Source organism: Ostrea edulis, chromosome 9 (genome assembly GCF_947568905.1).
Source record: "Ostrea edulis chromosome 9, xbOstEdul1.1, whole genome shotgun sequence".
In the NCBI taxonomy this organism is placed as follows: Eukaryota; Metazoa; Mollusca; class Bivalvia; order Ostreida; family Ostreidae; genus Ostrea; species Ostrea edulis.
In genome coordinates this window covers 69821863-69943758 of record NC_079172.1, presented here as the reverse complement: position 1 = coordinate 69943758, position 121896 = coordinate 69821863, and the positions used below count along the sequence as shown (strand labels likewise).

The window sequence follows — 121896 nt, the reverse complement described above, 5'->3', positions numbered from 1 at the left end:
GCTAACGTATTTTACAATGGACCTCTCATGTAATTTTTGGTTTTCTTGTACAGTGGTTCTTGATAAAAAAAAAATGGCACCCCACCCTATTTTTAAATTATCTTGACTTAGAAGGGAGTTACGTCCCTTCATTTGAACAAACATACATCCACCTTTTGACAGGTGCTTTATGACAAGTTTGGTCGAAATTGGCCCAGCAGGTCTTGACAAGAAGTCAAAGGTGTGGAAAGCTTACCGCAGAGACGAAGGGAAAATTCTTAATCAGATTCGCTCATTTGAGCCTTCGGTTCAGGTGAGCTAAAATGTCGCTCTATGTCAGCATTTTTATGGGGTGGTGGGTGGTGGTGGTCTATTAAGGTCCCTTGGTTTCGTGACACAGACAACGTCGGCGTGTAGAGGGTTGAGACCTTGGCAATTTTATTGTCTTTGCAAACTCATTCTACCAATCTGCATTTCACAGTGAAAGTTAGGATTCCACTTCCTCCTTGACGACAAAATCGAGTTCAGTCAACATCCACCTACTCTCTACTACGTGATTTCCGAGATATCAGTTCTTCTATGATGGAGGTACAAAAGTATTATATTAAACGCTTCGTTGGATACGGGGATGTGTATATTACACATACTGGTTATGTAGGTGACAGTAAATGTTATGCACGTGTGTATTTTGTTTATATTAGCCGGCGGTACACATCAAACTGACCATATGTTTGAATTAAGCCGTTAATTCAAATATGAAATCACTCATTTCCTCTTGGACACAATCGATACTTTTAACAAAGACGATAAATTTCAAGTTTTGTTATTCTCTATTATAAAATATTCTTAAACTTACCAAGTTTGAGTTCAAGTTTCAGTTTGGGTGATGGCATAACAGCGGGTAATCATCCTTTAGGCAATATATGAACATAAAGATAAGCATTTGTACCCACCGTGTATAGACGAAAATATGTTTTGCGTCCGTCCGTCCGTCCGAGGTAATATTTTCTGGACTTATTTTCGTAATGGTTGCATGCACAGCGTTAAAATTTGGTCCCAATTACTCCCTTAAGAAGCTTAAGAGTGAGTTTGCATTTCAGCTGGATTGATGCACCTTGACCTACATTAGGGCTGAAAGTAGGTCAAACAGATTTCCAGATTATTTTTTTCGTTAGGGATACTGGTCTTGCCCTCAAATGTAGTCAATTCTCCCTTAAAAAGCGTAAGAGTGAGTTTGCATTTCAGCTTCGTTGGTGCACGGTGAGCTTCTGAAGGCTAAAAGTACATGCAAGTCAAACAGTTTCCCGGACTTTTTTTTGTTATGGATAAATATATGGCCTTGAAATTTAGTCACAAGCTTCCTCTCGGAGGAAATACAAGTTCAGATTGCATTTCAGCTGGATTGTTGCACCATGACCTATTTTAGGACGTAAAGAAGGTCAAGCAGTTTTCCAGATTTTTATTTCGTTATGGATACAGGTATTGCTCTTAAATGTAGTCACAACCTTCCTCTCAGGGAAATAAATATTCAGTTATTTTTGCACCGTGATCTACTTTAGGACTAAGTAGGAAATGGAAGCATACATTGTATTGTGCACTCTGAATTGATACAACATACATTCTGAATAGGAAAGCCTTAAAGTGGGTCATGGTGCACCAATCCATCTGACATGTGAACTGATTATGTACTTCTCTCAGAGCGAGGTTGTGACAAAATGTCGGTGCAATATCTATCTATGATGATAAAAAATCCAGGAAACCATTTGACCTACTTTTAGCTCTAAAGTAGGTCATGGTGCACCAATTAAGTTGAAATGTTTAAAATGTGAACTGATTATGTATTTCTCTGAAAGGGAGGTTGTGACTAAATTTCAGAGCAATACCTGTGACCATACCAAAAACAATCTGGGAAACTGTTTGACATACTTCTACCCCCAAAGTACTGTAGGTCGTAGTGCGCCAATCCAGCTGAAATGTTAACTGCACTTGTCTTCCTCTTAGAGGAAGCCTTTGACTAAATACACACGGGTAAACGCGTTATCGGCTATTCGGTTGTTATCGGACATTCGGTTCAATGATGTTGTATGGTTGTGAAACATAGGGTAAGTTCATACATGTTTTTATTGATAAAGACACATTCTAGGCAGCGGTACTTGTACTACTAAATAGGTATATGACCATCCTTTTAACAGCTAAAAGCGCACTTCAAGCAATTCCCATTTACAAGATTAGCAGCACCGAAAATAGAAATTTCGTTATGTAATCTGTAAATATGTACCAAAAATGTGATACTAGAGCAGTAAAGAATTGTATCTATTCAAGAGGGGATATTTATTTGCATTATTAGACTTGGATAATCCTTTAGGAAATGATAGATCGAAATATAGACTTTCAGTAAGAGAACAGTAGAGTTTATGAAAAACATCGGGTGGGATAAAATCATGTTATCGGCAGTAAGGTAAATGTTATCGGAAAATTCGGTTTTTCAGAATGTATGTTATCGGAAATAAGGTTTCCAACGTGTTTCAAAATACCTTATACAGCATTAAAGGGACTGATTCACGATTTTCCTCAATATTTTGTTTTTACTTTTAATAATCAAAATACATTGTCGAATGTGTTTAAAAGATTTTACATAAAAATTAAGTTTATACATCATCACAGAACCTCATATTATAGAGTTTATTATTTGTTTTGTAAACAAAGATTGCGGTATGTTATTGTTTACGAAATTTGCAAAAGAAATGGATATCGATATAAATTTATTATATCTTTCACATTTCAAACATTCTTTGGGTAAAATGTGTCATCTAAAAGTTAAAATTTGTGACTATGCAAAATTAAGATGCTTTATATTACAAAATTAACATTTCACTGGTCTGTTGGTATACATGAAAAGACTCGATTCTTTGTTTACATAACACAGATTTAGGGCTAAAATATTGCTTGCATTCAGAAGGTAAAAATTTTGGCTGTCAACATTTATTCAGTTATGTTCTTGATATTTAGCATAAAAAATGAATCATCTTCATATGTTGGGTACTCAGGGCCGTAAATTACATGAAGGCGGAGGAGGCAGCTGCCTCCTCCAACTTTTGAGCCAAAAAAAATTAAAATTTAAAGTTCATTAGAATTTATGTTGTTTCCAATAACTAAGAACATGATACCTCCCTTAAAAAGCATTCCAAATCTTTCTTTTAGAATGAGTTAGTCAAGTAACATCTTAGAAGGCCCTAGAATCAAGGATTTTGCACGAAACGTGTTCAGTGTGCACAAAATGTGCTCAGCGTCTGGGGGCCTGGGCGGCCCCCAGACCCCCGCCTAATGTCCTGCCTCCTCCAAATTGAAGGTTAATTTACGGCCCTGGTACTGAGTTGATAGAGCTAATGAAAACTAAAGAGTTTTTCTGGTGACAATTAGATTGATTGATTGATTGATTGTATATTGTTTAACGTCCCTCTCGAGAATATTTCACGTATTATGGAGACGTCACCATTGCCTGTGAAAGGCTGCAAAATTTAGGTCCATGCTCGGCGCTGACGGCCTTGGAGCAGGAACGGATCTTTATCGTGCCACACCTGCTGTGACACGGGATCTCCGTTTAAGCGGTCTCATCCGCAGGACCGTCCCATTTAGTCGCCTCTTCGACAAGCAGGGGGACTGAGTACCTATTCGAACCCGGATACCCACGTGCAATTTGTATATGTGTGATTAACTGTCAGACAAAATAGTAAGGTAGTACATGTAAGGTATTGGGCATTTTATACTAGGAAGAGGGAGCTTGGACTGATGTCGAGTTATAAAATGATCGAGTAAAAAAAACAAAAAAATCCCTAAAAATGTGGATTTTTGAAAGCATTGAACCCGAATTTTATATTTTGGTTTCAGACACCATGGATGATTTCACGTGCTACTACCGTAGCTTCTCGTCATGCCATTTTGAATTATTGTAGAACATTGTACCGATAACCATCCCAATGATGTTATTAAATACAGACAATACGTCATTAATGATTTAACACGTGAATTATTGTAGAACATTGTACCGATTACCATCCCTATGATGTTATTAAATACAGACAATACGTCATTAATGATTTAACACGTGAATTATTGTAGAACATTGTACCGGTAACCATCCCTATGATGTTATTAAATACAGACAATACGTCATTAATGATTTAACACGTGAATTATTGTAGAACATTGTACCGGTAACCATCCCTATGATGTTATTAAATACAGACAATAAGTCATTAATGATTTAACACGTGAATTATTGTAGAACATTGTACCGGTAACCATCCCCATGATGTTATTAAATACAGACAATATGTCATTAATGATTTAACACGTGAATTATTGTAGAACATTGTACCGATTACCATCCCTATGATGTTATTAAATACAGACTATACGTCATTAATGATTTAACACGTGAATTATTGTAGAACATTGTACCGGTAACCATCCCCATGATGTTATTAAATACAGACAATACGTCATTAATGATTTAACACGTGAATTATTGTAGAACATTGTACCGATTACCATCCCAATGATGTTATTAAATACAGACAATACGTCATTAATGATTTAACACGTGAATTATTGTAGAATATTGTACCGATTACCATCCCTATGATGTTATTAAATACAGACAATACGTCATTAATGATTTAACACGTGAATTACGTGCATCAAGGCTATACAATGAGAAAATTGCATAAATTCGTAATCTTACCAGAGGCACCAAAGCGAAAATACATGTATATGTTACAGTAACCTACGAAGAACTTTCTTTCGTTTCTATGGAATTTGTTGTACAGAGGGGCGTGGCAGTCGAGTCGCGCAGGGACGAGACTGTCACGCCCCTCTGTACAATGAATTTCATACAAACGACAGAAAGCACAGTAAATGTCTTGTGTCATGAATATCCATAACATCAATGCAAAATTGCAAGCGATGTGATATCATAAGTCTGGGGTTGATAAAAGATTCGGTATGGAGATAAGTGACACTGGCTTTTTAGATTTTCAAATTGGTTTGGATTACATTACGTTAGCTCAAATATACAGGTACGGTAATGGATAATGAAAAAAAACAAAAAAAAAAACCAAAAAAAAAACCCCAACCAACCGCGGAAGAGGGATTGGGCACAATAAGTATGTCGCAGACTTTAGCTACACACAACACGTGTTTTTTGCAGTTGAGAATCATTACCTTTGTAATATAGAATCTATTGAAGAGTATGTGGCGGATTGAGACCCCCTCTTCGCCACGAATTTATAAGGCATTACTGCATGGCATATATAGATAAGGTTGAAAACAATCAAACCCTGCACAGAACATAATGATATCAGAAATAATGCGAGTAAAACGCCAGATTTGGCATCCAAAATGGTTGAGTATTTTGGCTAATACGCCCCATCCCCCTTTTCCCGGAAATCCTGGATCCGCTACTGTGTGTGTTGATTGAACACATCAATTATGCTTATTTTATTTACATGTTGCATTTCTAATGTTTTTATCATTGATTATGTTACAAATTGTTGTTTTCTAGCTGTGTTCATAGTTTGGAAGTTGTACGATTCCGTGGAAGTTATTGTACAGCTAAGCTCCGCCCTCTGGAAGTTATTGTACAGCTAAGCTCCGCCCCGGGAAGTTGTACGCTGTATTTCTGCCAAAGCTTTTCTGTCTGATTTAAAGTATGGCTAAGATCAAAGGGAAAGTACCGCACCATGACACAATACTAATTTCTACATAGAATGCATATAAGTGGCTGACACATACACCAAAAACACACTAACATAAAACTCAATCGAGATGGATGAACAGGGATAAATATACGCCCCTTTCTCCACCGTGATCAAACCCTAACTTGGTGGTACAATCATTTTCTATCGGATGAGGACATGTTTTCCGACCATGCGTAACATGCAATTTGGTGTCAATGCAATTTAGTACGATAATTACGCAAAAAAGACTGTTTGTCATGCACTTGACACATTTATTTACTGACCATTTGTTATTATGCTATAGGGCTGGTTCTTGTACGATTGTTTGATTTTTTCCCTTTTGACACATTTCTCATTTTCATTGCATTCTTTGAATTTCACACCACATACATGTTTACTTGTACGTACATGAATTAAAATATTCACACGTATTTGAATAACATTGCAATTTAAGCTTGATTACACTGTATGTTTGTTACCATAAGCAGAGAATTATATGCCTTGTTTTAAGATAAAAAGATGCAGAACTCCAAGTAGTTTTGTATCTGATGGTCATTTTTAATCTAACTTCGATGTAATATACATAGAAAAGAAGCAAAGCCCGATGAAGAGATCATACAAGTTGTTTATGAAAGGTGAAGATAAAGTACAGTGATCAATCTCATAAGCAAAAAAGGGCAAATAAATTGCACTTTTTATAAGAAGAGAAGTATTCTACACCTTTGTTTATTTCATATACAATTCAACGAATGGTCAATTCTGAATAATTCTTGTGATTCTTATACTATCCTCTACATTAACCGATAACCAAAACCGGAGTTTCCGATAACATTCAAAACAATCAACCGGATTTCCGATAACGAATTAAAATCAAAGTTATTGCTTGTAAATTGACAAAACTTGTTTCAATGGACACTGACCATATGTTATATTGTTGACAGTAAGTATTGGTTGATAAATTGCAGAAAATGCGGGTTGCATTTAAATACAATAAAAATTGTGACCAAAATGCCTAACAAAATTGGTAAATTCTACCCTTGTAATATTCCTATTCTTCTACATCAACACTATAGAATACATCAGCGCATTTTTCTTTTAATATTTACGGTTCAACGCAAACCGGTCGTTATGCTCTAACAGAATATGAATCACAATAATTTTGAGCAAATAAACTTACCAGTCAGAAACCACTTTCAACCGAATGTCCGATAATAACCGAATAGCCGATAACGCGTTTACCCGTGTGAAATATCAGGGCAATATCTGTATCCGTAATGAAAAAGAAGCCCGGAAAACTGTTTGACCTATTTTTTTTTCCAAAAAGTAGGTCAAGGATGAACCAATCTAGCTGAAATGCAAATTGATCTTGTATTCCTAAAAGAGGAAACCTATGACTAAATATCAGGGCTAAATCTGTATCCATAATGAAAAAAAGCCCGGAAAACTGTTTGACCTACTTTTAGTAGAACAGACCATCCCAGCTAAAATGCAAACTGAACTTGTATTCCTCTGAAAGGAAGAGAGGCCTCCGTGGCCGAGTGGTTAGAGCAAAATCACTCGGCCTCTCACCTCTGTCGGCGCGGGTTCGAATCCCGCTCGCGTCGGTAAGTGAGAAAGTTTCCCAGTTTACTTTCGGAAGGTCGGTGGTCTCTTCCCAGGTACATTGTATCTGGGTTCTCTCTTCCACCAATAAAAAACTGGGCGCCACCAGATAACTGAAAAATTGCTGAGTGTGGCGGAAAACAGCAAAACAATCAATCTGAAAGGAAGCTTATATGTAAATTTCAGGGCAATATTTGTATCTGTAACGAAAAAAAAGTCCGGAAAACTGTTTGACCTCCTTATAGCCTTAAAGTAGGTCAAGGATAGACCAATCCAGCTGAAATGCAAACTCACTCTTACAATTTTTGAGGGAGATATTGTGACCAAATTTCAAAGTTGTACATGCATCCGTTACAAAAAAAAGTCCGGAAAACATGACCCCGGACGGACAGCCAGCCAGCCGGACAGACACAAGGACAGCGCCATAACACAATACGTCTCGTCTGATGACGGAAGTATAAAAAAGTATAATTATGTAAGATATTGTATTTTAGATATGACATTTTAGACGATATATTTGATAGAGTTACAAGAACTTGTACAGGTATACACGGTACAGAATTACCAAGTTAAAATCAAGAAAGAATGATATGCCACTATTCTAAAATCTATTTTTAGTCTGGATGACCAGAGTAATCTCACTCGTCTATAGTAACTTACGATATAATTAAGAGACTTATCAACAAAAAAGAGAAATAGTCTTCATTTTGAATAATAAAATCAAGTTTCTTTTGCGTTGTGGTGACTTTCATATAAACCCCGTCTTTCGCTTAATGGAATGGATAATGACTACAGCTTATGTCAATTAACACTTCTAAAAATTAATTGCAATCATTAGATCGACATGTGCGTCAATTTCTATACAGAAGCAATTGGAAAAGGATCAACTTCCTAACTGCTATACGTAAATATTCACACGACACTGTTACATCGTGACCGCCAAGTGCTCCACAAAACCTTATCTGATTTCTACATAATACACGGGTATTTAAATCTAAAAGACATCATTCATCTTGATAATTCCTCGTCAGAGCATGAACCCAACTTTTTGAAGACAACTTTATAATAAGTATCTATACTTGTAAACCTGAATTAGTTTATTGAATGTATTCGCTGTGACTATTTAAACATATAATGGCGAGACGAGGACTATGGGAATGACAAGACATAATGCATCATTAGCAATATTTTTTACCATCTTCGCTGGTAAGTAATAACAAACTAATATAATTCTGCAATTTTAATGTTTGACTTTGATTTAAGAAATAATTACAGGTAACTTACACAACAGTCCTAGCGATTACTATACTCTCACACTTAATAGTACGTGTAGACACTAATCAGACAGCGCGGAGACATATATATGTCTGTGGACAGAGGCTTACTGTTCATACCCGACAATTAACAATTACCGAAATCAAAACGTTTTGCATTGAAAAAAAATATTAAATATTAATTTACGTAAGCCGATTCCTACTTTTAGGATGCCTGTTGGGAGAGTATTGTTCCTACTCCAATGTTAATTTACGTATTTTAGGATGCCTGGCGGGAGAGTATTGTTCCTACTCCAATGTTGGCGGGGGCGGAGTTCAATATCTATACTGTGATGTCACGTGTTGTGGTTACTACTACAGCCGGTACTGTTGTACTTTCACATCGTAAGTATTAGTAATACAATTAATATCATCGTAAGTATTAGTAATACAATTTATATAATCATAAGTATTAGTAATACAATTAATATAATCGTAAGTATTAGTATTACAATAAATGTCAGTAAGTATTAGTATTACAGTCAATGTCATCGTAAGTATTAGTATTATGTACAGTCAATGTCATTATAAGTATTAGTACATGTAGTACAATAACGTACTCGCAAGTTTATTTATAGTATTAAATTAAGTGTGGTAGTAAGTATTACTACTACAATACGTGGTATGTATAAGTATTGCATTGGATAGCGGGAGCTGTTATATGTAATTCTCACATTATTTTATTTGTTTACAGGACGGCTCTGTATATAGGAGTGATATCGGGAGCTGTTATATGTAATTCTTTGTTTACAGGACGGCTCTGTTTGTAGGTGTGATATTGGGAGCTGTTATATGTAATTATCACATTATAATATATGTTTACAGGACGGCTCTGTGTGTAGGAGTGATATCGGGAGCTGTTATATGTAATTCTCACATTATTTTATTTGTTTACAGGACGGCTCTGTGTGTAGGAGTGATATCGGGAGCTGTTATATGTAATTCTTTGTTTACAGGACGGCTCTGTTTGTAGGTGTGATATTGGGAGCTGTTATATGTAATTATCACATTATTATATATGTTTACAGGACGGCTCTGTTTGTAGGTGTGATATTGGGAGCTGTTATATGTAATTCTTTGTTTACAGAACGGCTCTGTTTGTAGGAGTGATATCGGGAGCTGTTATATGTAATTCTTTGTTTACAGGACGGCTCTGTATGTAGGTGTGATAGCGGGAGCTGTTATGTGTAATTCTCACATTATTATATTTGTTTACAGGACGGCTCTGTTTGTAGGTGTGATATTGGGAGCTGTTATATGTAATTATCACATTATAATATTTGTTTACAGGACGGCTCTGTATGTAGGAGAGATAGCGGGAGCTGTTATAATTAATTCTTTGTTTACAGGACGGCTCTGTATGTATGCGCGATATTGGGAGCTGTTATATGTAATTATCACATTATTTTATTTGTTTACAGGACGGCTCTGTATGTAGGAGTGATATCGGGAGCTGTTATAATTAATTCTTTGTTTACAGGACGGCTCTGTATGTAGGTGTGATAGCGGGGGCTGTTATGTGTAATTCTTACATTATTTCATTTGTTTACAGGACGGCTCTGTATGTAGGTGTGATAGCGGGAGCTGTTATAATTCTTTGTTTACAGGACGGCTCTGTATGTAGGTGTGATAGCGGGGGCTGTTATATGTAATTCTTTGATTATAGGACGGCTCTGTTTGTAGGTGTGATATTGGGAGCTGTTATATGTAATTATCACATTATAATATATGTTTACAGGACGGCTCTGTATGTAGGAGAGATAGCGGGAGCTGTTATAATTAATTCTTTGTTTACAGGACGGCTCTGTATGTATGCGCGATATTGGGAGCTGTTATATGTAATTATCACATTATTTTATTTGTTTACAGGACGGCTCTGTATGTAGGAGTGATATCGGGAGCTGTTATAATTAATTCTTTGTTTACAGGACGGCTCTGTATGTAGGTGTGATAGCGGGAGCTGTTATAATTCTTTGTTTACAGGACGGCTCTGTATGTAGGAGAGATAGCGGGAGCTGTTATAATTAATTCTTTGTTTACAGGACGGCTCTGTATGTAGGAGTGATATCGGGAGCTGTTATGTGTAATTATCACATTATTATATATGTTTACAGGACGGCTCTGTATGTAGGAGTGATATTGGGAGCTGTTATATGTAATTATCACATTATTTTATTTGTTTACAGGACGGCTCTGTATGTAGGAGTGATATCGGGAGCTGTTATAATTAATTCTTTGTTTACAGGACGGCTCTGTATGTAGGTGTGATAGCGGGGGCTGTTATATGTAATTCTTTGTTTACAGGACGGCTCTGTATGTAGGAGTGATAGCGGGAGCTGTTATATGTAATTATCACATTATTTTATATGTTTACAGGACGGCTCTGTATGTAGGAGTGATATCGGGAGCTGTTATATGTAATTCTCACATTATTATATTTGTTTACAGGACGGCTCTGTATGTAGGTGTGATAGCGGGGGCTGTTATGTGTAATTCTTACATTATTATATTTGTTTACAGGACGGCTCTGTATGTAGGAGAGATAGCGGGAGCTGTTATATGTAATTATCACATTATTTTATATGTTTACAGGACGGCTCTGTATGTAGGAGTGATATCGGGAGCTGTTATATGTAATTCTTACATTATTATATTTGTTTACAGGACGGCTCTGTATGTAGGTGTGATAGCGGGGGCTGTTATGTGTAATTCTTACATTATCATATTTGTTTACAGGACGGCTCTGTATGTAGGTGTGATAGAGGGGGCTGTTATATGTAATTATCACATTATTATATTTGTTTACAGGACGGCTCTGTATGTAGGCGCGATATCGGGAGCTGTTATATGCATCGCTCTCGTCATAGGAATCCTGGTGTGTTGTATCTACAAAGGGAAAACGCCAGTCCGGCGACATCGCAACATCAACAACAGTAAGAGACATTCTAAAGACTATTCATTGAAACTGATACAATTAATACAGCTGTTTAATGAAACATACAAACTTTCAATATATCAGTCGAGTTAGTTCGAAAAAAAATAATAACATACCATATTTCTTAACTTCTTATAATATTCATTATCTCTTAACTTCTTATAATATTTACCATTTCTTAAATTCTTGTAATAGACAATATAATTATATTCAAAATTTGGGATGATCAATTATATATGCATCATAATTTGAAGAAATATTTCGCTATGGAATATCGTCTGATGGGGTAGTGTTCTAATTTTAGGTACATCCAACGACCAGTTTCAGTGTTCTAGGATTTACCGCCATGACTCTCCCAAGCCTCCACCCTACTCCATCCACCACCTTCACCCCCCGGAATACCACGAAGATCCACCCCCGCGTTATCTGACGCCTATACCAGGATCAGAGTATCACAATATTCCGGGAACAATGGCAGACAGCTGACCATTCTGTGTACCTGTGTTGTTTGTTGGGATTTCATAATCAATGAATAATGAACATGACTTGATAGAACTTGACAAATTCTATTTCCTAACCCGCCCTAACGCAGTCTATGCAAATTTTTATTCGAGTGAGAGAAATATTCGCTTGTCTCGCGAATTCCACGTATCTTGCTAATATTTGTTTTCGTGAGGCAATTTTGTTTTACGCATACGATGCAGCTGTTGACTCAGTTGCGAAATTTTGTAACTAACGGACCACTCGCCGAGATAATTAATAACGAAGATCGGTAGATTTATGAACAGCAATGTGTTTATAAAAAGCATCGTCAGCTTATAAAGAGCACCTGCGAATTTCCGAGGTTTGTCGCATTTACAGTAAGTTCGTTTGTGTCCCCACTATTCTGACAAATCCATTTCCTTTTCTAAGCAAATATTTCGCAGCTTAAATCTACAAAATGTATCAGTATAATATTCTATACCGGAAGTGGGGCCACCTCGACCGAGTTACCAACCAATAAAAGGCATTATCGTCTGATTTTGTGTATTTACAATAATGTCAATTTCATACAGAGTTTATTACACATCATATCTGTTATTGTTACTATAATCTGAGCTCCTAAAATAAAAACATAAAAAGCAACACCAATTAGTTAGTGTTGTTTTTCCCACCTCCATTTAAATGGCGATCAAATGATATGAACACATGCACAACACTGTAATCAGTCTTCAAACAAAACACGATATCTTGATGACAGATTAACCAACACACAATAGGTTATTTATATCCGGGAATCTTAACCTACCTGCACCCACAACATCGGAATCATATGATGTCACATGGTGAGGCTTACACGGAGATACGTTGCTGTGTTTACACGTCCAACATCATGCGGGGAACGTCAGTGTTAGTTTTTATATTCTGTTTTGTGGCAGTTTTGGGGTACAGAAAAGATGTCAAGCAATGCAGATATACCGACTCTTCTGGGAAGACTTATAATTTAAGTCCTTTGATCAGCACGTAAGTTTTCCTTTCCCGTGCTTGATGTACAATGTAAACTTTTCTGTGCGGTTACAAAATATTAAGACTTGAGCATATTGTGACAAAACAAGCCATTACTATATAGATTTGTTTTACAAGACATTTTGTTTGAAAAAAAAAGCAAATATTCTAATTCTACTACGGTTATTGCAAAGATCAAAGAAATTCAGCGGACATTATTCTGCGATATACCCCCATACGTAATAACTGATCATGAGAAAATTGATACAATCTCGCTTGCACTTCGTGTTTTGCTAATGTAAAACTTATACGGTACCAATTTTGATGCACCAGATGCGCATTTCGATAAATAATATCTCGTCAGTGATGCTCAACCGAAATTAATTTTTGAAATCCGAAATAACAATAAACTTGTAAGAGCTATTTTAGGGAAAAACAGAGTGCCAAAAGTGGAGTCAAATTCGTCTAACGATAAGAGCTATGGATGAGGGAGATAATCCTTAATTTTGAAATGAATTTCTAAATTTTATCACAGCAATTAAATATACATCCGTATTTTCAAGCTAGTAACGAAGTACTTAGCTACTGGGCTGTAGAGACCCTCGGGGACTAACAGTCCAATACATAGTTACCAATAAAGTCATAAGTGATAATTCAATCTTATAGTCAAAAAAAGATCAATATAAGTTGCAAATATATATATATATATATATATATATATATATATATATGAGGTACATCGTCAATATAAATCAATCGTCTGCATTCCGAGATTGATACACATGCAAACATGGCAATGCACATTATGTGTAGTTTTCTTGGATTGTGCATTCAAAGCGGTAGCTCAGTGGTAGAGCGTTCGCTTCGTAACCGGGAGGTCGTGGCCGCGTCAAACCTAAGACATTTTATAAACTAGGTAGTGATTGCTTCTTCGTCTAACACTCTGCATTTAGAAGTGAGAATCGCGCGTATTTCGGATATGACCCCCGGTGTCTCGGCAGGCGTTGGCACGATGAAGAACCCTCGCTGCTATATGGCTCTGAGCGTTAAGCATGGGTCTAAATGTGGTACTTCACCTACAGCTGGTGGCGTCTCAATACGAGTGAAAACTCGGCGGGACGTAAAAAAACACCCAATCAATCAATCAATCAATCAATCAATCAATCAAAGCAGCTGGTATAATCCATCAACATCAAACTAAATACTGGATATATTTTTCAGAATAGATTTGTTAAATCATTTAATTTTACATGTTACATGCTTTTTGATTGGTTGAAAAATTATTGGAATATTGTATCCAACGAAAAAAAAAATAAAAAATAAGCGGCCGGAACTACTTTCTATTGGAATGTTGGGGATTCCTCTGGATGCTTCGTATTTATATATAGATTATGGAATCCTGAAAAGAAAAACTTAACAGCTCTATCGATCTACATGAATTTATTAAACAAAAACAAATAAATATCAAATATAAATAATAATTACTTATGCAAAATGAAATAAACATCGCTATTTGAGGACACCCCCCCCCCCCCCCCCAACAACACACGTCTGCTCCTGCAATTCCAGGCTGAAAGTTAAATGTATTCAATCGGGGATGACAATAGTCCAGTTTGCACCTTGCGAAAACTTCCTTCACATCACAAATCCAAATACATGTACCAGATACACCGCACACTGCCTCAGAGATACTGCAATATCGTAGCCCTTAAACCTTAACGACTATGGGTTCGAACTCCGGCATAATATGTTTATGAATGGACACCGAAACGAGGCTTCCATACGACGTTACAATAGCTGTGACACCTTAGGAATTTACTGATAAAACTCGAAAATCCCTCTGTAACACTCACTTGTCCACCTGGAAGCCGTGACAACCCTCAAGAGAACCCTACCTGCCATACCGCATCTTGATTATGGACGTGTCTCACGCTTTCCGTTAGTACCGACATCAAACTTTGCACTTAATTCCAGTTCCACTCAACAACATTCCTGCTATTTTCTCTCAATATGACTTATCTCTAACTCATCCTTTTAAAACTGCATTCTTAAGTCCACAAGAAACCCGCTTGCTCAACAGTAAACAACAGTTCGTGGAAGTCGCCATTAGGCCTAACGGATTTAGTTGTTTTTTTTTAAGTTGTGCATTCACAAATTACTACGCCCATCTCGAAATGACATAGAATGTAGTCCAAGAATAACTCGTTAATTCAACTCAACTCAAATAATGTTTTATCATATAAACTCAATGTTTTAAAATATTAAATGATAAGGAATGAATTTATTATTTTTTCGTTGGATGGAGGTATACCACGAAAAAAGACGGAAAACTGCATCATTGCGCGTAGCGCATGATGCAAAAGTTTTCCGTCTTTTTTTTTTCGTGGTATACCTCCATCCAACGAAAAAATAATAAATTCATTCCTTAACTACTATCTCACCTATTTCGTCAGCAAAAACATGTAAGCCTAGTCCGTTTCGGAAACTGCCATGGTGACCTAATTCGTAGCTGATTAGATAAAAAAAAAATGTTCATGGATATTGCAGGATAACGCCCTCGGTCTCGAAATGTTGTTTGAAATATAAATGTCGAGGAGGTTGTCCTGTAGTATATATGTATAGGAAAACGCGATCTTTGTTTTATAGAGGTCAGACGGGCTCGATCGCCGATGACCAGGTAGTTGATAGAGCACCTGACTAGAGATTCAGGGGCCCGGGTTCGAATCCCAATCTGGTCCGTTGCAATTTCTTAATTAATAGAATACTATATATGTACACAAGCAATGCTTCTCTATCGAGAATTTCCACCTCAAAATATGCAAACTGAAATTTATTCGTTTCATTTGGTTATTTTCCTAGAAAGCCATTCATATGGATGCAGCCATTATACGTAATCAACGACAACAAATGGGACAACCTTGCAGCCGATGACGTCATGAACGTCACAGTTCAAATGTCAGTATGTCGTAACGAGCGAGCTCTGATCAGCCACAACTGCAGCACAAACGGCTCGATCTACACGGTAATGTCTACAGATAAATGTCACATCGCGTACTGGATTTGTTGAATTGGCAATTTGATATTGTAGAGCAAACCTTATATAGATTACTTGTTATCATTACAAGTAAAGGTTTTTAAAAAAGCTTGCCGTCTTTAGCAGCAACTCTATAGAGCGAAGTTAAATTATGTCCCTTGTCTTCATTATTGAATTGAGCTAAAATAAATAATCTCACGGACATCATGCCTACAAAGCTGTGTCCTGACTCCCATTGTAAAAGTTTGTAATTATGAAGGGTATATGTACTGGAAATCAAAATCACTGTTCCCTGTATTAGCACTGATTAAAGCCTATATCAAATGAAACTGAGATTTTCAATGTGTATATCAAAATATTTATTTTTTAACAAAGTTATGAAACAAAACAAACTAAAAAGATTTAAATTGCTCAAATTTGCATAAAAACTATTCTTGCATATTGTACAGTACAACTGCTTTAGAAATTAACCAGGATAAAGACCTGAGAATATTGTAATAGTTTTGCCAAAAATTATATCATAAAATACATATCAGCAATCAAGAGTGAATTCATCAAAATTCTAAGTTAAATTGAATAAAAATTCTTGTGATTCAACGTTACTTCACAGACATAAATACCATTGTGTCTCTGATTTAAATTATGAAAAAACGTCACTCTATGATATGTAAGAAAAAATATGAAACAACCACACATAATTAACTATACTTCTGGAAGTCCCTGAAAATGCATAAATTAGACTCGTTTACCTAAATTGTAATAACAGGTGGATGGATTATTCTTTTGCATGCTTTAAAAAAAACAGTGATCCTCATTTTGAAGTCAAGCCTTATTTATGTAATTCTTAGCTTAAGGTATCATTAAAACTGTTTTGTAGGGATTAGCCCTACCGAATAGACAATTCCCAAAACACAAGCAATCAAAACAAAAAACGGCGAGTTTTTCTGTTTGTATGCAAAAATGAAAACATTGCTGTAAATGAAGTAACCATAGAAATGTTTTGTATTAGTTGCTTTTAAAAAAGTAATGTGTCAATTTCATGAATTGCATTTTTCTTTTGTTCGTTTTGTCGATTTTTTAAAGATTGAAAATCTTGAAAAATTGTTAAGTCGTACGAAAATTAGAACACCAGAAAACTATCTCCCTTGCCTTGAAGAGCATTTCAACCAATGAAATAATTGAAAATTTTCACTTCATGCACTTTCTACCAATGAAAAAAGAGAGGAAGTGCAAAACACTTCAACTCTGTATACCGTCTTCCAAGGAAGACGGTAATTATAGGATTAAACTCTGGACATTTTACTCATAAATCGAATAAAAGTGCGAAGCACTTTTATGTTGAGCTTGCGAGTAAAATGTGCAGAGTTTACACATGGATAAATTCTTCAGAAAGAATGTTTGTTGTTGTTTTTGTTTCGTTTTTTTTTTTTTTTTTTTTTTTTTATAATTTCAATTCGTTCACTATCAGCAATTTAAATTTGAATAGTTTTCCCATTGAGTCTCCATGGATTACGTTATTTGTTTTCAGGCGCGTATATGTGTTTTCGGATTTATTGATAAGTAAATTCTCGTTCAGATTTATATTTGCCCAATTAAATAATATTGGAATTATTACATTGTACACATAAACTACCCAACTTCTTATTGATACAAAAGATCAGAAAAGGTACATACCAAATATTACTCCAAATGTCTTTTCCCCCCACAAGGTGGATGACACAAATGGCTGTATTACATGGGGTGATGCTGAAGTGGCGGCCTTCGATCAAAATCCGTACAAAGATGGTTAGTAGCTTTCCAAGTTCATCTTATTGTTATGGTGTATAAAATTTCTCAAGAGACATGTCCTCAATCTAACTCACTAAATACTCCACAGTGGAAACACGTACTAGTATAGAATGTTTAGTCCCACCAGTCAAACAGAGACTATAGGTTTCCTTCCGCTTTTTATCATGCATTTAATAGTAAAATACATAATTATCTGCCCATTATAAGAAATAAAACAATAAAAGTTTGTAGAAAAGTTATCTTCATATGCACAATCCTTACTACAACCCACACTTTAAGTTACGTGAGCAACTATGGCGTGTAAACCGTTGCACTATTATACTAATCTTGTTATTCATATTCGAAAACTTGTAATTTATACTCTAAAACATATCATTCATATTTGAAAAGTTGTTATTCATATTCAATAATTTTATCATTCATATTCAAAAAAATTAGGAATGAATTATTCGTTTTTCAGGGGTATTTCTACAAATGTTCCACGGAAGTGTGATCGACCATCCAACGAAATACTCTTCCAATATTTATTTTGTTTGCAACCCCAAAATCGACGTTCCAAAACCTGTGATGGAGCATGTAAAAGCTGGAACCAATCAGGGTCACTTCCGGGTGGAGACAAAATATGCTTGTTGATGAAAAACACTTTAGAGAGTAAAGGACGAACCAAAATACAATAAATGTTGTCCGTTCAACAAATTGTTAACAACGTGCAGAATAAAAATACAAAATGAAAGGTCTTTGAATTTTTGAGTCCTTTTTATATAAAGATATTGCGGACCTATGTACATAGACAATCTATCGCTTTAAACCTTTTACATGAAACTATCCTCGCGTGAACATATCTACTGAAAGTAAGCAGATCTACTGACAACGTGCTATTGTTCTAAACAATATACTAAATCAATGATTTTTAAATGATTGTAAAAGTGCGTGTTCTCGGGAATCAAATGACGCACTGTAAATTAAAACTCCACAAATATTACATGTACCTGCACTGGAAGAAATTATAACCATGATATAATATCATGGAAGATTTATCCGATGAAGATATTTTACATTTGGATAACGAGAAAGTACCCTCCTTCATTGGGTCTAGGCGGGGATTTACCCATTCCAGCGGATTTTACGGTAAGGCTAAGAAAAGGTGGAAGAAACCCTATACCCTTATCACAAAATTGAATATGTGACCATAATTTACAAATAAATTAGTATATGCCTACAATAATATACCGTGGATTTGAATCTGATTTTAACACTCTAGTAAGGTAAATGTTGTATTTAGAGGAGGAACGTGGTGAGAATCAAAGTCTACAGGAAGTATTAGTAATTGGAGTCCCTGATATCGACACCGACTCAGGTAATAGCAGTACAAATAAACACCGAATTACACTATACTCATACCATGTCAAAGCTACAGATGACTTTAAAAATAACTAAAATTTTATCGGTTGATCAAAACAATAACCGGAAAATTTGACGTAGAAATGCAAAAATGAACGTTGCGCCTTAACGCATACTTTTAAGTTTCCCGTTCGATTTTTCGGCAGAATCCTGATCGAGAAATCTTGCAGTCATTTCTTTCCACTTGATTCGCATACTTGATGTTGAAAAGCATGAATGATACTTAATCTAAACGAAAACGTAACAAAACATTAACACTTATGACTCGTGTCGTAATGCCAACAAATGTGTATTCAAATCAGAGTTATTGTGACAGTGTCTGGAGATCCTTTATGTCATCATCTGGTCCTGCGTTCAGTTACTGAAGAAAATACGACGATGACAGAATCGGAATCCTGTCAACACATAGTTGCTTTTATGAATAAAGTATCACTTACTGATATCGTAATTGACAGTCTTTAACAACAAAAATCCTTTGCTTAACAATTAAATCAATATTAATCTATCATGTATTTTAAATTACTCACCGCTAAGAGAGTGTCCATTGAAATTTAATTTATGACGTCACACCGTCTATTCCGGTTTATCCCATCAGCAGCAATGTAAATGTAACAAGTCACGAACAGTTAAGTTTGGAGCCGTATAGATTTGAGCCCGTTCTTTCGCAAGAAGAAATTGAGAAAAGAAGACGTACAGTCGAGTCGCAAACAAGGCAGACGGTAAACATTTCTTCATACAAATGTCTTGAACCTCAACTTGTCATTATGCAAATGATGGATCCACAGTTTACGTAGTCTTTTCTTTTTCAAATGACTGGGTTGGGAATTTCGAGAAAACCTATTTATTCGTAAGATCTACCACATGCACATCTTTGATGATCTCACAGGTGCTTGGGTTCAGGCTCCCCTCCCCTCCGAATAAGCTACATGAGTTGATTTAATTATTTTTTTGTTGAAAATATTTCTAATGCATGTCAACAACGTCTTGCATACCCATAAAGTCCAAAATACATGTAATTCAAAATAAGCCCTTTAAAAAAAAATACCCTCACTGGTTAATATAAGTTTTGTTATAGTAACCAGTGAGGGTATTTTTTTTTTTAAAAATGGGGCTTATTTTGAATTATGTTAGACTTTATGGGTATGCAAGACGTTGACATGCATTAGAAATATGCTCAAGAAAAAAATAAATAAATCAACTCATGTAGCTTATTCGGAGGAGGGGGGGGGGGGGGTCCTGAACCCAAGCAAAGATCTTAGAATCTCATCAAAACCGGAACAAACGGTGTGACGTCAAAATATTGATTTTTGTGGTATTGAATACAAAAGAGTTACACATCATGGCAGTCTCTATAGATCGCGGGAATTTCAATTTTTGACGTTTTAAAATTAGTACTGAAGCTTATTTTGGCCATATATCAACAAAATTGTATGGTAAATATTTATATATCATATGATTAATCCTATCATTTATCATGTAAAAATGTTTTGGGTTGTCTTTCCCTTTAATGACTTGTGAAAGCTACTTTTGCGCTTTGGAAATAAATTAGACATTGTCGATGTGTGAAAATTGAATCTTTATCAGATGATTCTTACGACGAAGAAGAACAAGTTTCATTTCAAAATGAAGGAGGAAAACCATTACCTCTACCCGGTGAGTTTAACTAGATATACTGTAAAAATAAAAATTGACGTGAACACTTGCACCTAACCAACTTTAGACAGAATTTATGCTTGACTGTGTTAATTTACCTTCATAAATCATCTTTTTTTTCCTTAGAGGAAGTCATTGTGCGACGAAATTATATTTTCCTAAAAGACGAACTTTCAGTCCGTTGGATTTACCATTTTCTGCACCAAGAAGATGTCCTTTCTATTCGTGATCTAGAGGATATCTGCGGAAGTCCTAAACCAAGACATGTTCAGATAGACGCACTGCTGAAACTTCTACTTCGGTACGGAAGGACAGCCTGTAACAAGTTTGTCAATATTTTACAAGCACCAGAATGCGGATACGCTTACATCGTGGATACATTCCAACAGACGAGAGACTGCAGGACAAAGGAAGGTATTCTTTCACTTGATAATTTGTCAATCTTTCAAACCGGTCGCGGTAGCTCAATGGCAAAGCGTTCGCTTCGTGTCGGGGGGGGGGGGGGGGGGGGTCGTCAGTTTTGATCCCCTCTCGTGCCATGGTCACGTAAAACCTAAGGCGTAAACGTAGGTAGTTAATTGCTCCTTGGCCAACCGCTCGGGATTTACCGTAGACGTGAGAATAACGAGTCTTTCTGGTATGACCTTGAGAACAGAGGTCCCATGTCGCCACAGGCGTCGGCACGTTCAGCTACGCGCTAAGCATAGGTCTAAATTTGTGGTACTTCATCTGTACAACTGGTGATGTCTCAATATGTTTGAAAATTCTCGACAGGACGTAAAACAACAAGCATCAATCTTTTAAAATTGTGTCATAAACTTTCGGATCTTGAAATCAAATTGTACATTGCGTTTAACAGATTGGTCGGCTTATCAGAGAGAAATAACGGTGGACCATATCAGAGCGGAGCACGCCTTCCTGTCTAGAAGCATGGAGCCCGTCCCCACAGCCGACTTTATACTACAAGAACTACGAGAGGACGTGTTCTCCATTTATGATCATGATGAAGTCCAAAATGAGGTTTCAAAATTGAGGCAAGCCAGAGTTCTGCTTAACAAAATTACGAAGAAGGATGACGTCATTTTGAATTGCTTTCTCTGTGCTGTCGAGATCGTTCGCAATGTATTACCCGGAGTTTCCATCATTGAGCGTCTGAAGAACAAACCCCGAACCAAAACAAAAGGTAAGTCACATCCAATCGTAAGTCCACGGAGAGTTAATAGGAAGTACAATGTAGAATCAGTCAACATCCTTCAAATTTTTACACAGACTGTATGCTTTAGTCAATTTTACGTCTTTGTAGACAGTGGTCAGAAACGGGTTGGGGTCTTTTTTCAAGACGAACATCTGGTGAAGGTCGTTGACGCTGACAGTAAGGCACACATTTTCTTTCATAATTAATTCGTAATAAACTTGAATCGTCGAAAAATTCCTAAAACAATTTCATTTTGCCTTGCAGTGAGATACGATGATGACAGTGGCGATCACGTGATCATTTTCAGATTCAGAAATCAACAGAGACGGAAGATACAGGAACTAGAGAACGTACTAGTGCGCAGAATCCACAACATGGATTCCGAAATAGACGAATTGGCAACAAGATTCATGCGCATGAGCATACAGGATTGTCAAGCAGGATCGATAGTACTGTATGTAAAGGCTTTAACAGACAATGCAGCAGAAATTCTGGACAAAAACCAGTTGAAAATGTTCATCCAGAAGGTTCTTCAAGATCCAGAGATGAACAGACTGCTGCCTGCCGGGACGCTACAACTTCAAGTAGAGACCATAACCAGTGGATTTGTCGAGGGTCTCTGACATTCTATAATACACACATAAGCAGTGGATTTGTTAAGGGTTTCTGATATTCTATAATACATACATAAGCAGTGGATTTGTCGAGGGTTTCTGACATTCTATAATACACACATAAGCAGTGGATTTGTTAAGGGTTTCTGATATTCTATAATACATACATAAGCAGTGGATTTGTCGAGGGTTTCTGATATTCTATAATACAAAGATAACCAGTGGATTTGTCGAGGGTCTCTGACATTCTATAATACACACATAAGCAGTGGATTTGTCGAGGGTCTCTGACATTCTATAATACACAAATCACCAGTGTATTTGTCGAGGGTTTCTGATATTCTATAATACAAAGATAACCAGTGGATTTGTCGATAGTTTCTGTGACTCTATAATACATATTTTGTTACAGCTGTACATTGTGTAAATGTTGCAGCAACACTGACTGAAAATTGCTATACATGTATACATATATTTATTTTCATATTTCAATCCTGAAAAAAGAAATTCTCTTTTTACTACAGGGGAACTCTGGGAAATCGACAGAAGTTGCCTGATGGAGGTTCTGGCAGACAACAGGGCTATGCTGGAAGATGAGTTAGAACCGTACCGATTTCTACCACGGTTCCGAAAAGAGGGCCTATTTTCTCAGGAGGAGGTTGATTTGATTAAAGGACAAAATATCCGACGAAACAGGGCAAACGAATTCCTCCGACTTCTGCAAGGGAAGGGAAAGCCTGCTTTGGAAGTGTTTGTGGACGAGTTGAAAAAATTAAACGAAAGTTATATTTTGCAACAACTCTTCCCATCGACAAGCACGTCTACTCAATGCAGAGGTATCCACTGGCTTAATACTGTTATGCTGTGTTATATAGTAACTAGAACGACCGACGGACAAAGTAATTGGTAAGTATCCATATTTGGATAAACAGCTATTTAGTAATATGGTTTTATTCATTACAGATTGCTTACGGAATGCAATTCTGGATAATTACGAGGACATTCGGGATGAGATAGACGTTAAGATATCAGATTATAGTGACCCTCCCTGCCACGCGGCCTACGCCCTCTTCAAGGACAGCAGCGAGCGATACAGGTCTCCCCAGGCTCTCATCAAACACGTGCTAGAGTGCGACACTGCGCTGGTCAGATTTCACAAGGTCACGCGATCTACACCAATAGCCGGACTTACAGAATTTGACTGTAATTGCACAGGTACACGCCGAGCCATTAGCCTGATCATTATAATTTACTGTCTTCTTGCATAAGAAGTTAATGACGTGTTGTTTCGTTGTTATAGGTTACAGAGATTTCACATCTTCTACCCAGAGAAAGCAACGTGTGTACAACTATCGAATTTCCTCTGTCTTACTAAAGAAAGGTATAGTCAATGCTAGTCCCCAGTCTTACTAAAGAGAAGTATAGTCAATGCTAGTCCCCAGTCTTACTAAAGAAAGGTATAGTCAATGCTAGTCCTCTTGTCTTACTAAAGAAAGGTATAGTCAATGCTAGTCCTCTGCTTACACGGTCATTATTCCCTTATAACAGAATTGGTGGGGATATAGTAACGCAACTGTGTAACGCTACCGACCAAAGGGACTAAGCCCGTACCCTGCGATACCATAAATATAGAAAGGGGTCTAACTTTGACCCAGATAAAAACAACTAACCACTCGCTTCAAATGCCTAAAAAATCTTAAATTAGGTAAGCTATGTGTAATTTGCCGGTCTTCTTGCATAGATTAATGTTTTAACTAATTGCATGCCACATTTCAAGTCGCAGGTTCTTAAAATAACAAAGATATACGTCATCGTTCTCTCGATTTCACTTATTTATTTTTACTAGGACATTTACCGGTCCAGGTCATGGAGTCGTTTCTCGCCTATGACAGCAGCGAAATTCAGACTAATATGGAAAATTTCGAACCTGTCAATTAAAATTTCACATTAATTATACGCTACTTACTTTCTCATATTTTAATAATGTTCTTCGTGTAGGCGTTACACGACTTATTTTTCCTCAGCAGCATCAACTGTTGACAAGATCTGCTATTTTAATGAAAGCACTAAATACCCGATAGACTTAAAATCTCAAATACCTTAAAGTTGATCAAAACATTATTCTTGTGATATTGCACCTAGACAAGGAAAATGAACATTATTTTTTGGCTTCCTTAATTTTTTGTTTTTGTTCATTTCATTTAGATTATTTTTACCCATTCTCCCCTTCTTTCAAGTTTTAGATATTTCGGGTCTTTAGTACTAAAGTATCTATAGTATTTATTACAGTGTATGTACATAAAACATGGGTCCCGCGGACTTCACTGCTCTGCTTGTTGCTGATCTCTTAACTTCGGGTAGGTCTTGTTGTACGTCTGGCATGTACCATAACCGCGGGAAATCACCTCGTGCTGCCGGATGTTGATCCTCTGCAATCCGGGGATAAACAAGTCGTACTGGGGAAGACTCCCCAGATACTGCACTCCCCCCGTTTTCTCTGAAGGACGGAGAAACGGGTCCAACCAATGGTCAAGGTGGGCACGACACGCCCCCTCGGATGAACTATCCGAGGACGCCGGAAAAGGTTCCGGCAGGAAAGGTCCGGGTAAATGCTCCGGAGAAAACTGACGGGGACTAATCTACTCCCAACCGGTGTGGACCAGGGCGAGCCCTGGGTTACACATCCCTAGCTGAAAAGGATCAATAGATCCTTCTACCAGCTCTAAATCCAGGTGGCGGCCAAGGCAACCTGGTGCCCCTGAACTGTCGGACTTGGGTCCTGAATGAGTCATGTCCCACAAGATCCGTCTTGAGGTCAAACTCTGCCCCTCGAGTCCAACCTGGGAACCCGAGGAGTTCTCGGGAGACATAGTTCCAAGACGCCTCGCTAACTAAACCACTGTAACCATCCAGAACACCTTCACCTGGCGCACAATGAGCAAGGCCAACATCTGGGGCTTCTACCACACTAATTTCCTCAGCAATGTTAGTCAGCTCGAGGGGGAAATCTCCCCCACCATCCAATATGGCCTTCTTGGAATTCGACCAAGTTCCAGGGCAAGCTACGGGAGCAACATCAACTCTTGCTGTAAATGTGCTGAGCTTAGTCCCTGCCTCAGTGTGGGGGTCCACACTGTACACATTCTCAACGACTAAGCTAGGTGCCAGCACCCATGGTTCGGCCTCCAAGGCTGATCCTATCGCACTGCCATCGGAGATAGACACTCCCTCATCTGAGATTTTGACAATGCTGGTCACCGACGTGCTCTCCCTAGCATAAGTGTGCGGCACCAATAAGACGTCCGAGGTCTGCTTGATCTAAGGGCTAACTAAAGTCTTCCAACTCCTTATGAAAACGACAAGGACATAGGACGACTGAAGCAGCTGGGACCCGGATAGACTTCGTTACTGAAACCTGGGCCTCCTGTCCCCCTACTGGGCGTCTGAACGTCATAGGGACCTTCTCCTCTCCCAAGGTCATCGTGCCATGCTCCATGTGAGCCTTCTGCTGATGGAGAAACTCCATACCTAGCAGCATTTGGTCCTGCAGGGGGGTAACATACAGGTCGACATTATGTTCCGTGTCTCCAAGGCGAACTGCCACAGGGCCAATGATGAAGCCCCTCAACCTGGCATTTTCCCCTGCCTGGACCAAGGTCACATGCTGCTTGATGGGAGGCTTGGGGTCGAGCTCCTCGTAGACCCGGGTGGACAACACACTCACCTCCGCCCCAGTGTCTACCACTGCCTGTAGTCTTACTCCCTGGACTACCATTTGGACCATGAATCCGGTGGTTAGGTGTATCTGCCCTATTGGCAAAGGCGAGTCTTCGTGAGATTCTCCCGCATGCCGGAGTGGCATATCCGCAGTCCCGTTCTCCGCTTGGCCACTGACCACCCCCAGCCCACATTCCTCCTTGGGTTGAGCCTTCGCCTTAACTGGCTCCGGGCACTCGCTAGGCTCTGACGCAGGGTCCGCGCCTACCTGCTCCTCCTGAATGGGCGAGGGCTCCAGATCCGGCAAGTCCTCCGAAAAATCCTCCCCATCCCCCTGGTTCTCTGCCCCAAACCCGGGCAGTTCCAGCACCACGATATCCTCAGGGAGCCTGAATCCCGACAATATATCCCTGGGAGAGGGCTCGTATTTGTCCTCCTCCCACCCTATGACCCAGTCCTCGGATTCCTCCTCCTCGGGTATCTCCCTGAACCGCACTTGGAGTGTGCCCTTCCTGGAGCGGCGCATGCCTGTGTCCTGCAAACCGAATTGTCCCCGTGCGAGCATCACACGGCCCTGGCCTAACTGGGGAGCACTCCGGTGTCAACTTCCTGACCTCCCCCTGTATAAGCCCTACACTAAACTGTGGCTGGCGGGTCTTGGCTCCCCGCCCCCTTGGTTCTGATGAACACGGTTGTGCGTCTTGACCGTCCCTAGGCTTGACCTTGGTCCCCTGGCCCTGGTTCGACTCAGTTTTCCCCCGCCATTCCGGGCATTCCCGCTTAAAATGTCCCATGGCTCCACATTTGAAGCAGCCTGCTGGCTTTCGGTTGCCGTTTGATGATGGCGATGAAGGTCTCCGAGAGAGGGTCCGCCCTCGGATTTCCTTCTCCAACTCCTCAAGGCGCTGACGCATCTCCTTGTCAGGATTAGGAGCTTCAACCTGAACTACCTGCCTCACATCCCTCATGGGCTTGGATGACTTCATCTGCCGTGAATGTTGATAGTACTGCATTCGGTCGACTGCTTCCTCAGCTGACTTGGGCTGGCTGTCCATGGCATATAGTCCTGCGTCTCTGTCCTCAGCACCGAAGCACAGCCGGGGGATGGCATACACATGAAAATCCGGCACAGACGGGAAAGCCTGGGTAGCCAGGGTAAGCACCCTGTCAGCCCAATGTCGCAATGACTCGCCCACATCCTGTGATGCTGACTGAAAGTTCAAATGATGCGTGAAACCTGGTGCAGATGACCCAAAACGTTTCTCAAACCGCCCAATGATGTCGGCCAAAGAGAGACTGTGGTCTGTTTCCATCAACAGGGTGTAGTAGTCGCTTGCTGTCCCCTCCAATGAAAAGCAAAACTGATCGTGTTGTTCCATCTCAGTCCACTGTTGCCTGTGGGTCAGGCGAATAAACTTGTGAAGGAAGGACTTCCAGCTAGAATTTCCATTGTACCGCAAATCCTTGTACTGGGGTACGTTTCTACTGAAGCCCACCGACTGCTCCCCCACACAAGAGTACTGGGGGACCTGGTACATGGTGCGAGATGCTGGAGCTAGTCCCTGGGCATAATGCCCAGAGAATGGTGTGTCGTTCTGGTTCACCTAACTGGGGTTGAATGTGCGCTACGCTACCCCCCTCATCCCCCAACCCACAAGCCGTGATGCCAGGGTAGGTGAAGGGCCCCTGCTGTTGATAGGGAGGAGTCATCATGGTAGGGTAGGGCATATGTGTGCTAGCGTAACCGCCAGGCATGGGAGGTATCAAAGGCTGGGTGTGGGTGGGGGGGGGGGGGGCATTCCCCCCAACCCAAGGGTCTTGCACATAGGATGGGTAGGCATGAGAGACTGGGGACCCTGTAAGCAGATCATAGCCCTGGCTGGGCTGTGGGGACTGGTAATTCCCGTAGGTAATCCCTGGCTCCGAAAATGGGGCAACTGGGGAATACGGTCCAGGAGTGGGGTGCTGCAAGCGTGAACCCAAGCCCATCTGGGGCAAACCCTGACTAAGCTGGCCTAGGGCCTGATCATCAACCCATGAATGAGGGTGTGGGGCTGAGCTCCTTGACACTGGAGTGTAGGAATGCAGAGAAGGGGTATGATATTCCGGGAGGCTCCCAGAGCTGGGTACATGACCACCCCCCTTCACTGAAGTAGGCCTCACTGGGACCTTAGGAATAACTGAACCCCCACCAGGAGACAAAAATCCTCCTCCCACCTATCCCAATCATTAAACCCTGGGGTGTCATGTCCAGACCCTTTCTTGGGCGGATCTAATCCCATTAAATTCCCTGGGAAGTCACACCTACGTTGCATATCCCAATCTAAGATATATCCTTCATCAGGGCCAAACTGCGTGCCAGGAAATCGGTCACCTTCCCTGGAGCCAAACTGCATGCCACTAAACCTGTCATCCTCTCTAGAGCCAAACTGCGTGTCACTAAGCCCGTCATCCTCTCTAGAACCAAACTACATGCCACTAAACCTGTCACCCTCTCTAGAGCCAAACTGCGTGCCACGAAGCCCGTCACCCTCTCTAGAGCCAAACTGCGTGCCACTAAACCTGTCGCCCTCTCTAGAGCCAAACTGCGTGCCTACTAAGCCTGTCACCCTCTCTAGAACCAAACTGCGTGCCACTAAGCCTGTCACCCTTTCTAGAGCCAAACTGCGTGCCACTAAGCCTGTCACCCTCTCTAGAGTCAAACTGCGTGCCACTAAGCCTGTCACCCTAGAGCCAAACTGCGTGCCACTAAACCTGTCGCCCTCTCTAGAGCCAAACTGCATGCCACTAAGTCTGTCACCCTCTCTAGAACCAAACTACATGCCACTAAACCTGTCACCCTCTCTACAGCCAAACTGCGTGCCACTAAGCCCGTCACCCTCTCTAGAGCCAAACTGCGTGCCACTAAGCCTGTCACCCTCTCTAGAGCCAAACTGCGTGCCACTAAACCTGTCGCCCTCTCTAGAGCCAAACTGCGTGCCACTAAACCTGTCACCCTCTCTAGAGCCAAACTGCGTGCCACTAAGCCTGTCACCCTCTCTAGAACCAAACTGCGTGCCACTAAACCTGTCGCCCTCTCTAGAGCCAATCTGCGTGCCACTAAGCCTCACTTCCCCACCTGTGGCATCCCTTAACCTACCTCCCCCTCCCTTAAACAGGAAGCCAAGGACGGCGTGAAATAACGTTCGTCACCGCCTGGGGATACCTGGGAGTACGCGGGTACATTCCGCGTGACCACAAGTGTTTCCGGGTGAAGGCGCAAGCCCAACCCACGTAGACATATCCATCTCACAAGTAAATAATCCACAAAAAATGCAATCAAGGAATGTCTAAATTGATTCAGTAATTAATAAAAATCCCTGTTAATCACTAAAATCGAAATCTATTCCCAAGGAGAAAAAAGAAAATTCCCAATCTGACACTACCCGCCAATATGACGACCTAACAACGTACTTGGGGAAAGCAAAAAAAAAAAAATGCAATAACCCACCCAGGTAAGTCCGCGGCCTCGAGCTGGGTGCCAATAAAGTATCTATAGTATTTATTACAGTGTATGTACATAAAACATGGGTCCCGCGGACTTAACTGCTCTGCTTGCTGCTGATCTCTAACTTCGGGTAGGTCTTGTTGTACGTCTGGCATGTACCATAACCGCGGGAAATCACCTCGTGCTGCCGGATGTTGATCCTCTGCAATCCGGGGATAAACATGTCGTACTGGGGAAGACTCCCCAGATACTACAGTACGTTTCTCAAAATGGCAGTTAGAGTCTTGTAAAATAAGCGACCCAGATACAGCGAACATAGAGAACTTTATTAAGGTATGAGGAAGTAAGTAGCTTATAATTAATGTGAAATTTTAATTGACAGATCCGAAATCTTCCACACTAGTCTGAATTTCACTGCTGTCATAGGCGAGAAACGACTCCGTGACCTGGACCGGTAAATGTCCTAGTAAATAAAAACAAGTGAAATCGAGAGAACGATGACGTATATCTTTGTTATTTTAAAAACCTGTGACTTGAAATTTGGCATGCAAGTATTTGAAACATTAATCTATGCAATGAGACCGGCAAATTACGCATAACATACCTAATTTAAGATTTTTTAGGCATTTGAAGCGAGTGGTTAGTTTTTTTTATCTGGGTCAGAGTTAGACCCCTTTCTATATCTATGGTATCACAAGGTTCGGGCCCAAAACGGGCTTAGCCCCTGTGCTACCGACAGCTGATCAAATGTCACGCTTCGCGGAACTCTTGTAGGAACATGGCATTCTAAGTCTGAAAAAGTGTAAGCTCATTCCCTACCAAATACCTCTTTTTTCACTGTAAAATGAAATTATGTGTTGAACATTAGAATTTAGCTTAGATATTCAGAACAGGAAATTTTTGTCTAGATTCCATAGCCCTTGGGAGTAGCGATACTTTTTCACTAGTACTCAGGTGACCAACAAGGCCCATGGGCCTCTTGTTTTCACTGTAAAATAAAAATATGCGTTGAAATAAATAAGTTTTACAAACTTTGTTTCCTTTTCCTGATCTGTATCAGAGAACCCAGTGAGTACAAAGACTGAAGGCAAGATTCCATTCACGGACCTGGTACCAGCTCCAGTATTGAAGAATAGAGAAAAGTCCTCCCTAACTAACAGTAGGTATAACCTCTCCCTCCAGAATTTTATGTTAAACGGTGTTAGAATGGCAATGCTGGTGTTTTCATCTTATTCCTGAACGTGTATTGGTGAAAGTGGGGGTTACAAACCAGAGGAACGCTCACCAAAGTACATGTAGTGCAATGTTCCCTATTTAAAACACTTTATTTCTATGTAACATTGTGGCCACATGGATCATGATATAAACAAATGGAAACCTTGTGCCAAGTTTGGGTGCAATTGGTCAAATGACTCCAACATACACTCCCGTGTTGACAAAACATAAAATCTTTTAACTTTAAACCAAAACCCATCCCCTTGTTGTGGTATTTTAAGTTCGATCATCACACCAGCGATATGAATTCCGCCACGGTATGTAAAAAGTCCATATCATGTTTATACCCCCCCCCCCCCCCCCCCCCGTTCATTGTCGGGACCTCTTGCTCACATATCCTTACTCTGCAAGTATCCATATTAGTGAAAAATTCTCGAAAGAGACGTTAAGCAAGATACAATCAATCCTTACCCTGCAAAATTCAGGTAAATTGTGTGTGGTGCTTTTTTTGGTTGCTAGTTTTATGTTCCGTCGAGAATTTTTCACCCATGAGACGTCAACAGCTGTAGATGAAGTACACAAATTTAGACCTATGTATAGCGCCATGTATGTGGCCGCGACAACACAGGTTCGAATTCTGGTCACGGCACCACTGCAACAAGGAGAAAATGCAATGAACAAGGCCGGGATTCGAACCCGGGCCCCATGAATTTCTAGTCAGGTGCTCTACCAACTGAGCTATATGCCACCAGCAATCGAACCCTGTTGTAACATTTTAAATCTTTTATATAAGAACAATTTTATTCCAGTTTTTATCTTTCATGCATGTACTAAGCATATTTGACATGAATCATCAGTTCGATCTATGTACCGTTGTAAAATTTAAATAAATGTTTGTTTATCACTAAGGATGTACATAAATATAATTATGCAAAGTGGTTAAATCATCTAAGAGAAAAGAGAAAATGAATTGCTGCAAAGTTCACAGAGAAAACAAGACTTTCAATTTCATCACGCAATACATATGGGACGTACTTTTTTTTTCTTACAGACAAGATATTCCTGATATTACCCATCTTAATATTTACAAGTAACTAACCGAAGTAGTAAATCATATCACGCTGTTCACTCTTATTGATTTTTTCTTTGTCTTTCAGAGACCGTTAAAGCAAAACCTTCCTTTAGGTCTGTGCAAGGAAAGAATGTCACATTCAATATTGAAAAAGTACCCGTCAACTCTTATACGCCAGAAAACAGAAGATTCCTCAATACCAAGACAAAGAAAGTAAAGAAGACAGGCAAAAAAGTGGTTCCGAAAAGGACTGCAATTGTGAAAAAATAACAAAATACACATCATCAAAAACCACGAGAATGGAGGTACCCATGGGTTACATACAATGTCTTGGGCAAATGAAACTACAATATCTTAATCCAGATGTTGCCACTTTGTTTTTACATACTTTGTATTTATTGATTGTAAGTTTATTAGGTTTATATAGCAATTATTTTATATTTTAAGCCAAGTTCGCGATACTTCAGCCATGCTGGCTTTGGAAGTTGAGTGTTCTCTTTCCCGACACTTGCTATAAACAAACTCTTTCCAAACCATAAAATGAAACCAAATTTGAATACAATATACCATTTGGAATGTAATTTAATTCTAATATTCCTCAACGAAGTCCAAAACAATGGGGGATTTGTATATAGTTATACATTTCAACCCTTTTAAAAGCATAGAAAATCTACCTTTATTTCAGGAATTTTATATTTGTACTTTAATACTATAACCAAACTAAACCAAATATATTTTGTTTGTATCAAGTATCTTTTAGAATCCGGTTTGTGGTGGCTGGTTAATAGCCTGCTTTTTTTTCTTCTATCATAACTATTCCATGATGACAGTCTTTTTGTGTCATAAGGGTTATGATCTCTCGGACACGGGACAAAATTTTACATCTCATTTGAAAAATCGATATAATACAGCAATATGTCAAAGTCACTGAACGGAGATCTGCTGACAAACATTGGCAACTTTGTTTTCAAAACAATTTTATTCCACTTTAAATATCATTTATCATCACACTAACAAATGTAACAATAGGCCTGAAGGCCTTAACAGTCATCCGAGTAATATCTCTTTAAATAGACAACTCAATAAAACAAGGCGTTTTATATTTTTCTAAAAATGCAAATAAATTGTCCTTGGTTTCCACATTTTATACACAAAATTCCATGCGTAAAGAAGCATTCTAAAAACTTCATGCACTGTATATATTTTCACTGTAAATTGAACCTCATTCACTTTTAATTATTCATTGTAAGTTTTTAATTGTACATTGATCTTACTCTATTCAGGCTACACTATATCATTCATTTACCAACATATTTTAAACATTGCTGTCCATGCCATCCAATTGTAATTTATTTACTGACAAAGATATAATTTTAAATTCTCAAGGACCCCATTGGAAATAAGCAATAATATTTTTGCTTTAATGGGTTATCCTAGGTAGACTGTGATATAAGTACATAATGCAGCAGTGATAATATCTTGTGTGTGATGACAATACTGTGATAAAATGACTGTGATAACATCGGGTATGCTAAGTTTTATACAATTAACATGTGTATTTATTTATCTATATTTTGATGATGTTTTATACAAAATGATTGTTCTGCCTGAATAAAACTACTACTACTACTATACCATTACTGCTACCTGAATCCTCAGTAACTACACGTCATAGAACGGCGTGAATTCCACAATTGTGGTAGTATTTTTCATGCTCTTCATAACCATAGACATAGAAGTTTAAGTAAAAGATAAAGATGACTTTCAAAACACGAATATTATCACTCTTTAGATTTGCCCTAGAGTCTCAATCCCTGTTGCTTTGATCCCAATCTCTTGAGCTCCAGGGCACCCTTAACCCCAAAATTGTTCCATGTCAAAATCAAAATAAAAAATGACCATGCGTTTTCAGAGAAGTTGAATATGTTCACAATTTTAACAGATCATGGACAACTACTAATCGCAATAGGTCATCTCAAGTGACCTAAAAAGTTTATCAAATGAAATGTGGATATCTAAAATAGCCAAGCATCATGGCGTGTTGTTTGACATTAGAATCCTCCTTTTCCTTTCAGCTTCCATTGTTTTTGCTTTTTCCCACATACTCTGTGTTGGAGAGGTTTCTAGGGCACTCAGCGATAACAACCTGTCATTGAAAAGCAAAGATGTCTACATACAACCCTCTCACCTACAGCGACTATTCTTGATACTTAGTAACTTGGCAAACAAAAATTGTACGTTTCAGAAACGTCAGTACAAAATGAAAATACAAGGTAAACTGCAACTAATTTATAAACTTGATTACAAACCTGACTAAATTCAGCAAGGTATGGAAATCGTCCACTGTCATAGACTTGTGGTCCTCTTTCCTCATCTCCACAAAATCATCCTGGATTGCCTGAAACGTAGTCACAGCGTGAACATTAAATGTCCGTTTTTACCTCGTAATTGTCAACATTGTAACGGTACCCGTTATATTTCCTAATAGCATACTCCTAATCTTAATCTCTTTTGTACAAGAGTTTTTTAAACAGAAAATTACTGCACCACAATGCTTACAGAGCTCAATGTTACCTTCCAGATAGGACCTACACATCTTACTTACCTTTTGCATATCATCACTAATTGTGTATTCCTGAAGTTTGCAAATGGTCAGGAAACTTCTCACGTGACCCAGAAATTCTGGGGTCAGAACCACATCAAGCTGTGAGAAGTGTCTCTGAAGATTTTCCACTACACAGGCTGGGTTCAAGGGCACCAAGCAATCACTCTGCAATAATCCAAAAATTTACGATAGGTTTCAAACAACCATTTTGAAGAAAGCTTAATCGTAGTATTATTTTATTCCTTATACTTGGACTATCAAAAGTGCTTTGTTGATTAACGTTAACATGCAAGAAATAATAGTATGATGGAATGATGGAAAAGGGTAACATTATATGTCCAGCAGGTGACAGCATAAAAATGGCAAGGTTTCATTATAATGAAATATTGACCATTGTCTCTCGCCATAGTTCCACTTCATTTTCACTTATTCATAGCAGGCTTTTGCTGGTCTTCCACTGAATTCATAACCTTATATCATTTAGGGCCCAAATAAAAATATTGTTTGTTTCCCCTCACCCGTCCAAGTCCGAGAAAGTCACACCGATCCAAAAGGGTTTATTTTGTCATTCTAGCGATTTTTTTTTTTTGAATTTCCGAATGATGTGCTTCATGACGTTTTGGTATCAAGCTTTGTTAATGGTCATGGGCATTTCATACCAAATAACATTTTGAAGGCTAAAAAATCTTTTTACCTGTCTACTGACCTTCTGAATTTTAGGGTCGGGAAAGGGGAAACAAGCAAATTTTGAAAAAATGGCCTAGAATGAGAAGAAATTTAGCTCCCAGAACTATCCAATTCACAGAACATACTTACAGGCAGGATGGACTTCGCTTCCGATAAGATGAACACACATACATTGGACAGGAAATCTTGTTTATGAAAGCGAAAATCATATTCCACCTTCTGCCAACTAATCAGGTTTCCTAGAGCCGTCATATTCTTCACACCTGAAATCATAAACATTTTCAGCAACCTTCAATTGTACAACTTTGTCTTTACTTACTGTCTATATTGTACCCCCTCCCCTTCTTGCTTGTAAAATGTTTAACATTATCATTTCCTGCCAAGCCTATAACCTCTCTTTTAAAGCAGAACTCTTATTATTTCGATCCATAATTGGAAACACTGACATAATTCTAAAATGGATTTTCATTTCCTACGATATTTCGTCCGAGTTCTAAATACACTCTAAACTGATGCATAAAACACATGTATTATAGAAATACCTATAAACAGCTAACTGACCTGTGGCTTCCAGCTGCCCCGGCTGAAGCTGCGTTTCATCAATGACCAGTGACGTGTCAGCTGACAGTTGTAGCAGACCACTCCGCAGTCGGTTAGCAGTGTAATCTTTTTCTGGACTCAGCCTTAGGTTATTCATGTTCTCAATGGACAGCGGGAAAAAATGACACTGTATAATAAAAGCCCACTAAGCAAAAACTTTGTAAAGTTCAATCTAATTAATACAAGAGGCCCATGGGCCACATCGCTCACCTGAGTCACCTTGGCCCATATCTGAAGATTTTCCATATATATTTGCATGTAAAACCTTAGTCCCTAGTATGGCCCAAACTACCCTTTGCAAACTTGAATCTACACTATGTCAGAAAGCTTTCATGTAAATGTCAACTTCTTTGGCCCAATGGTTCTTGAGAAGATTTTTAAAGCATTTTCCTATATTTGAATGTATAACTTTGACCCCCCCCCCCCCCCCCCCCCCCACTTGTGGCCCCATCCTAACCCCCCGGGGGCCATGATTTGAACAAACTTGAATCTGCACTATGTCAGAAAGTTTTCTTGTAAATATCAGCTTTTCTGACTCAGTGGTTATTGAGAAAAAGATTTTAACTATATATTTGTATGTAAAACTTTGATCCCCCCTTGTGGCCCCATCCAACCCTCGGGGCCCATGATTTGAACAAACTTGAATCTGCATTATGTCAGAAAGTTTTCATGTAAAAATCAGCTTTTCTGGCTTAGTGGTTCTTGAGAAGAAGATTTTTAAAGTTTTTCCCTATATATTTGTATGTAAAACTTTGATCCCCCCTTGTGGCCCCATCCTACCACCGGGGGCCATGATTTGAACAAACTTATATCTGCAATATGTCAGGAAGCTTTCATGTAAATTTCAGCTCTTCTGGCCCACTGGTTCTTGAGAAGATTTTTAAATGACCCCACCCTATTTTTGCATTTTTGTGATTATCTCCCCTTTGAAAGGGACATGGCCCTTCATTTGAACAAACTTGAAAGCCCTTCACCTTCATGCTTTTAGCCATGTTTGGTTGAAATTGGCCCAGTGGTTCATGAGAAGAAGATGAAAATGTGAAAAGTTTACAGACAGACGGACAGACAGACAGATGGACGCCGGACAAAATGTGATCAGAAAAGCTCACTTGAACCTTCGGTTCAGGTGAGCTAATTAAAACCGATTTAAAATATCTCTTCACATGTTAGTAGACAGCTGCTTAAATGTGAAAGATTAATAAAATGTGAGGACATTTTTCCCCAATGGATCACAAGGTAGGCCTGTAAATTTAAAATGTTCAGTGGCCTGCATTCAAATGACTTGTTCTATAGAGACACAATAACTATGCAATCAAGTTTTGAATTCTTTTTCATCAACTTGTAGTTTTCATGAAAATTAAATGCTTAAAACTAGAGTAATTGAATTTCCATTTAATATCCTAAATTTCATCAGAATCACAGGATTTTGCTTCATTTTCAAAATGGACACCCCCCTCCTCCCCCTCAGCAGACTGTCTTTGGCAGCTGGACTAGTGAGAACTATACAGGACTGGGAAAATGTTCCGGTCACTATAGTCATTAGTCCTTTGGACTACCATGCTAATGCTAAAAAGGTTAGTCTTAGTGACATTGCTCTCAAAATAAAAAGGAGAGAGAGTTAATGATGACATCATCAATTTCTACTTGTCAAATCAATAGATACCTTGGTTGTTAGTGCCTCCATAAAAGTGTGAATTAGTTGTCCATACTCATTTGTTGGGGGGCAGTGAGTGAGATTCAAACTGAACTTGCCCAACGGCATTACATCAGCTCTTCCATACCTGAACAAAGACAGCAAATACCGGTATACAGTAAAACATGGTGATAGAAAACCTTCAGGGCCACCAAACAAGCGGCCTATGTCAGGAAGCTTTCATGAAAATGTAAATATCTCTGACCCAATGGTTCTTGAAAAGAAGATTTTCCCTATATATTTGTAAGCAAAACTTTGATCCCCTATTGTAGCCCCATCCTACCCACAGGGGCCATGATTTTGGCCTTGAATCTGCACTATGTCAAGAAACTTTTATGTAAATTTGTACTTTCCTGGCCCAGTGGTTCTTCAGAAGATTTTCCCTATATATTCGCATGTAAAACTTGATCCCCTATTGTAGCCCCAACCTACCCCCCAGGGGTCATGGCTTTAACAAACTTGAATTTGCACTGTCAGGAATCTTTCTTGTAAATTTCTGCTCTTCTGGCCCACTGGTTCTTGAGAAGATTTTTAAATGACCCCACTCTATTTTTGCATTTTTGTGATGATCTCTCCTTTGAAGGGAGCATGGCCTTTCATTTGAACAAACTTGAAAGCCTTTCACCCAAAGATGCTTTTTGCCAAGTTGAAATTGGCCCAGTGGTTCTGGAGAAGAAGTTGAATACGCAAAAAGCTTACAGATGGACGAGTGATCAGAAAAGCTTACTTAGCTCAGGTGAGCTAAAAACAGTTCATCATAACAAAGAAAGCATTTACCAGTATACAGTAAAACACCGATAGGGAACCTACTGGGCCAGCGATAAACAGTTCCCCATAACCAAACTTCATTATACAGTAAACCATGATTATAGCGAACCTCCAGGACCAGCGAAAAAACAATTCCTTAAAACCAAACTTTGTTATACAGTAAAACATGGTTATAGGGAACCTCCGGGGCCAGCGAAAAACACTTCCGTCATAACGAAACTTCATTATATCCAATAAAATTTTCGCTATTTTTTTTTCATTGGGGAATATATATCACTTTGCAATAAGTATGAATTTGTTTTAAGTGTGTTCATCATCAACATGTTTTACTGTATCACAAAATCAGGTAAAGTTAATTTCTGAGTGTGTCTCCACAAACATGTCTAGAATATGGTGATGTACAGAAGAAATAAAATTATCACAGTCTTACACGGAAGAAATCAAGTGACACAGGAAGTATTCAGCTGCCAGAGAATCTCCCAGCATCACCTGTTCCAGAGCTGACAGGATCTGACGTCGTAATGAGGAGATTTCCGCCCTCAGAGATTTCACATCTACAACAGATGTAAACACAGCTAATAAACAAATTAAATTTGAAAACCAACATTTGCATATTATCCTCCCCATTATATTTTTAAGACATAAATTCATCATCTTCTACCTGTATCTATTTTTTCTTTTTCTGCGGGTACATGCGGATTATTGTGTTTCAGTTTGTGATGAATAATAGCGTGAAGCCTCGGCACCAGGGAAGGAGGTGGAGCGTGAGCACTTCTCTCCTCCATCGGTTCTTCATAACCTTCTATACTGTTCTGTAAGCCATCCAACCTGTTAAACCAAGTGATTCCCGTTAACAACCAATACCTGTACACCTCTACACTCATTATGATAGTAGACATGCACCAATTCTTCAAAATCCAGAATATCCTGTACCTGTTTTCGTCGTAGACATGAGCCAATGAAGGATCAACAGACAGAACTCCAATAAATTCGATCATATCAGTGACCGCAAAACCATCCATATCCTCGTAAACCTGTAAAGTATCACCAATATACTAGTATGTTTTCAATCAATTCTACTAAGAGCTGTTATCAGAGTTACAGAATTAACTGTGTGGGGGTCAAGTACCATTTCTTTTTTATGCATACCTGGGGGTAATTCAAATTTTATATAGATGATTGCCATCGCTGTAGTGTTCCAAAGTAAAATTGTGCATGGTTGGTATTAAAAATGCTTAAAACTCAATCTTCACGAAAATTCAGTGGTCCAAAGACCGAGGCCAGTGAATTTTACGATTGGGTCAGTGAAAATAAAAAATCAGGAAGTCCTATAGGCTTGTAGACTTTTTGTAAGTCACATTAAATATGTGTTGGATTTAGATATTCTAAACGTCTTATTTGCTTAAATTTACTGTCAAAATAAAAATAAATCAATAAATAGCTCATAAAGTAAGTGTTTGAACATCGTGGTTTGTTTATTTCTTATGGTAACTGTACTTGTAATTGTCAAGATAACTTGTACGTTGATCATGTGAATATTCAACGAACAACTTGTTGAAACAACAAAAATGGCCGCGTTCTGTATCACACTGCACACCGGTAATTGCTGCTTTATTACAATGTCCAATTAGATGAACTTCGTCAATTGCAGTTATCTCTGATTTTATGCAATTTCTATAGCTTATAGAATTAACCGTTTACTTTTGATGTTGGTAGAGAAGGCTGCTTCTTAAGGTGCACTTGGCTGTTATCATGTTTGTGAAAAATACATGAATTTGTAGTCTTGTTGTTTGCGGGCGAAGAGAAAGAGAGAAAACAACAGTGTTTTTCTGGTATCGATAAAAAGGATGTCTTAGGGTGGATATGAATATGAGTAACAACCATAGTTTCAGTAAATTAATTGTACAGTTTTACAATGCATTCCATAATGTATGTGATAAACATGTACTATAAAAATTTGGGGGGCCAGTAAATTTCACTGTGGGCCAGTAAATTCAGACAGTTCACTGGTCCGACTGGCCAGCAAATTTTAAATGTTTTCGTGAAGACTGAAAACTTAATGTAGGCATTTACTATCACTCTTCTCATGTCACTGAAAGGCAAACTAAGCTGTAACTGCCAGTAAAAAATAGCATGTTTGTGACTATATATTACATCTTTTCTGGATGAATCTGGAACAATTAACCTGTTATATCATTAAAATGCTGATTTCTGAATTATTTTCTTTCTGACTTTATTTGCCATTTGTAGTTATAATATGCATTGACCCCAAAGGTGGGACCCCAGAGGTCACCAGTTCTGAATGTAGTCACCGTCTTTGTGTGATTTTTGTGAATATGCTGGGAAGATGCAGACCCAAAGTTAAACACTTTTCTGATTCTCCACAATAAGGACACATATTTGCACGATTCTAACTTTCTAACAGTTTTTAAGTTAAAATTATGAAACAACACTCAAAGTTGATTTATTTATCAATTCATTCTTACAACTCAAAACACCCTCCATCCAAAAGAATGCAAAGTCTTTAGCAAGGAATTTTACGGCTATAATTTCTTCCATCTGACAGAAAACATTAACAATTGACCTAATCTATAGGAAGCCAGACTCTGTACCAATAGAGAGCAATGGTGGCATTTCCGTATGAGTGAAAGATTCTCGAGTGGGACATTAAACAATACACAACCAATCAATAGGTGGTTTGATATGGTCAGAAAATGAAATATGTAGGTGGTGGTGGTTGGAAAGAAAATAAAATCATGATTGGTGAGTATAGAAAACATCTGCCCCCTCTTTCCTCCCCATTTAAGGAGGTACTCTACATCGTGATAATGGCTGACTTTTTTTTAAAACATGGTGGAAAATATAAATATCAGCAATATTTGTCTATTCATTTAAAAAATTCTCGCCTAGCTGAGTTGGTTAGCACGTTGACTGCTGAACTGTAGATCGCGTGTTCGAGTCCAGCAGGGGTTTTAAATTTTTCTCAGATTGCTTTCAACTAAAACTATTTTTTGACTAAATAAAGTAAATTTGAAAGTTTTCAGTTTCAAAATATTGTTGTACATATCCCCCACTTTTCATCCATATCAAATTCCTCTGGTGTAGCTTACCTCCTTAATTCTGGAACAACTCTAATGCACATACTTTACAAACTTTAGCAATTTAGAAGCTCCTCAAAATAAAGAAAGGTTACCTTTACTAAACATGGCAGTCCTTTCTCTCCAGGCAAGGGAAAGTTTAGATCAGGGTTATTGCAAGGTATTGATCCTAAAAAGACACATTTTACTTTACAAATGTGAAGTACATGATATAATATTCTCGATCAATAGGAGACACACGTTTATAAATACATCAACAAACACAACAGTTTATGATTTAAATAGAGTATTTTCGCTTGCAGTGAGTTTGGCACTGCAATACCACATGCTCATGTCAAAAACTGCCTACCAATGTAAGAAATTATTTTCACCAAACACAATCAATTTTACCTTCCAGCACATCTCTTCGAGGTCGTTTGTTGTCCTCTATCTTGCTGTCCATCTCTTCCTCCATGCGAGTGTCCAGCGGAGCTTCATTATCCTCCTCCAATCCTCGTTTTGACCTGCTAGGGGTCACTGAGGAGGATGGAAAACCTTTCTTACCAGTCTTGTCTGAATAACCATTACAGAGTTAAGGAATAAAACACACTGATGTGATACCTGCATTCCCTGCACTTCAAAAACTCAATCTTCTACTCGTCTCTCAAAAATATATACTGACAATTAGATTACTTCGTTGGTGTTAACATTATAACTTAAGGATATTACTTTGACATTATAGGGATATTACTTGACATTATAAGGATATTCATTTGAAATTATAACTATTGACTTGACATTGTAACTATTGACTTGACATTGTAACTATAGTGTGATTTGACTTTATAAGGATATTGACTTGAAATTATAAGGATATTGACTTGACATTATAACTATACTCATTAGAAATTATAAGAATATTGACTTGACATTATAAGGATAGTGACTTGACATTATAACTATTGACTTGAAATTATAAGGACATTACTTGACATTATAAGGATATTGACTTGCTATTATATTTAAAAGGATATTGACTTAACATTATAAGGATATTGACTTGACATTACAAGGATATTGACTTGACATTATAACTATACTGACTTGACATTATAACTATTGACTTGACATTATAAGGATATTGACTTGACATTATAAGGATATTGACTTGACATTATAACTATACTGATTTGACATTATAAGGATATTGACTTGACATTATAAGGATATTGACTTGACATTATAACTATACTGATTTGACATTATAAGGATATTGACTTGACATTATAACGATTGACTTGACATTATAACTATACTGATTTGACTTTATAAGGATATTAACTTGACATTATAAGGATATTGACTTGACATTATAAGGATATTGATTTGACATTATAAGGATATTGACTTGACATTATAACTATACTGATTTGACATTATAAGGATATTGACTTGACCCAGTCCGTCTCTCCCGGAATGGGCACACAGTACAGTGTCTGTCTCTCCATTGTCACATTTCTTTCAGATTCTGTGTTGATTTCTTGATTTTTCTACAATAACAAAATATCTGTATAATATAAGCAGTCCACAGAAATGCATGGTATGATGGTAAGTCTACATGTATACCTCATTTACAGAAATTAGGGAAAGGATGTTTAAAACCATAAATGTCCATTGTTTTTCATGCCCATGACGAATCTTTGTAGAAGTGCTAAACATCTCATCTCATACAACGAGTCTGTTGCATTTGCTTTTATCTTCATATTTTTCTCTACATAATTTCTAAATGTAAAATCTGCATCCCGATTTTGCCTAACCTCTCTGGGGAAAAAAAAATATATGAAAAAGACACAACAGCTACATCACACAAGTGTGATAAACACAAAGCCTGCTTGAAGTAAACAAGACTTCTTTTTGTAGCAAACAGATATTGGAAGAGGATATTCAAAGTTTTATTGACCTTTCAATCATCTAATCCCAATGCAAATGTTACATTAATATAAATATATTCAGAAAAAAAAAAATAATCTGCAGTAAAATCACACCTTTGAATTAATTTGAGTCATCTAGATATAATTAGCAGATTTTATATTGAATCAGACTAATTATCTTTGAGTATTAATTATCAGAATGAATAACAAGACAGGGTACAAACAGAGCATTCCGCTATGTCCTTGTACAGTCCCGACTTCATCGAGGTTGTCTTTGTGGCGACATCAGACACTTCGTACTCGCCCATGTAGAACTCGGGGTCGTACATGTCCTGAATCATACACCTGTATCGCACCAGAGAATTCGGGACCAGGCAGTGGAGAGGGGTATCATTGAGACTGGGAACCTGAAAATCATGTCAACATCCTAGTAAAGGTCACAGCATAATAATGAACAAAAATAATCAGAACAAACATCTAACTCAACTCCAAACTCAATACAGTAAAACTCTGATATAGCGAATTTCTGCGGACATTCTATAAAAATTCGTTATAAGCGTAATTCGCTGTACGTTTATAGCGAATTCATAATTCAAATATAACGAATTCATTATAAAACTGATTTGTTCTACATGTATATCAGTTGTACAAAAAAGCGGCAATCGATATTCTTGCGTTTGTATTGTCTCTAAGAGAACTTAAGCCTATATATTTTCAAGAAGAAATATTTTTACACCAAAAATATACACATTATTTATATATAATAATTTATCTTGATTGATTATTAAGTCACTAAAGAACATGTCGAGAGAAAAATGTTAACAAAAGTATGCGCAATACATACATGTACAAACAGTCTATTGCAGTTGTCATTTACTTGTTCTTTTACACAAATAAAGGAGTGTACGATAAAATAAATGCAATCAAATTTCAAATTTGATTAACAAGAATAGTAAACAATACCGACAATATATTTGCTAAACATATGTGTAAGTATTGTTTTGCGTTAACAACCTTTTTTGAAAAAATACAAACAGAAATTTCGTAATAAGTGTGGATCCTTTATGGCAATGGAAAACCATTTTTAAAAATCGCATGTTTAAAATGAAAAAAAGATATTCGTTATAAAAGGTGATTTTTACGTTCATTTTTAATTCAAAGGGAATAGGAATTTACTTCGTTATATCCGTAAATTCGTTATATCCGTGTTCGTTATAAACGCAGATTTTTATACAGAATATATAAAGAATTTGCCAGGGAAATTGTTTTCACTTCACTATAGCTGTAATTTCGCTATATCCGTGTTCGCTATATTCGAGTTTTACTGTATACCAAAGAAATATTCTATTTTACATTAACAACCTTCTAAATGGCCTGTGACTCTCATAGCTCTATAGCTTGTGATAAGAGGCGATGATGAAACTGCAAAAACACAGGCCTGGGTATCGTTTGGAAAATTTCGATATGATACGTGTTGCAATACAGAGTGACAATATGCAATACGCATTGACGATATAATATAAGTACATTTACACTTAATTTTGAGAATTAAAAAATAACAAAAATATAGCTTCACTTATTCTTTTTGTTTCATTTGCATATATAGTGTTAGCTTGAATTAATCTATCATAAAAGACAATTGTGCATGAAATTATTATCTATTTGCTTTTATCAATATTGTTAACATATTTTTCTCTTCATGAAATCAAGGGCATCCACATTCTCTGGCTTTAAACAAACCCTAGTTGCTGATACAATATCTCTCGCTCTAAGTCTTAAGGCAGCAGAGGAAATTATTTTCAGGATGAATATTCACAAATGAATTATAACTTCATTTATTTGTTCATATATTTCTTCATACAAATGCGACTGCAGATCACGTTCAACTCTGATCATTACATACATCATTCATCGATAGATTTCTCTCTGACAGTTAGCTTCATGATGTCATTGCAAATGTGTTGTTAAATTACTTGTACCACCAGAGCTTACGACCTCTGTTCCACAAACGTTACACTTTGGGTTTTTTAAGCTACAGATATGTAATATTTGAAAACTGAGACCACTGTATTGTCACCACGCGCACACTTTTGACACATGTTTGTGTTGTATGCAGTCATGGAGCAAATGACATTTAGATAGTTTGTTCGTATATTTTCAATTTATTTGTTAACTCGTTCATGAAATCTCGCTGCAAGATATGTTAATAACCACTTTTAATATATTAAACGATATGCGACTCGCTGTATCGGTTATCGTATAGCTCAAAAATACCGAGGTATGTTGATAATCGATATATTGATCCAGTCCTACACCGGCAATGGTGATGTCTCCATATCAGTGAAAGATTCTCTAGAGGGACATTAAACAATATTCTATAATCAATCATATTTCAATTCAATTCAAATATATATCAATGTGGAGAAGATCTACTTTGCTTTCCTAAAATATGTCTATAGAGGTTGTATTCTGGTGAGGGGACCAAAACAGATTATTTTCATTTATTTTTATGACCCCCCTCCTCCTCCATCTCTAAAATACCTTACACCACAGCAGATAGTCTTCAAACTTTCAAATCATGTGATCTTACCCAAAGTCGCGCTGTCTCTGATTCCGTCTTGCTGAGGAAATATTCCCTAACCTTCTCTGAACTAGCTGGTCCATGTTTATCTGTAACAGAAATGCATAATTAGTAAATACGCTGTATAGGGGCTGCAACTGCGGGTCGTGTTGTTCGAGTCAAATTCGGTTCCATTTTTAGACAGGGTCATCTGACCCCATCTATTAGTTTACTGTCAGTCGAGGCCTCAAAACGAAGCCATGCCGAGAACACATGAATTGAATCTACGTGGAAGAAAAGAGTGCATAAATTGCGCTGATCATTTTGTACACAGATTTGAAAAATATAAGATCAATATTTTGAAAAAAAACAACTTTATTTTTCATTGATGAATTTGAATTATCTTTCAAACAGAAACGATTGTTGTTTCCATGAGCAAATATTCTTACTTTGTTTACATCCGGTCTTTTTTATGGAAGAAACTGAGAATATGCGAATGTATCCGGAGTTTGTCGTGTTGTTTATTCTATGCATGCAAAAAATAGTTTTAATGCAAGACTAATAGAATCCTTCATTAGTACGAGTGTGGGATAGGAAAATTCCACCGAGGGGGCAAGATTCGAAGTCTAGGACGAGGCTTTCCCCGAGTCCTAGACAGCGAATCCAGGGGTCAACATTTACACTTGTCCGCTACCAGTGGAAAAACATTTCGGACAAGTGAATATTGATGGGCACTTGTCCGATTGGACAAATGCTTTTTTATGTAAAGAAGTCTCCAAACAATTTTGTGAAAAGTTTATCAGTAGTTGAGAGTCAGAAGTACATGTGTAATGCATGAAAATGAACTTCGATCATAATTCACTCTATTTAAATTCATATATTTATGCCATTTTATGGTATCACAGAGTTCGAGCCCAAACGGGCTTAGCCCCTGTGGAAAAACTTATTCTCATCAAGTCATAATCCTAAAAAAATTCACTATAACTTGTATAAGATATGTCACTAATAAATCATTTCTAACTTCTGTCAATCTGTGCCAGTGGTCAGACATTGGTATTTTACATAACATTCATAAACAACGGCATTTTACAACATAGTGGGTCTACCATAAATACTCTGTACGATCCCTAATGGGTTTGTGGTCCAATCCTCGACACCAGGCATGGTTTTCTTTCACGTTCTTTGTTTACAATGGTGAATTATGGCGGGAATAATTGATCACGTGGAATCTGGACATGTCGTTCCATTAATATTCGTATAGATTCATGAATGAGATTTCCCACAATGTATTTAATTCTCAAAGGCGGTTGATTAATACATGTACTCATAAATAAAATGAATTACAAACCACACCCTCTCTCCTCCTTACATATATACATAAATTGGTTTCAATAAATCTATTCTATTCTATATATAAAGCGCGAAATGGTCTGTTATATACCGGCATGAAATGAAATAGGCCACATTATAAATGCCCAAGGATAATTCACAACTTAAAAGCGTTGCCGGAAAGAATAAAATGACTTTTGTCATTTAAACGGAAAACTGATAAACTCAGAGTTGATAACAGGCCAACACAAGACTTTGTTTGTACTCTGTATCAAAGCAAACATTTGTTAGAGAGATATTTACTTTTTGGACGATATTAGGTCTAGTTGGAGGTTGATAGCAAGTGAAATGTTTGATACCTTATTTATAGATTAAGATCTAGAAGACCTACAGTCTCCGTCGATGGATGCTGTCTGTAAAAGGCAAGACCGATCTTAAGTTAATTGCACAATAAATAGTATACATTGAAATCCCCTGTAACAAACAGCTAGTCAGTTGCATATCAAAATGACATGAAAATGTACATCACGTCAAATGCATAATTATATACATTTTGTACATGTTATATATACATATGTTGAATCATTTGAAACTTAGCACAAAGCTATATCAATGAATGATATTCAAGCACTTTAATCACAATTTTATAAAAAGTGATTCCCCGAACCTAATTATTCATATTTAATAAATGAGAAAAATATTAAGTTTAAAAACAAATTATTTATATTATTGTAATAGAGTGAATTTTACATGTTTTTAATACTTTATTTCAGGGATTTTATTTTTTGAAAATAAATTGCTTTAATTCAATTTCTTTACAGAGTTTTGAAATTTGATATGAGAATAAAGTTTTATCTAATTGAAATCATTATTATAACTATGACTTGTGTTTGTCTTGTTATTTCATTACTTATTAAATTTTACTGCTTACTATGCAGAACAGGTTTTTCTTTAGGATAATTGTTACTATTTATAGATCACTCTAGCTTGGTCACATGGTTTTTAGGAGGGAAATTTCTTTTGAGGACAGGTATTCTTGTTTTCATGCTTAAGTGGCACAGAAGGGTTGTTCGATAAAAGTTTCATATAGTAGTTTGTTCTTTACTAGTGGATTGATTTATTGGATGCAGATTTATTGTATTTGAGCAGGTTAGTATTAAAGTTAGGATGCACTATTTCTTTATTTTCACTACTTTATCTTGTCTGAGTGAATGTTTGAATGATAGACAATATGAGGAGTGAATGATCTTTGCAAGTTTGCACGAATGCTGTAAATAATTGATATATAATTAAATAAGATTCAAATTAATGTGTTTAACTTTTAAAGGAGAGAATGAATGTATTACACTTTATAAATACGTAAGAGTAAATATTCATTCATGCAATAAATTATAACTCTACAGTAAATACCTATTTTATTATAGTTAGAACATCAACACATTCTATAAAGTAGGAGGATTTCTTAATGTTTGCACTGACCTTTGCACCTCATGGGAGGTAAGGTTAATTGTAGAGATGTTTTACTATAAATTCAGTATTTCACAAGCAAATTGTTAAAGCATTTATAGTCAGTTTTCGTTTTGTTCAATTCATGTACTTTAGCAGTTTAGCATGAATTATCTATTGTTTAGAATTTATTCAGTTTGTGTATATCATAAACTCTTTACTATGATAAGCTTATTCATGCTAAGCTTAGGGAAAGATTATTGATTCAAGAAATTATTGTAATTCATAATTTCTATGTATTTTAACCTCTCTTTTAATATTTTGATAAGGACCTTGATTGTAAAACTTCTTATGCAGAGTTATTGTTATTGTATTCATTTTCAGGGTCATGCAACAATCATCACCACAATAAAGATAAAACCCACGAAACCGGAGTTATTATTATTACACCCAGTGTAAAGTGTAAAGTCAAAAGTTTTAGTTGACTTTTATATTGCTTAAAGAGTCTAAATACATTGTAGTATAACTTACCAAAGTTATGGACTTTAGGCTTGATATTTATCAAATGCAAAGTGTACTATAAATCAAAGCTTCTTTGGTGCAACTGCAATAAAAGTTAAACATGCACTTTGTTAGAAATTAGCAATATAATTTTAAAGAGCACCAATTGCGATGCTATTGCTTCCATAACAACAAAGAAAAACCCAACATACCCTGATGGCGAAATAGCTTCAACTATAACTAAAACTCAAACGTCTGAACACATCAAACCCACTGGACAATATGAAAAATCCAACCCTGGTCTAAAGTCACATGACTATAAAAGGCGTCAAACGCTCACCATCCGGGTTTCCGGAATATCTGAATCATCCGATGAATCAACTATACTGAAAAACTTCTTAAAGTTACATCATCCGCGGGAGTTCCACTTGCACCCACCGATATTGTTACGTCCCACCGCGTTGGCGATCCTCGGAAACAAAGGAATTCACCGAGACAAATTATTGTCAGACTTCGCACTACTGATGTGAAGTTTTCATTGATGAAGGACGCAAAGAAGCTGCGTAAGCAAACTGAAACTAGGCACATCGCAATTAATGAAGATCTGACCAAATATCGTGATCGTCTTCTCTACCTGTGTAGGCAGGTCTGTCGAGAACACAAGTTAAAGCAGGCATGGTCATCAAATGGAAAGATCAACGTCCGTGACAATGGGGATAGGACTTACGCGGTCCGGAAGGAGTCGGACCTGATCCCCTTTGGTCACGTGATGAAAGAGCTAGAGTGGCTCTACATAGACTACTGTTGTTATTCATACATCGTGCACTGCCTAGTATGCATAATGCTCTATTCATACCAGCTGATAATGTCTGACAACTCATGTTCTTTGTTAATTCATCTATACAAACATTTATAATAACTATATTATATTGTCATTGCATCTAGCGATAAATACCTATATCCCATTGGTTAGTGTTAATTAGCGTAAACACCTTACCAGTATCTTTCACCCTTTCCACAATATTTTGCACCCATATCATTAGGAATGATCCCAATTTCCGTTTTCCTATGTACATATTTGTTGTTTATTTGCATTTTCTCTTATTTTTTTGACAGAGATGTTCATAGCATGTTTTTACCACACGCAGATCAAATGTCCCTATTAACGGTTACCACCATTTCCTTCATTCCCATACCCCACCTGACATCTGAAATCTATCATAATCCAGGTCTAACCTGATCAATGGGTGTAGACGTACATACCCCACCTGACCCCACCTGACATCTGAAATCTATCATAATCCAGGTATAACCTGATCAATGGGTGTAGACGTACATACCCCACCTGACCCCACCTGACATCTGAAATCTATCATAATCCAGGTCTAACCTGATCAATGGGTGTAGACGTACATACCCCACCTGACCCCAAGGTATACACCTGAAATCTATCATAATCCAGGTATAACCTGATCAATGGGTGTAGACGTACATACCCCACCTGACCCCACCTGACATCTGAAATCTATCATAATCCAGGTCTAACCTGATCAATGGGTGTAGACGTACATACCCCACCTGACCCCAAGGTATACATCTGAAATCTATCATAATCCAGGTATAACCTGATCAATGGGTGTAGACGTACATACCCCACCTGACCCCACGGTATACATCTGAAATCTATCATAATCCAGGTATAACCTGATCAATGGGTGTAGACGTACATACCCCACCTGACCCCACGGTATACATCTGAAATCTATCATAATCCAGGTATAACCTGATCAATGGGTGTAGACGTACATACCCCACCTGACCCCAAGGTATACATCTGAAATCTATCATAATCCAGGTATAACCTGATCAATGGGTGTAGACACCTCTACGTTTCGGGCCAGCGTGGGTGTATTTTATCGTATTGCTATACTTCCAAAATCTTTATTAAACTTGTTTGATTTTGTTAGTATCAATTTAGTCTTACAATACGGAATAAACTGTCTAACAGTTGTCATATTCATTCTTATAAACAGTGAACTTGGCACATCTAACGTCCATTACGATGAAAATTCACTTAACTGTTTCCTTTTTAACAAAACAATTACATCAGATAATGCATGTTTTCGTATTTCTGCAAGACTTCCAAATTTCTGGTATTTTTTACTTCTCCGATCAGGTGACATCGAAACTAATCCAGCACCTACCTCCCTGCAATCTGTCACATGTTCATTATCTAATACATCAACAGACACACCAAACAATCATTTGACCCGAATAGATTCACTTTCGCAAAACACCGAACTGATCTTGAATTGACCACGGTCAAGTGTGTTTGGTCAAACTTATTTGTATGGAACCTTTTATCGACCGCCTAACTCGCCCGTATCTTTATGGAATGACATTGAATACTCTATAGATTTGGCTTTTAACACCAAAATTAGCAAAATCATAATCATGGGCGATTTTAACGCAAATTTACTGACCAATAATAATCAATCCGATCAACTTACCAGTATGATAAACATGTACAATATGACCCAATTAATCGACGAACCAACACATTTCACGGAAGACTCTTCTACCCTTCTAGATGTCATTATAGTTAGTGATGATAGTATTCTAGAAAAGTTTATCTTGGTGGTTGTTTTCTTGATCAGAATATTCGTTATCATTGTCCTGTTTATGCCCTGATCAGCCAGTATAATCAAGTCTGTCATCTTTTAAACGTGAAATATGGTTAATCAGCCAAGGAAATTACGATGTATATAGAGAAAGCCTAAATTTAGTTGATTGGGAAGAATTATTAGCCGATACTAATATCGACACTAATGTAAAAAGATTTAACGAAACCATTATCAAACATGCAAAAATCAATATTCGTAATAAAATGGTGACAATAAAAAAATCAGATCCCCCCTGGTTAAATAACACAATTAGAACACTCATTCGTAGTAAATGGTCAGAATTTAAGAAAATTAGAAATCATTGTATTTGCAACGTGCGTAAAGCTCGCGACGACTATTACAAAAAGGTTTCAAACAATATATCTGAGTGTAATGATTTTAAAAAAGTGGTGGAATATGGTGAATAAGATATCAAACACTCAAACCAGTCATGACTTACCTCCCTTAGAAGTTAATGGTAATGTTTACGAAAACAATTTTGACAAAGCAACGACGTTTAAGAACTTTTTTTTAACAAACCAATCAAAAATTGATGACTTAGAAGTGACTCTTCCAAATAAATTGTTTTCTAAAGTGTTTGATAACAAAGAATCTACTACTGTTACTACGATTTACATTTCAAAAAGTGATATTCGACGTGATCACTGGAGGTCAAAGTGCAGTCCGATTAAAATCAGACCCTATACTCATTATCAAAGTGCAGTCTGATTAAAATCAGACCCTATACTCATTATGATATCGTTGATATGATAATGAGTATGGGGTCTGATTTTCACTCAGACTGGGTCAAAGTGATATCGGTAACAGCAGTTACGGACGTCCAAAAAAAACAACAACAAAAACCGGATGACATTAACTCGGCTTAAAGTCATTATCGTTGATTTTGTGATCATTAATAATTATTCTCTCGTTCTTTATGTTTTCATTGATGTGTCATTGGATATAGAAATATAATATACAGCATTTTTTTTATACATTGATCCCTAATTGAAGAAATCCACTGTACAAAAATACGGGGTCATGAGAGAAGTACCTATATTCAGATTTCCTTAAGCTATACCGCTCATCGGTTATAAATACAAAATATTTACAAATATATACAAATAAGACAGTAGAGGGTGAGTAGACATACAGATACAATTTTGAGGATATAAAATCAATGCATTTCAACATACATATAACAATACACGTGAATAATATGTCGTAGGAAGTACAAGTAGGCCTAAGGTGCAAAAAACGATGTCCGTTACAACTGATAAGAAAACCTAGATTTATACACAGGTCATTGTTATAGCACCCTGCTGTGGATGGTCCCGCTAACCCAACAAATATTTTTTTATTTTAAAAAAAGTTATTGAATGGCAAAGTATGACCAAACTGCAGAGTGAAGTTTATAAAGCCACGTGGTAACGTTACATTTTTTTTTAAAAATGTATCAGAAAGGGTATGTTGTCGGTTAATTTGTGTAAAATTCTTGACAAGCAATAAGATAACAACAAAAAATGGTGCTTGAATTGTTCAATTATGAAAACCTTAAATTGTGTACATGTGAGGATGGGTGTATGTGTGTAGTTTTCATCCGCTCAAACTGTCTCAGTTCCCCATTTCTTAAATCGTGCAGTGGGTAGGTCGCTAAATAATAAAGTGAGGAATTGAATATTGGAATCGTTAAACTGACTTTTATTACAAGACACAAAAATACAGAATTGATGTGTACAAAGAAGTTGCTATAAATTAATGATCTGATGAAAATTATCCATAAATTATAAGGCGTCATTGGAAGAAAGAGAGGCCAAACATGAAGCAGAACAGGCTCGACAAAATGAGGAGTTGGATGCTGAATTTCTATTACTGGAACAGGAACGTAAGTTCGCAGTTGCCGAGGCTGGAGTCAAAGCGCTTGAAAATACTGGAATGTATTGCAGACATGTTTCCCCGGAACCGTCACTGCTGGGAGCACCTGTTGATAGAAGACAACTTACAACAAAGTATGTTTACGAAAGCTGTCCTGAGAATAGTGTGATGAATGCTGAAGTGCGTGAAAATTCAGAGACTGAATACCCTACAAGACATTTTGATCTAAATATACAAAATAGTTCCCTGAATCCTAATGCTGCTCCCTTTAAAACAGCCCATACTCGTAATGACAGTGTTGTTGGAGATCTTACCAAGTTCTTGATGAAGAAAGACCTTTTGTTGATCAGATTTTACAAATTCGCAGATCGACCTGAAGTCTTTGCAACTTGGAAAACAAGTTTTCTAAGTGTTACTCGAGAATTAGGAGTTACGCCCTTTGAGGAAATCGACCTATTGTTAAAGTACCTGGGACCGGAGTCTAGCAGTTTGCGTCAATCATTCGTTCTGCAAATGCTGCATACCAACAGAAAGGCTTCAAGCGGATCTGGGAGCAACTAGATGAACGCTATGGGTCACCAGAGCTTGTAGAATCAGCGCTTAAGTCCAAACTTGACCATTTTCCACGTTTTAAATTTATGAGTAATAAGTGATTTTTCTAAATCAGGAATTTTCTGTGTAGGAATTTATTTGTGATTTATATTCAATTTCAGTCTTTTACCTCTTGTGAAGACATAACCATAATAAAGTATTTAATTACTACTTGGCTTCGAGGTTATCTTCCCACCCTGCAGTACACCAGTCTGGGACTGAAGCTTCATAGACGTCAATGGCGCCGATAAATGCAGTCCTAAATACAAGATATAAAATTAGCCATAGCTCATTCAATTCTCCTTCAATATGAATGTCACTTCGGATATATGTATTTACAGGCATGAATTATCATCCTAGAGGTGTTTTTTGATAATACATTGGTGTTTTCGGTACTTTTTTGGTGTTTTCGGGAATTACCTGGTGTTTACGGTGTTTCCGGTAATTCCACGGACCCTGTTAGCGCTGTTTCATGGCGGCTTCACCTCTGATTGTTTAACCCGATTTCTTTTTAATTACAAAAGTATCTGTTTTAAGATTTGCTGAGCTCCTGCAGACAAACTTGGTTGATAGAGAGACGGAGATATTTCCCATAAAAACTTGCATTTTAAACATATTTTTAGACAATAGTTTTATGCATTGTGTTCCACAATGCGTGACCGTAACGCGACCTTTTCTGGTTCAAATGAACTTTCTTCTGTTCCCAATTGTATTATCAAGTCTTTCTATGAATTTTCGTGCTCTGGTAGATACGACTTGATTTCCTTCTCTCTGATTGTATTGATAATTCGACCTGTTAATTTTCGTACAAAAGATATAGAACTATATTTAGTTGCCGTCTGATTTGACTTTCCTTCGTCTCTAATTGTATTTGTAGGTCACTCTATCAAATTTCATGCATGTCAAGATATTCAATAGCTGTATGATGTGTCTTGCAAAACCAATAGATCTGCCTTTGGCAGGTCGTACTAAACATTCTCGTGAAAGAAGCACAAAGGCAGGACGAAAGTTTGTTAGACACATCAACACAGTTTGTGTTGGGCGGTTGAGATGTGAACGAGAGGGTAAGCCAGATCGGGCACGTAAGGCAGACTATAACAACCTGGTTCTGCTGGCTGACATAAACATTACATCACAGGGGGGTTCCTCTCAGGTCTGCAATCACGGTGACCAACACAAACCATCTAGGGATTCCTCATGGCACACCTCCAAAGCCAAAGCGAGACATTTTAACATCTGCTTACTAAATCCCTGGTCAGTGTGTAACAAGACCACTAGCCTAGATGACTTCATCAATGAGCAGGACTCAGACATTATGTGTCTCACAGAGACTTGGCTCACAGGTTCAGACAGACAATCCTATCATCAGTGCACTTCTACCCCCTGGTTACAGCATCAAACACAATCCTCGCATATCCCGTGGTGGAGGAACAGGCGCATTCATAGGTCTAACCTCAATGTTAAACCTACATCAGACACTTATTCTATGGAGTCATTTGAGGTATTGGACTGTAGTGTGAATGCTACTCAGATACTACGTTTATGTGTTGTATATCGTCCACCCCCTTCTAGAGGCAACAACTACACAGTGAAGCAGTTTTTCAGCAAGTTCTCTGCTTACCTTGAACAATTGGTTTCATGCACTACCTCTACTTATCGTGGGTGATTTCAACTTCCACATTGATAATTCCAGTGATGCTGATGCTGCTGCATTTCTCTCTCTGGTGACATCCTGTGGCTTCCAGCAACACCCATCGTGGCAGTCACACACAGGACCTTGTTCTATCCAGGTCAGTGGACTCTCTTGTGCTTACCACCCTTGTTGAGGACCATGGCTTCCCGGATCATTTCCTGTTTTTGTGAATCTCTCGATTTCCAAATCCCAGCTTCCTAAATAGCCAGTGACTTATCGAAAGGTCAAGGCCATTGGCCCCCGTGCTCTCAGTCAAGTTTTCACCAGCTCCACTCTGTGTTCATCAGCGGCAATCGAGATGTCACTCACTGACTTCACAGAACTCTACAGCAGTGAACTCTCTTCCATTATGGGCTCGCTCGCACCACTTATAACTCGCACGATCACCATCAGACCAGAATGTGAGTGGTACAACAGCTCTATCAGAGAGGCGAAGCTGAGGCGCAGACAAGCTGAGAGACTGTGGCGCAAATCGGGACTCATGGTACACAGAGAGATTAACATTCAGTGCAGGGAAGAGGTGAATACACTCATTGATGCGGCTAAGCCCCAGCATTACAGGACTTTGGTGCTTGATAACAAAGGTGACAATAAGCAGCATTTCAGAGTGGTCAACATGTTGCTTGGTAGGAACTCCACCTCTCCACTGCCTGCCGACAAATTACCATCAGATCTGGCTGACATGTTCAGTGACTTTTTTGTGCAGAAAATTACACGAATTCGCAGCTCCATTACATGTGACAATCACAATCCACTTGTTGGCCCACCAGCACTCAACGATGAAACTAAACTTAGTCATTTCCAACATGTTGCTGTGGATGAAGTCACAAAGTTGATTAGGTCATCTGTCAACAAGACCCTATTCCTACATCTCTTGTGAAGCAAGAAGTCACAGTTCTTGCTCCCGTCATCAATTCTATCATAAATGAATCACTTGAAAGTGGTTCCTTCCCAACATCTTTCAAAGAAGCTATTGTGACACCACTTCTGAAAAAGGCTTCACTGGACCCTGACATACCAAAGAACTACCGGCCAGTGTCTAATCCTGCATATCTATCCAAGTTGATTGAGAAGGTTGTAGCAGCACATATACAAACCTACCTCAGTGAGAACAATCTACTGGAGCCATTCCAAAGTGCTTACCGTCAGGGACATATTACTGAGACGGCACTTCTGCGAGTTCACAACGATGTGGTTTTTGTCATTGGAGAGCAGAAGGCTGTCTTGTTAGTACAATTGGACGTATCAACTGCCTTTGACACTGTAGATAATTTACGCTTGCTGCAAATACTCAAGGACCTTGGAATTAAGAACACTGTGCTCACGTGGTTTGCGTCCTATCTTACCAATAGGACCCAGATTGTTAAAGTGAAGGGAGCGAAGTCTGGTGCCACTGAGTTAGGCTGCAGTGTCCCCCAGGGATCGGTCCTCAGGCCTGTTCTGTTCAACATCTACACAACATCCCTGGGGGCCCTTCTCAGAAAGAACAATGTCTTGTACCACAGGTATGCTGACGATAATGAACTGTATATCAGCTTTAAAGTCCAACAGTCCGCTCTTGTAGTCATTCAGATGGAGTCTTGCTTGAAGTCAGTTCAAACCTGGATGGCTCAGCATCACCTCAAGATCAACACAGACAAGACTGATGTGCTAGTGATATCCTCCAAACAAATGACCTCTAAGCTGCACATACCATCACTGCAATTAGGAGACGACTCCATCACTCCTGTTACTAAGGCCAAGGGCGTTGGTGTAACCATTGACTCTCACATGACCATCGAGACACATATATCATCAGTGTGCATAGGTGCCTTCATCCACCTTAAGAACCTGAGCCAGCGGAGGATATATCTGGACAGGGAATCGCTGGAATGTGTTGTCCATGCCTTCATAACAATAAAGCTGGACTACTGCAACTCTCTTTACTACGGCTTACCATCAAAGCAGATCCAGCGGCTCCAATCCATCCAAATCGCTGCAGCCAGAGTCATCTCAGGCACCCGCAAATACGACAGCATTACACCAGTATTACGCTCCCTCCATCGGCTTCCAATTTTAAAAAAGTTATTCCATCAGCAGAGAGTCATCTTTAAGACATTTGTGTTAGTGTACAAAACAGTCAACATCATGGCTCCATCCTATCTGCAGGAACTCATAACACCCTATGCTCCCTCCAGAACTCTGCGGTCCAGTGATCAGAGCCTACTACAAGTGCCATTTACCACCTCATCTGTTATTAAAACGAGCTTTTAGTGTGGCTGGCCCTAAACTGTGTAATGCTCTACCATATGATATCAGAACTGCTGCTAGTCTCTATCTTTAAATCCAAACTAAAGACTCATCTGTTTACAATTTATTATAACTAGTCTGTGCAGATGAAATCTAAGTCAAGATTACTATGTTATGCAATCATATCGGACTCCTTATCTTCACCTACTACTCATTTGTTCTTATACAACCTGTTATACTTATTTTATTGTTATTTAAATAGGGTTTAGAGCAATATGGATTTTACGCTTTACAAAATGAATTTATTATTATTATGAATGAAACTGATTATTGTTCATAAATGAAACGTTGTTGATATATCTATATATCGAGTTGAAGACCACAGCAAGATATTTTTTCTTCTTATGTTTTGATTAAACTCTTTTTCATAAGAATATAAAAACAGGTCAGCTAACAAAGCAGCACATTTCATGCCCATGGGAATTCCAACAGACTGTTGGATTGATTTATTGCTGTTTTTCCACCACACTCAACAATTTTTCAGTTATCTGGTGGCGCCAGTATTTAATTAGTGGAAGAGAGAACCCAGATACAATGTACCTGGGAAGAGACCACCCACCATCCGCTAGTAAACTGGGAAACTATCTCACTTACGGCGCGAGTGGGATTCGAATCCGCGCCGAGTAGAGGTGAGAGGCCGTGTAATTTTGAGTGCGATGCTCTAATCACTCGACCACGGAGGCCCTGTTGGAAAACCTGATCACCAAAGACTACGAAGATATTGTCAATGACGAATTCCAGTAAATGTTTATTTGAAATTCAGATTACTTGTGCGTGGATTCAGAGTGGTGTTTAAAGTAATTTTTTAATGACTGATCACTAGATACGAATAATTCCTTTTTCCATTTTTGTTCAAGAAGCAACTATCTATGATATCAAAATGTCTTTAATTGATCTTGAGGAATGGTCATGTAAAGTGTTAAAAGTCGTATGTTTTGATGTTGTTAATTTGAGAAGTTTTGTATTTCAAATTTACTAAAACGTCTTTAGAATTCATTTTAGAATCCCCATTTGATTGACACCACTTCTGGCATATATTGTTGCAGAGTTTCTTCATCACAGCTGTTAATATTTCCGTGAGGAGCAAAGATAGGCGTTTACAATTGAGAGAACATTTATTCGATCCAGCAATGTATCTCTTTTTGTAATGGTTTTCATAAAGTTTAGAAATGTAGTATAGGAACGGTAACTCATATTCATCCATTCCATTGTCTGTAATATTAAATATGTTTAAATTGAAGCATGGTTTTGAAGAATTTCATCATTTGAAAAGACGGTTAGAGTAAAAGTGCAATTACCAAATGTGAAATTAATTAAGTTTGTTTGAAATACAGTTGCAATAATGAACTTACAAACAAAAATAATGTTGTTTCAAGCTTTGTCAGCTGGAACAAAACATATTCCTCATGTAACCTATCTACCTCTTTGATCGCTTCCGGTTTACTGAACACTAAGGATAGATGGTAATTACTTTGGTTTTGATGTGTCTATTACGGGATTTTGATATTCCTCTTATACTTTTAATCCATTCTAATAAGGTATAAAGTTCTTCCTTTTAATATTTAGCCCATTGATTGGCATAAACTTCGACTTAATTCATACGTTTCATATCTTGCTAGTTTTTATATATACAATCATATCTTCTTTATTTGAACAAACAAAAATCATATAAGAATACATATAACAGAGTTTTTATTGTAAAAATTCAAATTTCACGAATTTGTAACAAGGAAATATGAATTACATATAAAGGAAAATAACTGTACAAGTCTTTTGGAGTATACACGGGTATGCTTTATTGCATTAGTACCATTCAAAACGGTTTAAAGCAGGGCAACTTCAAAACATAATGGCGAAGCCCAGCTTCTTGAGAGATATAGTGTTGTGGTAGGCGTTTCAAGACTTGGGTGGATTGAATGCTGATATGTCAGCTAGGAATCATCCATTTTTTCTTGAGAAAACTTGTGCAGTTTTACATTCAGAGCCTCAAGAATAGGTCTGATAGGCGTGACAATTGTTTTCCCAGCCGATATGCCACCCACAACCATACCAATACAATGTAACTGATGATCTTCGTTTTCTTTCTTTGCTGGATCCAGCTGAAAAACAAGAGCCCCAGAGTCTCCCGGAAGAGCAAATGACGTACCACCTATTCCCTGTATCTCAAGTTGTTTATTGAATATGAATGAGCACTGAGAGGACGGGTTGCCAAGATTAATCGACTCATTGGTCCACCTGACAGCGGTTCCCGCCAAACGAAGCATGCCTCTTGTAAATCCAGTTTTTGCTCCCCATTTGACACAAGGCAACATCAGACGTCCAGCCTCTTCACTATCACGAATATCCGCTGTACTATATTCGGGGAGGTTATCTATGCTATATCCTGCAAAACATAACTGTCTACATTGTAAGACATGGATTTACACTGCGCATGATTTGGTAAAAAGGTTAGGATATGTTTTGTAATTCAATAATACACCAGTTTTATAAGCAATTACACACATCCAGATCTAGAAGATCTCTCTATACACGGGATTCAAGAAGGATGACTTGAAGTCACCTCCCCGATCAGTCAGACAACGTTGATTTTACACATCTCTAAGGTGGCGTAAACAAAAATTTAGTAACACCCGGTTTTCCAACTTTCCTCAAAGCGATCTTTTGTGCATGAAATTAAAGTCGGATATAGGAGTCTGTATTCAAATAAAAATCTAAAAAAAAAAAATAAAAATAAGAAAATAGTGCAAGTAATACTCATTTTAAAATCAAGGATTGAATGTTATTTATAATATATGTTTCAATTATGCTATATAATTTGACTTAGTGTAGGAACACCCCCCCTAGACGGATGTTTTTGTAACATTCCTAAACATAGACCATCTCTGGCACAATATATCCAGTTAAAAAGTAAGTGCATTTAATGTTAAAAAGAGTATTAAGGATAAAAAGATAACTTGCGTCATTAATGACTTCAACAAAAGTCAGCATGAACGCTTTGTTGCTACGTGAAATGATTAGAATTCAAATTTCGTTTCTATGATTCATGAAATCAGATATGAAAAGTGTTGACATGATTTATATGTAGTTTTCGCTCAGTTGAACTCATATGTAAGCATTATTTTTATTTTAGTAGATCATCCGATCTAAGTTACTATAGGGCAATTTTCTCTTTTTATAAGTTTGCAAATGCACATCATGGAATACACCAACACATCAATTTGCTGTTTTTAAATTGTTCCCTGAAAACGAGAAAATAGCTGAAAAAGCATTTCTTTCTTAATAACATTTATCAATAGAATTATGAAATGCATTCAGTATACAAATAAAACTTGCAACTAAAATGTTGAAATTGAAGAAAAAGAAACTATATAACAAAAGCGCAATCTAAATTACTTACTTAGCTCAATTGAACCATTTAAAGTCAGCATTTTGCATATTTTATGGTCGTTACAGTGATACAATTTACAATTACAACTTGCTATTAGGTCTAACGTTGTCTGATGAGTTTCATATCAATTGTTAGGCCGTCCTTTACCTACTGCTTTTGACTCCGAATCACTCCATTTACCTGATCAAGGGTTCACAGCGGGTGTGATTGGTCAACATGGGATACTTATTCTTTCTAGGCACCTTATCCCACCTTTAATGTGTCCAGGGGTCCGTGTTTGCCCAACACTTAATTGTGCCTTCTTTATGAAATATATGAGTTTGATCACTGTTCGTTATCTTCAATTCTCATAAATTTCAGTTTCAGTTCTTTCCCATTGGCGTTTAATTATCTTAGGCAAGCTACTGACCAATAAATTTATGTTACGTAGGTCTCAATAGTATAGTCTTTTTGAAGTCAACATTTTGCTGTCTGGTGTGCTTCGTACGAAATAGTATGCCGTTGGTCTAGTGTAAGTGTTTCCCTACTCTTAATTTTGCATTCAGTGATTGTGATCTTCACCTTTGCATTCATTTCTCTTCTTTTTCTGTTTGACCCTTGATGTCAAGCATTTTCTCTGTACAATGCAATATGAGCTAACAACATAAAAAGCGTTTCTGAAAAAAAAGGCTTGATATGTAACAAATAACCTAAACGCGTCACATTCTTGGTAAAAAAAACAACCCACAACTATCTTGCCTTTAAACAAGAGGTGCTCCTTTGTTAGCTGACATGTTTTTATACTCTTATTAAGCATAGTTTATTTAAAAGTTTTCTCATGAGAAGAAAAAATTTCTTACTTTGGCCTTCAAATCGACATTTCGATATATCGGCGACGTTCTATCTATCAACAATAATCATTTTCATTCATATGTCGATTCAATATATATACCCTGTGAATTTGAGATAAAAGACACAACGGAATCCTCCACCTCTGCTTCGTACTTAGATATTTGGTTGAAAATGGATATTTCTAAGAACTCAACTTTAAGACAAAGGGGATGCTTTCACCTTCTCCGCCGTCAACTATCCATAATTATGTAGCAATATTCCACCTGTATATGATGTGTATATCTCTTAACTGATTCGATACGTAAGAGCTGGTTTAGCATATGATCTGTTTTTAATTCGAGACAGGCTACTGAGAAACAAGTTGATGCTATAGGGGTTTCAACAGTCTCGTTTAAAGTGAGAAATTTGCAAATTCTATGGTCGTTATCATGATCTAGTTTGCCCAAATAACCTATCATTGGGTCAAATGCTGTCTGACGTGTTTCATAGTGATTGTAAGGTCGTTCTCGGCACACTGAGGTTGACTACGGATAACTCCGTTTACCTAATCAAATCATAGGGCTCACGGCGGGTGTGACCGGTCAACAGAAAATGCTTACTCCTCTTAGTCACCTGATCACACCTCTGGTATGTCCAGGGGTCCGTGTTTGCCGAACTCTTTATTTTGTATTCTTTGTGGGAGTTATGAGATGGATCGCTGTTCGTTATGTTCGCCTTTCATACAGGTGATAATGGAATGTTACTACATGAATATGGAGCGTTAATGAATGCAAATCTGAAGTCATCTCGTTTGTCTTGAAATATGGTGTTAGTTTGTCTTTGACATCAATGTTCAACAAATTTCGACTTCACAGGGATATACCGATATGGCATATAAATGAAAATAATTATTGGTGACCGGTATATCTATCAAGCCCAAAGGAAGATAATTTTCTTCTCATGTAGAAACTATTTGAATAAATTCTGCCCTTAATAATAAAAAGGCGAAGATAACGAACAGTGATCAATCTTATAATTCCCACAAGGAATACAAAATAAAAAACCCAGATCAGCTAAAAAAAAAAGGAACGACATTCGTGCCTATGGGAATTCCAACAGACTGTTGGAAAACTTAAACACCAAAGACCAGGTAGATATTGTCAATAAGGAACTCTAGAGTCATTTTAATATGAACTCGAAGAGTGTTCCAAAGTTGTATGTTTTGACGTTATTCATGTAAGCTTCTTTGAAGTGTTTCAGAGAAAATGAAATAGAAAGCATGATGAGTATTGTTTGATATTAAAGCCAACTGAAAACAATTGTTTATTTGACGTCAACACCATTAGTTTGTGCTGAATGGAACTATGGAAATATTTTATAAATCCATGAAACTTGCATCAACTATTGTTATGTTTAGAATATCCTACTGAAGAAAATTGAAAAACCAAGAGGTCATATTCTTTGAATAGTGACAGGAGGTACCCTTCTTGATTTTCATATAACAAAATTGTGGAGATCTATAGATCGATGGAACAAATTCCGAATCATCTTAAAACACACAGTTAAAATCATTTTACATACTTTGAATTGAGAATATGTGCTTCTATGATTTTTTCCTAAGGTTTCAATAGTACTTAAGTGAATAAGCATTAGAAAATCATAAAAACAAAGTTTTCTAACCATTCTCCTTTAAGTTATCTACAGTAAGATCGGCAAATAATCCTCTTTCGGGAACACGGTCTGTTAGTTTAACGAGTGCTGCGTCAATGGTGCAAGCATTGATATCTGACTGAGATGTCGGGAAGCACGATCTTGCATGGGTACCACATACTGTATTGGTATTCAAATAACCATAAGATGGTTGCACAATATCAAACTTAGCTGATGGATCACATTGACCTGACAGATCGAAGAACACGTGTGCACAAGTTATGAATCCTATATCCCCATTTTCCAAGGTGACGAATCCTCCGAGGGTACCTCCATTATTATCATCTGCAATAGAAACAGCTGCATAAGGTTAAGAATAATGATTTCATAAGTCCTTCTATATCTGAATTAGAAATGACTAAAATTAATGTGAGTAACGTTTCGATAAAAAAATGAAGTATAATCTAATTGATTATTATTGGTATTTAATTGATACTAAAATCAGCATGAATTAAATTCTACACAACTTGATATCATCTGCAATGTAGCAATAATAAAAAAAAATCCTGGTTTCAATAATATGATTTACCCTTTTTACTAATGCTTGCACCCATCATTAATGGATTGAGAACGTCTGTTGATCTCTTGAAAAAATCATCAATTCCAAACAAGTGAAAGAAACCTTCTCTAACATCAGTCTTTATTCCTTTGATAATTTTTGGAAATTCTTGTTCGTGAAGCGGTACAACACCTTTACAAGAGCAGTACAACACAATGCAAAGCTCAGGTAGACGTTTCTTTTCTTCTCCAATATCCTTCAAGCGATAAAAAGATGCACTGATACTTTCCAGGTTTGAATGTTCTTTAAAAAGACTTTTTGATATACTCTGAATGCATAATTCTACTTTTGTTGGGAATTCGGAGTTCGAAAATGGATCAGGACTACTGATCAATTCCTCCACTGGCAGAAACTTCCAAAGTTTACAAATGATAGGAAATGTGATTCTCCGATGTTCATATGCATCCTCTTTAATAACACTGAAACCGTCAAGGACTAATACTATAACATCTTTTGTAGATCCGTTTTGCCCAAGGTCTTGTTTTCCAATGTATAACCGAACGACTTTTATGTCCTTGTACTTATCGTTCAGCCATGTATAAAATTCAGGTAATATTTCCTCCTTTTCAAACACAGGTTCTGAAATGACAAATGAACATGTGATTTAGGAATAACATGAAACTCGGATGACAAGGAATGATTATCTACTGTTGAATTGTTACACCCACCGCGAACCATCTCTGTTGATCAGGTAAATGGACCAACCTGTAGGCAAATCTGCATCAAAAGCAATGCCAGACAATTTGTATGAAACACAATTCATTCCACTTATTTTTTTTATTTATACAACGACGAAACTGACGAGGTTATAAATCTAGGCACATGAAGAAACAAGTTCAAGTTTTAGGTAAACCATCTGGTATCTTTCATTATGGAATAGTTGTAGTTATACATACCTGTCTCTAAAGATGTTCCAGGAAGTTTTAATACTGAAAATGTAAGATGATTAAAAATGTTTACAACTCAATCAAAAGGATACTAAAATTGAAGGTATTGTACATTTTGCAAAAACAATCGCATTAGCAATACATAAGAATATGAATATTCATCTGCGAAAATGCATTAGGTAATAGTGATATGTTGAAGCAAGTAGGCAAATAATCATTGCATAGAGTATGTCAAAAGAAAATAGTCACTATAAAGAATGGATTAATAATTCTGAAATGCAATTCCTTAATTGATTATTCTTTTCTGACTATATATATATATATTGTCATTGAGGAAATCTAAATAAACTCTTTTTGATGAAAAGAGTAAAGATAATGAACAGAAATAAATCTCAAATTCTATAAGGAATAAAACAATCAAGAGTAGGACAGACAAGTACTCCTGCAAACACTTGAAGTTCGACCAGTTGACCGATTACACCTCGCATAACACCTATCTTTAGGAAAGGTAAGCATACTGATTTGACAAACGGAGTGTTTCGTTTACCTGATCAAGGTACATGTACATGGCTCATGGCACCAGAATGAAGGGTTTACAGGATATTTCATTTACACTATTGTTAATTTCCACTACCTGAGCTGTACGTAATGACGAATTTTAAATTCATGAAATAAAGATGTACTACAACAAGCCATGAGTATATGTACTTCAGTATCTCGTTGCCATAGAATCTGCTACATGTATATGAAAGATGAAGATCTTTACCTTTTCATGTCAATAAAGATTAATGAGTTATCAAAAATATATATCATGCTTGAATAATATACTCGTCATTATTATTTTGGATAACAGTTCTAGTTGTTCAACTCATGTTATTTTCAATTCTACATTGAAAATGGATATAAACATCAAACTAACAACTAATGTTTATGACAAACAGGATGATTTCAATTTCCCCATCGTCAACGTTCCGTATTTATGTAGCAATATTCAATTATCAAATGTATTTGGTGTGTATATATTTCAACTGACTCGATACACAAGAGCCTGTTATGCGTATGATAAGTTTTTAAGTCAAGGCAGGCTACTGACAAACAAGTCAACATTACAGGGGTTTTAACAGTCTCGTTTAAAGTCAGCTTTTGCAAATTCTATGGTCGTTATAATGATCTACATGTAGTTTGGCAATATACGGTCCCTGAAAAGTTCTATTTTCCCTTTTGAATGGTGAACGCACGGTGAGCGAACGGTAAACACACGGTGAACATAATTTGGTGAACGGTGAGCGCACGATGGTCTATGGTCTATTCATACGGAATATTTCGAATTTCCCCTTTATTGTGTTTATTTTATAATCCTGTATCTGTATGTTCAGTCTCAATAAAGTATAGTACATTTTTGTGCAAGTACTGGATGTATATATTTCTCATGAAATGATCGTAAATTTCACACCAATGCACGCAGCAATCATACACAAAAGAAAATTTCTGATGTACATTGTTTACAGTACTACATGTACAAATACCTTTATATATAGAAAGTAGAAAAAATATATTTTATAATGTTTAGAGTCCATGACATTTTCATCGTAATCTCGGTATACTACATTTTGACTAAAGATAGATTTATTTTCTTAATGCATGTGTATATAAACTAGCGGAAAAAAGAAACTGTGCATTATTTAATATATGAAAAAAATAATAAAAAATAACAATGAACAAATTTTATTTTTTTAATACTGTTAACAAATGTATTCGTTATAACATTTCATAATCCATTAATGTTAACATCGAATAACGTCAATTTCAGCACACTCGAAAGACACTGGTATTCGAACTTGAATTAACAAAGTTAATAACGCGTGTGACCACCATTTGCATTCAAGCATGCTTGACAACGGTGCCTAATTGATGCCACTAAAGTGTTCAGAAATGCTTGAGGAATGTTGTTCCAGATGTTGGTTAAAGCGTGGCCTAAAATCATCCAATGTCACTGGCTGATTTGTTAAACGGCGTAGACGTCGTTCCATTTCATCACAGACGTGCTCAATCGGCTATAAATCGGGGAAACAGCTGGCCAAGGCAAGACATCGATATTCTGTTGAACAAAAATGTCCCTGACTGCACGTGCAACAAGTGGCCTTGCGTTGTCTTGCTACAGAGTGATGTGATTTTGCTGTCTCTGTATGAATGGTATCACATGGCGCTGAATAATTTCATGTCGATAGCGTACACCGGTGATATTTCCATTGACAATTGGTAGAGGGATCCTTCCACGTGCTGTTATTCCACCCCACACCATAGTGCTACCTCCACCGAATTACCGACGTTGCACAACACAAGCGTCCTGGTACCGCTCCCCAACGCGACGATACACTCTACAACGGCCGTCACTGCTATCCAAATGAAATCTGGATTCATCAGTGAACAGAATATTGGCTCAGTCCTGTATTCTGAGTTCTATACCACACTGAGAGCACCGCTGGACGACTTGGTCTGATGTTGTGCTCGCATAGACGATTAAGCACGGTTCTTGGACTGATTGGTCGAAGTCCAGGGATGCTACAAGCAGTCAGACTTGCTGTCTGGAAACGATTTCTCAAGTGCACGTCACACGAGGACGCCCAGAACGTGGTCGACTCCGAGTGTTACCAGATTGTTGGAAATGTCTCCATAATGACTGGATCGTGTTCCGATGAACTCCAAAGTGTCTTGCTACGATACTTTGTGCCATTCCAGCTTGAAATATCCCTTGACATTTTTTATTTTCTTAAAATTCCACCTTTATCGTGGTTATTTAATCTGCGGCACATTTTCACATCTCCTGCAAGGCGCCCGTGGCCACAACAAACCTAGCAGTTGTGTTTATTCGCAAATAACACACACCGTGGAACACGGAGGACACGGTGTATCTCCGTGGATTTTCCACTGTGGTCTTTCCACGGTGAGGTGTATAAAACTCGTGTTGTGTACTGTATAACACAAAAACAACAGGGGATGCTTACTTCTCCTAGGCACCTGATCCCACCTCTAGTATGTCCATGTGTCCGTTTTTGAGAGAGAGAGAGAGAGAGAGAGAGAGAGAGAGAGAGAGAGAGAGAGAGAGAGAGATCATTGCTTTCTCTCTATAGATTTGTGTGAAGTTTAATAATCAATATATTCATGTTCCGCAAACGAAAAACAATAACTATTACACCTGTGATTTTAGAAATTACAACGACTGATCGAACGATTTGGTGGATGATAAAGTAAACTGAAAGTTCTCATCGATAATGTTTCTCTACATACTATTGAAACGGTTGATGCCTGTTTGATTTCTCTAGACTTACATCCTACCGCCGCGGTGGCCGAGATGTTAGAGCGTTCTTCCCGCATGCGGAAGGCCCGGGGTTCGAATCCCGACCGTGACACACCTAAGTCGTTAAACCAGGTAGCGACAGTTGCATCGCGAAACGTTCGGTATCAGGAGTGAATGTCACGGGTCCTCGGAGATGACCCTAAATACGGATGACCCGTGTCACAGTAAGTGTGGCACGCTAAAGAACCTTCACTGCTCAATTACCGTAAGCACCGAGCCCTTCATCGGTCTTGGTGACGTCTCCATATGAATGAAAAATTCTCGAGTGAGACATTAACCAAGATACAATCAATTAATCAAACAATAGACTTACATCTGGCGTGTTGAGAGATCATCTGCATAGAAATATAGTACATACTATTATTTTGTTTATTATATAAATCTTAACAAATGACAGATTTTTTTCTGTAGATGAAAATAAAAATCTCAATACTGTAACAGGGACTGCTTCTTCCCACTGGGCACTTGATCCCACCTCTGGTGTGTCCAGGGGTCCGTGTTTGCCCAACTATCTTATCTGTATTGCTTATGGAATTTGAAATTGATAAATGTTGGTTCTCTTCACCGTTCATAATGTTGAATGCATTATCCGTTTTGTAGAAGTTGTGCCTCATTCAAAAAAGTGTTATAGAAAAGCAAGAAATGATTTATCAACCATCTTCATCAGATCTACCCGGAAACGTGCAATTAAACTTCCAAATCGTTCCGTTTCTTTCCAAGGAAACCTTTCACCGTTCTATTGTGTAATGTTAAAGTATTACTTTCTCTTATACTTAGGTTCATTTAAAAAAAAACTTGACAGGATTGATCAATTTTTTGGCAAAGAATAAATGTAGACTGACTCTTTTGTAATAATGCTCTCCATGCACGATTTGACGGATGATAAAGTAAATTGAAAGTTCATAGCGATGTTGGTTACATACCATTACAACCTATCATTGGGTCAAATGCTGTCTGACGTTCCACACCGATTGTCAGGCCGTTCTTGGCACACTGATTTTGACTACAGATATTTATGTTTACCTAATCAAGATATGGGACTTACGGCGGGTGTGACCGGTCGACAGGGGGTGTTTACTCCTCCTAGGCACCTGATCCCACCTCTGATATATCCAGGGGTTCGTGTTTGCCCATCTTTCTATTTTGTATTGCTTATAGGAGTTATGAGATTGATCACCGTTCGTTATCTACACCTTTTATGATAAATGTTGATGCCTGTTTGATTTTCTAAACTTACTGAGTAAACTTCCACCACTGCATTGACTCAACGTATCTGAAGGGGCTAGAGTACCTGTGTAAAAATACAGTATATATTATTATGTTAATTATTGCTTATTATGTAAATTGTAACATATTTTAGTTGAGGTAATATATACACATAATAATAATAATAAAATCTATATCGCGCAAACAAATAAACTTAAGGCGCTTTACAAGAGTATGTAGATTAAAAAAAACCAACAAGACACAATTAAATGAACTTAAATGGCATAAGATCTTATCTCTGCAAATTCATCAAAATAAAACACTATAATCAATATCAATAGCTAAAGATGTTTTGGATGTTTTTATGTCGAGTACTGTGACAAATATGAGAAATCAACGAAATTAAACACTAAGACAATTTAGAAATTTGCATCAAAACAGTTATTGAAAAAAAACTTGCACTATATTAGAAGCTTAAAAATCAGGGAAAGCAATGTTTAGAACGTGTTTTTTTTTTTTTTTTTTTTTTTTTTTTACATTTACATATTTTATAGGTGTCATCACACACACACACACACACACACACACACACACACACACACACACACACACACATATATATATATACCCCACACCCCCACACCAAGCATTGTTTTCTCTCTATAGATTTGTTTGAAGTTTAATAATCATGATATTCATGTACTGCAAACGAAAATCAATAATTATTACACTTTCTTTCCAACTCCTGTGATTTTAGAATTTACAACGGCTGATTGAACGATTTGGCGGATGATAAAGTAAACTGAAAGTTCTTTTCAATAATGTTTCTCTACATACTATTGAAACTGTTGATGCCTGTTTGTTTTCTTTAGACTTACACCCTAAGAGGTGATCCCATTCATCTGGGGTGTTGAGATTGTCTGCATACATACTATTATTTTGTTTATTATATAAATCTTAACAAATGACAGATTTTTTTCTGTAGATGAAAATAAAAATCTGTAATAGGCGATGCTTGGTTCCCCTGGGCACCTGATCGCACATCTGGTGTGTCCAGGGGTCCGTGTTTGCCCAACTATCTTATCTGTATTGCTTATGGGATTTGAGATTGATAAATGTTGGTTATCTTCACCTTTCATCATGTTCAATGCATTATCCGTTTTGTAGAATCTGTGCCTCATTCAAAAAAGTGTTATAGAAAAGCAAGAAATGATTTATCAACCATCTTCTTCAGATCCACCCGGAAACGTGCAATTAAACTTCCAAATCGTTCCGTTTCTTTCCAAGGAAACCTTTCGCCGTTCTGTTGTGTAATGTTAAAGTATTACTTTCTCTTATACTTAGGTTCATTTAAAAAAAACATGACAGGATTGATCAATTTTTTGGCAAAGAATAAATGTAGACTGACTCTTTTGTAATAACGCTCCCATGCACGATTTGACGGATGATAAAGTAAATTGAAAGTCCATAGCGATGTTGGTTACATACCATTACAACCTATCATAGGGTCAAATGTTTTCTGACGTTCCATACCGATTGTTAGGCCGTTCTTGGCACACTGATTTTGACTACAGATATTTCTGTTTACCTGATCAAGATATGGGGCTTACGGCGGGTTTGACCGGTCGACAGGGGATGCGTACTCCTCCTAGGCACCTGATATCACCTCTGATATATGCAGGGGTCCGTATTTGCGCATCTCGCTATTTTGTATTGCTTATAGGAGTTATTAAAACATTGTTGTGACGTCAGTTCTTTGTCTTGACAGTACTTTATTTTTCATACGGTACTGAACATAGTCCAGTATTATTAAGAGCAGGCCAATATTATTAGAAATATTGGACTGACAGTGAAAACCAGGAATAAAGACCACTCTTCGTTGTGCGAGAAAACATATTTATTATTTATCAAATACAATATTCAAGGCATGAAATATTCCAGTAAATTATACGAAATGAGTGTTTCGTGTATAATCCGATTTTACTGTATATGAAATCGTTTAGGCACCAGTTATAAAGCCATGTGACAATCATTCATATAAATACATGCACATTGAAGTCGCAAATTCACTGTTGCATCCCCGGCAATGATGTTTATTTCTTTTCTCGATCCAAAGGAAACACTTTCATTGAGCTTCACTTTCTTCGGCTCCGGTGGGGACACTGGACGGTTTCTGAATCAAATCCCTTACACTCGTGTAATTGTTCCTCGGAGGTGCGTTTATAGTTGCGAATCGCAGATGACCTGTGACTAGTTTTTTCCCGCTATAAGTTGCTCGTCAACACCCGCAGCATATGGGCGTGTGGCGGCAGTAGCCCGAAGAGAGTGATTTGTAAAAAACTCATCTAATCCTGCCTCTCTACACATTTTGGCCACAATCTGTTACAGTTGATGTACCCCGACTGGGACGTCGTCGTACCATACTTTCCCCTTAGGAGCGATTTTTGGTCTGAGCTATAATGCATTGCATTTTCCACTACTGGGGCTACAAACGATTGAAAAGAAATTTGTATCCAACAAAAATTAAACAAAATAAACACTGTGAAAAAGATTTTTAATATATTTAGGAGAATTTGTAGAAATAATGAATAATCTTACCGCAAACTCATGTACTTTTCAATCATCTGAATCCATTTCTTCAAGGCACCCGGACTGAATGCTAAAGGAGGACTGCGGCTTCTGTTTTTATACCAGTTATAGGCCTACGTGTCAGTATCATATTATTAGGGTTTCCAGAAAGGAACGGGGGAAATCAATGTTTTGTTTTATCTAAAAGATTCTTTCCGAACACCCTTTACGTACCCTCATTCACCCAAAAAAGAAAACCAGTTTTGTTGAGTACAGTCTTCAGACAATAGAAGCATTCGAATCGCTTTCCATGAAGAACAAAACCCTTTTTTGAGGAGTACCGTATTATGACAATTGAAATGATGAGCTAACAGTTTTTTGTGAATTAAAGACAAGATTTGACCTCGTGTGCCATTAAAGTTTATGAATTCCTAATATATTAAATATTAAAAACAAATCAGAAACGAAAGGTGTAAATATATCTGTCTATACCAATGTATATTTGTACGTGGTTTTTTCTTTGTGCGTTCAAATGCAATTGTTTTTAGATAGAACAATGTTTTAAGTAAGATACAAGATCCGATGGTCTATTGTGTCAGATACGGGACTGATCACTCGCCGCTACGCGGCTCGTGCCAGTCCCGTATCTGACATAATAGACCATCGGAATCTTGTATCCCTTACTGAGATTGATCACCGTTCGTTATCTACACATTTTATTGTAAATGTTGATGCCTGTTTGATTTTCTAAACTTACGGCGTAAAACTCCATCACTGCATTGACTTAACGTGTCTTGAGATTCGAAAACACCTGTGTAAAAATACGGTATATTTTATTATGTTAATTATTGCTTATTATGTAAATGCTAACACATTTTAGTTGAGGTAATATATACACATAATAATAATAATAAAATCTATATATCGCAAACAAATAAACTTAAGGCGCTTTACAAGAGTATGAAGATTAAAAAAACCCAACAAGACACAATTAAATGAACTTAAATGGCATAAGATCTTATCTCTGCAAAATTATCAAATTAAAACACTATAATTAGTATCAATAGCTAAAGATTTTTTGGATGTTTCTATTTCGAGCACTATGACAAATATGAGAAATCAACGAAACTAAACATTAAGACAATTTAGAAATTTGCATCAAAACAGTGAATAAAAAACCCGTACTATATTAGAATCTTAAATATCAGGGAAAGCAATGTTAAGAACGTGTTTTTTTTGGTGTTTTTTTTTTTTGTTTTTTACATATTTTATAGGCGTCATCAGACGTTGATGAATCTAACTCACATGAAATAAAAGAAATATCGAAGGTGATTATGCATATCACAGATATAAAAGTGTAACAAAACTAATCAATTCTAGATTGTTCACTGAAATATATATATATATATATATATATATATATATATATATATATATATAACCCCCCTCCACAAACACAATATTGCTTTCTCTCTATAGATTTGTATGAAGTTTAATAATCAATATATTCATGTTCTGCAAACGAAAAACAATAACTATTACACTTTTTTCCAACTTCTGTGATTTTAGAAATTACAACGACTGATCGAAAGATTTGGTGCATGTTAAAGTAAACTGAAAATTCTTTTCGATAATGTTTCTCTATATACTATTGAAACGGTTGATGCCTGTTTCTTTTGTCTAGACTTACATACGATGGGGTGGTGCTCTAAATCTGAAGTGATGTTTATTATATAAATGTTAACAATAGACAATTTTTTTCTGTGGTTGAAAATGAAAATCTGAATACTGTAACAGGGGATGATTCCTCCCCCTGGACACCTGATCGCACATCTGGTGTGTCCAGGGGTCCGTGTTTGCCCAACTATCTTATCTGTATTGCTTATGGGATTTGAGATTGATAAATGTTAGTTATCTTCACCTTTCATCATGTTCAATGCATTATCCGTTTTGTAGAATCTGTGCCTCATTCAAAAAAGTGTTATAGAAAAGCAAGAAATGATTTATCAACCATCTTCTTCAGATCCACCCGGAAACGTGCAATTAAACTTCCAAATCGTTCCATTTCTTTCCAAGGAAACCTTTCGCCGTTCTGTTGTGTAATGTTAAAGTATTACTTTCTCTTATACTTAGGTTCATTTAAAAAAAACTTGACAGGATTGATCAATTTTTTGGCAAAGAATAAATGTAGACTGACTCTTTTGTAATAATGCTCCCATGCACGATTTGACGGATGATAAAGTAAATTGAAAGTCCATAGCGATGTTGGTTACATACCATTACAACCTATCATTGGGTCAAATGCTGTCTGACGTTCCACACCGATTGTCAGGCCGTTCTTGGCACACTGATTTTGACTACAGATATTTCTGTTTACCTAATCAAGATATGGGACTTACGGCGGGTGTGACCGGTCGACAGGGGATGTTTACTCCTCCTAGGCACCTGATCCCACCTCTGATATATCCAGGGGTTCGTGTTTGCCCATCTTTCTATTTTGTATTGCTTATAGGAGTTATGAGATTGATCATCGTTCGTTATCTACACCTTTTATGATAAATGTTGATGCCTGTTTGATTTTCTAAACTTACTGAGTAAACTTCCACCACTGCATTGACTCAACGTATCTGAAGGGGCTAGAGTACCTGTGTAAAAATACAGTATATATTATTATGTTAATTATTGCTTATTATGTAAATTGTAACACATTTTACTTGAGGTAATATATACACATAATAATAATAATAAAATCTATATCGCGCAAACAAATAAACTTAAGGCACTTTACAAGAGTATGAAGATTAAAACAAGAGGCCCAAGGGCCTAGAATCGCTCTTCTGATAAATTGTACAACCCCACCATTTCTATTCTTAGCCTCTTAGTATTCTAACTCTTTAGTTAAATCCTAAGAATTCAAAAAAAGTAGGTCAATGTGACCTACTTTTTGGTTTACACATTTTGAGAAACCAAGAAATATCAACTGACAAAGTTTGATGATTTTAAGCCAATTAGTATCTGAATATTGAAATATAGCTGTCAAATTCCAATCGTAGGTCATGGTGACCTACTTTTTGGTCATCGAACTCCGAACATGCAAGACCCATCAACTGACAAAGTTTGATGACTGTAGGTCAAATAGTATCTGAAATATATAAATATAGCCGTCAAATTCCAAAAGTAGGTCAAGGTGACCTACTTTTTCGTCAACACCCTTCAAACATGCAAGACCCAACAACTGACAACGTTTGATGACTGTAGGTCAAATAGTATCTGAATTATATAAATATAGCCGTCCAATTCCAAAAGTAGGTCAAGGTGACCTACTTTTTGGTCAACACCCTTTGAACATGCAAGACGCATCAACTGACAAAGTTTGATGACTGTAGGTCAAATAGTATCTGAAATATATAAATATAGGTGTCCAATTCCAAAAGTAGGTCAAGTTGACCTACTTTTTGGTCGAAACCCTTCGAACATGCAAGACCCATAAACTGACAAACTTTGATGACTGTAGGTCAAATAGTATCTGAATATATAAATATAGCCGTCAAATTCCAAAAGTAGGTCAAGGTGACCTACTTTTTGGTCGACACACTCCGTTGACTCAAGATGCATCAACTGTCAAAGTTTGATGATTGTAGGTCAAATAGTGTCTGAAATATAGTAATTTAGCTGTCAAATACCAAAAGTAGGTCACGGTGACCTACTTTTTGGTCGACACAAACCGAAGACGAAGACGCATCAACTGACAAAGTTTGATGATCCTAGGTTTTACAGTGCCCAAAATATGCATCTAAAATTGAAAATGTGAAATTTGAATATCTGCAAAATTCAAAAAGTAGGTCACTGTGACCTACTTTTTTTATAAATATGTTTCAAGGCCTCAAGATGCATCAACTTACAAGATTTGATGATTCTAAACCTCTCGGTATTTGAAATAACAACTTAAAATATATCTATAAATGATAAGCCATAAAATTCAGAAAGTAGGTCACGGTGACCTATTTTTCAGTTGACGCATTTCAAGGTCCCATGATCCACCAACTGACAAGTTTTGATGATCATAGGCTTCAAAGTGTCCAAGATATGCATCAAAATTAATTTTAAAATAAATACCTGCAAAATTCAAAAAGTAGGTCACCGTGACCTACTTTTGAGACAACTTGACACAAGGTCCTAAGATGCATCAACTGTCAAAATTTGATGATCCTAGTCCTTATAATGGCTAAAATATCTAAGATTTAAGGAATTTAAAAAAATTTTAAATTTAGGTCAACTTTGAAGTGACCTTGAGACCACGCCCTTTGCCCCAGGGTAATGCCTTGAACAATTTTTAATCTACAACATATCCTCATCCTTATGTGTAAGTTTGGTGATAATCTGCCCTGTGGTTCTTGATAAGAAGATTTTTTAGCAACCACTACTTTTGTTTGTATTTTCCTGATTATCTCCCCTTGTTAAAGGGTCACATCCCTTTATTTAGTATGTATGAAAGCCCTTGGGCCAATGATACCCTGTACCAAATTTGAAAGAAATTGGCCAAGGGGTTCTTGAGTTATAGCCCTTTTTCTAAAAAGTTTACGCACACCACACCGCACAAATGGCCATAGCATTAGCTCTTTGAGCCTTTGGCTCAGAAGAGCTAAAAACCCAACAAGACACAATTAAATGAACTTAAATGGCATAAGATCTTATCTCTGCAAATTCATCAAAATAAAACACTATAATCAATATCAATAGCTAAAGATGTTTTGGATGTTTTTATGTCGAGTACTGTGACAAATATGAGAAATCAACGAAATTAAACATTAAGACAATTTAGAAATTTGCAACAAAACAGTTATTGAAAAAAAAACCTCTTACTGCGTAAGAAGCTTAACAATCAGGGAAAGCAATGTTTAGAACGTGTTTTTTTTTTTTTTTTTTTTTTTTTTTTACATATTTTATAAGTGTCATCACACACACACACACACACACACACACACACACACACACACACACACACACACACATATATATATATACCCCACACCCCCACACCAGGCATTGCTTTCTCTCTATAGATTTGTTTGAAGTTTAATAATGATGATATTCATGTACTGCAAACGAAAATCAATAATTATTACACTTTCTTTCCAACTCCTGTGATTTTAGAAGTTACGACGGCTGATTGAACGATTTGGCGGATGATAAAGTAAACTGAAAGTTCTTTTCAATAATGTTTCTCTACATACTATTGAAACTGTTGATGCCTGTTTGTTTTCTTTAGACTTACACCCTAAGAGGTGATCCCATTCATCTGGGGTGTTGAGATTGTCTGCATACATACTATTATTTTGTTTATTATATAAATCTTAGCAAATGACAGATTTTTTTCTGTGGATGAAAATAAAAATCTGTAACAGGCGATGATTGGTTCCCCTGGGCTCCTGATCCCACCTCTGATGTGTCCAGGGGTCCGTGTTTGCCCAACTATCTACTTTGTATTGCTAATGGGATTTGAGATTGATAAATGTTCGTTATATTCACCTTTCATCATGTTCAATGCATTGTCCATTTTGTAGAAATTGTGCCTCATTCAAAAAAGTGTTAAAGAAAAGTAAGAAATGATTTATCAACCATCTTCTACAGATCCACCCGGAAACGTTCAACTAAACTTCCAAATCGTTTCGTTTCTTTCCAGCAAACAGTTTACCGTCCTGTTGTGTAATGTTAAAGTATTACGTTCTGTTATACTTAGGTTCATTAAAAAATACTTGACAGGATTGATCAATGTTTTGGCAAAGAATAAATGTAGACTGACTCTTTTGTAATAATGCTCCCATGCACGATTTGACGGATGATAAAGTAAATTGAAAGTTCATAGCGATGTTGTTTACATACCATTACAACCTACCATTGGGTCAAATGCTGTCTGACGTTCCATACCGATTGTTAGGCCGTTCTTGGCACACTGATTTTGACTACAGATATTTCTGTTTACCTGATCAAGATATGGGACTTACGGCGGGTGTGACCGGTCGACAGGGGATGCTTACTCCTCCTGGGCACCTGATCCCACCTCTGATATATGCAGGGGTCCGTGTTTGCCCATCTCTCTATTTTGTATTGCTTATAGGAGTTATGAGATTGATCACCGTTCGTTATCTACTCCTTTTATTGTAAATGTTGATGCCTGTTTGATTTTCTAAACTTACTGAGTAAGCTTCCATCACTGCATGGATTCAACGTATCTTGAAATTCTAGAACACCTGTGTAAAAATACAGTATATATTATTATGTTAATTATTGCTTATTATGTAAATGCTAACACATTTTAGTTGAGGTAATATATACACATAATAATGATAATGATAATAAAGTATATATAGCGCAAACGAATAAACTTAAGAAGCTTTACAAGAGTATGAAGATTAAAACAACCCAATAAGACACAATTAAATGAACTTAAATGGCATAATATCTTATTGTCTCTGCAAATTTATCAAAATAAAACACTATAATTAATATCAATAGATAGAGATTATTTGGATGCTTTTATGTCGAGCACTATGACAAATATGAGAAATCAACGAAATTAAACATTAAGACAATTTAGAAGAACAAGGGACGTTATTGGCCAAAATTGGCCGCGCTTTAAAAACCGATCACATTTTGCAGGTAGAAAGGTGACAATTTTCTCGTTTCATTCATATATAACATGTACCATTTACTTGTTGCTGATATTAAGAAAATAACGTTACAATATTGCATTGTTAACTCTGACGCTATCTTCCGACGGTCGCTTTTTCGGAACGATGTCATCTACCTTATAGGATTTACTGTCCCCTGATTCTTCTAGAATATTTTTCTAAAAGTTACAATTTTAACTTTTTCTATAAAAATACTCATTGAGATCAAAGACAATTGAAAACTGGCATGCTATGGAAAATACATAATTCATTTACATGTAACTTTATCGTGGTCATAGACATTTTGCGGAAGAATCTTGTGTTAATTAGAGTTAGGAAAATAATGCGTGTATTTGTCAAAAATTGTTCAGTAGAACGCAATCATATTTTCGAAGGTGCTGTTCGATGTCCTCCTATTCAAATGAAATATGAAAAATAAAATGGCTTTTGAATTTTCTTTTTCCTGGTTTTGTTTTTTGGTCATAAATATTAACACTTTGATTAAAAACGTCGATTGAGTCGGATAAAATTACTTGTTATGCCATGTACACCAAGGACTATATAACAGGTCTGCTTACATGTGTATGTAATATACATGTTACAGTACATACGAATAAAATATGCTGTGGGTATTTACAAAATATATTGAATAAAGTGTGGTAAATGTACATATACTAAACGATACAAATTTATGTTGCATGAATGGGATATCATTTTCTTGGGTATAGTAAAACACGTCAAGTAATATGCATGTAACTTCAGATGGTATATTTCATATAGCAAATGCATTTAAAAACCTCACAAAAATGCGTCCAATGTATTTAAAAGCCTCACAAAAATGTGTCCGTGTTTATATCTTTACATTCCCCTAAATGGTCAACAAAGTAGTTCCAACTCTCTCTCTCTCCATATAGTGTTCATCTTTGATAAATGAAAATACATCAGTCAGTAGGTATGTCATTGCATGCACCGACATTCAGTCCAAATCTAGAACGGACTCTGAGAAGTTGTTTGAGTACATGTATAGACAATGTGGTAATGTAACTGCTTTTCCCTGGCACTTATTTTCATATGCGAATAAGGATATATTGAGTGAACCCCCCCCCATATTCTTGATAGTAGTATTGAATGAGAAAAAATAGTCTTAAAATTATTAATTGAACCCATGTAGCGAAGGATAACCCTCCACTCCCCGACGATTTAAGAATTCGAAGATCAGGCAGAAAGGTTTTTTTTAATTTGCTAATTAACTACCAACTTATCCTTCGACCCGCCCCCGATAAATGATGCTACGTGTCTGTTTCCAAGAGACAGTATATGTAACTACAACAGACCTTTTATAAAAATGAATTTAATAAATATCATGCATGTATTTTCTTTTTTTCAATGTGCGGGCCAGGCCTATCCAGTACACCTTGACATGAGAGAGAGAGAGAGAGAGAGAGAGAGAGAGAGAGAGAGAGAGAGAGAGAGGTGTCTACATCACATTACGGTTATACTCCAGTATTCCTAATCATGGAGGGGGCGTACGTCAATACTAATATAAACTTTTAGTAACAATCATCACAACACACATATTATATATTTTATAAGATTGATAAAAGTTGAAGTGTCATTAGGCTGGTCAAGTTGTTCCCATAGCAAGGGAATGGTCAACATCACCCCCCACCCTCAAAGTGGAGGGGCAACCCTTCCTCGATACTACGGTGTCTGAATATTTATATCTATACATGTATATATACACATGTTCATCCTGCCCAATTACCTTTGTTATATATGTGTACCTGTAAATGTGCATCTATTACATATACATGTATATATGAACCCGTGGGGATCCGGGTTTGAGTAAGTCCTCAGTACTCCTTGCTTGTCGTAAGACGCGACTAAATGGGGCGGTCTTCGGATGAGACCGCAAAAACTGAGGTCCCGTGTCACAGCAGGTGTGGCACGATAAAGATCCCTCCCTTCTCAATGGTCATCAGCGCCGAGCATAGGCCTAAATTGTGTAGCCCTTCACCGGCAGTGGTGAGGTCTCCATGAGTGAAATATTCTCAAGAGGGGCGTAAAACAATATTCAATCAATCAATCATATGCGATATAGAAAAAAATCTGCCACCACAATGGTCGAAGTTTCAAATCGATCACAGGTTTTCGACGTTTTAAAGAAACCACATCTCGCTGGAAGATATAAATAATGATTTGCTGTTATTTTATTTTTAATTTAAACCGTTTTAAGAACTTTTGGAATCAATATCTAATTACTAATGTAGTAATATTTAATTTCAACATGCATCATATATACATACATGCATGTACGTAAAAAATGATGTAAGAAAACTGCTTTAAAAAAAGACCCGCATTATATTTGATATATTTGTATAAAAGATAGTTTAAAATTTAGCGAAAAAAGTAACAGACATCCCAACTATTTAGCTCTTGAGATATAACGTATTAGTACCCATTTTTGCCGAAAATGAACGAATTTTGGTCCGATTTTTGTAAAAAGAAAATAAATTCGAGTTATTAAAGGTCTATGTGTGTCTTTGATTTTATTATTTTTTTAATGCAATTTATTCTTAAATAATCTTATTTTGAAAAGACATTCCCGTGACCTTTAAAAACGAAAGTAGAATAATTTCCATTCATCATGCGGTGGATTTTTTGATCCGCCTCCGTGACTCGAAAGGCAGACATCATCTGCATTTATTGGGTGCAGATTTTTATGGCAAACTAGGTAACGCATTAATTGTTTGACTGGACATACATGTATTTATTAAATCGCAAAGAAAGTAAAAGTTTATGAGGTTAAATGATGGAACAGTTTGCTTCAGTTCTATAACATGCAAAATATTGACTTTGTGTAACGAAAACGGCCGATTTCCGCATTCATTCTTTTTTAAAATTAATATTGTTTACAGCCAACAACCGACACCATATCGATAATGAAAGAAGAATATTAATGGATAATTAAACATGCAAAATATAAATCTGGTTGTTGCATGCAAAAGGTTTTTTTCAGTTCTATAACATGCAAAATATTGACTTTGTGTATCGAAAACAGCCGATTTCGCATTCATTCTTTTTTAAAATTCATATTGTTTGCAGCCAACAACCGACACCATATTGATAATGAAAGAAGAATATTAATGGATAATTAAACATGCAAAATATAAATCTGGTTGTTGCATGCAAAAGTATTAGTTTTTGCTAAAGTTTATTCATAATTTATTTCAAATCAACAGATTCCACTAAACAGCTCATCTTTAGCGTATATTCATGACGTCATAATAAAATATTACGTCATTTTCATGAAAGTGGGATTAGAAGAACATCCTAGTTATGTAAATAAAAAGAATAATTAAGCATAGTATGAAAGTTGAAAAAATGAAAAAAAAATAACGTCCCTTGTCCTTTGCATCAAAACAGTTATTGAAAAAAACCTCTTACTGTGTAAGAAGCTTAACAATCAGGGAAAGCAATGTTTAGAACGTGTTTTTTTATTTTTTATTTTTTTTATACATATTTTATAGGTGTCATCAGACGTTGATGAATCTAACTCTTATGGAATAATAGAAATATCGAAATGATTATGCATATCACAGATATAAAAGTGTAACAAAACTAATCAATTCTAGATTGATCACTGAAATATATATATATATATATATATATATATATATATATATATAAACACACCCACACCAAGCTTTGCTTTCTCTCTATAGATTTGTTTGAAGTTTAATAATCATGATATTCATGTACTGCAAACGAAAATCAATAACTATTACACTTTCTTTCCAACTCCTGTGATTTTAGAAGTTACGACGGCTAATTGAACGATTTGGCGGATGATAAAGTAAACTGAAAGTTCTTTTCAATAATGTTTCTCTACATACTATTGAAACTGTTGATGCCTGTTTGTTTTCTTTAGACTTACACCCTAAGAGGTGATCCCATTCATCTGGGGTGTTGAGATTGTCTGCATACATACTATTATTTTGTTTATTATATAAATCTTAACAAATGACAGATTTTTTTCTGTGGATGAAAATAAAAATCTGTAACAGGGGACTCTTGTTCCCCCTGTGCACTTGATCCCACCTCTGGTTGATCCAGGGGTTCGTGTTTGCGCAATAATGAATGTGATGAAACCTAGAGTTATCTTTCTTTGCCCTTGTTATTTGCATTTTGATAGTTCAGAGTTCCCTCTCCTTTGCGGATCTTTTCATTTTTATTTAAGTCTTGCTTACAGCGTCCGGTGCCCCATCGCATGCTACAAACGCCAGTACACTTTCTCATGTTCCATCCCTGTCCCCTTAAATTGCAAGTATTCTTATGTATTTACATATATTAGAAATTCTATCTATGTGGCATTTAAGTTATGCCATGTTTATAAGCTAAATTTCAGACACTCAAGCATTTACAATCTTGGTTGTACAGTGTTGTAAGTTGCCATGCTTTCTCGTGTTATCTATTTAATTATAAATCAAAACATGGTTTACTCTATTTTGTATAACTTTACTATTTAGTTAACTCATTAATTTTAATACATAACTTTATAGTCAAACTGTAGATTCTACATAATTCTATTTTTGGCTTATTATCCTATATAGACCCGACACGTCAGTATATATATATATATATATATATATATATATATATATATATATATATATGTATATGTTATTTTCTTTCATGTCATATCTGTGTGTTATCTGTACTCGTTTTAGCAATTTACCACACACACACACACACACACACACACACACACACACACACACACACACACACACACCTGTGATCAGGTGCCTAAAAAGGAGCAAGCATCTCCTGTCGACCGGTCACACCCGCCGTGAGCCCTATATCTTGATCAGCTAAAGGGAGTTATCCGTAGGAAGGGGAAAGGTAAATTAGATTGAGAGTTGATGTCTGTTTGATATGTCCATACTTACGTACACTAAACATTCGAAAGTGAAATAATCATCTTTGTATGAATATAATACATTTAATTAACTGGAGTATTGCTTTCTCTCTATAGATTACTATGAAGTTTACCAATCAACATAGTCATTTTTTGAAAACGAAAAACAATAACTATTACACTTTCTTTCCAACTCCTGTGATGTTAGAAGTTACAACGGCTGATCGAAAGATTTGGCGGATGATAAAGTAAACGTAAAGTTCTTTTCGATAATGTTTCTCTACATACTATTGAAACGGTTGATGCCTGTTTGTTTTTTATATACTTACATTTTTGTTGTCTTGGTACATCTGGAGTGTTGAGATGATCTGCGTAGATATATAGTAAATACTATTATTTTGTTTATTATATAAATCTTAACAATTGACATATTTTTTCTGTGGATGAAAATAAAAATCGAAATACTGTAACAGGGGATGCTTACTCCACCAAGGCACCTGATCCGCATTCATTATGAAAGGTGGAGATAACGAACAGTGATCAATCTCATAACTCCTTTACCAATACGAAATAAAGAGTTGAGCAAACACGAATCCATGGATATACCAGAGGTGGGATCAAGTGCCTAGGAGGAATAAGCATCCGTTATCGACCGGTCACACCCGTCGTGAGCCCTATATCTTGATCAGGTAAACGGAATTTTCCGTAGGAAGGGGAAAGATAAATTAGATTGAGAGTGGATGTCTGTTTGATATGTCCATACTTACGTACACTAAACACTCGAAAGTGAAATAATCATCTTTGTATGAATATAATACATTTAATTATCTGGAGTATTGCTTTCTCTCTATAGATTTGTATGAAGTTTAACAATCAACATATTCATGTTCTGCAAAGGAAAAACAATAACTATTACACTTTCTTTCCAACTCCTGTGATGTTAGAAGTTACAACGGCTGATCGAAAGATTTGGCGGATGATAAAGTAAACGTAAAGTTCTTTTCGATAATGTTTCTCTACATACTATTGATACGGTTGATGCCTGTTTGTTGTTTTTATATACTTACATCTTTGTTGTCTTGGTACATCTAGAGTGTGGAGATGATCTGCGTAGATATATAGTAAATACTATTATTTTGTTTATTATATAAATCTTAACAATTGACATATTTTTTCTGTGGATGAAAATAAAAATCGAAATACTGTAACAGGGGATGCTTACTCCACCAAGGCACCTGGTCCGCATTCATTATGAAAGGTGGAGATAACGAACAGTGATCAATCTCATAACTCCTTTACCAATACGAAATAAAGAGTTGAGCAAACACGAATCCATGGATATACCAGAGGTGGGATCAAGTGCCTAGGAGGAATAAGCATCCCCTGTCGACCGGTCACACCCGTCGTGAGTCATATCTTGATCAGCTAAACGGAGTTATCCGTAGGAAGGGGAAAGATAAAGTAGATTGAGAGTTGATGTCTGTTTGATATGTCCATACTTACTTACACTAAACACTCGAAAGTGAAATAATCATCTTTGTATGAATATAATACATTTAATTAACTGGAGTATTGCTTTCTCTCTATAGATCACTATGAAGTTTACCAATCAACATAGTCATGTTTTGAAAACGAAAAACAATAACTATTACACTTTCTTTCCAACTCCTGTGATGTTTAAGTTACAACGGCTGATCGAAAGATTTGGTGGATGATAAAGTAAACGTAAAGTTCTTTTCGATAATGTTTCTCTACATACTGTTGAAACGGTTGATGCCTGTTTGTTTTTTATATACTTACATCTTTGTTCTCTTGGTACATCTAGAATATTGAGATCATCTGCGTAGATATATAGTAAATACTATTATTTTGTTTATTATATAAATCTTAACAATTGACAGATTTTTTCTGTGGATGAAAATAAAAATCGAAATACTGTAACAGGGGATACTTACTCCACCAAGGCACCTGATCCGCATTCATTATGAAAGGTGGAGATAACGAACAGTGATCAATCTCATAACTCCTTTACCAATACGAAATAAAGAGTTGAGCAAACACGAATCCATGGATATACCAGAGGTGGGATCAAGTGCCTAGGAGGAATAAGCATCCCCTGTCGACCGGTCACACTCGTCGTGAGCCCTATATCTTGATCAGGTAAACGGAATTTTCCGTAGGAAGGGGAAAGATAAATTAGATTGAGAGTGGATGTCTGTTTGATATGTCCATACTTACGTACACTAAACACTCGAAAGTGAAATAATCATCTTTGTATGAATATAATACATTTAATTATCTGGAGTATTGCTTTCTCTCTATAGATTTGTATGAAGTTTAACAATCAACATATTCATGTTCTGCAAACGAAAAACAATAACTATTACACTTTCTTTCTAACTCCTGTGATGTTAGAAGTTACAACGGCTGATCGAAAGATTTGGCGGATGATAAAGTAAACGTAAAGTTCTTTTCGATATTGTTTCTCTACATACTATTGAAACGGTTGATGCCTGTTTGTTTTTTTATATACTTACATTTTTGTTCTCTTGGTACATCTGGAGTGTTGAGATGATCTGCGTAGATATATAGTAAATACTATTATTTTGTTTATTATATAAATCTTAACAATTGACAGATTTTTTCTGTGGATGAAAATAAAAATCGAAATACTATAACAGGGGATGCTTACTCCACCAAGGCACCTGATCCGCATTCATTATGAAAGGTGGAGATAACGAACAGTGATCAATCTCATAACTCCTTTACCAATACGAAATAAAGAGTTGAGCAAACACGAATCCATGGATATACCAGAGGTGGGATCAAGTGCCTAGGAGGAATAAGCATCCCCTGTCGACCGGTCACACTCGTCGTGAGCCCTATATCTTGATCAGGTAAACGGAATTTTCCGTAGGAAGGGGAAAGATGAATTAGATTGAGAGTGGATGTCTGTTTGATATGTCCATACTTACGTACACTAAACACTCGAAAGTGAAATAATCATCTTTGTATGAATATAATACATTTAATTATCTGGAGTATTGCTTTCTCTCTATAGATTTGTATGAAGTTTAACAATCAACATATTCATGTTCTGCAAACGAAAAACAATAACTGTTACACTTTCTTTCTAACTCCTGTGATGTTAGAAGTTACAACGGCTGATCGAAAGATTTGGCGGATGATAAAGTAAACGTAAAGTTCTTTTCGATATTGTTTCTCTACATACTATTGAAACGGTTGATGCCTGTTTGTTTTTTTATGTACTTACATCTTTGTTCTCTTGGTACATCTGGAGTGTTGAGATGATCTGCGTAGATATATAGTAAATACTATTATTTTGTTTATTATATAAATCTTAACAATTGACAGATTTTTTCTGTGGATGAAAATAAAAATCGAAATACTGTAACAGGGGATGCTTACTCCACCAAGGCACTTGGTCCGCATTCATTATGAAAGGTGGAGATAACGAACAGTGATCAATCTCATAACTCCTTTACCAATACGAAATAAAGAGTTGAGCAAACACGAATCCATGGATATACCAGAGGTGGGATCAAGTGCCTAGGAGGAATAAGCATCCCCTGTCGACCGGTCACACCCGTCGTGAGCCCTATATCTTGATCAGGTAAACGGAATTTTCCGTAGGAAGGGGAAAGATAAATTAGATTGAGAGTGGATGTCTGTTTGATATGTCCATACTTACGTACACTAAACACTCGAAAGTGAAATAATCATCTTTGTATGAATATAATACATTTAATTATCTGGAGTATTGCTTTCTCTCTATAGATTTGTATGAAGTTTAACAATCAACATATTCATGTTCTGCAAACGAAAATCAATAACTATTACACTTTCTTTCCAACTCCTGTGATTTTAGAAGTTACAACGGATGATCGAACGATTTGGCGGATGATAAAGTAAACTGAAAGTTCTTTCGATACTGTTTCTCTACATACTATATTGAAACGGTTGATGCCTGTTTGTTTTGTATAGACTTACATCTTGAGGGTTGGCTATGTACATCTGGAATGTTGAGATCATCTGCGTAGAAATATAGTAAATACTATTATTTTGTTTATCATATAAATCTTAACAATTGACAGCTTTTTTTCTGTGAATGAAAATAAAAATCGAAATACTGTAACAGGGGATGCTTACTCCATCTGTTCATCTGATCCGCATTCATTATGAAAGGTGAAGATAACGAACAGTGATCAATCTCATAACTCTTTTAGCAATACAAAATAGAGAGTTGGGCAAACACGAATCCCTGGATATACCAGAGGTGGGATCAAGTGCCTAGGAGGAATAAGCATCCTTTATCGACCGGTCACACCCGTCGTGAGCCCTATATCTTGACCAGGTAAACGGAATTAGATTGCTCACTATCTGTAAACTTCGCCTTTTCATCCATAATTATGGAATTCAGTGCATCTGCTAGTATTGAAAAATTGAAATATGGACTAACTTTGGCTTCTTCAAATAACGCATTCAAAAGTCTCAAGGGAGGAGAGTAAAGTGGTGGTGCGAATACGATGTGGACATAACTGTGTTTTGACGGAAGGTAAAATTAGATCAAGTTTGACATCTTTTATATGAACGATGCAAATACTTGCATTTACGTTTTTCTATATTTGGAAAACGTCCCATCAAATTCACATTTCCTAATGGGCTAGTGAAACTTTCTACATTGTATATGTTGTCGTTGCATCCTTTGATTAAAGTTGGGATGTTGGTATGATGGTATTATTGCAATATGTAATTAGCTATATGATAAATGTCATTAAAATAAATGGCACATGTAACAGATGTAAGGGTGCCAAAAGTTTGAATTTTGATCAACGAAATATGAGTATTGTTGGTAATCTCTATAGATTCGTTGTTTGACATTTGTCACTGAAATAGTTATCAAAATTCCGGTCTAAAATATTCAAGTGATATATAAAGATCCTTTGAAGGAAAATCAATAAAAGAGTCTGATCAACAAGTAGTAAATCAAATGTTTAGAAAGCAAATATTTAGGTACGATAAATTTCTTTTACCTGTGTCATCGGAAATGACAGTCTTTGTAGAAATACAACCCATTTCTTAATCTGAAATGTACAATTGGATTCAAAAGTAATTACTTTACCTGTTGAATATAACTTAACAGTGATCAATCTAAAACATTACACAAAAATACAAGTTTCAGAGTAGGGCGAACACGGAACCTTGGGCATACCAAATGTTGGATGAGGAGCCTAGGAGGAGTAAGCATACCCTGTTGATAGGCCAAACCCACCTTGAGTTATCTATCTTGCTCAGGTAAACAGACTAATCGTAGATTTGCCTGATACCATCTCTGAGGCTTCGCCTCGGTCAACAATGGTTGTTCGCTGGGTTAGCTAGACTACTGACCTGGGTGGAAAGAAAAACTTCAGGCAATGTTCTTTGTATTTAATGATGTACTTAAATCTAATTAATTTGACATTCGTGTTTGAGATTCCCCGATCCGAAGCAGTATTCAGTGTCACACACAAATTCAACTTATCCATTTATGTACTTCTTTTCCCTTGATGAATTTAGTACTTTATATAGGTATGTGGTGAGCGAAAAATTATTTTGGTCAGTCAATTATAACTCACTGTACTTCGATGCGTGCAAGTCAGTCGAGTGAGGGTAGTCATTCATAGAACACCTATAATTGAAAACTACATTTGAAAATAATTTTATATTTCTCTGTTCAGAAACTAGCAACAATTACAAAACTTCACCAGTTACATATGGGGTGTTTTTAGGTAAGTTTTATTATGTATTGCATATGTTAATACGTTGCGTTGAAACGTCCAGTGTATTTTGTTTCTTATAAAAACAGCATGGTGATGAGGTAAGTATCTTTGTATTTAAATGCTAGTATATATTGTGAAATATGTTCGATATACATTTAAACTGACGGTACAATAGTGTGTGCATGTACGAGGGCTGTTCCATATGAAAGGCAACGATAAAGAACAGTGATCAATCTCATAACTACTATAAGCAACACAAAATAGATAGTTGGGCAAACACGGACCCCGGGACACACCAGAGGTGGGATCAGGTGCCTAGGAGGAGTACGCATTCCATGTCGACCGGTCACACCCGCCGTGATCCCTATATCCTGATCGGATAAACGCAGTTATCCTTAGTCAAAATCAGTGTGCCAAGAACGGCCTAACAATCGGTATGAAACACGTCGGACAGCATTTGACCCAATGGTAGGTTGTATTGACAAACTAGATCGTTATAACGATCATATAATTTGCAAAATGTTGACTTCAATCAAGACTGTTGCAACCCTTGTACCATCAACTTGTTTTTCAGTATCTTGCCTCGATTTAAAAACTGATTATAAGAACGAGCTCTTGCGTATCGAATCACTTGACAGATATAAACACTATATGCAGATGATAATGGAATATTGCTACATAAATATGGAAAGTTGGCAATGGAAAAGCTGAAATCATCCCGTTTGCCATACAGTTGAGTTGTCGCTGTATAGTACCACAGCGCGACAACGCTTTGCACGATTTCGTGGATGGCGATACTCTTGAATAGCTCTATTTAATACCTTTCCAACAGTATAAACATGAGTCTGCAGCCCCAAAACGTTTTAAACTTATAGTCATTTCAATAGAGCCAGTTGTTGACCGCTGTTATAAAAACGGTTCGGAAACGGGTTGAGAATACTGAAGAAATTAGACCTTATATAAAAGATCGCATAAAACTCGGTCATTCGGTAATGCAGATTTTTACTGAATGGGGGGAGTTTATGGGTCTGATAAGGTATATTATGAGATAGTTCGTAGGTGGAGAAAGAAGTTTCTGAATGGTACAGAATTCGTCAAAGATGCATCAAAATCTGGCCGACCTGTGACTGACACAGGCAAGGCAAATGTATGAAAAGTCAGGGAAATGATTGAAAGAAAGTGATGGCAGATACACGATTTGTGATATTGCCAATGCTTTGGCATATCGCTAGCGCGGGTGCATTTCATTTTGAAGCGTATTTTAAAAGTACAAAATATATCTGCCAGATGGATACCGCATATATTGACAGATGACAAAAACGGGTACGAGTACAAACCGCTAAGCAATTGCTCAAAATGCTTCCCAAATTCAATCAAAGACAATTATTGTATCTATATTCATTTTCAACACATTCAATCATAAAAATGTAAATTATAAAAAAGGTAAACAGATTTGTTCCACCTCGTACGAAAAGTTGGGGTTCAAGAATATTCATACATTTGTAAAAAGGAAATTGAAAACCATAATGTACAGTCAAACTTGTCTTAGCAGCCACTTGAAATCAGCGGCCACTCCCGAACAACGGCCACTCTCAATTCCCCCCGATGATTTTTCCTATATATTTGTACTGGAATAAACGGCCACCTGTGTAACTCGGCCAGTGGCCACTCAAATCCTCACCCAACACGTTAATTACATTGTAATAAGCGGCCATTTTGTCCAACGACGCGGTTTTATCACTTGATATTTTGCATGAGTTAATCAGCTGTGACGATAGCTGATTATTTTGAAAACATGCATTCGCTTGAGTAATTAAATACTGGTCAGTTTACATGAGACTATTAAACAAAATTACATATTGTATATGTAATTCATATACCTGTACATAATAATACATACTATGTAGACTCTCATACATGAAATAATCACAATCCAAGTTTATGAATTTGATTTGGAAACACACAAGAATTCTTTGAAAAACAACGATGATTTCATATTGACACATATCGTCAGTAAAGGCCTGTCATTATTAGAGCGGCACTTATCAATATCGATGCGATATCATGTTAAATTTATCGATATCGTCGATATCGTAACTGCATCGTGTCTTGGACATAACTCAAATGTTCTACAGTAGCATGTAGCAGTAGTCACTTTCTGAAGTCATTATGCAATGGGTAGGTACCATCAGATTTGGGTACTAGAATGCAGGGTCAGCTCCAATAACTTTTGCTTGGCTCTATAATGTCATTGTCCAACATGTACTGCACTTCTATTCTGAAGTATTCTAATTTAATGGATTCAAGCAATAAGGATGCTTCTTGATGGGCAAAGCGTCACCCACTATAACATCGTGACAGCCAGCATTAGTCTTTTTAGGAACATCCATGAAGATCGAAGGATAGAGACCCTGAAGCGTGCTAGTGTGCTACTACACCATATGAACCGTTCTGTTACTATTCCATTCTCTATAAGAACCGTTCCCTTCCCTCATCAAACTGTTCGATTCAAACCGCTCAGTATTCAATTCCCAGCCCCAAGCGTTTCGTTTTCATCTAACACCGTTCGTATCTCGAAAGCGTTCATTCCTTCAAACAATTCGATCCCCAATGGGCATTTGGAACTCGCGCATCAATTTATCATTGTAGGTCAACACAGTGCTGGAAAAAGATTATCGCCCTTGATTCGACACAATGTACAAGGATGGACAGTTCCACAGTTCTTATTCGTAAAAAGTTTACAGACAAAGAGCTGGGTATGGTAAGCATAGCACATCGGCCTTGTCCACATGTAAACAAGTAAAGTTATGCTATCTTCAATTTTATCGCTCCAAATAAATTTTAAGCCCCCTTGTGAATGGAAGTGACATTTGCTTTTAAAATTGCAAGTGCATTTTATGAATCTAAAATCCGAAATCGGAGTGATAATCCGAATTCTCAAAGAATATATGGTTTTTGTCACATTCAAATAATGTTTTCTATAAGGTGATATCCATGTATTTATACAAAACTTTCATGAAAGTATTTTCTCTTCTTCTTCATATTTAGATATTTTATTGAAAGTGAAAGTAGATATTAATGGCAAACTAACAACTCAACTTTATGATAAACAGGATGATTTTAGTTTCTACATCGTCAACGTTCCCATATTTATATAGCAATATTCCAAATAACCCCAGCCTAGGGTAGAACAAAGTACAACATACATGGATTGATGCAGAATTTTCTGTAAATTATGGAAATGATGGTTGTAGTCTGATAAAATGTTTGAATTTCTGTCACAAAGTCACACTATTTTTGTGAAAAAAATTAGAAAGTACATTTTGTCCCATTATGGCTAACTTTATGCAGGAAATCAAATGACTGACCATTTAATCAATGGTTGACCAGTGGTAATCTTTACATGACCATTACATCAATTGGTGGCCCTTTTATTGGTATTGCATCAGTGGATGACCAGAGGTAATTGTTATATGACCATTATATCAATAAGTAACCAGAACTAACCCTTATATGATGATTACATCTTTTCACCGGTCGACAGAGGATACTTACTCCAAGTCACCTGATCCCACCTCTGGTATACCCAGGGGTTCATGTTTGCCAAACTCTTTATTTTATATTCTTTGTGGGAGTTATGAGATTGATCACTGTTCGTTATCTTCACTTTCCATCAATGGCTGACCAAAAGGGAACCTTTATCTGATGATTACATCTATGGTGGTCAGGGGTGAACATTGTAAAACCATTTCTTCAATATATTGGGAACACTTCCCATCAGGATAGTTTCGTTAAAGTACACGCGGGTACGTTAAGGCAGGTTATGAAATTTTTTACTAGGATAAAATCCGCGAAACAATGTGACGTCATAATTGAAATAAGTATATCACTAAGTATATATATTAAATTACGATTTAATTTTTTATTTAAGTTTTATTTATGCATAAAATAAACCATGCAGCTACTAAAATCCAACGAAATTCGAAATGCTATACTGCTGTTGTGTAATTTCTGTCTGATCGATATGAAAGTAAACTGATGACGTCATGACTATACATCGAGTGACGTTGACACATGCAAGAAATTTGTTTATGTGTGCCATGCAAATATCGACAAAATGTAGAGTATTTAAAATATATGACATTGGATATATGGAATATATATATGAAACGCTGAGAATTTATTGATATTAAGAAGGTATGTTGATATCATTCATTGACAACTTTGTTTAACGGAGAAAACATTCCATTTAGCATGTCGATCCGATTTTCCTCTGTCAAAGACTGAAATAAAACTGCAAAAGTAGCACATTAGCCCTCATACTTTTAGAGACTTTTTATACACCGTTTGAAAGGTCATAAACTAATGCACACGGCAATTACTGATAGAATCCTCTGTTAAGAAAACTTTTAAAGAAAACTACATAGCATCATGCAAAATGTAAAACATCAACTAGATGGTTTCGTGTTTAAATGTTCAATAACTATTTCTTATTGAAAGTGGTAGGATTCTATCAGTAATTCTGATATACTATGGGTATTTTACCGTCATTATCACCAGTTAGACCAATATTTGAATCTTGGGATAATGTGTTACTTTTACATTTTCTATTAAGGTACCTCCATGATCTATTTATAACAGTCATGCAATGACGTCATACGGAAGCGCATGTTTGTCATGTTGTTATGATACAAAATGTTCTCATGTAAACAACCAAATTAGTTTTTAAGAGTTAGTAGCTCCCTCTCTCTATGTAAGACAGATTTTAAAAATTATGCAGTTTACGTGCATAAATGAAGCATGACCTGCATTAACATACCAACGCATTTTCTTTAGTTTCTATACAATGAAGTTTTTTCATCTTTAAGTGAGTTGAAACAAAAGAAGCACTCTATCAGGAAAAGAAATATAAAATGACAATAACAATAACATAGGAAAAACATGGAAAAGTAGAAAGACCTAATAAGGGGATTCATAACAGACTGTAAATTGGAGCTTGTCTACCTGCCGAAATATATGTGCTTCAACAATGAAAATGCCATGCAGAACGCTGGTGCATTTTTTTTTAACTTTTTACTTTTTCTAATAAAATTTTCACTTGCATTATTACTCACATTATTTCGAGATATAAGGACTACTTTCCGGTTCTACTTGAGGGTTTCAATATGTAGGCGCGGTTTTTTCATAGCCTTTGTAGTTTAGTTCTAGTGCTAGTTTACTACAATTTTAGTGCTTTTATATCTTTATTTGATCTCGTATATCTACGATTAGATTCAACACTTTGGATGTTGAGTGTTGTTGTTGCTAAATTATAATACGCTTTCTCTCTCCATATACTTACATGCAATACAACTGTCCCTACCCTTGTGATGCACAGGGAATGACAAAGAATACCCCTTAGCCATCTGATCGCACCTCTGGTATATCCAGGGGACCGTGTTTGCCAAATTCTAATTTTGCATTCCTTAGAGGAGTTTTGAGATTAATCACTGTTCGTTACCTTAACTCTTTCCTTCATGCAAACAAAGACTTGTGTAACGCAAATGACCCATTCTATCATTTATCAAAACGAAAGTAGAAAACTTTCAAACAAAACAGTATGAATAAAAATGTATAGCAATAAATTAAGATTGATCAAAAAAGTAAAACTACATCCCAGTTTTAACAGTATACTACGAAAACAATGATCTGCCTACCTGATCAAACATCAGCCAACATTAAAGGGTGCGGCAATACGCACAGCCGATATTACAGAGTGATCGTAGGAGGTTGCCTCTCGGAATGTCCTCTATTTTTCATTTTCGTTCCGGCTCGTGGTGCAAATCATATAAAGTTACGATATGTCATGTATGTATTTCTTGAAGGTTGCATCACGCAATTTATGTGGAGGTTAGAAAAGAAAAGATATGTCTCCCATCAGCCACGTACCTCAACAATCACTTGACTATACACGAATCAGAAGTGTTACAGCTGTGTGATACAAGGTTATGGTATTGAATTGATTGATTCGATAGATCAATAGATTGAAATTTACCTGCATGCAAATCTGCCTCATCAGGAGTCTATTTGTTATCATCCAGTTATCATTAGTTATCATCCAGTCTGATTATTGTACAATTGAAGATTTGAGCATATCCCCTAAATTGTTGTTGTGTTTATATGACACGATAGGTAGGACAGAATATTTGTCTCTCTAGAGAATTTATTAGTATTTTAAAAGATTTTGCTTTATTTTACGAATTCCATGGTTGTATTTGTTGACAGTAAGGAATATACTCTGTGTTTGCAGGTTTTTTTTTTTATACCTGGCAATAAAAAGGCTCAATCGCAGTTATGAAGTACCACTCGTACTGTTTTGATTGATTTCATTATCTTTAGAAGGTTTGTTTTGAAGTACTTCCTCATCACCTGTGTTTCTCATATGGTGTATGGTTTCACCTTTAATAAATCCCTTAACTAAACTATTATGTGCACATTTTTGTTCCAAATATTTTTGAACGTGTTTGTTTAAAGTATTTGATGTACGTTTTAAAATCTAGGACGCGAGTTGCTTTCCTTTATACACTGTAGTGTTGAAGAAATGGATTTCATTCACCGATATTTCATATGTGGATTCAAATAGTTGATGAATTAAGTTAGCTATAGTAAATAAATCATGGATGTTTATTTTTCTCTCTCCGTGAAATATGATAAAACCATCATCACGATGGTGCCCGTGGTACGTTATACGATCTTTACCCGGAAATTTGTTTATAATGTCATTGTCTGATGTAGTCGGACATCACATGGGAAGCATTTAGACCTCATAGCACATCCAATGATGTGTTTATAAAATTTGAATTAAAATTTAAAATATCGTTTTTCAAACGTAATCGGAGGAGAAAGCTTACATCATCTGTGAATTGTATTAATTGCATAGACATACTTGTCCGATTTACTGTAGTATATTTCTACTGCAGAAATTAGTTCCTCAAATTACATGTTTGGGTAATCTGAAACATTACGAGTAAATAGATCATTTTGCGTTCAGCGTGCGCTCAGCGTTCGTTCACCGTTCACTCTGCGTTCGTTCACCGTTCAAGTGGGAAAGAACAATGTTTCAGGGACTGCATCTGTGATGATGACAAAGATGATGATCGTAATGGTGACTTCATCGTGGTGATGATGATTGTGATGACGATGATATCAACGTGGATTGTCTTGGGCATCCTATACCGTTTCTAGCTCTGGATATAAAGCCCGGAAGGACTGGAGGGATTGGGTGTGACATCTACGGTTTGATGTGACTTTTTGTGCTACAAAGCGATCCATTCTATTGGCAATTTAATTTTCCCGGGTTTTCTTTTGTTTGTTTTATGCATATACGATAGGTAATGTTTTCCTGTTATCGTGAATATTAGTTTGCGTGTGTGTGTGTGTGTGTGTGTGTGTGTGTGTGTGTGTGTGTGAGAGATTGGCGTGCAAGTGCTTGTGCGAGTTGTTTCTATATCAATTACCTATATTTCTTCCTTTTCTTTGTAAATAAATAATTTTTTTTGGTTTGAATGATTCTTGTTTGTTATTTAGAATGTAGCCTCACTCATCCCGTTACACCCCTTCCTTGTAAAAGGCGACTAAATGGGGCGGTCCTTCGAATAAAACCGCCAAAACAGAGGCCCCATGTCACAGCAGTTGTGGCACGATATTGATTAATTGTTTTACGTCCCGTCAAGAATTTTTCGCTTGCATTGATACGTCATCAGATGTAAGTTAAGTACCACAAGTTTAGACGCATGCTTAGCGCTCGGGACCGTAGCAGTAGGGTTCATTATCGTGCCAACGCCTGCTGCGACACGGGACCTTCGATTTAAGGTCATATCCAAAGGACCTGTGATTATCACTTCTAAATGCCGAGTGTTAGGCGAAGGAGCGATCACTGCCTACTTTAACGTCTTAAGTTTGACGCGGCTATGACATGAGCGGGGCTCAAACTCGTGATCTCCCGTTTACGAAGCGAACACTCTACCACTGAGTTACGGTGACGTTTCCTAGCAAAAGCATAACTGTTGAGAAGTGTTCAAGATGTTGTTTGGCTATTTTCAATGCCGATCTTAAGCCTTTGAACTTTGATCATAGCGCTACTCCCATGTGCATGGAAATTTACAAACTTTGAAGTTGTCTTTCCTTAGTGGTTGTTGATCGAAATATAAAAAAACCAACCCCAACCCCAAACAAATCATAATTACCGTACAACAATTTCTTTGTTAGCGTAAAATGATTTTCTTGTCATTTAAAAAGAAATTCTCTTTCGGAAGCTTCGGACGTCATCGTGTGCGTATTGTCATTCACAACATTAGTCTGGGTTATCGTTCCTGGACTTCCGGAACGGTTGATGCAAATGTAGAAACAAAATTGACTCAGATTGTGAGTGATTTGATTGGTGTAATTAACTATCCGCGAGTTTAAAAAAATTAACAGAATCACGATTGTCTAACCAATTTATTGATATAGGCATATTTATGTTTTCACTTGCTTTAAGTAAACAAAAGCAGGCAAAATTTGAAGCAGTTGAGATAGACGATATAAAAAGAGTTACATGCCATCTCTTCTTATAATCACTGAAAACGTGATTTTTACTAATACGCGACAGAGACGAAAATAAGTTTTGGATGATCTGTAATGCATATATACATAACCTAAGTAGGAAAAAAAGTAGGTATGTGTGCTGGGGGTAATGGTGATGGAATGATCATGATCCATGCCCCAAATGCCTGACACAATTCACAAGAAATATTCTGGCGAAATAAAGTTTGCTTTACTTATATGATAGGATCTACTGATGGTGATGAAGCATAATTATATTATTATTAATCGCCGCGGTGGTCTAAAGGTTAGAACATTCGCCCCGGAAGGCCGGGGTTCAAATCCCGGCCGCGACAAACCTAAGTCGTTAAAACGTGTAGTGACAGTTCCATCGCCAAACTCTCGACCTCAGGTGTGAATGTCACTCGTCCTCTGAGATGACCTTTAAAACGGATGTCCCGTTTCACAGTCGCTAAAGAAGCCACACTGCTCAATGACCGTAAAGCCCTTCACCTGTTTTGGTGACGTCTCCATGATTGATTGATTGATGTTTCCCGCCACACTCAGCAATTTTTCAGTTATCTGGTAGTGCCCAGTTTTTATTGGTGGAAGAGAGAACCTAGATACAATGTACCTGGGAAGAGACCAACGACCTTCCGAAAGTAAACTGGGAAACTTTCTTACTTACTGGCGCGAGCGGGATACGAACTTGCGCCGACCAGAGGTGAGAGGCCGTGTGAATTTGAACGCGATGCTCTAACCACTCGGCCACATGAGTGAAACATTCTAAAGATACAATCAATCAATCAACACTTGGAAATGAGCACTCATATGGACTCTTGATATTCATAACACTTATCTTGAACAACTTAAAACGAGCAATTCTGAGATAATAAGTAATAGTAATTATCAGCTTTGATTGAATACCATCAAATATCATGTCTATTCCAATAATTTTGTGTATTTTCTAACCTTGGCCCTAGGACACAGGGCGGGACCCTAGTAATAAAAGTATTCATATTTGATTTTGTTATCTTGTGTATAGTGCCGTGGGGATCCGGGTTAGAATGGGTCCTCAGTACCCTTTGCTTGTCGTAAGAGGCGACTAAATGGGGCGGTCCATCGGATGAGACCGCAAAAACCGAGGCCCCGTGTCACAGCAGGTGTGGTACGATAAAGATCCCTCCCTGCTCAAAGGCCGTAAGCGCCGAGCTTAGGGCTAAATTTTGCAGAACTTCACCGGCAATGGTGACGTCTCCTTGAGTGAAATATTCTTGAGAGGGACGTTAAACAATATTCAATCAATCACTCACTTGTGTATTCATGAGTATATATGAATTTTAAGACATATGTAAAAACATGAATAACGGGAATATTGGTCCTGGATCTGGTATGAGTGTTAGACTCTTTTTTTCATGCAAAGCTGAAGATAACGAACAGTGATCAATTTCCCAACTCCAATAAAGAATACAAAAGTAAGAGTTTGGCAAACACAGGCCCTGGATATACGAGAGGTGGGATCAGGTGCCCAGGAGGAGTGAACATCCCATCCCCTGTTGACCAGTCACACCCGCCGTGAGCCCTGTAGTTGAGTCGGATAAACGGGTAAATAGAAATGTATATAGCCTTATTGTACGCATATTTTTCTATACAGCTTCGTGGTACATGCAATTACTGATTTATTTTGCTACAAAGTTACACTTACTAATACATTACAAGTTAGTTATAGAACGGTAAACAACATTTCAAAATCTATAGTGTAGTTTAGAGAATCACCCCGAAAACAAACAATATCTGTCAAGGACACAAAGCAAACAAACAATAAAAAAAACTGCCTTTATCTGTTAAAGACACAAAACAAACAAACAATAAAAAACTGCCTATCGATTTATTGACTTCTTTATGATAACAAATAACAAACTCATCGTGTTTATTTCATCAGCATTATTTTCCTATGATATGCTCTCCTAAGTCCAAACTGTAAATACACAAGATAAAATCTAGATAATAGCAAAAACGTAGAATATTAAGTAGAATTATGATAAAAGATTACTATATTCATATCTATATCTCTATTAGCACACACAGAACTTCAGCAGTTCGATCCCGACGTTCATGCATACACTCCGGTAATGTAATTAAATCTTGTAGGGTGAGGAAGTTTTTAAGTTTTAATAGTACGACATATCCCATAGTTAATGTTATATAACAGTAACATATGCTCAAATCAAATCATGCTCCGCAGGATTCATAAAGGTCGCAATAATCCAGTAAACAGCAGTATATATTTTTATTTGCCCAACTAACTCTTTTGTATTGCTTATATGAGTTATGAGATTGATTACTGTTCGTTATTTTCACCTATCATTGAAACTAATGTAAAAATTCGAATCACGTGGAAGCTGTTAAAACGATCATTTGTCATAAATTCTTGTCGTTAGCTGTCAGTTCGTTATCAGTTGTTAGAAGAAACGGACACGTCATACAAGCTTCCTTGTTGACAAATGTTCGTAAATTGGTGAAAAGTCACGTTATCTTTCGTTGCGTTTTATCAGGTTTCGATTTCCTTCTTTTTCTTTTTCAAGACAGCGACTTTATACATATTCGGAATAATGATAATGACATGATAATGAAATTTATATAGCGTCCTATATCAAACAAATTACTCTTTACAGGGGTAAGAAGAGGAATAAAAATCAACAACAACATACAATTCAATGAATTAAATGACAGTATGGCATAGTATCTTATATCTGTAAAATTACCAAAATAAAAGGCTATAATTAAGATCAATATCGATCACTATGCAAAGTGTTAGAAATCAACGAAATAAAACAATAAGAAGATTCAGAAAGCATTAAAATGGTCATTGACAAAAACTTGTACTATGTAAGAAACTTCCAAATCAGGGAAAGCAATTTTCAAAAAGTGGGTTTTTAACAGATTTGTTTTTTAAAAGCGTTAATGTTTTTAGCAATTTTAACATGGCGGGGAAGGCCATTCCAAAACCTGGCCGCAGCCAAACTAAAATTGCGTTCTCCAAAAGACTTTATACGAATTTTTGGCACAATAAGTCTTAGTGATGCCACATGGCTACCAAAGTGGCTTTCAACTTTGCTATCTTACTGCCATCATATATCATCTTTTCCAAAAGCGTATAACATCCTAAACTTCCATATGAAGTGCATGGTGTAAATAAGAACAAAGCGATATCTTGTTATTGGGATAATGAAATCTGTCGATCGCCATATTTCCAACAATGACAACAAAAACACACTTCATTGTTGAAATACCACGCTTTTACACACACGACAAGTTGAAGAAACCTAACTCAATTTCACAGATTAGATATTGATTTCTATCGCAGACAGCATCCCCAAAGAGGTACTGCAAGCCATGGAAGAATCCCACAAAGTCCTCCCGGGGGAAAAATTTGGATTGGTTCCGCCCCACTTCGTGTAGGTCGCCTTCGTATGACTACAGCTCAACATCCAGGTGCCTTGCTCAGTATCATCATTCAAATCAATCCAGAACTCTTTAATATCAAACGACCCTACATGTACAAAGAATAGCATTACGACATTTTTTTGTCTTAGATTTCAAAACTGGTTCCCCGCTGATTGTTGCAAACACAGGCGAGATCAACAGGGGCACCACTTTATTTTTTTTCTCAAAGTAATTTTGATTGGACGAGAATTTATCGAAAACCAATCAAAATCTTCTTTACAAATCATCGATTGACAGATAGCGGTTATTTTCCTGTGGCCGATAAACACTAAAAAAAAAAACAATCGGCGGCTGTGACCGAAAAACGAAAATTTCATAGGCCATGTTGGCCTTTCTGGAGAATATTAGTCGGCCATATTCAATATTTATCAGCCATTTGCCGATGGCCGACGCCAATCTGAATCACTGCTTGACTTAAAGGTTCTTCAAAAGCTGGACCTTGTCAATAGCCTTAAACATTACTGTGGTCTGTTTGTACTATTCTTAAAGGGAACGTAGGTTATAAAAAAATATTTTCACATTTCAAATACTAAATATTTAGTAATTAAGTCCACTGGTTATTTCCATTTGATTGTAATCTGTTGTGTAGAAATCGGCTATTAAATATAGCTACACATCATTTGCTGGAGGCTGCCATTTTGCAAGATAAAGTTATCGCTCTTTAAGATATTTCCCACAATCCTATCTGCTTATGACGTATACCGGGCAATTGCCACTCAGTGAAAGCAGCTGATCATGTCTGACTGCAAATGACATCAATATGAGCCTGATTATAATGAAGAGGAATTATTGGCAGCTTCAAATGAAAACACCAGTGAATTGGGATGGATTGATGAAAACGACGCTCTTAATTCTTAAACTTTTAATTTTGTATTCTTTATACAGTTCATTATCTTCACTTTTTCATTCTTCACTTGAACATTCCTTAGCACATATGATGGACAATGACTGGGCAATTCTATCTGTATATGTTGCACAAAGTTGATCTATTCTTCAATATGGATTGAGAGTGGGATATTTTTGTCACTATTCATGTCTTCATTGAGCTGAAAATATAAAAATGAAATCAAACCATTACTTTATAACTTAGTAATGAATTTTCCTGAAAGTGCATGTACATGTATTTCACACAACAAAGAGTTTATTTTTCATAGTAGTTTTCTCTCTTTCTGATTTATTAGTACATCTGTTTACAAGAGAATCTTGCAATGTGAACCTGTATACAGCACAAATCTGTTGATTATCACTACACCCCTGCAGTAATTGCCACGTAAATGTCAAGACTTGAAAGATTAACTGCACAGGGGGAATTGAAATGACCTTGGTTGTAAAACTTTGTTAATCATTTAATAGAAAAATGCATCAAATTACCTGTTTCCTTAGATGCTGATAGTCCAGGTTGGTCAATAGGTTCTGCATATGAGTTTTTCATTGGTTTCCAAAAGAAAATGGAATTTATCTGAAAAATGAAAAATACTCATAATGACTAATTAATTATATATACTATACTTCATATATACTATATTCATTTGTTGACTTGTACATTTTCAATTTCTTTAAAAACAATAGTATAGGGCCTAATACAAAATGTGCTAGTGCTGGGATGGTTTTTGAAAGTATTACATGAATCCTGCTTTTCCTCATCTTTTTGAGCTATTTTCTCCTATTTCCTTAGGCTTGCTGCCATCAAATATTTTAGTTACTGCATCTTCTTTTTGATAGGTTTTGGTGTGTATCTCAATATCTTAACTTAATTATATATTAATTTAACTTTGAATATTTCATATTTAGCTTGTACAAAATGTTCACTGGATAAGGATATTAAAATAAACTGAATTAGATTAGATTAGAAAATTATTGTATAAGTAAAAGTTTGTTGTAAATAAACTCTGGTTATTTACAAATATCAGGGGTGCTAAAAGGTAGATACATGTATTCCCTTTCCTTTGACCACAGTGCAAAATTTCGATTGAACTTCCGACATTTAAATTATAGATATTCTGTAACCCATTTAGTGCTAAAGATACAGCAGTTGTAATGAATTGCCGCATACACGTCATCAGCCGCCATGATAAGAGATTCTCCCATTCAGCTCAGTTTTCAGTGTAAATGACAGATTAAAAATTGTTATCAACAGCAATTATTTTTTCTATGCTTGATTTTGTTGTCTGCATGGTACCAGTTTTCACATATCAAATTTTGATTTTTGACCCTACGTTCCCTTTAAGGACATTTTTGTAAGGCCCATTTGTACATTCTGCTGATTGGGTGATATCGTAATGATTCAACCAATCAACGAGAAGAATACAATGAGGAAATACTGACTACTACATAAAATTTGAAGTCAAAACCGGATATTCTGTAAAAGAAGATTTGTAAACAGTACAATCTATTGAACAGACTTGAATCTCCACAACGTAAGGAAGCTTTCAAGTAAATTTCAGTTTTTCTGGCCCAGTGGTTCTTGAGAAAATTTTTAAATGACCCCACACCATATTTGTCATTATCTCCCCTTTGAAGAGGGTATAGCTCTTCATTTGAACAAAATTGAATTCCCTTCACCGAATGATGCTTTGTGCCAAGTTTGGTTGAAATTGGCCCAGTGGTTCTGGAGAAGAAGTCAAAAATGTTAAGTTTACAAACAGATAACAGATTATCAGAAAAGCTCACTTGCTTTTAGCTATCATTAGCTCTATTCTGTGTGTCTTGTCATTATCAACTTGATATATCAATGTGTCCTATGGGGATGTGGGTTAAAATAGGTCCTCAGTGCCCCTAGCTTGTGATAAGAGGCGATAATGAGACTGCAAAAACCATAGGCCTAAATTTTACAGCCCTTCACCGGCAATGGTGATGTCTCCATATGAGTGAAAGATTCTCTAGAGGGACGTTAAACAATATATTACATTCTATCATATATCACTGTGTAGCAGATACTACTTATTGTTTTCGTAAAATATGTCTACAGATGTTGTATTCTGTGGTGAGGGGACCAAGACAGTTAGATTATTTTCATTTATTTTTATGACCCCCCCCCTCCATTCTAAAATATCTTACACCACAGCAGATAATCTTCAAACTTTCAAATCATGTTATCTTACCCAAAGTCGCGCTGTCTCCGATTCCGTCTTGCTGAGGAAATATTCCCTAACCTTCTCTGAACTAGCTGGTCCACGTTTATCTGTAACAGAAATGTATCATTATTAAATAAGCTAAACACTGGGAGGGGGAGCTGCAACCGCGGGTCGTGTTGTTCATGTTGATCTGTAACAGAAATGCATCATAAAGTAAAAACGCTATAGACACTGGGGGCTGCAACCACGGGTTGTGTTGCTCGGGCCAATTCGGTTCCATTTTTCCGTATTTCGGTATGGGTATGGTTTTTATGATATAATCATTTATATTAGAAATCCGTTTATACAAAACGGCGTCAAAAACTGCTTGATGTTCAAATTGATCAATCCCCTCACTTTATTTTCAAGTGGATTAAGTATGCAAACCTTTGACTTATAAAATATTTACTTCACATAAAATGAAGAAGTCTATGTTTTCCTACAATGGACATTTTACCGGCTCTGAATTACTGTTTCACTGTTTGGGAAAATGCAGTGGCGAATTTAAGGGGATGGGGGGGGGGGGGGGGGGGCAGCCAGTGTGCACGCCCCTAAAATTGTCAAATTTAAGGTAAATCATGGTATCTTGTTTACAAAAATGTACTAATCGATAAAAGAAGCAATAATTTCTTCCACTTGAAATATCATATTTTTAATATATGCTTTAGTGTAGATAGAATTATTGTTCATCAGGTCAATCAGGACATTTCACTTATCAGGTCATTACACCGACCCAGTCTTGCCCAGTTAATAAATCATTTCTAACTTCTCTCAATCTGTGGTCAGACCTTGCAATATTCCACTCATCATGGTCACAATGTAACATTCACAACGGTATTTTATAAAATGCAACATAGTGGGTCTACCAAAAATACTATGTACGATCCCTAATGGGTTTTTGGTCCAATCTTTGACACCAGGCATGGTTTTCTTTCACGTTCTTTGTTTATAATGGTGAATTAAGGCTGGAATAACCGATCATGTGGAAGCTGAACATGTCGTCTAATTAATATTCGTATAGATTCATGAATGAGATTCCCCACAATGTATGTTTGTTTGTTTTGTTTTCCTGTTTTCTGTCACACTCAACAATTTTTCAGTTATCTGGTGGCGCCCAGTTTTTATTGGTGGAAGAGAGAACCCAGATACAATATACCTGGGAAGAGACAACCGACCTTCCGAAAGTTATAAACTTGGAAACTTTCTCACTTACCCGCGTGAGCGGGATTCGAACCCGCGCCGACCAGAGGTGAGAGGCTGTGTGATTTTGAGCGTGATGCTCTAACTAATGATGAACAAAAATCATTTACATATCATGTTCTGAAGAGCCATCTATTCTAAATATAATCGGAAAATTTATTTTGAACAATATATGACACCGTATTTGCATGTAACTATGTGTTATGTAATCTCTTCTCTCTTTACTTGTATAGGTATATGTACAGTATCTGTATATATTTTCATGCTGCCCCTTGAGGGCCCTTGATTGGAAAACAAAATATGTTCTATGCTGTCTGTAAAGGGCAAGACCGATCTTAGTTCATTTATCAATGGCATGATTTTCAGTACCCATGGTTGTTGCGCACCTTGGAGGTTTGTCCGGCATTCTCGGACTTGATTTATTGGCCAAAATGCGAGTTCATAGTGGGCATAAACGTCGGGTATCTTTATGCACCATACTTTGCTTAAATCGGTTCGGATAAGTTATAGAGTACATGTGATCGAGACAGTGAGTATGCCCACGAAATGTGAATGTTTGTGAAAGGCGAAATACAGGCGGCGAATTCCCATGTGGTGTTCAGGGATTGCTAGAGCCATTACTTAATGAGAACGATATTTTGAGCAATGCCTAAATCTGTTGTCGAAGTACGAGATCAGAATGTGTTATTTTCATTCCTTAATCCAAACTCAAAGGTAGTAACCCTAAAAAGAATACTCTCGTGTATTTAATAAATCTGTACATGTTATTCAATGCAACAATGTCAAGATCACAAACAATCGTCCGGGAATAAGCTGACTATCGATTTGAAGTCCCTTGTTGATAATGCTTCAAGTAATCTTAATGAACAAGAATGTCAACAGCTAAGGGGGACGATGAAACACTACTCCGACGTTTTTACGGGTCCAAATATTACCCTTTTAGGGCGTACTGATGTTGCAAAACACCCTATCAACACTGGCAATGCCAAGCCAGTAAAAGATCGTAACCAGGTGGGCGCCAATCACTTTACAAAATGTCTACAAATAAAAGTCACAGTTTCAAATAAACAGTTTGGTACTGGTTCTATAATAGTAAAAGACGAGGAAGAGGGAAATTGTATACATACTTGAACGTTTGTTTATAAGCAAGGCATCTTAATGTTCTCCATTGTAAGTATATACTTATACATTTATTGATATACTCAAAACGAAAAAAGATCCTATAATGAAAAGCGCTGGACTGGGTTGCTCAAAACCTTGGTTAAGCTTAACCATTGGTTAAATTACTTGTCCACCGGTTAACGTTTAGCCATTGGTTAAATTATGTTGCTCAAAAGTTAATCAGTGGTTAAATTGCCTAACCAATGGTTAAATATTGACCAAAGTTAACCAATCTGCAGAGGTGGGTTAAGTCATTTAACCAATGGTTAAACTTGACTGCTTGCTTCCTTTTTGATGTAAATATGAACAAATGACACAAGAAACGGGGAGTTTGGAGACATTTTAATCATGATTTCACTGAAATAGAGTAAAAGGAAAGTTGGAAATTTTCGAAAGAAAGACATGCATTGAATTACATGATAATTATAGCTTTTCTTAATGTTGTAGGAAACCAAACAATATCTTACAATGAAAACTTGGTGAGACGGCACAGCTGGGGCTCTACGAGATCTGTGATGTACCTGACCGATTCTTTAGAAAATTTCAACTTTCTTTTTACTCTATTTCAGTAAAATAGTGTGATTTTTGGATATGGCGATATATTTGATGCTATGAGATGGATCACTGTTTGTTATCATCACCTTTCATTTGCGTTTAACACATCTGGAGCGGCTTTTCTGAACAATCTGTTGTGTTGCTAGACTTATTGGAGGGTCCGATGCTATACATATATTTGAAAATAGATATTCACGGCAATCTAACTACTCAACTTTATGACAAAGTGATAAACAAAATTTGCGAAATGCTGACTCCAAATGAGATCCCTGTAATATCAACTTTTTTGCCAGTAGCCTGCCTTGACTTAAAACTGATCATACACAGAACAAGCTCTTGCGTATCGAATCAGTTGAGAAATATAAACACCATATGCAGGTGATAGTGGAATATTGCTACATAAATATGGGAAATTGAAGATGAAGAAATTGAAATCATTCCGTTTGTCATTTGAGTTGTTAGTTTGCCGTTAATATTCATTTCAATAAAATATCTAAATACGAAGCAGACGTGGAGGACTCTGCATTTTAACTTGCATTTTAAACATATTTGTAGACAATAGTTTTATGCATTGTGTTCCATAATGCGTGACCTTACCGCGACTTTTTCTTGTTCAAATTAACTTTCGTCTGTTCCCAATTGTATTATCAAGTTTTTCTATGAATTATCGTGCTCTGCTAGGTATTTAGGTACGACCTGATTTCCTTCTCTCTGATTGTATTGATAATTCGACCTGTTAATATTCTCACAAAAGATATAGAAATATATTTAGTTTCCGTATGATTTGACTTTCTTTCGTCTCTAATTGTATTAGTAGGTCGCTCTATCAAATTTCTTGCATGTCAAGATATTCGATAGCTGTATGATGTGTCTCGCAAAACCAATAGATCTGCCTGTGGCAGGTCGTACTAAACATTCTCGTGGATAAGAGGCATAAAGGCAGGACTAAAGTTTGTTAGACACATCAACACAGTTTGTGTTGGGCGGTTGAGATGTGAACGAGAGGGTAAGCGAAATCATACACGTAAGGCAGACTATAACAACCTGGTTCTGCTGGCTGACATAAACATTACATCACAGGGGGTTCCTCTCAGGCCTGCAAACACGGTGACTAAAAAACCATCTAGGGATTCCTCATGGCACACCTCCAAAGCCAAAGCGAGACATTTTAACATATGTTTACTAAATCCCTGGTCAGTGTGCAACTAGCCTAAATGACTTCATTAATGAGCAGGACTTAGACATTATGGGTCTCACAGAGACTTGGCTCACAGGTTCAGACAGAGATAATCCTATCATCAGTGCACTTCCACCCCCTGGTTATAACATCAAACACAATCCTCGCATATCCTGTGACGGAAGAACAGCTGTCATTCATAGGTCTAACATCAACGTTAAACCTACATCAAACACTTACAAAATGATGTATTCTATGGAGTCATTTGAGGTATTGGACTGTAGTGTGAATGCTACTCGGATACTACGTTTATGTGTGGTATATCGTCCGTCCCCTTCTAGAGGCAACAACTACACAGTGAAGCAGTTTTTCAGCGAGTTCTCTGCTTACCTTGAACAATTGGTTTCATGCACTACCTCTCTACTTATCGTATAAAGAAACTTATATTTTGTTATAGATACAAAATATTTACAAATATATACAAATAAGATAGTGGAGGGTGAGTAGACATACAGATACAATTTTGAGGATATAAAAATCAATGCATTTCAACATACATATAACAATACGGCACACGTGAATAATATGTCGTAGCAAGTACAAGTAGGCCTAAAGTGTAATAAACGATGTCCATTACAACTGATAAGAAAACCTAGATTTATACACAGGTCATTGTTATAGCCATAGATCATAGTCCCGCTTACCCGACAAATATTTTTTTTTATTTTAAAAAAGTTATTGAAAGACGAAGTGTGACCAAACTGCAGGTTGAAGTTTATAGAGGCACGTGGTAACGTTACATTTTTTTAATGTATCAGAAGGGGTATGCTGCCGGTTAATCTGTGTAAAATTCTTTAAAAGCAATAAGATAACAAAAAATGGTGCTTGAATTGTTCAATTATGAAAACCTTAAATTGTGTACATGTGTGGATGGGTGTGATATGTGTGTAGTTTTCATCCGCTCAAACTGTCTCAGTTCCCCATTTCTGAAATCGTGCAGTGGGTAGGTCGCTACAAGGATAAATACTTAACTTTCAAGCTTTCATATTACACATTACACCGTCTCCAATTCTCACTGGTATTAAACTGATGTATGTAACTGCATCCCAAGATGGCGGAAGAAGAAACAGATAAATTACAGTACATGCTCTATAGGAGATACAGCAGTTGTGTAATAATAGGTCCCAACCACAACCATTCCAATGCAGACCGGCTGATCATCCCCGTCTTCAGTGGCTGGATGATTGACCTGGAAAACAAGCGCACCCGAATCTCCTGCAGCAGCGAAGGCTATCCCCACTATTTCTAATTGTGACAGATAAGTACTCTGGGCCTGCGATGGAGGGTTTGTTAGAGAGAATGTGGTATCACGACATCTGCCTGTCAGTCCATTCAAGCGCAGTAGTCCCCGAGTTAGACCACTTGCGGTCCAACACTTTATGCATGCATTCATCCTATTCTTGTATTCTTTGCGATAATCTCGAGTAGCTCCTTTAGAGTACTCTGGGAGTGTATCGTGCGTAAAACCTTTAAGATAAAATCAAACGTCATTTGAATTATGTATTTCTCATTATCATACTGCATAGTCTGTAGTATGCAGGTATCCAACAGTACACATCCCATTTATTTAATTCAATATCCTGAAATACATAAATGAAAATCAATACATTTATTTATCAATGAATTAAGCCATTAAAAACCTATCCTATTTGTTCAGTTATTAAATGAAAAGTGAAGATATCGAACAGTGTTCAGTCTCATAACTCGTAAAAAGTTGGGCAAAAAAGACCCCTGGATATGCCAGAGTTGGGATGAGGTGCCTAGGAGGAATATACATCTGCTGTCGACGGTTCACACCCGCCGTGATCCCCATATCTTGAACAGGTAAATGGAGTAATCTATAGTCAAAATCAGTGTGCCAGGAACGGCCGAACAATTGGTATGAAACACACTAAACATCAATTGACCCAATGATAGGTTATATTGACAAACTAGATCATTATAATGACCATAGAATTCGTGAAATGCTGACCTTAAACAGTTGATGTGATACGGAAGAGCTTCTTCGGCGTATTGTCAGTTTTTAAATCGTGGCAAGGAAATGATAAACAAGTTGATGGTACAGGGGTTTCGACGGTCTCGTTTAAAGTCAGCATTTCACAAATGCTGACTGTTGAAACCCCTTTAACATCAACTTTGTTGTCAGTAGCCTGTATGGAAAACTAGATCATACACAGAACAAGTTCTTGCATATTGATTCATTTGAGAGATATAAACACTATATGTAGGTGATGATGGGATGTTGCTACTTAAATATGGAAGGTTAACGATGGAGAAGCTCAAAGCAACCCCCCCTTTTTAAAATAAAATTAAGTTGCTGGTTTAATACTTATTTTTGATAGAATATCCAACTACAAATTAGACGTGGAGGATACCATAGTGTCTTTTATCGGAAGTTCACGGGGAAATATTGAATCGACATATGATTTGTTGATAGATACAACGTCGTCGATAACTTAAACATCTTCCTCTCATAGTGAAGCTTTTGAATAAACTCTGTTTCAAAAGAAAATAAAAACAGTCCAGGTAACGGAGGGACACATTGATAAATAAATTTTGATATAACATACTGAGTTCTGCTAAAGCGTTTGCCTTCAGATCTGTAAACAGTCCTCTTTGTGGAACCCGATTTGTCAGCCTTATGAGAGAGGCATCAACTGTAACTCCTTGTCCTGTGTTGGATGGTGACACAGACTTTTCATGCCGGCCACAAATTTCATCTGTGGATTTGTAGCCGTATGACGGTTGTACCACATCGAATGCCGTTATTGATGTACTGTTGCTATTAACATCAAACAAAAGATGTGAACAAGTAATAGCTCGTATTTGTCCATTGTTGAGTGTTACAAACCCTCCCAGAGTGCCTTCTTTATTTTGACCTGTAAAACAAGAAAACAACAGATATACTTATAATCTAGAGTCTAGTAGAGATAACTTATAGATAACTTTATTGTATGTAAGAAAAAGAAGAAAATCGTTAAAAGAGAACCTTATACATGTATGATAGTCGTTCAGAGTTCACATGCATTATCCATATTCATAACACACGTTAGCTAAGAAACGTTAGTCATCTCCTTTTTACCTTGTCGCCTTATGTTCGCACCAACCATCAATGGACTAAGTAGGTCTGTTGATCTTTTGAAGAAATGATCGTTTGTAAACATGTAAAAGAATCCCTCTCTTACGTCAGTTTTCATTCCATCGATTTCTGTGGGGAATTCTTCCTCGGAGTATGGTACGACTCCTTTGCATGAGCAGTACAGGACAATATAGGGACCAGGCACGAGTTCTTCTCCGTTTTTCTTTTAACGAAATGCTGATACACTGATGATTTATAGGTTAGAGTGCTTCTTAAGAAGAGTATCTGCGTTTCCTTTCAAATATTGCTCAAGTTTCAATTGCATTTTTTCTGGAATTCCACGTTCGTTGTCATGATTAGAATCGACAACGCCCTCAGATGATGGATATCACCAAAGTTTGCATACAATACGACATGTTTTCCCAGAATCTCTGAATGTATCGTGTTGAATTACATTTACGTCATCAATAACTACAACTATAACATCTTCCTCGGACGGCATGGAATCTTCACTGTGCACCTGTGTTCCTATGTAGGTCTACACAATTTTCACATTTTTGTACTGCAGTTGTAACCAATCCTTGAAACTGTGTAAACTAATCTGCGTCGCTTTGGTAAATTGTAAAATGTAATAAATAATTCTCATCAGCAAAAACAATTTGATTTAAGGTATATCCATATTCGTTTCATTATCTGATAAAAGTATAGAAAGTGTATTCCAATTTCGTGGAATTAAAACTAGCAAATTATGAAATAAATATATAGGTCATTGCACTTTTTAAGTTACGAGACATACATAAAAAGAGTCATATATCAACGTCAGAAAATCGCAATTTTCCTTGAACAGCTCTATGAAAGGCGAAGATAACAAACAGTGATCAATCTCATAACTCCTACAAGAAATTCAAAGTAGCACTATCTCGATATAATAGTAATTGGTCCGCGTTTGCCCAACTCTTTGTGTAATTCTAAATCCTAGTGTTGTTTTCCTGTTTCAAAATCGCCAAAATTAAAGAGAATTGACAGAGTTACGTATCCGTTTTGTGACGTCATCAGAAACAATTCAAATATTTTACATTGCTTATAGGAGTTATGAGATTGATCACAGTTCGTTATCTTCGCCTTTCATGAAACTATTTCTTTACAGAAATACACAAACTGTCTGTGAAAAATAAAGGAAAGCTATTGCATAATGGACTTGATAAAGAATTCAACCAAAACAGAGTTATTGCCCTTGGATTTAATATTTTGAGACACATCATTGATTATTCATACATAACGTAAACTTTTTGATATATTTTATGTTTAACAACATTTTTTATAATAACTATTGGAAAAGGCTCCAGCAAACTGTATGCTCCTATCATGCATAAATTTAGATAAATCATTGATTTTGCAAAATCGTATGCCGTCACCGGAGTATGGAACTAAGCTAAGGTACATTTTCTGTGAGGAAGATAAGACGAAATAAAGGTATAATGTACCGGAAATAGATTTACTTTTAAATCATTTATAGTTTTAAAGGGGAAACCGTCATGCTTGTGCAATTCTAAATCCCAGCGTTTATTTTCGGTCTTGTTTCCCCGTTTCAAAATCGCTTGTGTACTGGGGGATTAATATCTATGACTGTGTACTGGGGGATTAGTACACATGACTGTGTACTGGGGGATTAGTATATATGACTATGTACTGGGGGAAGGTGAAAATTAAATTCTTAGAGGGTTACCAAAATATAAAACAAAAATAAATTGCTTAATATCATATACATGAATTTCCTTTAACAAGCGTTCTTAATTAAGCATACCGGGTAGGCTTAGGTATATCCTCCTTCTTCTCCATATCCAGACTAGTAAAATGCAAAGTACAAATTCGACGGACAGGGCACTTCCAATGATCACACCTACATCGGTGGATCCTTGTTCTACAGGCGTGGTAAGTGTAGTCGATATATTTGTTGTTGTGTTGAGGACGTTCATCAATGTTGTTGTGGGAATCGTTCCATCCTCAGTAGTAAAAGTCCTCGTTCTAAATGAAAAAAAGATGAAAACAGAGTTTTCATATCAATTCCCAATTATTAATCAAGTTGTAGAGATAAGAGAAGTGGAGCGAATACGAAGTCCTGGATCCGGAATTTTAATTTAGGGGTCGCCATTTTAAACTGATTAGATTGGGGTCTGGAGATCACACCATCAGGGCACAATGGTTCTAGGGCGAAGTCCTGCATAGTGGGGTCACGTGGATGAAGCGCCAGAATATTAGAGACTTAAAGACATTGGTCGTCTAGTTACAGTATAGACCTTTTTACTATTTTCATCGTCATTACCAATCATCAGAATTAATAAAATGACGGATACTATAGTATGTAGATTCAATGTCCCTGATTTTCCTGCTTTGTAAGAGTAGAAACAAAGCCTTAATCACACCCCTTTATACTTTTTGTACCTGCGAAGGTGTTTAGGACAGACTTAAATCTATCAAAGACTGGAAATCAGCCAGCAATATGAGAAACATTTTTCTTATCTACTAATATTTTTTTTTTTTTATTCAATATATAAAATAAGTAGAAACGCATGATTACACTTTTGACGTTCAGATCGCCTCAGAATCCAAACGTGAGATAATAAGGATAATATATAATGATAATGAAATTTATATAGCGCCTTGCATAAAACAAAATAATCTAAGGCGCATTACAACAGTAAGATGGGGATTGCAACGGTATAACACAGTTAAATGTATGAATGACTATTGTTTAACGTCCCTCTCGAGAATATTTCACTCATACAGAGACGTCACCGTTGCCGGTGAGGGGCTGCAAAATTTAGGCAAATGCTCGGCACTTACGGTCTTTGAGCAGGGAGGGACCTTCATCGTGCCACACCTGCTGTGACACGAGACCTCGGTTTTTGCGGTCTCATCCGAGGGACCGCCCTATTTAGTCGCTTTTTACGACTAACTAGGGGTATTGAGGAACTGTTCTAACCCGGATCCCAAGAGAAAAATGAAATTAAATGACAGTATGACATAAGATCTTATATATCTGTAAAATTATCAAAATAAACACTATAATTAAGATTAGTATTTAAAAGCATTTTTGATTTTGTTGGTATTTGATGCTTAAGAACTGTCACAGTTTACAAACGTTAGTTAAGGTAAAGCTACTTAATGAAAATGAGTGTTAAGATTTTTTGTTGTAAATTTCAAGAGATGTTGACTTCTTGATGTCCTCTGGAAGGTCATTCCAGAGATGTGCTGCAGCCCAGCTAAGTTGGTGTTGTTCGTATTTTTTTATTCTGATCTTTGCCACCACAAGTTGAGACTTCGATTCTGACCGTAATGGTCGACTTGGTTTGTATTTGTGTAAAGGACGGCGCATACACGCGGAAAGAACAATATGTATGGGTCAAAATTTTTAATTGAGGTCGGTAATAGATGGGAAGCGGATGTTGCTAGAACGCGGAACGGAAAATGAAACGGAAGACGGAACGGAACGGGAAACGGAAAATATTGTATGCAATAAGGTTATGAGGGGGTCAGTATTTTGCAAAATAAAGGTTTATCATGAACAAGGGAAGCAGAAATTACAGAGAGAGCGGGAAGTCATCCACAGAATCCACCGTTTGATTTTTATTTCAAAATCATTAATCTACCATGAAAATTATTAATAAAGATAAAATATAATAATGACAAATAATAAGAATAATAATACTGAAAAAAAATTGCATTTTCAAATTTTACCTCCAATGAATAAAAGCCCCCCCCCCCTTCTTTAACGTGCTAACGCCTGCCGCGACACAGTACCTCCGTTTTTAAGGTCGCATCCGAATGACCCGTGATTCTCACTTCTAAATCTAGTAAATGACGAGCGTTTGGCGAAGGAGCAATCACTAACCATGTTTACTTATGTTTGATGCGGCTATGTCACGATCGGTATTCGAAGTCACGGCCTTGTTACGAAGCACTGAACTACTGCGATCGGAAAATCTTATGTTTAATAGGGTTTGTTGCCAATCATGATCATCAAACCGGACTCTCTTCTTTGAAGCCATTTTTTCTTCTTCAAAACTGGTTCCCCGATGTATTGTTGCAAACACATGCGAGATCAACAGGGGTACCTTTTTTTTATTTTTTCTCAAAGTAATTTTGATTGGACAGAAGTTTTTCGAAAACCAAATCAAAATATTCTTTACAAATGATCGATTGAGTACTTGTATTATGACAAACCAAGATGGATAGCGGTTATTTTCCTGTGGCCGATAAACACTAAAAAACGATCGGCCGTACTGACCGAAAAACAAAAATTTCATAGGCCATATTGACCTTTCTGGAGAATATGGGGGGGAGGCATTTAAAGTACGTGTGTTCTTTCCAGTCTCTACCCATAGGTGTCGCTGCTCGCTAACGCATCTGTCAATGCCGACATTTCAACATTTTTGTAAATTATTATACAGTCGTTTAACTTCGCTTAATCAATTATGATGCAGATAAAATTGTTTCACCGCTTAATGTAAACAAATTCCCAAAGTTATGATTATAATCATAATAACATATTTTCTTCCGATTTTTGGTGTTATCTTAGCTACAGTAATCATTTTGATTCTTAAATTCTGTTCCGTTTTCCGTCCCTTTACGTCTTCCTTCCCGTTTTCCGATCCGCTATTTAGCAACACACATGGGAAGCCAATCAAGTTCCGCTGGAATCGGATACATGAGTTCCCGTTTCGCCGACCTCGTAACTAGACAAGCAGCAGTATTATGCAACCGGTCCAATGTTTTTCCCAGCACCAAAATATAGGCAGTTTCCATAATCAAGTTTAGATGCGACAAAGATGTTTACCAGGACCCAGTTGCACGAAGGTTAGTTAACTTTAACTGACTGTTAACTTGCCATTAACTTAAACAATCATAGAGTGTTAACTTGAAGTTAACTGTCAGTTAAAGTTAACTAACCTTCATGCAGCTGGGTCCAGGGTTTTACAAGCTTCATTTGTTAAGTAACGTCTTATCGCCCGATGTGAAAAATCTGATGGTGACATGATTTGACGACTGATGACACTTATTTTTCGATTGTAAGATGTTGATAAGCCGAAATTGTTCACCCATGTTGAACTCTTGATAATATGGTCCCCCACCTTGAGATGCGTAGGGGTGCAGTTATAAGTTTTGTTTCAAATAAAAATAAAATCAATTCATATGCACATGTACTTCTGTATGAAATACTGATATACACTGTACATACTGGACACTGATATACACTGTACATACTGGACACTGATATACACTGTACATACTGGACATTGATATACACTGTACATACTGGACATTAATGTATACTGTACATAATTGACACTCAGTGATATTATGTTAAATGTTATATGAGATATGTACAGGTATCTATTGAGACGGTTGTTGTATAAGATGTATTCCTTCATGTACTATTGTATTATTTCTTTGAAAAGATGTCAAAATTTACACATTTATGAATGATGAATGAATCTATGATATCAGGGTCAATATGGTCTGATATGACATATTATATGGATTTTGGCATGTAATATCCTATTTATCATATAATCCAACATTTCCATGCTTAGATATTGTATACAAACGATATAGTTTGATCGATGTTTCTTTTGCTTTTTAGCTCACCTGAGATGAAAGCTCAAGTGAACTTTTCTGATCGCCTGTTGTTCGTCGTCTGTCTGTAAACTTTTTACATTTTCAACTTCCTCTCCAGAACCACTGGACCAATTATAACCAAACTTGGCCAAAATATTCTTGGATGAAGGGCTTTCAGCTTTGTTTAAATAAAGGATCATGTCCCCTTCAAAAGGGAGATCATAACAAAATTGCAAAAATGGGGTGGGTTCATTCAAAAATCTTCTTCTCAATAACCACTGGGCCATAAGAGTTGAAATTTACACGAAACCTTCCTGAAATAGTGCACATTCAAGTTCGTTAAAATCATTGCCCCGGGGTAGGATGGGGTCACAATATGGGATCAAAGGTTTACATACAAATATATAGAAACAATCTTTAAAAATATCCTTGTCAAGAATCACTGAGCCAGAAAAGCTGAGATTTACATGAAAGCTTCCTGACATAGTGCAAATTCAAACATCATAGACAGTTGCTTCTTCAACAAAAACTGAAGATGGAAATATTCATATCTAGTGATCAGTCATTCAAAAACTTACTTTGTTAAACACCACTCTGATTCCACCCACAAGTACTCTGAAGCTGAAATAAAAAATATGCTAGAGTTCCTCATTGACAATATCTTCGTGGTCTTTGGTGATCAGGTCTTCCAACAGTCTGTTGGAATTCCCATGGGCACGAATTGTGTTCCTTTGTTAGCTGACCTGTTTCTATATTCATATGAAGCAAAATTTATTCAAAAACTTCTACGCGAGAAGAAAAAAGCTCTCGCTGTGGCCTTCAATTCGACATTTAGATATATCGATGACGTTTTGTCTATTAACAATAATAGCTTTCATCCCTATGTCGATTTGATATATCCCTGTGAGCTCGAAATAAAGGACACCACAGAGTCGTCCACTTCTGCTTCATACTTAGATATTTTATTGAAAGTAGACATTAACGGCAAACTGACAACTCAACTGTATGACAAACGGGATGATTTCAGCTTTTCCATCGCCAACTTCCCATATTTATGTAGGCAATATTCCATTATCACCTGCATATGGTGTTTATATATCTTAACTGATTCGATAAGAGCTTGTTCAGCGTATAGTCAGTTTTTAAATCGAGGTAAGCTACTGACAAACAAGTTGATGGTACAGGGGTTTCAACAGTCTCGATTGAAGTCAGCATTTCGCAAATTCTATGGTCGTTATAACGATGTAGTTCGTCAATACAACCTCGCATTGGGTCTAATGCTGTCTGACGTGTTTCATACCGATTGTTAAGCCGTTCTTGGCACACTGATTTTGACTGCGGATAACTCCGTTTACTTGATCAAAATGTGGGGCTCACGGCGGGTGTGACCGGTCAACAGGGGATGCTTACTCCTCCTAGGCACCTGATCCCACCCCTCGACACACAAAGGGTGGAATCAGGTGCCTAGGAGGAGTAAGCATCCTCAGTCACACCCGCCGTGAACCCTATATCTTCATCAGGCAAACAGAGTTATCCGTTGTCAAAATCAGTATGCATTGATAGGTTGTATTGGCAAACTAGATCGTTATAACGACCATAGAATTTGCGAAATGCTGATTTTAAACGAGACTGTTGAAACCCCTGTACCATCAACTTGTTTGTCAGTAGCTTGCCTCGATGATGCAAAATGTAGTGTACTGGTCCTTCATATGAGTGAATTTCTGTGTTCGTCAGTTTCCTTGCTGCGTTTCTGTGTATCATATCCTCAATTTGTGTTTGGTATTCCTGGGCATAGTCTTTGTCCCTTACTGAAGAGTCTCTGTTCAACTGATTTCAATCGTCCAAATGCTGCTTTGATGTTGTTTGGTAGATTTACCGGATCTTGTTTCCATGGGTATGTTAGTCCAGTATTTCCCAAATGTATCATATCGCAATCCAGATTCTCTCACACGTAATTCGTGCTCTTCTTGTATTGTATATCTTCCATTACCAACGCTATATTGACTGCATCGACATCCTCTACACTTTGGGTTGCAATATGTACCCATACTCTCAATATTCAAAAACACTGTCCAAATGATCCTTTAGAGATCTTGTATCAATGACCTGTATAGAGTTTATATCGATTCCAGACAGATGATTGATGTAAGCATCTTTCGGGATGGTAGATAATTTCAGCATTGAATGACTTCCCCTCAGGCAATAACCAAATTAGTTTTTCATCAATTAAAGGTTTCCAACACTTTCAATATTTCAAAAATATTAAAAGTTTACTGCAGTCTGCGCCAATCATCAGTTCAATATCACCATCTGTTCTTGCCATGTCATTGTCAGATATTTAAAAACTGACCATCAGCAGAACAAGCTCTTGTGTATCGAACATGTTGAGAAATATAAACACCATAAGCAGGTGACAATGGAATACTGCTACATCAATATGGGAAGTTGAGGATGGAGAAGCTGAAATCATTCCGTTTGTCATAATGTTGAGATGTTAGTTTGCCGTTAATATCTACTTTCAATAAAATATCTAAGTATGAAGCAAAATTCTATTCATAAATTACTTAAATGCTTAAAAGCACAGACATATTTGTGACTTATGCATTTCTTAATTATCAAGCTACATTAAATCATGTTTACTTTTACACGTAGAGATTGGTGTAACCTCTTCCACCATTAGCTGTCGAGCAACGAAGAGACCCAGTGCATGTAGCAAAACAAAACAACAACAAAACAAAAAGCAAAAAAAAAAAAACAAAAACAAAAAAAACACCATGGCATATGAAGAGCGACCGCTTCAATTTGAAGAGGAAACATTAGAAATAAAAAAGCAGCGCCTTGTTGAAACAGTGAGGTTGGAAATAGAGAGACAACGCCTCGGTATTATACAGGAGCAGCTTGTGATTGAGCAACAGAGGCACCAAGTTTACCTAGCACAGAATGGTGTAGTATCTGATGTATGTGAGGAAATGGGAAAAATAAATCAATAGGGTATTGGAATGCGATTTGTTTTACTTGACTAAATTTTGTGTATATTGTAAGGCACTTAAAATATTTCAAAACAATGCATTAGATGCATGTATACAATGAAAATGAGTGAAAGGTGAAGATATCGAACAGTGATCAATCTCATAACTCCAGGGGTCCATGTTTGCCCAACTCTCGGTTTTGTATTGCTTATGGGGAGTTATGAGATTGATCCTGTTCGTTTTCGTCGCCTTTCATTTGGCCATCGAGCATGTATCTCTGCTGGTGGACAGTCTGTTCCCGAGTATACTTGTCGCTCGATACATGTTCATTCATGAATATACACAATAACGAAACAATACTGACTGACACGTCGCCAAGTATAAAAAGGTGTCACTATGTGGAGTCTATAAGGGACACAGGCTCCAACAGGTTGGTGTCCCTCGGATTATCCTTCGGGATATCAAAGATATGTCGTATGTACAATGAAATAATCATCAGC

General features: G+C 36.8%; 6 protein-coding genes and 2 long non-coding RNA genes across 16 annotated transcripts; 4 read left to right on the top strand and 4 right to left on the bottom strand.

Annotated features, from left to right (window-relative positions):
• Positions 1–8390: 8390 nt before the first annotated feature.
• Positions 8391–12694, top strand: LOC125659052 (uncharacterized). Its single transcript, XM_048890599.2, has 4 exons — positions 8391–8525; positions 8857–8977; positions 11441–11565; positions 11872–12694. The coding sequence occupies exons 1-4, from the start codon at positions 8471–8473 to the stop codon at positions 12051–12053; spliced, it is 483 nt and encodes a 160-aa protein (XP_048746556.2). The 5' UTR covers positions 8391–8470; the 3' UTR covers positions 12054–12694.
• Positions 12695–12851: 157 nt separating this feature from the next.
• LOC125658815 (uncharacterized) lies at positions 12852–18611 on the top strand. Its single transcript, XM_048890234.2, has 4 exons — positions 12852–13070; positions 15912–16074; positions 17796–17871; positions 18335–18611. The coding sequence occupies exons 1-4, from the start codon at positions 12880–12882 to the stop codon at positions 18505–18507; spliced, it is 603 nt and encodes a 200-aa protein (XP_048746191.2). The 5' UTR covers positions 12852–12879; the 3' UTR covers positions 18508–18611.
• A 217-nt stretch (positions 18612–18828) lies between these two features.
• Positions 18829–33860, top strand: LOC125658542 (uncharacterized). Of its 2 annotated transcripts, none has more exons than XM_048889821.2 (12): positions 18829–19002; positions 19157–19231; positions 20860–20928; positions 21055–21342; positions 21788–22111; positions 22232–22300; positions 22388–22738; positions 23262–23573; positions 23701–23952; positions 24038–24118; positions 31002–31100; positions 32314–33860. In XM_048889821.2, exons 1-12 carry the CDS (start codon positions 18900–18902, stop codon positions 32496–32498), a joined length of 2208 nt encoding a protein of 735 aa, XP_048745778.2. In that variant the 5' UTR covers positions 18829–18899; the 3' UTR covers positions 32499–33860. The 2 variants fall into 2 exon arrangements, with proteins under 2 accessions (XP_048745778.2, XP_056006441.1); XM_056150466.1 differs by having other exon boundaries at positions 18843–19002; positions 31002–31104; positions 32314–32415.
• On the bottom strand, positions 33189–50294 carry LOC125659823 (mini-chromosome maintenance complex-binding protein-like). 3 transcript variants are annotated; one of them, XM_048891602.2, is made up of 16 exons: positions 49638–50294; positions 49456–49528; positions 46180–46259; positions 43814–43996; positions 43107–43208; positions 42070–42241; positions 41775–41848; positions 39515–39615; positions 39243–39409; positions 39012–39135; positions 37784–37901; positions 36082–36247; positions 35650–35783; positions 34834–34998; positions 34538–34626; positions 33189–34374 (listed from the first exon to the last, which is right to left on the bottom strand). In XM_048891602.2, exons 4-16 carry the CDS (start codon positions 43928–43930, stop codon positions 34260–34262), a joined length of 1644 nt encoding a protein of 547 aa, XP_048747559.2. In that variant the 5' UTR covers positions 43931–43996; positions 46180–46259; positions 49456–49528; positions 49638–50294; the 3' UTR covers positions 33189–34259. The 3 variants fall into 3 exon arrangements, with proteins under 3 accessions (XP_048747559.2, XP_048747560.2, XP_048747558.2); XM_048891603.2 differs by having other exon boundaries at positions 49766–50234; XM_048891601.2 differs by lacking the exons at positions 49456–49528; positions 49638–50294 and adding an exon at positions 47256–47570.
• Positions 50295–53907: 3613 nt separating this feature from the next.
• Positions 53908–58500, top strand: LOC130050609 (uncharacterized). Its single transcript, XM_056150854.1, has 4 exons — positions 53908–54097; positions 55517–55897; positions 56535–57087; positions 57189–58500. Exons 1-4 carry the CDS (start codon positions 53908–53910, stop codon positions 58498–58500), a joined length of 2436 nt encoding a protein of 811 aa, XP_056006829.1.
• Positions 58501–60211: 1711 nt separating this feature from the next.
• LOC125659827 (uncharacterized) lies at positions 60212–96477 on the bottom strand. Of its 6 annotated transcripts, XM_056150461.1 has the most exons (17): positions 96091–96462; positions 90251–90303; positions 89908–90023; positions 89669–89719; positions 88626–88667; positions 87889–87927; positions 87152–87190; positions 85682–85720; positions 84944–84982; positions 79220–79273; positions 75614–75667; positions 73780–73833; positions 70486–70539; positions 65900–65932; positions 64974–65582; positions 64415–64729; positions 60212–60919 (listed from the first exon to the last, which is right to left on the bottom strand). In XM_056150461.1, exons 4-17 carry the CDS (start codon positions 89709–89711, stop codon positions 60468–60470), a joined length of 1866 nt encoding a protein of 621 aa, XP_056006436.1. In that variant the 5' UTR covers positions 89712–89719; positions 89908–90023; positions 90251–90303; positions 96091–96462; the 3' UTR covers positions 60212–60467. The 6 variants fall into 6 exon arrangements, with proteins under 6 accessions (XP_056006436.1, XP_056006435.1, XP_056006438.1 ...); XM_056150460.1 differs by lacking the exons at positions 89908–90023; positions 90251–90303 and having other exon boundaries at positions 96091–96461; XM_056150463.1 differs by lacking the exons at positions 73780–73833; positions 89908–90023; positions 90251–90303 and having other exon boundaries at positions 96091–96477.
• On the bottom strand, positions 72328–73626 carry LOC130050416 (uncharacterized). The gene is made up of 2 exons (XR_008798853.1): positions 73053–73626; positions 72328–72939 (listed from the first exon to the last, which is right to left on the bottom strand). It is a non-coding gene; the product is annotated as an uncharacterized LOC130050416 (long non-coding RNA).
• Positions 96478–103314: 6837 nt separating the features above from the next.
• LOC130050415 (uncharacterized) lies at positions 103315–105657 on the bottom strand. The gene is made up of 3 exons (XR_008798852.1): positions 105565–105657; positions 103835–103922; positions 103315–103509 (listed from the first exon to the last, which is right to left on the bottom strand). It is a non-coding gene; the product is annotated as an uncharacterized LOC130050415 (long non-coding RNA).
• Between the last annotated feature and the right edge of the window lie 16239 nt (positions 105658–121896).

Excerpts from the sequence above, each read along its gene's own strand:
- LOC125658542 (XM_048889821.2), top strand. The coding sequence starts at position 18,900 with ATGGAAGATTTATCCGATGAAGATATTTTACATTTGGATAACGAGAAA. Across the intron at positions 21,343-21,787 it reads AGACTGCAGGACAAAGGAAG|ATTGGTCGGCTTATCAGAGA; the intron begins GTATTCTTTCAC and ends TGCGTTTAACAG. Across the intron at positions 24,119-31,001 it reads CTCTGTCTTACTAAAGAAAG|AGAACCCAGTGAGTACAAAG; the intron begins GTATAGTCAATG and ends GATCTGTATCAG.
- LOC130050609 (XM_056150854.1), top strand. The coding sequence starts at position 53,908 with ATGAAGCAGAACAGGCTCGACAAAATGAGGAGTTGGATGCTGAATTTC. Across the intron at positions 54,098-55,516 it reads AGAAGACAACTTACAACAAA|GTCGTACTAAACATTCTCGT; the intron begins GTATGTTTACGA and ends TGCCTTTGGCAG. Across the intron at positions 57,088-57,188 it reads GAAGTCACAAAGTTGATTAG|TGGTTCCTTCCCAACATCTT; the intron begins GTCATCTGTCAA and ends ATCACTTGAAAG.
- LOC125658815 (XM_048890234.2), top strand. The coding sequence starts at position 12,880 with ATGATGTCACATGGTGAGGCTTACACGGAGATACGTTGCTGTGTTTAC. Across the intron at positions 16,075-17,795 it reads CAAACGGCTCGATCTACACG|GTGGATGACACAAATGGCTG; the intron begins GTAATGTCTACA and ends TCCCCCCACAAG. Across the intron at positions 17,872-18,334 it reads TCAAAATCCGTACAAAGATG|GGGTATTTCTACAAATGTTC; the intron begins GTTAGTAGCTTT and ends TTCGTTTTTCAG.
- LOC125659823 (XM_048891601.2), bottom strand. The coding sequence starts at position 47,313 with ATGCCTGGTGTCGAGGATTGGACCACAAACCCATTAGGGATCGTACAG. Across the intron at positions 46,260-47,255 it reads GATCGTACAGAGTATTTATG|ATAAACATGGACCAGCTAGT; the intron begins GTAGACCCACTA and ends TTTCTGTTACAG. Across the intron at positions 37,902-39,011 it reads TGTCACTTGATTTCTTCCGT|GTATGGAAGAGCTGATGTAA; the intron begins GTAAGACTGTGA and ends GTCTTTGTTCAG.
- LOC125659052 (XM_048890599.2), top strand. The coding sequence starts at position 8,471 with ATGGGAATGACAAGACATAATGCATCATTAGCAATATTTTTTACCATC. Across the intron at positions 8,526-8,856 it reads ATTTTTTACCATCTTCGCTG|GATGCCTGGCGGGAGAGTAT; the intron begins GTAAGTAATAAC and ends TACGTATTTTAG. Across the intron at positions 11,566-11,871 it reads ACATCGCAACATCAACAACA|GTACATCCAACGACCAGTTT; the intron begins GTAAGAGACATT and ends TTCTAATTTTAG.
- LOC125659827 (XM_056150461.1), bottom strand. The coding sequence starts at position 89,711 with ATGGGTTGTATTTCTACAAAGACTGTCATTTCCGATGACACAG. Across the intron at positions 65,583-65,899 it reads TGGAACATCTTTAGAGACAG|AACCTGTGTTTGAAAAGGAG; the intron begins GTATGTATAACT and ends TTGTCATTTCAG. Across the intron at positions 64,730-64,973 it reads TGCAAGCATTAGTAAAAAGG|ATGATAATAATGGAGGTACC; the intron begins GTAAATCATATT and ends TTTCTATTGCAG.